The sequence below is a fragment of the Eutrigla gurnardus genome (assembly GCF_963514095.1).
Source record: "Eutrigla gurnardus genome assembly, chromosome: 15".
Lineage (NCBI taxonomy): Eukaryota > Metazoa > Chordata > Actinopteri > Perciformes > Triglidae > Eutrigla > Eutrigla gurnardus.
In genome coordinates, this window is record NC_139938.1 from 18,762,455 (window position 1) to 18,906,620 (window position 144,166).

General features: G+C 40.7%; 7 protein-coding genes across 11 annotated transcripts in view; 1 reads left to right on the forward strand and 6 right to left on the reverse strand.

Moving 5' to 3' along the window:
* Positions 1-8,988: 8,988 nt before the first annotated feature.
* LOC311025564 (uncharacterized protein) lies at positions 8,989-30,201 on the reverse strand. Its single transcript, XM_084028535.1, has 12 exons — positions 30,006-30,201; positions 20,519-20,671; positions 18,491-18,598; positions 16,670-16,871; positions 16,251-16,481; positions 15,833-15,939; positions 15,370-15,517; positions 13,613-13,665; positions 12,760-12,857; positions 12,493-12,673; positions 12,054-12,260; positions 8,989-11,813 (listed from the first exon to the last, which is right to left on the reverse strand). Exons 1-12 carry the CDS (start codon positions 30,024-30,026, stop codon positions 10,596-10,598), a joined length of 2,727 nt encoding a protein of 908 aa, XP_083884661.1. The 5' UTR covers positions 30,027-30,201; the 3' UTR covers positions 8,989-10,595.
* A 4,256-nt stretch (positions 30,202-34,457) lies between these two features.
* Positions 34,458-45,604, reverse strand: LOC311025642 (hexokinase-4-like). The gene is made up of 12 exons (XM_084028648.1): positions 45,509-45,604; positions 45,155-45,218; positions 43,374-43,487; positions 40,193-40,355; positions 39,955-40,103; positions 39,387-39,506; positions 38,845-38,940; positions 38,426-38,525; positions 37,749-37,932; positions 36,989-37,144; positions 36,637-36,870; positions 34,458-35,704 (listed from the first exon to the last, which is right to left on the reverse strand). The coding sequence occupies exons 3-12, from the start codon at positions 43,485-43,487 to the stop codon at positions 35,500-35,502; spliced, it is 1,521 nt and encodes a 506-aa protein (XP_083884774.1). The 5' UTR covers positions 45,155-45,218; positions 45,509-45,604; the 3' UTR covers positions 34,458-35,499.
* Positions 45,605-47,146: 1,542 nt separating this feature from the next.
* On the reverse strand, positions 47,147-58,932 carry uimc1 (ubiquitin interaction motif containing 1). 2 transcript variants are annotated; one of them, XM_084029291.1, is made up of 22 exons: positions 58,487-58,932; positions 57,676-57,802; positions 57,342-57,423; positions 56,842-56,960; positions 56,280-56,442; positions 56,018-56,184; positions 55,114-55,836; positions 54,650-54,704; positions 54,425-54,534; positions 54,195-54,304; positions 53,622-53,817; positions 53,413-53,517; positions 52,993-53,045; positions 52,298-52,482; positions 52,047-52,111; positions 51,645-51,795; positions 51,078-51,392; positions 50,778-50,859; positions 50,589-50,685; positions 50,399-50,447; positions 49,775-49,808; positions 47,147-49,340 (listed from the first exon to the last, which is right to left on the reverse strand). In XM_084029291.1, exons 2-22 carry the CDS (start codon positions 57,778-57,780, stop codon positions 49,157-49,159), a joined length of 3,150 nt encoding a protein of 1,049 aa, XP_083885417.1. In that variant the 5' UTR covers positions 57,781-57,802; positions 58,487-58,932; the 3' UTR covers positions 47,147-49,156. The 2 variants fall into 2 exon arrangements, with proteins under 2 accessions (XP_083885417.1, XP_083885418.1); XM_084029292.1 differs by lacking the exons at positions 47,147-49,340; positions 49,775-49,808; positions 50,399-50,447 and having other exon boundaries at positions 50,770-50,859.
* Positions 58,933-60,646: 1,714 nt separating this feature from the next.
* st6gal1 (ST6 beta-galactosamide alpha-2,6-sialyltranferase 1) lies at positions 60,647-74,034 on the reverse strand. Of its 2 annotated transcripts, none has more exons than XM_084029162.1 (9): positions 73,812-74,034; positions 72,903-72,997; positions 67,696-67,950; positions 67,116-67,484; positions 66,752-67,016; positions 66,514-66,611; positions 66,076-66,177; positions 65,813-65,987; positions 60,647-65,094 (listed from the first exon to the last, which is right to left on the reverse strand). In XM_084029162.1, exons 2-9 carry the CDS (start codon positions 72,912-72,914, stop codon positions 64,847-64,849), a joined length of 1,524 nt encoding a protein of 507 aa, XP_083885288.1. In that variant the 5' UTR covers positions 72,915-72,997; positions 73,812-74,034; the 3' UTR covers positions 60,647-64,846. The 2 variants fall into 2 exon arrangements, with proteins under 2 accessions (XP_083885288.1, XP_083885289.1); XM_084029163.1 differs by having other exon boundaries at positions 67,696-67,902; positions 73,812-74,031.
* A 2,685-nt stretch (positions 74,035-76,719) lies between these two features.
* On the reverse strand, positions 76,720-82,521 carry ncf1 (neutrophil cytosolic factor 1). Its single transcript, XM_084028411.1, has 11 exons — positions 82,418-82,521; positions 82,251-82,331; positions 82,079-82,154; positions 79,918-80,083; positions 79,700-79,758; positions 79,340-79,462; positions 78,507-78,614; positions 78,309-78,426; positions 78,023-78,142; positions 77,726-77,889; positions 76,720-77,642 (listed from the first exon to the last, which is right to left on the reverse strand). The coding sequence occupies exons 1-11, from the start codon at positions 82,487-82,489 to the stop codon at positions 77,479-77,481; spliced, it is 1,251 nt and encodes a 416-aa protein (XP_083884537.1). The 5' UTR covers positions 82,490-82,521; the 3' UTR covers positions 76,720-77,478.
* Positions 82,522-92,183: 9,662 nt separating this feature from the next.
* On the forward strand, positions 92,184-100,117 carry znf346 (zinc finger protein 346). Its single transcript, XM_084029610.1, has 7 exons — positions 92,184-92,272; positions 93,672-93,775; positions 94,092-94,184; positions 94,492-94,639; positions 94,731-94,988; positions 95,086-95,185; positions 95,808-100,117. Exons 1-7 carry the CDS (start codon positions 92,215-92,217, stop codon positions 96,049-96,051), a joined length of 1,005 nt encoding a protein of 334 aa, XP_083885736.1. The 5' UTR covers positions 92,184-92,214; the 3' UTR covers positions 96,052-100,117.
* A 39,234-nt stretch (positions 100,118-139,351) lies between these two features.
* Positions 139,352-144,166, reverse strand: part of fgfr4 (fibroblast growth factor receptor 4) — a 17,181-nt gene continuing 12,366 nt past the window's right edge. For all 3 annotated transcript variants that reach the window (XM_084029238.1, XM_084029237.1, XM_084029239.1), the window contains 5 exons: positions 143,663-143,785; positions 143,054-143,124; positions 142,810-142,947; positions 142,394-142,499; positions 139,352-142,034 (listed from right to left, as the gene is read on the reverse strand). In XM_084029238.1, the coding sequence (XP_083885364.1) occupies positions 141,858-142,034; positions 142,394-142,499; positions 142,810-142,947; positions 143,054-143,124; positions 143,663-143,785 (615 nt within the window). In that variant the 3' untranslated portion in view covers positions 139,352-141,857. The remainder of the gene's footprint in view (positions 142,035-142,393; positions 142,500-142,809; positions 142,948-143,053; positions 143,125-143,662; positions 143,786-144,166) is intronic.

A 144,166-nucleotide genomic window follows, 5' to 3' on the forward strand; every position in this document is an offset into this window, starting at 1 on the left:
TTTCCATTCTCTGCTGCTTTATGTAGTTTCACGTTTTACACCATATCGCTACATTTTAAAGGGAAATATTGTCCTTTTTCTATTCTGTAATCTCACAGCTACTAACACTATGATCCATTCTTATCAATAACAGTATTTGTACTGTGGTATTACTACTTTTACTTGACTAAAAAAACGTCTGATGGAAAACCCCAAACTATAAAACTCTAGAGTCTGCAGACTAGAGGGCTCAACGAGGAGCAGCACCACACATGTCTATGAGATTAAAGTGTATTAAAGCTATAGAACACTTTTTTTTGCAGTTTCATCTCCATGAACACACACAGAGAGAGAGAGAGAGAGACAGAGAGAGAGAGAGAGAGAGAGAGAGAGAGAGACACAGAGAGAGAGAGAGAGAGAGAGAGAGAGAGAGCCCCTCCCCCTCCTGTTAAGTGGGTTAGTATTAATTAATTCTCTTCACCCTGCAGGTCCTCGTTGTTTCCTGCAGATGCTGTGTTTGTTTTGTTTTTGTGTGTGTGTGTGTGTGTGTGTGTGTGTGTGTGTGTGTGTGTGTGTGTGTGTGTGTGTGGGGCCTGCAGACCTGCTTCCTGGCTGATTATTCTGGTTGAAAACGACCTGGAAAGTTGCAGAGAAATAAAAAGCAGTAATAAAGCTGGTGACATCGGAGATTCAAGAATATAAATATTCATATATATATATAAAGTTTTCTCAGCTATGGACCAATCAGCGCTCAGTGTTTTAACTTTTAGTATCGGCTCAGCTCGCCTGCAAGGTGGCACCTTGAAGAAAGTAGCAGATCACCGGTTACCAATCCACGACTTTGGCTGATGTCAAACCAAACCAGAGCCGAGGAGCTGCAGCCTTAATGAGCCGCAGAGCGAGCTGACACTGAACTGCCTCCTCCTAATGGAGCCTCTGACTGGGCAAATTAAGCTGTCAGGGCTGAACGCCGGAGATTACACCAACTCTGCTACCAGCTTCAGCAAGGAATAAATAACGCTCGGGGGAGAATCGGTGACTTTTAATCCACCAAAATGGTCGTGAAGAGCCGCCATAAGTCCTTCAGAATGAGGTCAGCCAGCGTGGAAAAGAAATGACTATTAATTTCAAGCTTCTGAAAGCAACTTGATTCTTCCTGCTGACGTGTGCGCTGAGGAGAGAACGAAAGTGTCATGATTTATTTCATCCAGATGCGACGCATCGTCACGGCAACGCAGCTTGGTGACGTCACAAAATGTCAACCTAACTTTTAGTTTCGGACATGAACGGCGGTCTTCGAACAGATTATGTGATTATTTTTTTTTACTGCAACATTGAAACAGAATATTATGAGAGGGATTTAAATTGAATCTTGCGCATTTGATTGGACGGCTGAAAAGTGGGCGGGCTTAGAATGTAACACGATTCGGAGCTGATCGCTAAACATTGATGGATGCCAAGATGTTATTGGTTTAAATTGGTTGGTACGAGCTGACGTAAGCATGCATCATATTTTTATTTTACAGGAGGAAATTAGGATTGGAATTTGATATAAAAATATGAAGAGACTTCTTTTTCTTAATTATATAACTATTATATAACTATCTGACTGGAGATGGGATCTGAAAGTGTTAAAAAAAAGCATTTTTTAACTTGTTTGTTTGCTGTTTCTATTATTCAAGTTATAATTTATGAAGTATTACTAGAAGTATTTAGTTGTTTAATGTGGAGTTGATTGGAGTAAAAGTACAAGTAAAAGGAAGAAAGCCAACAAAAGGCTTTAAACTGGTGTTCGTTTCCTCCTTCCTTCCCGACAGAGGGAGAGGGGTATTGATTGATTTTATTGATCAGCTTCTATACTGGGATGTCCCCGGTGAGGGAGGCAGACAGGTGGACAGATGGACAGCAAACAAAAGGGAAAACAAAAAGGTTCCCTCCCCATCGGCAGACTTCATGTCTCCCTTTGTCTCATAGCAACCACAGTCTCACTTATATTCTCCTTTTGATGCAGCAGAAATAAATCAATGGAAGAGCCGTCAAATAGGAAGCTCCGGATATTTAAATTCTCTCTTTCTTCACAGAGTTAAGCCTGGTTTAACAGCAGACACACACACACACACACACACACACACACACACACACACACACACACACACACACACACACACACACACACACACACACACACACACACACACACACACACACACACACAGAGTGAAAGGAAACAATAGCCGGATACAGAAAGTCAAAATATGAAGATTTAATAGTCTGAATGTCTCCTGAGTGGTGATGGATGTGGAGAGGAAACAGATTAGAGAAATAAAAAATAAAAAAAACGAGGATTAATCCTGAACGCCGTGGATGTCGAGCTGTAAATCTCTCTCAGAGACATAAATGCGTCGTGAAACTGAGCAGATCTGGTTTTGGTTTTGTGAAGGACTCTCTCTGGTCTTTAAACCTGCAGCACTGCAGCTGCTTTTATATCCTCAACACAATAACATGATGGTAGTGATTTTTATTTGGAGAGACAAACCGGTTACAAATCCAACAATGATAAAAGCAAATGGAAAACGTTAAAGCTCCTCCAGGTTATAAATGCGACTGAGCCACAAAAAAAGTGAATTTATGGGATTATAAATTCTTACTGTAACGTCCTCAATCCTTCTAACTTGTTGAAAACCTTCTGAATTCAAATAAAATAACAATAAATAAAATATTTTTCAGAGAAACTTTTCTCCTTAGGCAGATGGATTAAAAAGAAATATGAAAAAATAATGTGAAAAAATAAAATAATTATTCTGATATAATAAATAATAAATAAAAAAATAGGCTGAATTAAAATAAAATGTTCAAAATGTCTTGTTGCGAGGGAATGAGAAAAATAAATAAACAAATATGTCAGATAATCAGCAAAGAAGCCATTTCTCTGTTTTAGGGAGTGTCCACTCCCCCAAAATAAAATGTAAACTTAACCAAGACTTCAGCACAATATTATCACATAAAAAAACACAAATTTCCGCTCAGAGTGGTAAAGGTCTCTCCACTGGATATACGTGGATTATTGTTTTAAGTATTTGGAGTGAGAGAGGTCAGCGCTCAGACAAAGAGGAGAGGCTTTAAGAGAAAATATTCATGCGTCTCAAAGGGTTAAAAGTCTGCCGGCTGTGCTGGAAAACTCACATACCAAAGCAGTGAGACGGAGCCCCGTGGTGATTCTGTAATCCACAAACCAGAAACGCACCGGAGGCCGAGAGGAACATGAACCAGCGAAACGTGATCCAACCATTATATCTTTATCTGCTTTTAGATACGTGGAGATTAACCTGAGATCTCTGTCTTAGTGCACCATCAGAAAATATCAGAACCAAGCATTTATCATTATAATAAACTAAGCAGTTATTTATTTATTATATATATATATATATATATACATACACACACACACACATAGACATCATTGTAAGTATTTTAGTTTCCTCTTTTAAAAAAGTTTCTTTTATATCACTTTTGAGTTTCCTCGTTGAAACCTGAATAAATTGGTGTACACACACACACACACACAAACACACACACACACACACACACACACACACACACACACACACACACACACACACACACACACACACAGTAATGTAACAATGTGTTCCTGCTGCAGACTGAGGAATGTGTTCATTTCCTCTTTGGTGTGAATGTTTACACTTTTTTGAAACACTCTGAGAATAAAAAGAAGTCCTGGAAGGAAGGAAGGAATGTGTGTGTGTGTGTGTGTGCGTGTGTGTGTGTGTGTGTGTGTGCGTGTGCGTGTGCGTGTGCGTGTGTGTGTGTGTGTGTAAATATAAAAGCTTGTAACCTTTTTTTTCTCACATTCCCGGGATGTTTCATTATTCGGTGATGGAGATTTTGTGCTTCAGCTATATAGTTTGATACAGGTTGCAAGTTTTCGGACCTGAATAGCCTTTATAATGTTTTAGTTTCTTTGAGGAAAACATCATGACTATGTTATATTTCTCTAACGTTGGGGGACTCATGAGACAGATTAAAGAAAGAGGAGTCTACTGAAGCAGCGGGGGCTGAGATATCTCGTCTTTTAGGTGAATACAAAGCCAAGAAGGCTGGATCCTACATTTCCCAAGATGCAACTGGATAGCATCTCTCAGGATTCTCAAAGCTGCTCCTCTGAAGAAGACACATTAAGGTTTAAACTACTTCCACGGGCTGTGTTGTGTGACCTTAAATCAGATGAAACCTGAGAACCAACCAGAGGAATGAATGAGTCCAAATCATCCAAAAAGTCCCGACTCAACACAACTTCATGTTTCTTTGTTTCCTGAAACCAACGAGAAAAAAGTTCACGATCAGATCAGAGAGTTAACATATAAAGCAATCAATCTGTAGGAAGAATAATTAAGAGAAAAAAGCAAAATAAAAGAAAATTAATCTGTAATATATATAAAAAAAATATAAGTGACAATTGAGCAGAAAGATCGGTGTGGACCTCTTAAACTACTTACATTTCTACACTTTCAAGTATTTTTTTTTTAATTGCATCACAATAACTTTTTAAAACCGCATGTTTCATTTTATTTTGAAAAATCTTTATTATATTGCTGCTTTGGTAAACCCCTAAAATAAAAGCTCAGAGCTGTGTCGCTTATATTTGACTTCATTGTTTAACTGCTCTCTGGCTCCATCTAGCGTTCAATTTGAAGAATCACAGGAAGGTCAGAGAAACAGCTGTCAGTTTGACAGCTTAGTATTAGTATTAGTATTTCTAAATGCATTCTTATAGTCAATTTCTATTAAAAGAAAATCTCAGATGTTGGCAAATTAAACCAAATCATAAAAATATATGAAATAAAATCGATGCCTTGTCTGAAAAGCAATATAATACAATTAAATAGAAATGGAGTAGTTTCAAAATTGTGTCTCTTTAAAAGATTTACATACTTTGCATTACTTTTTGACATTTCAACTCGATTCTCAAAATCTGAATCCAACAGGAGTTCACAGGATGAATATTACAGCACATTTTATTTATTGATTATGTATGTAATAATAATAATAGTAATAATAATAATAATAATAATAATAATGTAGAAAGAGCAAATATGAACCCAACTTTTTCCTCCCAAAAGATAGAAACACGACAAAAACCCAGTCAGGTTTTTTTTTATTAACGGATTACTTTTATTATAAATATACAGTGTTAAAATGGAATGGTACCTGACACTGCCAGCCGTTTAACCGCGTATACAAACTAAAATAAGGAACTGGAGTTTGTGCCGCAGATCTGCAATCATGAAATCACACATGCGAGAACACAGAGAGTCAGTCAACGTGACGAAACGCCTCGGTGCCAAGTTTGAGGTGATTGATTCGACCAGAAAGTGTCCGTTCTCTTTTAAAAACGACAGTTAAAAGGAACACGTGACCGACTGCAGGTTTGTTTTTTTTCTTTCATGATGGGGAAAACCCCCCAAAAAAACATAAGAGGAAATGGTGTCAAGTGATGAAAGTGAGATCACAGGAAGATGTGACTGAAACATTCATTAGTACAGAACATCCAACGGTTTTTAGAGAAAAAGGTGCCGCATGCAGCGTTTTCAACATCAACACAGGACGGCAGAGCGCTTTAACTGCTGGTGGGTTTCCGAAGTCAGACTACATTTCCCATAAACCCCTTCTGCCGCCTCCACTTTTTGCTCCCTGAAAAGGATTATGTTAACCGGCCGACAGATTCGTTTCTGTTAAATTGTTTGACAGAAAAGAGTTTAGAAATGTGCTTGATTTCTGCAACTTTATGATAGAGAAGAGGGTTTTTTTTAGCAATGACTGGACAAAACAACTTTAAAGACATTCCCCATTTTATTTTAGAGATCTGTAATGAAGATTTTATATATTTTTTAAAGCCGGGGTGGAAATCCAGTGGATTTCTTTATCTTTATGACACTAAAGGTGAATATATTTGAATTGCAGATTTTGTACATAATATTAAATAACAGCTTGTTGCAGCCGCTCACATTTCACAGATCGGTTTGAGGACGAAGCGTCAAAGTGGGAAAGTCTGCTGGAAACCCGACAGCGCCCCCTCCTGTTTTGTAACAATCTCACAGACGTTGAAATGTCGCATGCAGCACCTTTAATTTGATCATTTGTCGCTCACCGGACGAATCACATCACTGAGCGCTCCGGTGGCCGCCGCATCCCCGTAGGTCCAGTTCGCTCCGTTAACGAGTTCCCCTCCCCCCTCCCCTCGTGCTTTAAAAACACAGGATCAATGAAACAATCACACGACAACAGGAGCAGTTGTTCAAGTCAATGGCATGAAGGCTTATGAGCAAAATGTACCTTTTCATTTGCTCACGAATATCAATTCTCACTTCTAAGTATCAGGCACTTCATGTTTAAGTACTTTACATAAAAGAGCCGTGCCGTTCAAGACCGATGCCGAAGTAGTGTGCAAAACACTGGATATAACAAATCTGTTTGAACATGCATAACAAAATGTAAACATTTATATCTTTAACTTTATCAAAGGAAAACTAAAATAATGTATACCTAAAGAAACCTTTATAAACTACAGTTAAATAACCAAAGAAGAAAAAAAAAAAAAACTATTGGACTCTCACACGTTTGCATGTTGTCATCGGCAATAAAAAGGAAAAATTAACATGCAGGAAAAAGAAAAATCAAACTAGCTAAGGCAACCAAATGTTCAGGAGAGTCGGACCGAGACACTCCAGAGATTACAACCGGTCCAGTGGAGCTGTGGTCCGACTGGGAAGCTCCCATTGAGTGTGGCTGTTGAACTGGATATTGAGGGAGTACGACGTCTGAAGAAAAAAGTGTTGAAAGCCACAATGGAGATAAAGCTGGAGACGAAACACACTTTCAGGACTGGTACTCGCATGTGAAGTGATTTTAGAAGATCTGAAAAGTTAAATAATAAATACAACCCACATGGATGTATTAATTAATCTGGACAACGATGACATTTTGTCTGTCTTGTGTTTCTGCAAGGAAACGAGAAAAAAATAGATTTTTTTGTGTGAAAATTTCCCAGAAAAGCTTTTTTTTTTTTTTTTGCAACGTCATCCTAATGTACAAAAGCAATCAGAATATTTTTTTATTATATATTATTTTAAAGCAGGGGTGGAAATCCATTGGCTATCTTTAAGATACCAATATAAATATTTTTAACTGCTGAAAAAGAATAAAAAATTTGGACTGAATGATGATTAACTGTTGGACGATGCGTCTACGAGCAGAGACGGTCTGAAAGTGTGCGTCGTCTTCCCCACGTTACCAAGTTCAACATTACTGAACGGCGTCTTTGCCGCCATCCAGCGACCTTTGACCCCGCCATCCAGCGCGTCCTCTCAGAGCCGTTACAACACTTCTATCTTCAGACTGGCAGTCGTACGAAAGTACGTACTCTACTGAGCACGCTCGGAAAACACGTCGCCTTAATAAATAAAGCTCACACGGGACATTATGAAGCAGAGTGAGACACAAAATATACATAACCTGTGTAAGATTATCAGATTTGAGATATATTTACCCCTAATCTTACTGCATTGATGATTGTTTTCAAGAAATAAATCACAACAAGGAGGAAGCATCACCTTCCTCCTCTTAGAGTATTAAAATAATGACATAATAATAATATCCTGAAACAGGAACGACAGCTCTGACTTTGACGCGTTGCCGAGGGTTACGGAGGTCTGGTGATTTCTGGTGGAGTTAACGTGTGCTTTGGTGCGTCTGCTCATCTATGATCTACTGAGTGTATATATTTCTCTACTCATGCATTCGTTCACAAACAATATCTGTCTCACACAAAAAGGCCAACAGTCCAATAACTCAAAAGAAAAACTGCAAATATTTCATAACAAGTCACGTTTCATCTTATAATTTAGTCCTTTTTTTAAAATATTTTCTTGAATCCCCCGGGACAAATAAATCTGCTGTGAGACATTTTAAACTCGTTTTCAAAAGCAGGAAAAAAAAAAGAAGCTGTTTGAGAGTGAAGTCGAGCTGAGATGAAAGGAATTTGCAGCTTTGTCAATTAAACAAAAAACAACGATATGGCTACGTAACTAAGAATAAACAGCACCCGTTAACTTCGGTGTCGTAGTTGATTCCACTACTAAAATACAAAAAAAAAAAAAAAAAAAGAAGGTTGGCAGAAGAAAGAATAAAACAATGGCAAATATAAATATGGAAAACAACAAATGAAGCATGTGGGTACAGTAGGTGTGCAAATCTGAAACGAGACGAGTCGAAGGAAAAGGCTGGGATTAAAGGGATACCTTGACATTACTTTTTTTTTTTTTTATTATTATTTTTCAGCTACACGTGGTTTTTGTGACGATGTGGAGTCGGCGTGTTGTGCGGCAGATCGGTTTAAATGTTGAAAAAAAACAGTCAACACGTTCTTTGGTGAATGCTGCGGGTTTGATTTTCTCATTTTCACTCGTTAACACGTGATCTGCATCTGGATGTCTTCAGGACATTTTATTATGAACATCTAGTTTGGCCACGTTCTTAAGATGAATAGTTAAAGTTTTATACCACTCATGTCTGTAGAAGAAATATTAAATTAGCCTAGCTTCGCATAAAGACTGGAAACAGAGGGAAACAACTAGCCTGGCTCCGTCCAAAAGTCACAAAACACAACATACATACTAAACACCTCGAAACCTGATTAAAATGTTAATATAGATTTATTTTTAAATCAAAATATATTCAATGTTTTTGAGGGTTTATGGTTTTTTTTAATAAATATAACCTTCTGAAATACACAGCTTGTAATTTTTACAATTAATTTGTTTTTTTTACAGATTAAACAAACATGCTTTACAGGTGTTGGTACGTTGGTGTTCTTCCTTTTAGATTGATCCAGGTTAGCTTCTTACTAGTTTCTTTATGCTAAGCTAAGCTAGCTGTAGCTCCATATTAACCATACAGATATGATCTGAGCCACTCGTGTGTCCCCAAAATATCAAACTAGTCACATAAAAAAAAGAAGAAGAAAAAAAAAGACCCTGATAAGTGGAATGGTCAACTTTCTCCCCATTTCCTGATATCTATGAGTCTGCTGCTACGAGGCCGCCGTCCGCCACATTTCAGATCTCATCACGACGAGGTCTGAACGGAGATGAGGAAAGCGCTCAGAAAGATCAGGTGTGACCGTGAAGCATCCAGATACAGACTGCAGGTTAAACCATACGTCAACCGTAACAAATCCCATGAAAAAAGACCCTAAACTATCTTTACGTGGGTCTTACTGCGTTTAGACCACCATACAACCCTGCAGTTTACCTAAATGCATGATGGGAAAAGGGCCCAACCCCCTCCCCTGAAACAGATAAAGCAGGTGGAAATATATATATAGATATGTATATGTATATATATTTAAAAAAAGAAAGAAAAACCTGAGGTAGTCTGAATGGGCTACATCTTCCATGTTTGATCACACTGTGCTGATTTCTTATTGGTTGAACAACCTGAACTTGCTGATGAAGGCGAGGCGACGCTGGTTCTTACAGAGCAGGCAGCAGGGCTGGGTATACGGCGTTTCATCAGCGTGATATGAAACGTATCAGCAGCGACTGAGAGCTGGCGTTGAATGTCTGGTCAGATTTTATTACAGCAGCAAATATTAAGACATTTCAAATTTGAGGACTTTGGCTTTTTGTTAAGTGTTTTTGTAGGAAACACATTTTTATATTTCTCAAAGTAACAGGAACATTTACTTATATTTCAAAAAATACCCAGCCCTAACTGGGGGGAGCGGAGGGGGGGGAACTACGCAGGTCCAACATCAAGGTATCTCTTTAACTGAATGTATTTGAAGCCGGCGATGAAACAGATCGCGGGCCATTTAAGGCACATATGTGTAAGTTTATATAACGTCGTCTAACGAGCAGGACTATAGAAAGGCTTCACTGAACAAGCTATAATGTGAAGACTGAGGAGCTCCGGAGAACATCTAGACACTTTATCAGAAAATAAGTATATCTCTCTACAGAAGTAGAGTACAATTTAAAAATGAAACTATCAAACTACAGTACACTCTAGATGCTAACTTATGAAGTCTTGATGCATAGCATCACGCATAGATAGAACTGATTTCAAACTGATCTTATTCAATATTTCACCGTAACATTGAATAGTGGAGTTAATAGTGTTATGGAGGGTTATGGCAGTGTTTGTTAAAGAGTCACAGTCTCACTCCTCTGTTTCTTTTTTTTCACCTTAAAGAGGAAGAAATCAAGAGAGAAAGACAGAGAAACTGATTTGTGATTGTCATGAGAGTCTCGGCGTCATCGTTCGTCTGAAAAAGTTCAACCAACGACGCGATCAAAGAAAACAAAAACAAAAAAAACAGTAAAATAACAAGGAGATAAAAATGGGAACGAAAGAGAAGTTGCGAGTTCAAATCTTCTCAAATATGACTCCGTGTGTTCAGGTTTTATCCCGCTGAAGCATCCGGCATCCGAAAACCAACACCAAAGCCCCGCGGTGGATACAACATCCCACGCTCCAAAACACGACAAATCCCCGATTTATCCGACAGTTTTCAGATCCCAAAATGGGAGTAATGCTTAAAAACAGTGCGTGTCAGTGTTTGAGGATCCGGCTCTCTGAGGGCCAGAGAGGAGGGTGAGATCTTTCTCCTCCTGCTCAGACGTCTGTAGTTTGTTGCTTCTCTCCGTTTCAACCGACTCCTCCTTCTTCACTTCTTTCTTTACCGCCACTCCTCCCTCTCCGGTCTCCGTCTCGGTCCTCGGGGTTTCGGCCATAGATCCCGGAGGAAGAAATTTCCCGAACCTCGTCCCGTTCAGATCGTCCTCGAATTTCACCTGGAAGGGTGGCAGCCCGAGCAGAAAGGCCCTGATCCTGCTGGGCGAGCTCAGGTCCGCGGGTTCCTCCTGGTTCTTCATCTCCTCCTCCTCGTCGTCCTCCTCCTCTCCTCCTCCTCCTCCGCTTCCTGCAGAGCTCGACCGGCCTCCCAGGCTGAAGTCCTCGGCCTGCTCCGTGCAGCCCGGTCTGGGTCTCTTCGATGGCGGCTGATCCGTGTTCCCGTTGATTAGACCCGGCTCTGATCCCTCCGTGCTGGGTCTCTTGGTTGGGAAGCGTTTGCTGAGGTTGAGGGGCAGAGCCTGCTCGGGGGGAGGGGTGATGGGAGAGCAGGGGGGCTTGGTGCTCAGGTCCTGGGAAAGAGCCTCAGACAGGCGGCGGGTGAAGGTCTGAAACTGTGACGAGCCCAGACGAGTCCTCATCAGCTGGCACACCTGAACGCTGCAGTCCAGGTTTAAAGGGAGGACCCGGAGAGGGGGCAGAGGAGGCCGGTTCCTGGCCTCCCGACTGCCTCCTCTCTGGGCCGCCTCGTCCACGTTGCACCCCGAGCAGCGGTTGTGTTGCTGGTGGAGCGGGTGCGGCTGAGGCTGAAGCTGGTCCCCGCTGGGATGAGGCGTGTCCGGGCTGCCGCTTTTGGGCTGGAGTGTGTAGATGGTGGGATGGTGCTGGGTCGGATCCTGAGGCGTCAGGGCCGGGCTCTCCGGGCCTCTCTGGAGGCTGATGCGGTTCCTGAAGACGTCTAGAGGGCAGACACCTTTGATGGGGCTGAATCCGCCCAGGGAGCCTCCGACGAAGTGGCGAGGCAGAGTGGAGAGGAGCACGCCAGGAGAGGGAGCCACGGAGTCCCCTCTCTCGGGCTTCAGCTCCTTCAGCTTGGGCTGGAAGGGGAGGAAGGGGGAAGACATGGGGGAGAGTTCGGGGCTGAGGGGTGTGCCGACAGGGAGGATAACCGACTGGACAGGCTGTGGAGAGGGATGAGAAAATAAGAATAAAGGTGGTCAAGGATAGTTTTAAAATACTTCAACATGCATTTAAAAAAAGCATGAGGCGAATAATATTCAACATTTTTCTTATCGACGGACAGTTACATCACTTTAAGGCTACATCCCGCGTACAGGTGGTGGTCATGCATGGAAGATGCATCGCTTTAATCCCAGTAAACCTGGTTTCCCCCTGCGGGACGGTAGAGTTTAAAGCGTTACCCTGTGCGTGCTGCTGGGGATCGGTCCACCTTCTCCTCTGGCTGGAAGCAGAGGACTCTGCTGCTGACAGTCCGCCGCTGTTTTGGCTTTAGCCTGCTGCTGGGCTATGAGCTTGGCCTGAGCGATCAGCGTGGCCTTGTTGCGTGTACCCGGGGGCCGGCCCCTGCCTCGCTTCACCACCATGGAGACCCCGTTGGGGTTAGCGATCTGCCCGGAGAAAAGAAGAGCAGCCGTCATATCGGCTGCCTTTGAGCCTACGCTGGATCACATGATATATCAATAAAATCCCCTTGGTTTGCTTTCATTGTCTGGGACAATATTCACAAAGGTTTCCTTTCGATATGTTTTCACAAAACTGAGAAAAAAAAATTATTAAAAAATTAATCAGGGTAGTTACTAGCAAAAAGTCGCATCGTAAAACTGTTGGTCTGTCACTTACAGTTTGAGGAGGAGCAGCGGGGGTTGCCATCTTCTTGTCCCGGGATTTGGGTCCTGGTTTTCGGCCTCTCTGAAGTGGTTTCCTTCCTCTTATCCCTCTGGGTTTCGGGGGCATGGGGGATTCTGGGATTTTGAATTCTGCTCCTCCTACTCGGAGGTGCTCTTCATAAGGAAGCATCAGCCTGAGACACACACGTACACAGTTAGAGGACGCCCATTAGCATTAGCACTAAACGATGAGTTTATGTTTTCGGGGTTTCTGTCCGACCTCTCGTAGTGTCTCCTGGTGCAGGTCGCGGCGCTGGTGCTGCCGGGGCATCCTCCCAGCTCGTTATACACTATTTTCCACAGGCGATCCAACGTCACCTGGTAGAAAGGAGACGTTGTGTTTTGCAATATTCAACGTGTAATCGGCGTGAAAATAAATGCAGCCGGGATGTATTTTAGGATTAGACTGCGTGGGCTGATTTCATCTTAATTTAACTGGTGTGTGTTGGAACGTATGCATCAGACAGAGTGCCGTCAGGGTTGTATAATACGGCTTTGTTGGGCTCAGAGGGTGAAATCAACGACTCAACGGGCCTTTTGTTGTGAACAGTGCACACTGTGAACAGTTTACATTTATCGTGAAGCTGCTTTTGTTTGTACGTTTATTTACTGTGAAGCCGCTAAGAAACGACTGATTGCGACCGTTTCAGGCAGAATTCTGCTTTTATTCTGAAGAGATGAATATTAGTTTATACAGTCGGGAATTAGTTCATTAAAAGGGCAGAATTCACCATGAATAAACATATTACCCAGCTATCATCACAGTGTCTCAAAAATGCTAAATAAAATATGCATATATTCATTTCATGGAGTGGTTTGCATTATTTACTTATAGTTTGTGCATTATAAGCATGTAATGTATGCGTAGTTTATATATCTAATTGTAGATTGCTACCAAGTAAACATGACAGATATGGGCAGATACAGCAAAAGGGACCATGTCAGCTGATGGTAGCTTAATATTTAACATACAGACATAAAAAACTGGTTTAAACTCTCCACGAGGAAAGATAATATCCAACAAATAAAGGTTAAATGGGCAAAATCAGCTGAAGCAACTTGAAGTGACTCACCCTTTTGTAGCCTCCGAGCCGCTTGACCACAGAGTACATGAGGAAGAGGTCAACTGAGGAGAGAGGCGGCGGACAAGTTCAAACTCAGCAGCGCAAACAAGAGGAGACATGCAAATACGGAGCGCGGCAGTTACGAGTTAGTCTGAATAAGAATAAAATGGAATTTGACTAAATGAATGTGTTCTGACAAAACCTGTCAAGCACTTCCAAGATGAAACTTATCCTCCTGCGTTTCTACAGTTATGATGAAACCGAGCAGATATGAAGACATTTTGATGATCCGGGTTCAAAGGGAGCTCAACTTTTAAAAACGTATTCAGTTTCTCTTCATTTAAAATATAATTATTATTTCAAACATCACAGTTTCCCCAAGATACTATTCAACAAGTAATTTGGATAAAATAATACACTTGTATACTATGATAAAAACATTAGGATTATTACAATAATTGTATTTCTAATGGAAAAGTGTTAACATTTTTATTTGTGGTATTATAATATGGAAATTACATTTAGTTTTGATATATTTTGTCATTTAACTCAATAACTGATGAAGGCTGAACATAAAGTGTGACTCAATACGACTAAAAAGAACATTATGAATGCAAATTAATCTTTAGGAGAACAGAGATGATTGAGGTTCTACATGTAAAATCACATGAGTTGTTAGTGGAAGTTCATTTTAGTGTTTTTATCGATCCGTGCAGTAAAAATATTGTTTTGCAAATGAACGATCTTAAGGAACCTTAAATGTTCACACATTGTTTTCCACCGTCTGCTGTTGGTGAAAGAGTAAGATAAGAGCAAAGATAAGATACAAAGGCTAAACCCACACAGAAACAAGTGTAGTCATGAAACCAGTCAAGCAGGAGTTTTGAGCTGCAGCCATCCAAACACTGACGCAGGGCTGTTTTTCTAGGACGCAATCTGTTTTTATTTTATTTTTGTTTCAAGACTTCATTATATCTTGTGGTGTATATTTAGTGTTTCTGATTTGGATGGTCGGTCTGTAACTAACTGCCTCTTTTGGGCTCTTTTTTTTTCTTTTTTCTTTTTTCTCTCAACCGCAATTCTGGTTAAATAAGAAGGTGAAAAAGAAATGTCTTCTGACAGATTTAGCCAGAAGCATGACAGGAATGAAGTGAACCTGTGAACTTCTCTGTTCATGTTAAAGGGCACCTTTTAAAGAAAGACAGAACCAAAACAGAAATGAAAAGAAAAGGACAGAAGAAAGAAGAGACAGAAAATTATGGAGAGAAACTACAGATAAACAAAAAGAGACAGAATGGTTAAGAAAGGAAAAACAAACGGAAAAAACTGTAAGAAAGACAAAAATAAATAATGGAGAGAAACTACAGATAAACAAAAAAAAAACAAAGAAAGGTTAAAAAAGGAAAAAGAAAAAAGACAGAAAGAAAACAACGGAACAAACTGTAAGAATGACAAAAAGAACGAATGGAGAGAAATGGAAGATAAACAAAAAGAAAGTACACTAAAGAAAGAAGGACGAGGCTCTTAATAAAAGAAAAAAGAAAAGTAAGATTGAAAGACAAAAAGAAACAAATGGCAAAAACAAAAGAAGAAGAAAATAAAGTCATAAAGAAAGAATGGAAAGATACAAAACATAAACACAAAGGAAGGAAACTACAGAACGGTGAGACGCTTATAAAATCCATTTAGAAAAAATTAAGATTGAAAGAAAAGAAAGACAAAGAAATAAAGTGAGAGTAATAAAAGATTGGAGGAGAGAAACTCACTCTTCTTGAAGCCGAGGTTGGGGACTTTGTGGATGGGCGAGCCGAGGCCTTCCATGTAGGCGAAGAGCTGATCCAGGAACAGCTGCTCTTCAGGGTCGGGGAGCCAGCTGCCCTCACAGCCGACCTCCACGCTGCCCATCACGTTCTCCTGAGGGGGAGACGTCCGACTCAGAGGTCATTTACAGGCAGACTACGCAAAAAAGTCCTTGCAAAGACACGAACATGCGTCACGGTCCAAACAACAAGGTCGCTGCCGTATTTATGTCTGGATGAAGTGGTTTTGAGTGCTGATGGAGCAGCTACAGTGTTAGCATAGCTTAGCTTAGCACTGATTGGCCTGAACTCCATTCAGAAAACAAGCATTTTAAAAGGTTGTCTGTGGACAGACCTATAAAAACTGGAACAGAAGAATCAGCGACTTGTACACCTGGAAGTTAAAACAAATTAAAGATGAAGAACAAACCTTCATCCTCTCGATCCAGGACTCTGATTGGCTGGAGTTCGGGGAGTCTTTGCCGTCGCGGCCTCTCCTCTTGCGAGGTCGCCCTCGAAGACTGAGAGACGGACATCCTGCAGAAAAAAGCAATAATTATGATGAATTATTGGCACTTAAATCCTACCATTTTTAATAAATTAGTCAGTAGAGCATCGAGAGAGAGGGAGCAACCACACTTTTCTTATTTTGACAAGTATTTGACAAGATAATCAAATGATTAAAAGACAAAGTTATGTTAAAACAAGCTGCAACCTAATTGACACAGAAAACCTGGAACCAGATTAATCCAGTTCTTGTTGTTTGTGCTTTTCCTAACTTAATAGTCTTAATAATCCAGCGTGTTTCGTGCTCTTGGTAGGTGGACGGGTTTCACGGCGACACTCACTGAACTGCCAGGAGAAGCCGGCGCTGTTCTCCAGCGTCGGGTGGTTGAAGGTGTCCCTGCAGTACATCAGCCGGGTGCTGGGCAGCACCTTGACGCCCCCCAGGGCCAAGAGGTGGGTGTCCTGCAGCTCCGGCCCCCTCGCTCCCACCTGGATGCGTCTCTGCAGCGAGCGAAAGCGGCAGTACTGCGGGTAGCTGAGCACTTTGATGCCCCGAAGCTCCGCCAGCTCGTCTGAGAGGAGAAGAGGTGACGCGTGTCATTCTGTTGTTAACTGTCATAACTTTATTGACTATAATATCGTTTCCACCCGATTCATTAGTTATTTAAATATATGTCTGCGAGGCGCTTCACATTAAAAGACATAATCCCTCCCTTTCATGGCAGGCTTTTATTGTGAAAAATGGCGGTATTTTTCTTACTCTCAGGTTTGTCTTTGAGCGGCTCGCTGCTCTTGCCGATGTTGCCGTTGCCGTCGCCGTTCTGTAGAGGTTTGTGGAGGCCGTTGGTCCCGCAGGACGCCGGCTTCTGGCTGCTGCACCAACCTGCCGACTCGGCACACGCCCATCGCACCAGGTCCTCCACCCGCACCACCATCTTCCTGGACACCGCCAGGACCTCATCCTGAAACGCCACAAAGAGGATCAGTCCATAATTATACGTCAGTTTTTAATTGCTTAAGTTGTTTTTTGGGGGAAGTTAAAAGAAATCAAGCACATAGTTAAAATAATTTAACATGCAAACAATACAAAACAGTATTAATAATTAAAGGTTTTATCAACACAACCATGACAACTCCAACCACTAGGCAGCGCTGTGGGAAGTCATCAACGTCTGGTTTGGATTCGGATATGATTTTAGTCATCATTTATGCGTTTGTGCGTCTATAAATATAATCAAGATTTCTCTCAAGGAAATACAACCAGATTTAAGTGTTTAGAGCATTAACGATAGAGACATTCACATTGTATTGAACTACAAGTTATGATTCTCGTCTGAGGAGGCACTTTGCTCCACCTGTTCAGCTTCACCTGCTCGTTCTTATTAAAATCCCCTGAAGGTGAACAGTCGGAGCTGAACAAGTGCCAACTCTCTTAAAACAAAAGGAAAATGTCTCGACTGGTTTGCTGGATATGTATCGACATTTACGTGAAAACACAAAACGAGTGAGAGAGTTAAATATTACAATTAATGTATGAACAGTATTAGTAACCCAGTATATTAATTAAAGATTAAATGAGGTAGCAGCATATAAAAGGTATTTAAATTAGCATTTGGGTAATAAATTCATCACAAAGTGGGGATTTACATGTGAAGGCTGATCTTAACACAATTCACATGCAGGCTCATCTGAACTGTGTTAATCAAAAACAAGACACATCTGTTTCTTCTTACTATATGTGTTTATTTTCCTTGTATTTATTTATTTTCGGGGGGTGTTTAACATGTGTTTCGATGTTGTGGAGATATTGCAGCTCGAGGAAAAAGAAAGAGATCAAGTTAGGACACCATTTGATCATCGAGAAGACTGAACCTGTTTACGTTCTTGGCCAAAGATGATTGGATTAAAAAAAAAAAAAAAAAGGAGGTAGCGTTCCTGTGACACGGTTATTAATAGATGTTCTTAAAGCATTCCGCGGATTATATCAGGGAGACGTCCACTTCCATTACGTGTTTTTTAAACTTTTCAAACTAAAGTTTGTTATTTTTCCGCTGTGTTTTAGTGATGGAACTACATTTACTCACAGCTTTGAACATTTGCATTTGATACTACTATATACACTTGAAAAAGGTACTTTTTACTGCTTTATTTGATTGATATTAATCTTACAAAAAATAAACAACAACGCTATATTATTAAAGATATATAAGAAAGAAATTCACAAGCTCAACAGAGAGGTGTTTGTTATTTTTATCACTGATGTAAATGGGGTCAACAAAATAAAAGCATAAAGTTAAAGTCTGCCAGGATAACTAATATCAGGAATTACAACAACTTTTATTACGTCACCAGAATGTCATATCCTGTGGAGGATATTGCCTTATATGGAAGTTTTTCTGTGTTTTTTCTTGTGTGGAGTTGAAGGAAAATTAAAATGACGAGTGTATAATAAAAATCTAAACAGTGCACGACAGAATTATTTGTGTGATTAATGGAAGAATAAACATGTGACTGAAATATCTTCCAATCTAAATTTAATGCGTGGCGGATGAGCCTGGTGCCCCCGTGACCTTCGACCCACCTCTCCGTGCTCCCGGCTCCGGCCCTTCGGCGTGTCCTCGGGCAGGAAGTAGAGTCTGGCACTGGCCAGCAGGTGGCGCCGTGTCTGGTCCTCCCACAGCAAGGTCACCTGCACATGGACAAGAAGAACACGACATCATTTAAAACACAGATGTCTGAAAATCTTTGAGTACCGGATCACCACAGCTGGAGTCTTCCAAACTGCATTTTTGTTTTTGTTGATGTGAACTACTAATTATGAATTACTTTGAAACAGTTCTTGCGTGGACTGAGAACATCCTGCTAAAACACATGATTTAGTTTACAAAAGCACAGCTGTAAACAAGCCAGTTCCAATAGACAACAGTTAATTAAATAAACGCGTTTCACAGGAACGTCATCTATATTTACTTTTATCACTGTTGTGTGTATTGGCTTTGGGCTGAGGATCAGACCAAACCCACAGATATCTGCAGGCAATATTATGAGTCCATCATATTATTCTGCTATATTATAATATCTGTAATCTTTAACTAGAGAAACAGATTAGTGAAGCAGATAGTCACTGTTTGACAATCAACAGGTTTAGGGATTAAAGATAAAGTCTACAGTCCTGTTAGACTCTACTTTGGTGCTTTGAGATAAAACCAAATATCTTGTTTTTGTTTAAGTGTAGATCCAGATACGAGAAATGAGTAAATGGGGAAAGATAAAAAGACAAAAATGGCTGACAGAAAGATAAAAAAAAATAAAAAAAACTCCTGATGGTACAGAATCCAGATTCAGCGTGAACATGCCGACGTGTCGGGAGTTGAACTTCACATTATGAGGTGTCAGACCTGATTCTCGGCTGAATCCTGTTAAATCCGAGACCGACGTAAAAGAGCTGCAGGTCTGAAAAGGGTCCATATGTTTCTCCGACTAATTGAAAGAGTTTGTTTTACCTCCTCCTCCTCCTCCCCATCTGTCACAACAATCATCGACTGTCAATACAATCCCATCAACATCAATACAATCCCGTTAACGCCCCTCAGCTCCTGTGACCTGAATTGACTAAATGTGGCATTGCTGTGTGATGTAGACTCAATAAAACATACTGTTAGTCTTCTATAGACGGAAGGAACGGGAAGGAGAACAGTAACGTGATCCACTTAGGGTTCGGTTTGTAGTCTTAGTTTATTTAATAACAGTCAACAGCTAAAGGAGCAGTTTTAAGCAAAAAGATCAGCCGACTCATCGTGTTTGTAAAAAATGGTTGAATAATGTCTTCAGTGGTTCTCGAGGAGCTTTGTAAAAAATCAGAAGGAGAGATAACCAAAGACACTATCACGTTGCATTATGGGAAGTGTAGTATCTAGGATCAGTTTTATCTAAAAACAAAAAAAAGACTGACGTTAAGATCATATGGGACAAAGAAAAGCAACAAATACTCACATTTCAGAGGCTGGATCCAGGTAATGTTTAGCATTTTTGCTAAGAAACGGAGAAGTTTAAGAGACAAATCGACTTTAATCTCCAAGATAATTATAATGATGATCATTTGGAGGTTATGGCAGTTTGAAGGTACGTTAAGATCTCTCATCGGTGCATTGTGACTTGTATTTAAGTCCAGACACCCAACAAAAAGGTTGGGAATGAAATAATCCACTGTATTAAAACACGACTGAGAAACATTTCTTTAAAATGACAGCCGAGACAAAATGTAAACAAAACATCTGAAATATAACCACCTTGTTAAGTTGATACTGCAAATGCATTAGCAGCAACAGCTGAAAGCAACACTATTCATTTGGCGTCTCAAGTGGGTTTTAGCTCCGGCTTTGGTCTCCACCAACTCCTGATGGAAACTTCTGTCTCTTTATCTGCTAAATGCTCCCAGATATTCACCAGCTAGTCTCTGCAGAGCAGGTAGAGTACAGTGTTGCAGCAGTTTTGCGTGAACCAAAACAGCAAAGTTGCAGGTTGGAAAACCGAAACCAAAAAAAAAAAACCTATAAATCTGCAGAAATCGCAGTTTATCGCAGCTTTACATACGAGCAGGTAATCTCACCTCTGCGATGCAAACAGGATCCTGGGGTCCACAGCGGATGAAGTAAAACTCCCCGAGCTTCCACACCTGGACGGGCCCATCGGCTTGAGCTCTGCTGCCCACCGACTTATAGAAGGCGTAGCTGCCTCGCTGGCAGGAGGGGGCACCCAACCACTGATGGGAAGACGAGATGAGGAAGGGTTAACGGCACTTTCACGGTTTGAGTTTTGGCATTTCATAAAAACGGACATAGGCCAGAGTGTTACCGCTCTAATCATCAGATAAAGACATAACATTATAGATGAGTGAGAGCTGAGCACAGCTTCCTGATGAAGTAACATTAGACTGAAAAAAGGAAATAAGTCAGAGATGAGGAAACTAATATATATATTTTTAAAGCCTAGAGCTACAGAGAGCCAAGATACAGGGTTACATGAAAGAAAATCACATTTGTAAAAAACACAATTCATTAAAAAATCCAGCACTACAACACAGTTACATCTAGATAAGGACATGGCTCTTTTAACAACAACGTAATACATTGTTGAATTAATATTTCTATTGGTAGCGGCCTTTTTGTAAATAATAAATGAATCATTGAACTTTATTCAAATTACATAAGGACGAAAGGTGCGTTCATAATTTTTTTAATAATTCAACTTATGCGATTTTTAAAAAAAAACATGCGTCTTTCGGCTCGTTGACTTTGTATGCAACCGCTGTGTGAAAAGTGTGCTTCGAGTTTGGCGTGAACACACCTTAAGAGGTTAGCATGACACATCAGGATGTTAGCGTAGCATTCTAGACCCTCAACATTAGCATGTTAGCATGCTAATCTCCGAGTACCAACCGATCCGACAGGAAATTTGGTCTCCAATTTTAGAGGATAAGTGTCGGACAAGAAGACATTCTGACCTGATAACGGTGCCAGACAAAGAGTCATTTAGGATGCCTTCTGAGAACTATAAACATCTGGACCAAATGTAATAAATCAAATATTGAGATCTATAAAAAAAAGCTGACAAACTGACTGAAAATGATGTACATCATGAATGAACAGCGCTGGAAAGTACAACCAATTTTCACTGTGTATTCTCACCGAGGAGAGGAAAAATATTAAATATTTAAGACATAAATTCTGCAGAAAACACCTCTGATGATGAAGTTGCACCATGTTGCATATAGGATGTATAAACTGCAACTCGGAGCAGGAGACTGTACGACACTATATCAAACTACTTGGAGAGGAAATGTTAAAAATGTACTCCTCCGACTGTTGCATGGCAGAGATATATCTGTACATTATGATGGGAGGGGAAAGTCAGATTATTTTCCAGATCATTTATATGATCTGTTTAATTGCTAAAAATAAAAATGGACTTCCTGTTATAATTAGATACACTACAGCACAGTAGTCGGCCTTTGCACCCATGAGTGTGTTTGACAAAGAAACACCAATAATTAAAGATTAAAGGGTACATTCATAGAAATTATTCTGCAGATTAACTCTCACCTGGATGTGCAGTATGAAGGCCATTATTATTCTCATAAAGCGGTCATAAAATCATCACATTTAGTTAATCATCCATTAGAGTATCCAACGTTTGTTTTTACTCAGAGTTGTTTTTTTTTCTAAACCACTATACCTTTTTTTTTTTCTTTTTAGGGGTCTGAATCTGGTAATCTGAATTGACTCCGGAATGTTGTAATGAAAAGGTAAAATATTATTAATATTGTGCCGGGTTACGTGCACACACAATGGCAGAAAGTCATGTGACCCTAACATCTCCGTATTCCAACTGCATCAATTAACAAAAGTACACAGAGTTCAACAAGCATGAGGCCAAAACTAAACTTTTTACAAAAGCTTTACTATGAAGTGTGTTTGTGTTTCTTGACATAACAAAAATGACAAAAATCTTATTTTCCAACCCCAAAGCTTCCAACGCTGCAGTTTCCTTGAATTCCTTCCCATTAAAACAACATCCAGCTCTTCGACTTCACAGACGCCGATCGACTCTTTTGCTATTAAACGATCACGTAGAAGTATTTTGACAGAAACCGCAACCTGCTTCATCTGCAAGTCCGCCTTTTATCACGCGTCACCACGGCAGCAGCTTATTGTTGGATCACAAATCACGCAGCTTGTTGTTGTTGCCGTCGAGAGAACATTATTCACGTTCCCTCAGGGATCCGTTTGTTTTGAATTCTGCACAAACCAATTAAATGCTTTTAGTGAGGCTTGATTGGTCAAATTAATATTTCCAAAAGGCATAATGAAATGAATCGTTTTGGTTTCCAGCATATCCAATGGTGAAAATACCCATCGACCATTTCACAGAGCCATAATTTTGTCTTTAAATGTCGAGTCAAATCAAAATGAATTCAGTTTTCTGCAAATATAAAACTGAAGGAGCGAATCTTATATGTTGCAAGGGTTTTGCTTATAAAATCGGTTAATTTTGTTTCAACTCAAATTCCAAAAGCTTTCTTTGGCTCCATCTTCTTTTCTCTGTTTTAAGAGTTACCACATTAAATATGTAGCAGTGGAATAAATAGAGAAAATACATATTAAACAGATGAGGATAATCATTGGTTGCAGTCCTAAAATGTAGGAAAATGTCAAAACGAATGCACGCCAACACTTCCAAAATGCTATAGATATATTAATAACCTGTATCTAACATAAATATGATAATAATAATAATAATAATAATAAAGTTGTATCTGAAGTGGAGCCTGCCTTTATTTAACCTACAACTTCCTGTATGTTTACACTCCTGTGACGTAACGAGGAGCGCTCGATCCGTCTCACCTCACAAGCAGCTAATGCTCCCGGTTCGTGGGTGTTTACACGGCTCAAACAATAAATCGAGCACACCTTGAGTGGGTTAATACGTCTGAAAGCCAATACTGCCTTTTTTGCTGCCGGGTGAATAAAGCTGCAGTTTTGATTTCAGTGTTTTTGCAAGAGGAAGTGTGAGGAGCCGCCAGACCTGCTAACTAGTTTGTGGGAAAGAGCTTTAACACAAAAACCAAAACACACCTTAAAAAAACGCAGGCAGTTTGTTTTGAGTGCAAGGCTGCCTTAAAGCCAGTTCACTGAATGTCTGCAGGCCTGTAAACCTGTTGCCTTTGTTTCACTCGTCAGTACCTTTTAACAGAAAACACATGATTGAATGATAATCTGAATATGTGTCAGGGAGGACGGCCTGGACTTTGTTTCAACACAATCTCCCTACAAGTTCCTGTTAAAAGACTAAAAATCATTAAATGCCACATTATTTCAAATCAATATCATGCTTGCTTGTGAATTAAAGCTGATTATTTTTAATTCACAAGCTTTTAGCGCGTCAAACCAAAAGTCACACAACTGACGAAAGTTTCAATTCAGCATTTGAGGCTTTAAGTTATTCAGGTCAAGGTTAGAGTGAGATTTAGATTAAAAACACAGATTGTTTTTAGTACAAATAACAACTCATTATTTTCCGCACGGTATAATCTGAAAAAAATATCTGAAAAACAAAATCCAGTTGAGTTAACCAATGAAATCAAGGTCATCTATTTATTCATTGGTTCCAATCATTAAAAAGCTAAAGCAGCATGTGTGTTAGTGCGACTACTCTGTTAGGCATATCCGTAAAACAAATATAACACAAATATAAACTTAAATTTTGTTTTCGAAGGCTCGATAATTACAGAAATAAACATGAATTTGTTGGGGACTACTTTCAGCTGTGGAGGAATACAGATTTGGCTCGTATTTGGGCCAGCAGGATGGCGTTTGTGGGAATTATAATAAAATTAATCAACAGTGTGGCTCACTGACACGACTGAATCGTTTTTCAGCAACAATATATGACACAGGGGATTTAGATACATCAGGCTGTGACGCACACAGAATACTTGTCAGTAGCCTCATTCAGGCTTTTGATTGTTTTTGTATTTTGTGTCCTTTCCCAGATTTGTTAACAAGAAGAGACATGTAGAATATCAACAGACTTATCCTTTAAAGCATCGTGACGAATGGCAGTTATTAAACATGTATCATGTTCTTTCTTTATGAAAACACTAACGTGGATTAAAGATAAAAATGCTCTTTTATGTACAACACAGCGGTGCTCCAGTTTTTTTTTTACAGCCTGGAAAAATAAAACATCAGTGCCATGAAAATGCTGTTGTTCTGATATTGAATCCATCGTTCAGCCTCTTTAATCCCCGTTTGGAGGTAGAAACGAGAAAAGACTGAATTACAAGAGCTTTACATGAAACATTATATGAAAACCATACAAGTATACGAGCTGCAAACAAGCCTGAATATTAAAACAGATACTTTCTCGGGGATTAACTGAATCAATGCGGTTATTACTTCTGATCATCTGTCTCACTTTAGGATGATTACTTTCACTATTGATTCATTGTTTTGACTGCAGATGTCCTTAATTTGTAGGCAAAACAAATGACCCAACTCATCCGTTTGTTTGTTGTTAAAAGAAGTCATCTTCAGTTTGGGAAATTGTTGTGATGGGTATTTTTCACCATTTTATCATCAAAACATACAATTGACTGATCGAGAATATAAATGGCAGGCCGATTGTTAGTGAAAATAGTAGTTTGCTGTAGTCAATATATAACATATTCATTTGGCAAAGATATAAAACAGCAATCCTTTCATTTGAGATTCTGTAGCTGTTATATATTTGTGAATACAAGTCAAAACTAGAATACTATTAAAGTATCATCCAAATATTTAAATTTTCCGTGTGTCTAATCAATTAGTCGACTAATCGCTTAATCTCTGGTCTTATCTAAATGTTATGCAAAATTGATAGACTTTGATAGATAATAACAACATATTAATCTTCAAAAGTTTTCAGCAAATGATTCGTGCGGCTATTTTTTGATCATTTATTCTCCAAAATCGGAGAAAATTCTCCAAAATGTCCATCTGAAGTTCCCCGAGCCCAAAGTGAGGTCTTCAAAAACATTCAACATAAATCATATAAAACCAGAAGAAAATAAGCATTGCTCACATTTGAGAAGCTCTCATCAGAACACGTTTAGCGTTAAAGGCTAATATTCTTTCCCTCCCAATAATTCAGTGATTGATTAATTGTTGCAGCTGTAATGTTCCAATGAAGCATGGCTGAACAGTTTTGCAGGGGTGACAGATTTTTCACATGAAGTGAATTCAATTAGAGCCGGCAGAGGTCACATTCACCATATCCACATGAATAAGGGGCCTGGTGTCGGCGTGTATGCGGCTCTGCAGCTGCTATCCATTTACTCGTGATAAATGAGACGTGAAGATTCACAAAATAAAACAGAATACTGGATATTTCCTGCTCCGTCGCTTTCTAAAAATTTTTTTTTAATAAAAACAGCCAGCCATCCGGCTCTCCTGCCTGCTGCCTCAATGCAGAATATTCTCAAATTCTCACTCTTCTGTGTTGATCATCCACAAAACCCCACCCCACCCAGCACACCCTCCCCCACCCAATACCCATAACCCACCACAGGCAGAACCTCCTCCTCCCCCACCCGCTGTAGCTCTGCAGACCAGCTGCAGCAGACGCAGGATCAATTTTTAGAAAGATACCGAATAAATATCACAGCGGAGAATATACATCAGCTATACAGAGAGAGACATTCATGCCACTGCAATCCCCTTTTCTTTTTAAAGTCATCACACAACAATGCAGTAACACAATGTTAGATGATGTCGCTGAAGGAACAATTAAAAAAAAAAAAAAAAAGGCCCTGTGGGCAAACTCCAGGACAAAAAAAAAAAACTCATCACTTTGAGACTTTCTGAGTCTCTACAGGAACTTGATATTTGAATTAAAATCTGAATTTTGGTAACACATCTGAAGACAGACAGTGTTGATTCCAACACAAGGTCACTGTTGAATGTCAAACCCACTCTATATGCTCCTATAGGAAGTGAAACAAAGAGTAAACTATTCTAACGAAACAACAGGGAACAAAGCACATTTAAGATCACTGCAGGGCATCTAAGACACAATAATAACCCCAAATAGAAAGACTGTAAAGGACAGTGTGAGATAAAGTCATTAAAATATACTGCAAGTCCCTATAGGAATGTCATTAAGACACTATAGGATTAAATCATTACATTTCAAGTCCATATAAGGATATTACAGATTATTATTATTATACTGGATTTGACACAAGAAGTAGTATGAAAATATGTAAAATGTGAGAAATCACAAGATAAAAGTTAGATAGACTCAAAGTTTTCCACTCTATGAATATTATAGCTATATATTAAAGGAACACAATAGTAATACGGGTATTATATCATGTGATACGAGTGATAATACCAGAAACTATGGAGTACTATAGATGGTATAAGCCAGGAGAGTATTATTAGATGGGCATTTAAGGGAATATATGGAGTACAAAGACGGAGATTGAATCAAATAAAGTCACATAAAAATCACCATTAATCTCCACCGACACAATATTAACCACCGATTGGTGTTTTATGGATATTCTTTTAAGTTATATGATAGAAATATAATACCATAAAGTCAGATAAAGTGTCCACTGATTGCACTACAGAAGAGAGAATTACAGGTTTATTTCTGAACTATGATACTTGATACGACGTGAGGAGGAATATAATTAAGTTACAATCAGATGGGGAAAGTATTACACCTTTGTGAATAATAATAAAAAAAGGGAACAGTGAGCTATTGTCTTGGACAAAGAGTAAAAAAACACAGAGTAAAGTCAGATACAAATCACTGTTAAGCTCTGTAGCCATAATATAAACCTTGATAGGTTTCTATTTTAGAGATATTCAAAGAACATTATATAGGACTAAGAATACTATAAAAGGCAGATAACGCCTCCACTGATTCTTTTGAGCCACTATATTAAAACAACAGGCATATTTAAGGCATAAACGGAAGATTATGAATAAGATTAAGCCACAATAGATACAATAATAGTCATATATTCATTTACACTCAATATGATACGTAAAGGAATATAATTTTGTATGATCAGGACATTACTAATCACTACTGATGACATATTCCAAGATACTTTAAATATGTTTCCCCAGAATATTATGGTTATAACTTTGAGGAAATGTTAAAGCACAATTAAATATTATAATAAAGCAACAATAAAGAAGGATAAGAGAGCCGAGTACTGCAGGTAAAGTACTAGCTTTAGAGGAAACGGAAGAATAACAAGTAAATGAAAGTAAAATCACTACTGAGACACTATATGAGCCCCTAATGTCTCTAATTATAACTTCATGATAAGGAATACCATTGAGCCATATATAAAAACAAACGGTAATTTAATACAGCTGCAATTTACCGGTATGCTCATTTAAATGATGGATTAAATCTGGAGGTCACATTCTTGACTGTAGGCTGATCATTTTGTCCAGACAGCTAGCTAACAATCATATCTGAGAAGCCGGAATCAACTAATTCTGGGCATTATCGCTCAACGGGGTCAGGGTACTATGAATTGATTGTCAAAATCATTGCAGATCAACTGATTGATCAACAGTTTGAGGTCTAGTTGTCGCGTTTAGATATAGGAGCAGAACAAACAAGGAAAGAGACTACAACCTGAGATAAATCCACTATAAACCGGAGGATTTTGGCCATTTAATAATAATAATTAATGATTTATAACAATGTTTCAGATTCCTGTTCACTAATCTGTAAATCCTTAGAGCACTAGTTATATCTGTGTAGATCGCCGGTAGATATAAAAGTAAAGCTTTGCTCCAGAGTGAATATTATATGTATATTTAAACTCAAATTACATACACATATGATAAATACCACCATCAAGCGAGGCGAAGGGTACCATAAACGTACCATTATGTGCTATAGGAGTGTTGTATGAATATCTTTTGTTTTTATGGCCCTGGGGGAGGGCCAGCTGAAACAGTCATCCAGCCTAGCGGTGGAAACGAGGCAGGGCTGAGCAGGCAGGAAAATAAAAGCCACATAATATAATCTGAGCACTGAGAGGCAGACCTCCGTCTAAAACACACACACACACACAAGAATTTAAGATGGAAACCCTTAATCTGCACCCTGCCTACGTCAGTTCTCGTGATATCTCTGTAATAATGCAGTGAGATTTTCTGTATACAGTTTTCAGAAGAGGAAGGAAGAGGAGGGGGGGTGGGGGGGTATTAATTAGACAATAAATAAATAACAATATACACAGTATTGATGTTGGGGGTTATATCCTGTTATTCCAAAAAAAAAAACCTCACAACTTAACCACTGGGAGAAAAAAACCTCTCAATAATGCAATGAATTAATATTTAAAAACAGAGCGGTGAAATACACAACCACAGCTGGAATATTAAACACCACACATGAAGGATTCCTGTCAAAATAAATGACTTTGTTGAGGGTTTTTTTTATTATTATAATTTCGACCACATTGCTCAAGATGTGTGTCCTTTTGATGTTTTTATTTTATTTTTTATTTTAATTTTAGGCAGGACTAATCTTCGCTATTTCAAGTATAAAATACCCCCCACCCCCCTTCACACGCACAATATTAACATTCCTCCTTAAACTGTGGTAATTACACTGGAGACAAAATGTCGGGAGGGATTTGATAATAATATCAATATGCTTCCTATTATAAGCAGTGCTGCTGCTGCTCCACCTAGTCCCTCTTTCGAAAAATAAAAAAATAAAAAAATAAAAAATAAAAATCTTTAATATCACGTCGGTGTGGAAATTAATTTTGGGACTCCGCGTTCAGAAAAAAAAATGTCGATGCAACGATTCGCTGCTAGCTAGTTTTTTTGGGGGGGAGAGAGAGAGAGAGAAGGGAAAAAAGGGTGGACTAGCTTAAAAGTTTCCTGATATTTTCAGGCAGGAAAACGGCCATTTACATTTTAATTTCATTTAAAGCTAATGTGTTGTTAGTGTTGGGGGTGTGGGGGTTGGTAACGTTAGCTAGAGAGGAGAAGAAGCCGAGACTGTCGACACGACACACAAAGAAATTAATCATTAACAAACGGCGAAAAATATCAGAAATATTAAACTGGAATTCAATGGCCGAGTCTGGCGATATCAAGCGAGGCAACGGCTCGGTGTCAACGGGCGATTCGTCTTCGTCGCGAATAAATAAATAAATATACACACAGAAATATCAGCGGTTTATTTTTTCCACGAGAGGAGGAAAGAAAAAAAAAAAGTTGAGCCCGGTTGAATAAAGTTGTAATTGCAGTCAGAGCAAACTCTCGGGGCTTTGGTTTTGATATGTGTTGGAGGAGGGGAGGAAGGAGAGTGGAGGAGAGGAGGTGGTGGGGGGGGGGAAACAATCAATACGACGTGGTCAAACTAAATGAAATAAAACGCGATATTGGACTCGGATTCAAAGCCGCGTACGTTTAAAAATATCCCCCCGCGTCGACAGCTCGGAAAACCCGCCGGCAGTCCGTGACACACATCGACATTTATGTGTAAATTATATCGGCTTTTACCTGTATTGCATTGTGCTCCATTGCAGTCCTGCATTCCCTCTCCGAGGCCCCTCTCCGGTTACACCGCCGGGACTCGCCGTCACACAAACAAACGCACCAGAAAGAAGAAGAAGAAGAAGAAGAAGAGAAAAAAAAAAGCCCTGTTTTTTGTGTGTGTGTGTGTGTGTTATATTTTTTTGTGTGTGTGCGTCTGTGTGTGTGTGGAAATGGGACAGGATCTAGGTGTGGCCAAAGTTTGCCACAGAGTACATTACAACTTAATGCTAAAGTCACAGTGGAACGGCAGTTGAAGCATCTTTAGCAGCGTGTGACGTATTTCCGTGTGACGCGGCACATATGTGGGCGGGGCTTAGTTGCGAGAGGGGGTTTTAATTCAAACCCTATATATAAATATATATATCATTAAATTGCATTTTGGGGAGGTATAGCAGTTTGAGCCGCTGGGGGGGGGGGGATATGGAACTGTTTGGAATATTCCTTTTTTTATCTTATTTTTTTAAATATTTTTTATCAAACAGCCACTTAGATGAAAAATGTATTAACTACAGAGTTGTTTTGAAGAAGTTGTAGGCAAGTAGAAAGAAGTCCCCGGTTTCAAATCTATACTTATCTGATAACATGTGGGCTATATAAATAAATATGGACTCATAGGAGTCATAGTTAACTTCTCCCCCTATTTTTTATGAGCACAACTGTCTAAACACACACTCTCTAAGCTAAAAAGTGTGATTTTATATGTACCACAAATCACATTTCATTGAATATATTGATTAAATATTATTTTGTATTACTATACTGTTATTATATTTGATTATTACTATTATTATTCTCATTATTTATTTGCATTCAGTTCATCAACAGGCTTATTTCTGTGTCTGCATTTGGAGCACATTCGGTCAGCACAGCGTGGGTTAAAAATACTGTCGAGACACACATCAGCCTGTAATGACAGCATCCAAACACTGGGTCTAAAAATATGCAGTCTCTTCTACAGCTGCCATATTCACATACAGTCAATGTTAAACACTACGCAGATTATATGCACAATGCATCTCTAACTTTTCCTGTAATTAAGATTTCAATCATCACATATAAATGGTATAATTCCCAATGGGAATTTGAAGCCTTAATATTCATTAACATAAATATTCAGACTGCAACCATGACAACAAATGGCATAAATGCATAAAACATTAATTATTTTTAATCAGGTTGTGTTGTGTGCAATTTGCAATGGTTGGAGAAGTAAAATTTAAAAAATACCACATGATAAAAAATGCTCCATCACAGGTAGATATTTTGCAAAATAAAGCATAAATGATTAAATAATAAAACAAATATCCCTGGTATATGGCTGGAACATAGTTCTTTGTTACAAATCAACAAAAAGCAGGCAAAAACAATCACATTTTTCAATTCAAATTAGGTTATTAAATCTTTATATATTTTTAGCACTCTCCAGAGATATCTGAAATGATTATGAGTATGTATTTACATGTATCCTTATTTATCTTTATTTGAAAATTACCAACTGTCAGATGATTATAGTGAAATAAAAATGACAATAGCTCGGACATGTACAGTTCATATATAACAGCTTTGTTGGAAGGCAATTTTGACACAGCGAGGCTAAGACTTTCCCCCCGGTTCCAGTGTTTGTGCTAAGCTAAGCTAATCTACCCACATCCTGGATGTGTATAATGGTCTTCACACCCGGTAAGGAGGGAAAAAAGCAGAGCTATATTCTCATGTATATCGTATTATTGGAATACTATGACTGATGATTTATAAAGGTGCATCAAAAATGTAAAGACATAGAGGAGTAACGTCGTTACAACAGCGTTGTCTCAGGAAGCCTATTACTTTTGTTGTAGTTTGCAGCATTGGCACTGTTAGCTGCCAACCATCGGCTCAGCTGTCGCCATGTCGAGAGCCATAGAGAGGAAACAGAAATGCTCGCATTTGGCACCTTATAACACATAAGAAGCATTTTAACATCACAGCTGATGGGAGTGGAGCTACTTTACTGGAATAGATTAAAAATCTTGATTTCAGTTGTCGGATAAATGCAGTGGATTCACAACTACAATATTTCAGGATACAGCTCCCTACAGCACAGTAGAAATTATATAGACATAAAATATACAGCTATGATCACCGTACATGTATGTACACACACACACACACACACACACACACACACACACACACACACACACACACACACACACACACACACACGCACACGAACTGGTAAACCAAGGCTTCGAGATGCAAATATCAGACCTGGGGTGAAATGTGAGGGCTGACATGATTAACAGCTTGGTCGGCTGATTTTGTAGAGAAACATGATCACACTCACACAGGACCCATGCAGGCCTGTATCCTGGTGTAAGCAGATATAAACTGCTGTTGCCAGGCGTCTCCAGCAGGGGGAGGAAGCACGTGTCTGTTTTGCCCTCTCTCCTCTCCATGAGGCTGCAGCATGACATTCATGTAGTGGCAGGCCTCAGCTGAAACGCTCACATCAGGCTTTGTGCTAATGAAAACGAGCTATAATTATTCCAGTCTCGTGTTCTCTCTGCTCCACTTGGCTTCGCAGATTCAATTGTGTATCATTGGTTTTAATCTGAAGGGCACGAGATCAGCAGAGCATTCTGGGAAACAAAGAAGTCGTTACTTAAGTTGATTTCAGGCTAGGTATTGAATGTGGAATGTTTCCTCCCTTACACTCTGTGAAATATATAAATCACCCTTTTAACAGTTTCAGGTTGATTTTCATTGGTGGGAGAAGTATTCAGGGTAATTTATACAAAGTATTAATAATACCTTATATTTAGCCTATAGTTGCTTTTCGTGGTACTCAAAAACACAGCATTTATATAGTAATTGAGAGTAAACGCTCACATCTTGTCAGCCCCTCCATCATTTCTTCTTTTACACACTGCATTGCTTTGTGCAGATAAATAAATACATAAATAAATAAATAAAACACAGCTTTGACTCTAGTGCTGCAGAACAGAGGCGAGCGGGTGAAGCAACCCTACTTTTATTCCAAAATCATCACCTGTGTGGCTGTTTGTAGCAAGCAGCAACACATCAGGCTGCAGTAGCAACACAGCAGGTTGCAGCAGCAACACGTCAGGCTGCAGAAGCAGCAACACATCAGGCTGCAGTAGCAACACAGCACGTTGCAGCAGCAACACATCAGGCTGCAGCAGCAGCAACACATCAGGCTGCAGCAGCAACACATCAGGCTGCAGCAGCAACACATGAGGCTGCAGAAGCAGCAACACATCAGGCTGCAGTAGCAACACAGCAGGTTGCAGCAGCAACACGTCAGGCTACAGCAGCAGCAACACATCAGGCTGCAGTAGCAACACAGTAGGTTGCAGAAGCAGCAACACATCAGGCTGCAGCAGCATCAACACATCAGGCTGCAGCAGCAACACGTCAGGTTGCAGAAGCAGTAACACATAAGGCTGCAGCAGCAACACATGAGGCTGCAGAAGCAGCAACATATCAGGCTGCAGCAGCAGCAACACACCAGGCTGCAGCAGCAGCATATCAGGCTGCAGTAGCAACACATCAGGTTGCAGCAGCAACACATCAGGCTGCAGCAGCAGCATATCAGGCTGCAGTAGCAACACATCAGGTTGCAGCAGCAAAAATCCAGGCTGCACAGCAACACTTTGTCCTCTGCACGTCAGTGAGAGCTGCAGCAACACAGCAGCGGAGGCTTCAGAGGGAAGGAGCCGTTCTGCAGTGAAGCATACTGATGATACTTTCACCAAGAAATATGGAAAAAAAAATGAAAAATGAAAAGGAGTCCCAGCCTGGTTATTTAATCATTCTTGGTTTTTAATAATTTAGTTGCTCATGGGACAAAACAGAACAACGTTGATGCAAAAATCTGAATTCATATTTTCTTTACCGAGCTTTAATGTCAAGATGCATCCTCAGCAACATTAGTCTTGCCTTTGATGTAAAAGTCCATTCAACTGCAGTTCCTCTTACAGCCACTAGAAGGCAGTTCCCCCAAAAAAACATGGTTTCTGGGAAATTGTTGATCCAGGAAATATAATAAATAAAGAAATAAAGAAATGCAAAATCATATTAAAGTCCAGGAATGGTATATTAAAGTTGGAGTTTTGGTATCAGGACTATGTGAAAATGAAAATTATATTATCTGGAGGTTCCATATTACAAAAACACTTTTGTGGTTGCTGCTTCCTCATTCCACGTAAGCATCAACCCTCATTGCCCAAATGTAGAGGCTTCATTGGTTTCATGCCTTCTTTATTAATGTATTTACTAACTTACTTGCATCTTGTACTATAATGCCCTAAATGTAAATGTAAATTAAAATGTCTGTGGTTTCAACGGAAGCCCAGAAAGTGAAAAACAATGCAACTTAAATGCATCAGCATCAGTACAGACAAGACCACCGTATGTGAGAAAAATGTCCCTTTATTTCCCGTTTGAAACAAAAACAGCAGTGAGATTTTCAGCACCTTTAAAAAAAAAAAAAAAAAAGACTGAGATAAAAGTTGTGGTTAACAGGTTTCAAGTAATAAAATTCCTCAGGGCCTCCGCCTCTGTCTGACTCGCTTCTTATCTGCGTTTGCTGGATTTTTAGGATGACTGAAATGCCCGACGCTGGAATTAGAGCTGCAGTATTGCTGTGAATATTAGCCACACGAGAGTCTTCAAGCAGAAGAGAGGAGTTGGCCTGTTTGGAAACCATCTGTCTTTACTTTTTAAAGTGCAAACCCAAGAAAGAAAATAATTCTTATCCATAATAAAGTAAATAATATATTTGCTTGATTACATATTTTCTGTCCTTTATGCCCTACTGTCTCAATCATCAACATTTTAATATGAATAATTTATATCGGGTGATTTGCTGGAAATTCTCTGCTTTCAAAAAAAAAATAAAAATAAAAATCATACTGAAATCACCACTATTGTCGCTTTAAATGTGAAGTTCCAGATACACCGGGAAACCAAAGGATATCCTGTCTGAGATCACAACATCACCCACGGGTGCTGAATTCACTGTGAATAGACACACGTCAGCTGGTTAACTATAATGTATGAACCTAAAAATGTATTTATTGTGATTTAATCGCAAAAAAAGGATGCCGAATTAACTACATAATGGTGACGATTCATAAAAAGTGTTGAGTCATGGTTTGTTTGGTCTGTCTGCGAAGTGACGAGCAAATCACTTTTAAAATGCTGGTTTTCTGAATGGAGTTCAGGAGGTACACAATGCAACAGTGTGAACACGCCTTAAAAATCCACAGAAAAAAACCTTGAATGGTTAAATGAGACATAAAACTGAAACTAAAAGTAACTAAACTTTGACTCACTGTTGTGGAGACGCAAAACGTACTTATCTATATATTATATGATATTAACAAATGTAGCTGGATGACAATACTGCAGGCTTTAAAGAACAGAGTGTTGCGTATCATCTTCCTCCTCCTCTTTATTCATCATCTTCCTCCTCCTCTTCATCATCATCATCCAGATCACCATCACTGTCCTCTAACAGTCGGGACTGGAGAGCCAGCCGCTGCGCCACAGCCGTTACCATGGCAGCGCCCTTCCCGCTGCCGTCCTCCGAGAGAAGGAAGGTGATGTCACACTCGGGGGCGAGGAGGCGCACCGTCGCCTGGAGCTCCTCGCTGAAACTACAGGGGGATCAAACATTCATATTTATAATCATGAGGAAATGTTTTAACAGCAGCAGCTTCTGGTGACTTTCAAACAGTGACATGGTTTGATTTATTTTTCCCAACATGCACCTCTCCTCACACAGACAGCACCGAGCGCCGCCTCCTGTCTGTTCACGCTAACAGATAAATAGGATTTCAGATCTCCTCCTGGTTTATTTGCTCTGCTGGAAACCCCATAAAAAAATAAAATCATGTGATCCATTTTATTCTAAGGATGAAGATTTCCATTATTGTTAATTCTGTTTGAAAACAATTAGCAGCCATCTTTCAAAGTTTTTTTTTTTTTTATGTGGGAGTCAACATTCCTAAATGTTTCTATTTCCTGTTGCTATGTTTGTTAATGCAGCAGCCGACAGGAAGTAAACTTGGACCAAAGCCGTTGCCCTAGCAACAGAATGGCAATGAGATCTTATTGGAACCAGCCATTGAATATTTATGAGCTTACTGTTACTTTCTGGCATTTAATATCTGCCGTGGTGTCAGGATAATATTCATAAAGGGAACATCAGGAGTTTGTGGTACTAAATAATACATTCATGGCAACCTGACGGTATTTTTTGACTATGAAATCAGATTAATATATATACGATCACCGTCTTTGGAGTTTTTTGCACACACATGTAAAAAAAAAACATGTTTATAACACATTATAATGTATTATATATATATATATATATATATATATATATATATATATATATATAATAATATATATATATATCTTATAAAATAATAAGAACGTATATATATATATATATATATATATATATATATATATATATATATATATAAACGTTCTTATTATTTTACTTCTTCACTGATTGTCGTTCTGATTCAGCACTAAACTGATGTTTCTCCTGGGGGCTTCTTATGGCATCTCCATTTACCTGGGGTGTTTCCTGTAGACCGTCCCGTCCACCCCCACGGTGATCTTCAGGTGGTCCAGCCCGCGGTTGACACGGATACGGGTGGCGAGGGTCGCCAGGCCAGCGGCACACAGACGGGCGGAGCGCGAGGAGACGGCGTCGCAGACCAGACGCACCACGCGCAAGTCCACCAGATCCCAGTTCAACCCCAAACTGGTCAGAATGTTCTGGGTGTTCTCCAGACCGGTGTCCTTCCTGGACCGGCAGACACAGACAGGAAGTACGGACACACAAGATGATGGAGTCCATGTTGCGTCTCAAATAAAAGAATGTTATTTAAACCAACATGAAGGACAAAAAAGGCCTCACTCACTCTTCAATCTCTGAGATGAACTTTGTCCCAAACGCGTCGGCGGTCAGCAGCTTCTCCGATGTCTGACCCTTAAACAGCACCTCGTCCTCCGTCAGCCTCACCAGCAGCAGCCGGACTATTTCTCCCAGATACATGCCGCTGATCAGCTTCTCAAAGCTGCAGGAGAAATAAAAAAAAATTAAATAAAAAGATCAAAACGGGGGTGAAAAACAGCAGCAAACTCGTGAAATGTGACTTCGGACATCATCTTCCCCTCAGTGTGAACTTCAGTGACCTTTTCAATGACCTTTTGACCCCCAAAAACCCCAACAAAGAGTATCAACAAACAAAAAACTGGAATGATAAGTATGATTGTGAACATTTTTAAACTCAATGCATCCATAATATCCACTAAAATGTGTATTCTGGTGTTTGTGTGCCCATGGCACATGGTCTGAAACCAACCAATCAGCTCTCACGTTGAGTCCTGTACTACCTCCCTTGTTGCCTTGGACTCCTGATGTATGAACTACGTAGCTCTACCTCTTGTGAAGCACTTTGGTGTCAAAGCCTGTTGTATTTAAATGTGCTTTATAAATTAAATGACTTGACTAGTCTTTTTTTAATTGGTTACTGTATGTTTAAGATGTTCGGTTCAGTTTTTTCTTGTAAAAAAAACAAAGATTTTCAATTCAGAGAAAAAGCATTAATTCTGCAATGTTGGACATCGACATAAAAGTCGACGTATTATTCAAATCCTTTGTAAGTTTTTTCGTTTTACGTGTGGACGCCGGGGTTGATGGACATCTCGTCCAGTGCCACGTCGAACTCCGTCTGGAAGTCTTTCAGGCCGCCGTCGTCTCCGAAGCCCCCCCACTCCGTGTTGATGCACATCCGGCCGTCGTCGCCCTCCACCCGCTTCACGTTCTTCATCTCCTCCATGTAGCAGGCGTTGGTTCCCGTGCCTACAGAAGAGGAGCATGAAACACAAATATAAGGGGCGCTCCTGATATTCCACCTTAAAAACCCACCTTTTTTAAATTGGCTTATTCCCTCTAATTGTAATTGATTTTTAGATTCACTGGATTTTAAGATTTACTTGTGCTGTGTTGTATTGATTGTCTTTGTAAGGTGACCTTGAGTGTCCTGAAGGCGCCTCTAACTAATTTATTATTATTAGATTGCGCTGTTTTTAGTAGTTTGATGCTTTGGTGTCATTATTTTGAGATAAATCAGATAAAATCAAACTATTTTCCTCAAATCTGGGTTAAAAAAAGTTTATTAGCCGTCCGTCGTTGCAGCAACAAACAACAATCCTGTGATATGTTTGTTTGCTTGTTTATAAACGGGCCAATTATACTTTTTTTTTTAGTGCCGGACTTTGTTGTTGTGTTTCTGTTGCCGAGGAACGTCCTGGATCCTCATTAATCCAATCCTCATTAAAATGAAAAAGTTTACCGATGATCATGGCGATCTCGCAGCTCTGGTCTCTGTAGCCGCAGCTCATCATCGTGCCCACGGTGTCGTTCACCATGGCAACCGAGCCTATATCATACTCCTGCAGAGAGAGGGAGAGATGGACAGGTGTTTATGTGTTTTCCTATTTATATTATCTTTATATAAATATAAACATTGTGCAAACTGAGTCGGGAACAAAGAAACATGACAACATCGAATCATCAGCTACACGTGCATTCAGAAATATAATTTCTTGATCCATCTAGTTTTGATGGATCAAACTGCTGATTATTTTTCTCCATTAGAAGAACAGCACGATTAAATGTACTTCATTCAAATCCTCACATCTGAGAAGCTGGGACTGGATGATTTATTACATTTCTGATTCATTAAAATCACCATCCGTATTTTAGACTGACCCCTTTCCTGTGAATGGCCTCCTTCAGTAACATCACCACGTCTTTTCCCTCCACGCCGGAGCAGTTGAAGCCTTTGGTCCAGTGGATCAGGATGCTCTGTGCAGAGAGAATGAGCTGGTTTTTTATTCCACAAAACACCTGCAGGACGTTGGGGCCTCACGCAAAAAACTTCTTTTTTTTTTCATTCAAATTTGTATTGAAATCAAAATTGGAGTATATAATACAGCACAACATATATATATATATGTATATAATTTTATTTTAATTTTAAACAAATTAAATAAAAAATAAAATAAATAAATATATAAACAAATAATAGAAAATAAAATAAATAAATAAAAATAAACAAATTAATAAAAAAAATGTATATACCTACCCTACCTATATATAAACATACATACACAATAATAGTCTCATCATTGGAACGAGCAGTATAGTTGCACAGGGTTAAAGGACAGTGTGTGTGTGTGTGTGTGTGTGTGTGTGTGTGTGTGTGTGTGTGTGTGTGTGTGTGTGTGTGTGTGTGCGTGTGTGTGTGAGACCTTGCCGATTTCTTTCTGCTCGCAGGGGAAGGAGAAGGTGAAGCCCAGAGGAAGAGTCTGTCCCTTCAGGTTGTAAGAGGCGAGGAAATCTCCGAGACAGTCGGCGAGGTGGTCGAACAGCTGGACAGAGGAAGAAAGACACAGTTCTTTTACTCCGACATCCTTCCACCATTGAGTAAACTGTCTGTTAAAATACTCACACAGTCCACCTCTAAGTTGTGCATCTAATAAAATATTGCTAATAAAACAGTTACCTCCATGAAAATCTGTGTGATGAAAAAAGGATTGTTTTCTTTCTTACTTTTTGCTTTTACATCAAGTCACAAGCTATTACAAGTTTTCCCTGATTGCACCCCGAAATGTATATCATTTAACAACAAAGGAAAACAACATCCATTCAAAAATAAGAATAAATCAAACAAAAACAGAATAAGACAAACATAAAAAAGAGACAAAATAAGAGTTCAAAAGTAAAGAAGAGGAAAAAAAGAAACGGCAGTGATGATGAAGGAGTGTGTTAGTGCGTTGACTCTTTCTTAATTCCTTGTGGATCTATTTTTCCTCTCACCTTTTCTCCGGGTCCCAGCATCATCTCCTTGGTGACGGCACAGATCTGACTGTCCATCTTCAGCACTTTCTGCTGCTCCTCCTCCAAGCGGACGTGAAGCACCCGGAAGTTCGTTCCTCCGAGATCCAGCGCCAGGAAGTCGCCTTTCTCTGCAGGGAGGGAGGAAGAGGATTGGGTGGATATCGATGGGGAGCTTTATTCTGCATAAACGCACACACATAACATGACGTAAATGTACCGGTGCCGTCCGGTGTGGCCCTGACGAAGGTGGGCAGCATCTTGACGGGGGCCCTGTGGTGAGAGTGTTTCCCCAAACCCCGAAGCATCGCCTTCCGGAACCGAGCAGAAAACACCTGCAGCCTCGCCTGGGACAGGTGGAAAGGCTGCAGGTAGTCCTGCACCTGCAGAGAGAGACGCACAACATGTGATGTATAACATTATAACATATCTGTGGGTCATAGCCCGTTTATGTGACATCGACTTTACTTTACCCCCTTTTTTGTTTCCTGTTTGATTTGATACACATTGTTGAATTTGTTCATTAAATCTAAATGTATCAGAGAGTGTGTTTTAGTTTCATCAATTTATTTACCCAAATAAATTGAAAATATAAAAAGAAAAGATTTCACGTAATTTTATCCACAAGATGGCAGCGCCTCCTCAAAATGTGCAGCATCAAGTCACAGACAACTTTAAAAGACAGTTACTGACAAAATACAAATGTTTTAAAAGTGCATTAATCTCCATTATTATTATTATTATTATTATTATTATTATTATTAATAATAACGTACGCAGAGATTTTGGTGAAACTGAACAAAAAAGAAAGCTGCTCGTCCTTTAATCTGAAGGCAGAGCTCCTTCAAAAACAAAGAGGACTCTGACAATAACGTGCATTAAATATTCAGCAATTATTCAATGTGCATTTAACACCAACGGGCCTATTTGGGGACCAATATGACAGAATATCAGCCACAGGGAGGTTTTTGTCAACCTGTATTTGTTTACATTATTTGTTTACATTTCAAAGCGTAGTCCGATTTTTTATATTTTTCTTTGTCTTTGTCGGCATTCTGAATCAAAATCCTTTGTATTTTCAGATTTGTCTGCAAATCCGAAGAATAAAACACTTCATAATTAGGTAACAGAGCTTTGTTGTTCGGTTCCTCTGAATATATCAGTTGTTATTTAATTTAACTTCAAGAAGAAACTCGTCTGGAAATTAGACAAAAAAATAAGAGTTTAATGGATGAGAACGTCCCTCATTTTGATCTTTTAAACCAGTTTATAACATGTATGACATACAGCTACATCACATTTCACTGTGGTCGTCTTTAGATCACAACAATAAATGAAAATGCTTCTTCATTTCTGTTAAACGGGGATATTTCAGAAGCACATTCTGCAGGAAACCTGGCTGGCTGCAACGTTACGATCCTCTGGAGATGCCAGCAACAATTCACACTTCCTGTTTTCCTGCTTCCTTTAAAGCTGGAGAGAAATCTTTTATAATAGGCGTCTGTAACACACACACACACACACACACACACACACACACACACACACACACACACACACACACACACACACACACACACACACACACACACACACACACACACACACACACACACTGAAACGGCGTGTGTATATATTTCTCTACATGAACACATGACGTGTGATCACACCTACAGAGCTCCTTCTTTCACAACGGTGATGGTGCAACCTCCCATTCAGGGACTTAAGATCCCCACAAGGCAAATGATTTAATCTTATTGTTATTGTTTGGGAAATACAACGCAGAAATATGCTCAACAGAAACACTGTTTATTTGTGTTTTAGGCGTTTCTTGTTGGTAAACTTTTGTATTTTTGGTCCTCCTCAAGCAGAATGACCCAAACTCAACCTCCTGAAGTCAGAAAATCAACCTCCTGGATTAAGACACACCTGGAGAGGAAACACCCTGCCTGGGAACATGTATAATGTGTCCGGGCAGGATGTACTGTAGGTTTGAATGTAGACGTTCAAAAGCAACCGGTTTCAACATCATGGTCATTGTTTTTTTTGTTTTTTTTCTTCAAATAATTATCTCTGAGCAGCATGGTTTTTTTATTTGACTGTAAATATCTCAGACAAGTTGTAACAGCGCTGCTGATCCTGTTGGCACCGAAAAACTCTCCGAACGCTTCACATCAAAGACGTTTGTCCAACTTTAGCTGATAGTTACTCTTTTTTTTAAATTGAGATAAAAGTTAGTATAGTGCATCTTTACAGCCCCTGTCATCAAACATATAACATATAAAACAACTTCAATAAAAAATTGAAATACACAACAGCAACTTTAACAAAAATAAAGACACATTCACTCTTATTCAATAATAATAATTATAATAATAGATTTTATTTGTAGTGCGCTTCATTCAATGAATCTCTTTCATTAAAAAAGGCATGAACATATTCATTCATTTGGTTCCATAATTATTTACAGTTTCAAAATAAAAAATGTAAATATTTTGTATATTTGTTGTCACTTTTTGATGTTTCTGTAATTGTATTCATCTATTTCGGTGTATTTTTCTCCTATTTGTTCATTTGAAATGTACTATATAAATAAAATTGTATTTTTTTTTTTTATTATTGTTGTTATTACTATGGTTACTGTGGGACGAGGATCGGGAATCCCTTTGTCTCTTCTTCTTCTCTCTCATGAGTTACAGTACTTTTCCAGAGGCATGTCTCTCCCTCTCACTCTCCCTCTCCCCCTCTCTCCCTCTCCCCCTCTCTCTCTCTCCCTCTCCCCCTCTCTCTCTCTCTCTCTCCCCCTCCCTCCCAGCATTAAACTCTCCTCTTAATCTCAAGTCTCTACATGATTTGCTGCAGTTGGTAAATGTGTTTTCTCAGGATAGAGAAGAGGTGGGTGTGACTTCAGCGACATTCTTCTCTCCTAAATATAAAGTCACAGAAACGATCCCGTGACTTAATCCTTCTGCTTCAATCAAACTTATATAAAATCTCTGATACAAACTAGAAAAAAGCACGACTTTCCAAAAAAAACAGGCAGAAAGTTGTGAATGATGCTCAAAATAAAGGTTTGACAAAATAACACTGATGCAGTTATACTTTGTGGATGACTCATAAATACCACATAAACTTGTTAGAAGTTGTTTTACTCTGTTTGCATGTAAGTATTCAGATATTTTACTTATTTTACTCTATTCTTTGGCTTCTGACACCATGTGTTGGTTTTATGATTTTCTGTGTATTTTATTTATTTTATTTTATTGTATTACCTTTATCTTTCTATTGTGTGTTTTTCTTTATTTTTTTAATTATGTGTTTATTTTTTATACTTTTTAATGTATACATATATTTTCTTGAAAAAAGTAATAAATAAATAATAATAAATAAATCTCACAGACCTTACTGAGCGTGTCCGGTGGGATGCCGTCCACGTGCAGAGGCGCTGCGTCGCCGCTCATTTTGGCCTTCTTGGGAGTCGTGCCGTTCCCGGCGTTTGCGTCCGCGCTGCTCATCTGGAGAGGAGAGGTCAAAGGGTCAACGCCAATGACACATCGTCTTCATCACTAGTAGCATCAAAGCACTAAAATGAGCTAAATGCTAACGTCAGTCTGCTCAAAATGACGCCGACATGCTGATGATGAGCAGGAAACACGGACTACATTTGAGGCTGATGGGAAATATAGTTTTGCAGGGTTTTTTGAAACCTGACTTTGTCCTTCAAAGATTCAAACATCCAAATCCTGTTTTTACACGTACACTTCTGGTCTGAAACGATGCTCAAACATTTGCTGTTTGTAGACTTGCCTTCTATCAATATTGGCTTTGTGAGCCTGAAGCTAATCAGGCTTTAAAATGTGAATAAACTTGATAAATATTGGATGAATTGCTGTGAAATTGAGTTTGGACATTCGTGCTCCTGGTAGGATGAAATATGGAAAGATGGAATATCTTTAAGTGATCCTTCATTTCTCAGACATGTCCTTTTTCTCGTCTTTAACTTGTAGAAAAATTATGTAATTCCGAGTTTAGCTGAGTTGTGTTTAGTGCTAATTAGAAGATGTAGTTCACTGGAGAAGGCTGGAATTAATCAACAATAATAATTTCCTTGAAAGGAGAGCGGATGCCTTTTGATAAATGTTTTCACAAAAAAAACAAAAAATATTTCACGTCAACTATTAACTTTTTTTTCCATTCATAATACAGCACATTTTCTTTTTCTTAAAAAAATAACAATTAACTTTGAATTAAAAATAAATTCTGTTGTTTCTATTGTTACAACAAAGAGCAGTGCATTTTTAGAGAGTCGATGGACTTTTCATTCATTCATTCTCTTTCTTTCTTTCTGTTTTTAGATTGAACAGAGGAAACTGCTTAATGGCATTATCTGTGAATGAATCAGACTTAAACTATAATGTTACGCATCCTTTTAGATGTTTTTAGTTGCTCGGGAATGTTAAAACACGGGTTGTTTCAAAGGTCAGCTGAGATGAGTTTAAAACAGTCCTAATAAACTCTATGAAGGGAACATTTTATTACATTAACAACCAACAATGTAACCAAATCAGCCAGAATCCCCCTTTTTGTGTTGCTGTGCAAGATCATGTGTCTTTACAGGATTAAATCTACAAACAGGAAGATGAACTCAAATGGGGAAGACGTCCTTATTTCACTTCCACCTGTTAAACATCACCAGACTGGACTTATCAACACCGGATAAGTTGAATTAAATGTCTCAAATCATGGGTAGAATTAAATAAATATGTTTAAAAAAGGGGTGAAAAAGACGGGAAGTTAGAGGAATCAATCTGAAACTGGATAATAAAATATTTAAAATTAGCACTTTCAACTGATAATTGGTGTTTTGTTGAGAATATTCTCCATTATAATGTATAGTTTAACAATATAACATTGAGTGCTTTAAATTCTAACCCTTTAAGTGCATTGTGTTGATAATACTTATATTTAAATAAAGAGTGAAGTAATACTTCCACTAGTCCTATAATTGGCACACTCAAAAACACCCTCAAGAAAACAAAAGGTTGCGACATCACGTGATGACAACAGGATTTAATTTTTTTTTTTTTTTTTTTTTTTGGGTGGAGTGCCCAATTTAAAAGTCGTATTACAGGAAACATAGTGGCTCTTTCACAATAAGATGATGTCTGACTGTCACACTCACCTTTACTCAACCGGGATGTTTGCTTATAGGAGTTGTAGTTAGGCCACGCCCCTCACAGTCTCACCTGAGCCGGAACAGAACATAAAACATTACACCTGGCCATCTGTTGAAATTTACATGTTTTTTACATGAAAGGTTTTTCCCCACAATCGAATCTGTAAAATGGAACAAAGTGTAGCTTTCCACTCTTCACCTATAGACGTGTTTAACCCACTTTAAGACAGTTTAAAAGAGCATTTCAGATTAAGAAAGGACACAGAAACAGGTTTTCTGTAAATGATCCCCTCTTCTGTCGGGAACCGACCCGACTCTGAAGCAGCTCCTCATCATCCAACGTGTAGAAAGGGAACTCACCTCTGCGTCCTGCGCTGCGTCCACAATGACAGGAGTCCGCTAACGAAATGAGTTGAGACAGGAATGTGAGCGCTCCGGGTTTACACCCACCTCATCTGCAAGCGTGACTGTCGCAACGCGAGGAGGCGCGCTTGTTTTCCGCGCTCCGAGAGGGGAGGATGTCGGGGACGTACACGGCGGTTCACGGATCCAAAACGGGGAGAGTTCACGGAAACACCCGAACAACCCGGCACCGACGGCCGAGGCTCGCCGAGAGGAAACCGTGTCGTGGTGGTGACGAAGGAGGCTGAAGTAGAGCTCGTTTAGTTCGCGCGCCTTTACGCACAGGGTGTCTCCTCGTGCGTAAAGGCGCGCGAGGAGCGCAACGTCAGGCTTCGGTTCTCTGATATTCTTCAGCTACATTCTTAAAAAAAAACCCTGTTAGTGGTCCAAGTAGCACAGAAGTACTTCAACTCTACATTAAAAAGGGAAATGTTACTGTTTTTTACTCCATTACTTTACTTCAGATTCAGATTATGAAGAGGATATATAATCAACACATTTAAATTATGATTTATTATGATGATTATAGATGATCAGCAGGCACGATATAAAGTCATATCAACTCCAACTTTACCAGCTGTGACATTAAAGACATGAATAATTCAATAATCCAGTAATATGATAATAAATATTCTGAAATGGGCCTTTCTGCTTTTTACTTTCGGTACTTTTATGTGTATTTTTTAAAAACAATATGTTTGTCCTTTTAAAATGTTAAATGCAAGACTTTCACACGTAACAAGAGTATTTCTACTGTGGTATTACTACTTATACTTTAGTATGTAAACGTGTTGCGAGCTCATTTGTTCCGTGTACCTTTATCTTAACGCTCCCATGTTATTTGTCTATAACATTAACGCACACAGTGAACTCAGCAGCTCTGAAATCAGCCAACAAACAGGTTGTGGCAGTTTTTCCTCTGCAGGAATTAGAACAATGCCATGTTAGCAGCTAGTGGTGCTACTTGACTAGGACGGTAACTTGCACGGCATCAAGATGAGATAAAAGAAAGAAATGTTATAATAACAATAATAATAATAATAATAATAATAATAATAATAATAATAATGATAATAATAATAACAACAACAATACATGCAAGTATGGCTCAAGGAAGTATAGCTAATTGACAAAAAATGAATGGTAACTATTATTTTTACATTTGATGACCTCCAGTTTCTCAAATATGAAGGTTTGTTGCTTTTTTATGATTTTAATAATTAGTAACAATGTGAATAAGTTTGGACTGTGGACTATGAGCTCCACCGTAACCAACGGCAACAGTAAAATCCCACTTCCACATTCATGCACGACTGATAGTGATCTAATCATACAGTATAAGTCACATTCTTCTATTTTTAATACTTTTAACTACATTTTTTCTGATAATTTAAGGTGTTCATATCTAATTATTCAGTTACAACCTGCACAGCTGATCAGTCAATCGACAACAAAAATAGTTGGCAACTATAATGATACTAAATCCCTCAATTTGAGCATAAAAACTGACACTCTATGAGGTTCTAGCTTCTGCGTGTGCATACATACTTTACTGAAATAGCACTTTCATTGCAGTAGATAAACAGCTTTTCATAATTCCTTTGAACTTGACTTTATTAAAGAGTTCCTCTTCCTAAACTCTGGCCCGTTGATGCAACCAGAACGTTGAGACACAATCTTACAAAACAACCGTCTGCACGCCGTTGCATTGCTTCAAAGTCTCACAGGAAATACAAGTCGAATGTACCAACGGCGGCTCCCGTCACACGCAGAAACAAAAGGATCAGACGACGTGACTGAATGTGGGGAAAATATGTTCTCTCAAGGACAAAATAAGAAAAAGTACATTGTGTGTATCAATGAACCGACGTGTGTTCAGTGTTCAGTCAGTGAGTTTACTTTACTAACTCTAAAGTGCTGATATTCAAGACTGATTTAAAAAAAAGCAAACTGTGTATGCATCAACTTTAGGAAATCTGTCTGGTGATAAATGTGCTGCACAGTGAAGAGAAAGCATGATGCTCTGAACTGAGACAACATCATCTCACGGGACGAGCTCGAGATGAAACTGATTCCCCCCCAAAAAAACACATAAAAGTTCCTCCGCAGCCAGTTTCTGATCTGAAAAGGGGAAATTCAGAGTTTTCAGGCTTTCACTGCATCACACTTCCTTCCAAATACTGAAACAGAAGACAAAGTGGGTTTGAATCCCATATCATGTAACAAATATCTGACAACGGATGAAACGGAGGCTCCGACTGGATCAAAATGTGGAGACTTGCCATTCGAAGCATTGAGAATGTTCTGATCCAATCGGAGATGTGAGTTGAACATGGATTATAGGAATACTGTCAGGGCTCTGCAGGCTTCCGGTCCTCCCACTGTTGTTGTGTTTGAGCTTGAACCTGGGAATGTACACCTACACGTTTTAACTGCTAAAGAGCAGACCTGAAACTAAGATCGTTAGCTCTGAAACATTAAATGTTTGCCCCGAGGTCGGGGGCAGAATAAAGCCATATTGGAGCCTAAAGCAACGCTGGTTATATACGGTGGCCACGTTAGGACATTACACATATTCATTCAGTCTAATGTCGAATTAAGGAATACTTTCTTTAAATTGACTTCTTGACTGCTCTTCTTTGTCGTTAATTATTGTTAAATCAATATATTTGGGTCTTTTGGGTGGATTTGAAAATGCCACTTTGAGGCTCTGAGAAGATACGACTTTTTACTTTTTACTTTGTTCTGAAATTTTAATGACAAAACAAATAATTAATTCATCGAACTGATGAAAAGAATCAACAGTTGCAGCCTCGACTTCCACAATTGTTGCCATGTTTGTCTGCATTTATCAGGTACGGGAGGATGACATCAGCCTGCACAGCTCTGATTGGCTGCTATTTGCATTACATGTTATATGATATAATAATAATATATTTGTAGAGTGTTTTAGTGTAGCATGCCTGAGTTGGACACTTAACATTATTGATTAGCGTGCTTTATGTTAGCATCTACACATGATTAGCGTGCTTTATGTTAGCATCTACACATGCTAACACTTAGCAGGTTAGTATGTTCATATCTGGCATATTGCATTGTGGTTCCCTGCCATATGTGTTTTGACCTGTAGGTGGCGCTGGGTGGAGCTTCAGAGGCTCTACAAACTTTACAAGTAGTCTTGAGATATTTCAGTCCTACGTGGTGGACCGAGGGACAGTTACCATGGCGACAAACAACGATTCCCATATTTCAGATTAAAGGCCGGTAAAATGCTGTGAGAATGAATTTGAGGGTGAAGAAGATATGGTATATTGATATCTGGACATTAATGAAGTAAACAAAAAGTTTCAATACATAGAGAGGTAGTAAAAAACAGAAGGAACATTTAGTGGCACAAAAAAAAAAGTCTCAATCAGGTTTCCGTTGAATAAATTGTCACATTTTGAGCATTTAAGCTGAATTTGTCTTTGTTCACCTGCATAAATATGTGACATCGCGTTCCGTTTTTTTAAATCGTGGCGTCACGTCCAACCTGATGAGGTCTCGAGTTAAGGCTGTGGTTTCCAGGATTTTCAGTCGGCGCCGCCGGTCCGCAGGAAGTCGTCCTCATCTTCGTCTTTGGCGCAGCTTCTTGGGCCGCTGCTGTTTTTTGAAGTCAATAAGGCAGCCGGTGAGCTCCGAGATGGGAGTGAAGGATCTGATGGGAGAGTTACTGATCCTGATCGCTGAAGCGCCGCCGCCCTCCTCCTCCTCCTCCTCCTCTTCGTCATCCAGCAGAACGATGACCTCCCTAAAAGAGAACAAACGGAATCAGATGATTTACTGGGATGTTTTCATCATCTTCAAAACATTTCTTCTCGTTTGTGTTGAATCATATCGAGTATTAGTCCCGACGTTCATTAAATACTGCTTTCTTTCACTGATCTGCATCAATAAATTCATGTGTGGGACAAACTTTGATCTGATCAGCAAGAAGCGGAAACTATTCAACTTCAAACGACTTGAAACTTCTTTAAACCAGTTTAAATGGTTGAAAACAAGCGTTTATTTATGGTTCCTCCCTACAAACATGTTAAACCACATTTATAGATATTCAAGTCCTTACAATGACGGCACTGAGGTTTAATTTCCAGCGTCGATGTGAGAGTTTCTGAATCAAAACGTCCACAAAAATGAACAAACATTATCACTCAGATGATATGTAACAGTGTAAGACGTCTTTACCGTGGCTGGAGTTGTGATCCAGACGGCCCGGCCTCTGTGAACAAACAACAACAACAAGTCTGTAAACATATTAAATCAAGGAGAAAAATGTAACTGGAGATTTTTACTGCTGATGTAAAAAACGAGTCTGGATGTTGTTTGAAGAAGTCAATGAAGTGAAAGCCTCTAATATGAACTCAGCATTGTTGTGATAGAACAACATCTATTAGTATCAATACTTTTTTCAATAATAGACACAAACATTCTATTAAATGACAGAAAAATGTGAAAAATGTGAATTTTCAAATTGTTTTTTCCCCAATCAACCATTTAAAACTTACAGATATTAAACAGTCAATGATATCTAAAAAAAATACAGCAACATCTTCACATTTAAGAGGATGAAAGATAGTTATGGATTCACTTTCTGTCAATCGATTCACCGGCTCATAGTTTCAGCTCTTCATCTGTTTTGGTTTTGGTCGGGTGAGTTCAGGTGTTCACAGCTGCTTCTTTCAGATAACTGTGAGGTCGCCCTCCTACTACAGAACCAGACTAACTACAGCTCCCCTTTGTGAGCGAGCTAAATATGGTGCCTGCTGAAGAACAGCATGTTCATCTTAAATAAATGACTTTTAGCCTCACCTGAATCTCTGCTCTCGGTTTGATCCAGAGCCGACAGCAGGTTCCCCTTCTGGAAGGTCAGAATGATAGAAAATCAAAAAAAAGCATCCGAAAAACAAGGAAATGAAAATGTGAAAAGGGGTTTAAGAGGAACTAATTTTCAGCATTGAGTCGATGTTACTCTTGTTCATGTTTATCGTCGTAAACTTACCGTCTTGGACGTCTGCCGTTGGATGCAGAGCTCGGTGTGTCGGCTGTAGTCTCTCACGGCGACGGCTTTCTGACAGATGTAACATTTCTCTTGATTCCTGTGGAAAATAAATCCATATTAATAAAAAGAAAACCGTGTGAGTAAACACTGAGCTGTTCCTGTTAGAAGCGGCAGGTCGTACCTACTTACTTGTCAGTGTTTGAGGGTTCCTGCGTCTCTTCATCCGTCGCCTCGGCTCTCCTTGTTCTTTTCCTACGAGGCTTCATCGACACTATAAAAGGAGAGAGGAAGGAGTCATTTCGGTGTCGTGGTAGAGAAGTGAAAAATAGAGTCTGAAGGAACGCGGAAAGTATCAAAACAGACTCAGAAAATGTTAATGTGTTGTTTATTTAAGCAGGGAGACCTTATTTGAGATCATTTGTTTTTCAGTAAAAAACTCTCCCTGCCAAGTAAACATCCATGTTAGCCTAATAAGCAGAATAAAGTTACCTTGGAAGCAGTCTTTGCCGGACCTCCTCTCGTCCACGACAGCCACCTCTCCGTCGCAGTAGGCGGCGTGCCTCTCGATCTCCGACGCCGGGAAGGACCCCTGACAGATGGGACAGTCCACCTCGGTCTCCTGGCTCTGAGAGGCGGCGGCTGGTTCCACTTCAGGAGACGTGGACCTTGGAAGCCCTCGACCCTTTACCTCCACGCCCGGATCCCCCCGGTCCTCTTTGACCGGCTCTTTATTTACACGTCGTCTTCTCACGTCTACGCTGCCAGCGGCGGGGATGTTCCTCCTCGTCTTTCTGTCCACGAGGGCTGAAAGCAAACACGTTCTTTTGGTCACCACACAACCAGCCTGGTGGAAGTTCAAATACCAGTTTCTCATTTCTGCCACTTTGGATTTAATCCTATTTGTATATTACACTGCACCTTTAAAAACACATAAAAACGACTCATACCAGCTGCAGTGAATGTGAATAGTTTTGCAGAGGTGACCCAGGTTGATGTTTTAATTCACGGTGTCAAAGCACAGAAAATAAATGTTTAAAGAGTAGTGTGCAGCCTTACCGTCCACCTCCACCTCCACCTCCACCTCCATCTCCTCCTCCTCCTGCTGCTGCTGCTCCTGCTGCTCATCCCCAGCTTGAGAATCATCCCGGAGAATCATTTCGACCTCCGGCGGCTCTGGACTCGTTTTACGGTCGAATTGAAATCCGTGCTGGAGAAAAGAAAAGAAAAAAAAGAAAGAAAGAAAGGAGGACAAACATGATAAAATTGTTGATATTGACCCAAAGCTGAACGTTTGTGTTCTTGTTGGCAGCAATGAAATGCAGCAACGCTTTGAGACAAACTACTAAGTTTTTACTGAGTTTCTCCTTTAGACTCATTGAAATGAAACGATGGTTTTCATGCCATTCCATGCTCCTCTCATCTACTGTGTTGGAGCTCTGTCTGAGTATTTAAAGTCACCTCGGTGCCACCATCAGCCATCATCAGATCTTGAGTTCTGTCGTCGTCGTCACTCAGTTGGGTTTCTGTCGAGACAAACCAGAGAGAAACACACCGACGGTCAGCAGATTTGTGGTGAGAAATGAATACAGCCACCTAATATTTTAAGACAACCAGTAAATGCAAGTTGTTGATGGAGACAAAGCCCACTGAGAAGACATGAAGATGTCCTCCTACAGCTCGAGCATCAAGAAAACGTGGAGCTTCAGTACCTGGACAAACCTCACAGTCATCAGTATCCACCCGTCCTTCTCCGTCTCCCTCCTCCTCCTCCTTCTCTTCTTCTTTCCTCTCTCCTTCCTCTTCATCCCTCGCACCTTCTCCGTCCTCCTCTTCCTCAGCTGGAGAGCTTTCATCTCTCTCACACCATTTCTTGCCTCCCAGTCTGAGGCCGCGTCTACAATTAAATCAATAAAGAGCAGTCGTCGGTTCAGATGCAGAAGTTTGAAGTTCAGTACCGATGAATAATATAATAATTATCAACTAGTGACATCTGGTGGCAAAAAGACAGTACTGTGCTGTAAATACAGCCATGTGATTTTGATGCTCGGTATTCACCCACAATGCAACAGCAGAAATACTGCTGGAGCTGCTCACAGCTGATGAAAAGCTCAATTATTTATTTATTTATTTATTTATTATTATCTACTAAGTTTTACTGAACTGCCCTACCTTAACCCTTTGATTTTTTAAATCATGGTCTTTTTGAAGTAGGTAGGCATTATATTTTTCTTACTTTTCAATTATAACAATTACCAGAAAAACGCGTTCGCTTGCTATTTCTATAGTTTTCATTTGTTGACATCCATCAACACTGATCCTTCATCAGTTTCTCCACAAACCAGAACGTACTCTCATTTCTTGTACGCCTGCTACCATAACATGCGTATAATAATGCAGGTCTTACCTGCGAGGAGCGAGCGGTTGGGGGGATTCCACCGGCTCAGGTGAAGGAGATTTCTAGAAAGAACATATGATGCTTGTTGAAAGACTCGCACAAACATCAGATACAAGTTCAAGCAATTCTACTTAAATTATTCTACTTACTTATTGTATTTTTACACTTTACACTGCATACTTTTTAGTCCGTGCTTATACTCAAGCAATTGGACTTTTTATTTTTTTCAACCAGTCGCCTCCTGTTGGTCATTTCAAATAATGCAAGATGTGGATAAAAACCTCTTGATTCTACACACTGGTCCATTAAGTAGGATTATGAATGAAGGAATTTTACTTGAAATGGAGTATTTCCACACCGCTGTGTTGGTACTTTACTTCCTTACATAAAGGAATACAACGTGTTAAAATGTTGAAATCATCACGGTACCTCCGGCTGTGGCAGGACGGCCTCCCCCCACTCAGCCTTCCTGAGGAGACACCTCTGAGCCTGCTTCAGACTCTTCTCATACACCTCCATCTGACCCAGGATCACCTGACAGGATGGATGGACACACAGAAGGTTCAAACATTTCAGATCTCTGGAGCTTTTGGGAGTTTCAAGGCCACCATTTATTATAAGACTAAACAAATCTTCACCTGTGTGTATTTGTCTGGGTCCACCCCTCGTGGACAGAAGGGAACCCCCCAGTAGTAGCAAACCGTCGGCCCGCCTGCAGGCTCCCCGGGTGGGGAAGAGGCCCCGCTGACCGCTCCCTGCCTGCTGATTGGCCGTGGTTCTCCGCTTGTAGTGGCCAGCTGCTGCCGTCCAGCGGACGTGGAGGAGGGAGAAGGTCTTAAGTGTGGAAACATAGAGAGTTACGGTGAGCAAAGAGACGTCCTTCAACTCTTCTATTAGACAAGAATGTAAACTAGGTACATTTACTCACTCAAGTACCAGACTCAAGTACAAATACTTGTATTTTACTTCTCACTCCACCACAATTCACAGACAACTACAAGAGTAAAATACTGTTTTGACATTAATGCATGAGTAACAATCATCTAATTATATAATAGTGGGATAACTGGATACACGTTTTCTTGATTAGATACTTTTTACTGAAGTTACTCAGAAAATTACTATAGCTGACTGTGGAAAAACCTCCCGCTTAAGCCCATTAACATGATACAAAAGTTGTGAACCCATGATGTGGTCGATGTTTTCTCTACCTGCAGTTGATCCCTGGAGAAGCTGCAGACACGTGATTCCAGGAGGCTTCCTTACTGTCGGCCTGCTGAGGTCTTTCCTCTGGGAAGACTGGGCTGGGGGAGCCAACCGGCTGCAACAGAACGACAATATTTTGTGGATTTTACCGATAAAATCAGCATTTTTAATCATACTTCTATTTCTAACATAATCCATTAACTTCTGGTCTTCTACAGTGAGAAAGCGTCCGCACCGTGACGTCGTCGTCAGACCAGAGTAGCGTCATATCGCTGGTGAGCTTCGTCTCGTCTGAGCTCCACTCTTTGGATGTTTCATTCTGCTCCTCCTTCTCCTCTGCGTCGTCTAAAACCAGGAAACACCCAGAGACCAACAGGCTCACCGCTTCTTCATGCATCACATATCTGATGAAGATGAATTAGGACAAGACAGCTCCGGAGAGCAGAGAGTTTCACTGTACCTGACTTAGATGCATTAGTAAACCTGTCGTCTTGATTGTGATCAGTCTTGCTGTCCTTTTTTCAAAAGAAGAACAGAGAAAAATTAACGGGGCATTTCTGGATGTTATGACCGAAATACTGCATAACAAAAAAATCCTGTAAAACCTGTAAAAAATTATAAAATCATAATAAATCGAAAAAAGGCTTTGATAAAATGTCATAATAGCATCAGACTGCTTGCTACTGATGGAGTAAAAATACTTTTTATCCTTTATAATTATGTTTCAGAACAGCATAACATTTATATCAGCCAATTCTATCTTATTGGAGTTATATTGCTATTTCAAAACATGTCAGTCGATACCTTACTAAAAACTGCTGCACCAAGCACCGACGTGTTTATTTCTGTGTGATGTTCAGCTGATAAACCTTTTCTTTAATCTCTACGATCCGATAAATCACTTCGTTTGACGCCTGAACTCACCTCCTTCACGCTCCGAGACGGATCCCTGCCGGTTGTGGTTGAATTCCCTTCACCGTCTGAACCTTCGACCTCTGCAGCTGAAGGACTCCCGGAGCGTTTCCGTTCACGGAGATGAATCTTCCGTCGTCGTCCAGTCCTGCCGAACACAGGGCTCGTACGACACCCACGACTCTGCTCGGTCTGTCCTTCGCCAGTCTCTGAGAATATGGGACTTTTGCAGGTTGCTGAACTTTCAGGAGGCGGGAAGTTCTGAGGAAGGCCGGGGCTTCTTGGGAATACTGGCCTCCCGGGCCGACAGGACCCCACAGAGGGGGTTAAACTCTCCTGAGAAGAGAACATGAACCCTGAGTTACAGACACTCACTTGGGGTTTGCAGGCACTTCTTGGAGACGTCTCATGAGTATTCCTGCCAAATACCGGACTTTTAAAATACTCTGGACACGGCTCCGTCTCCCAGTCGTCTCCCTGATCAGTCTCTGAGAAGACGGGACTCTTGGACAACGTGTGTTCATTGGGGCATTTGGGGCTTTGGGGTTGAGCAGGCGGAGACTTTGGAGTCGCGGTCCAGCCGTCCTGAGAGCACAACACGAACCCTGAGGTTCTGCAGGTCTCCAGCAGGTGCTGGCTCAGCTGGGGGACGTGGACCTCGGCTCTGCAGCCGGTGGAAGGGAAGACCGGGGATTTAGGGAGCGGACAGTCGTCAATCTGGATCGAGTCAGAGCTCTGAGAGAAGAGAAAGACATAGATGATCATTTATTTGGAGTTGTGTAGGAATGTAACACAACATAACAGATTTTCACTATTTTCTAATATCTTTGGGTTTGGAATTTGAAGTTAGATCAGCTGGGGCTCTTGAACACGAACAGATCAATGAAAAGGCAACAGATAAATGTTTTGGACGTACCTGCGGTGAGTCCAGACGCACTGAGAGACACTCTGAGCTGCAGGGTGAAGCCTGAGAGTGCACTTTCTGAGTCTGCGTTAAGTCTTGAATCTCCAGCAAAGGACTTCCTTCTTTCCTTTTCCGCTTCTTATTCCTGCTGTTACTTTGATGTCCAGTCCCTTTTGCTCCTGGGAAGACGATACAGCAAGTTTATGTTTCTTGTCAGTGTTGATGCAGAAGGACACTAAACATCGCAGGTTATTTAACATCATAAGGGACTCACCTCGGTCCAGGTCCATCTCTGGCGTGCAGACTTCCTCCGATGCGCCCCGATCGATGCCAGACGCCGCCTTTCCATTTGAGTACAAGTGTTTCCGTCGAGAGCCGAGTGCTGAGACCCTGGGTCCAGTCTCAGCATCATCGATCTGGCTTTGAGTTTGGGACATCTACGAGAGGAAAACCACAAAGGGACACTGTTTTAACTCTTTCAACCAGATTCACGTAATAAGTGTAAAAAAAAAAGAGACACATCCTCTTTTCTCTCAGAAGTTATAAGAAAAGACGGTGACATTCAACCTATGGACATTCTGGGAAAAAAAGACAACATTTCTTCAACTTCTTCTCAGTAAATGTATATAATTTAATCATACTATCTATTGATTTGGACCATGTCTAGTATTGTGTACACTCTGAGAATGTGTTATGGAACAGTAGTTGTACGAATACTGTAGTAACACAGTAAAATTCTGCATCCTCCAAAATGACTTGCAAAGACTGAACATTATAATATTCCTTGAAGAGAAGATTGAAAAAACCCCAAACAAACCCGACTCCTCTGTACTCACACTCTCTTCGATGGCTTTCATCATGGCCTCTTCCTCCTGCTGCAGTCTGATTGCAGTGACGCTGGCTTCCTGTTCACTCAGACGCAGAGCCAAGTCCATCATCTCCTCCTCCGTCATCTCTGAGAACAACAGCGAACTTCAAGGTCGAATACATCACAGACATTTTAGATTTCACTCATACGGTGACTTAATAGGTATAGATTATGCTTTAGATAGCTTTGGCTTTTATCAAGTTTTTAAAAACATCAAAAGATGTTGCGCAGGATTACCTATTACGCTTTTTCATTTGCCCAACAGAACTTGCCCCTAAACTATTTGTTTTATTTATTAGCATTCATCAAACAAAGATCAAAGTATTTGTCATTTTTAATATTCATGTTCATGGGAGGAACACCTTAGCTACTAGCTATTTTTTTGTTTGTTTTTCAACCACTTGCCTTCTTCAAGGGAGTCAGACTTTTTTATTTGCCCCATGCAAACTTTATTAATCTGTTACTGACCTTTAGCTTTAGGTTTATTTGCCCTCTCTCTCTTATGCTTTCCTCTCGATGAAGATGACAGAGGTGATGATGAGAGCTCGTCCTGGAAAAACAAACGGTCAAAGTTTTAGAGTCATGAAGCCTCATTTTCACAGATGCGTGTTTACTGGGGAGTAATTGTTTTTAGCTGAAGAAATCAACAAACTGTCACATTTTCACACAATTATCTCTCATCATTTACTCATCCACAGTCTGCTCTGTTAAAAATGTATTCAAGAATGTTGACAGAAACTACACGAAAGCTGCAGAGAAACGAGCTTCATTCATTGTCTAGCTTTTGTTCACATTTCTTTACATTGTCGTCCTGGTCGTCCTCGTCCTCCTGTGTGTTTTTGTCAATCTGTTGGCTTCCAGAGGGAATGTCGCTGGCCTCCTTGAGGATTTGCTTCCTCAAAGCCATCCTGGTCTTCTCCTGAGAATCTCTGACCAACAAAAGACACAAAACAGCTTCAAACATGGTAGAAAATGTAGCTCTCCTGCTTACTTTTTTTGGTTGCAAATACTGGATTTGCGTTGTGTCGTTGCTCCTGAAAACAAGCCGTCTTCAGTTTGGAGAAGAATAAAATCTGTCTGTTTCCCCACACATACGGAGATTTAACCAGTGATTTTTCTCTGAGGAGCTGGAACCAATCACTCGTGCCTTTTAGTCCAAAAAAATGTTCTATGAAATACGAGTAGCAGTTAAACTAGCTTGTTTTTGCATTCAGTTTAAAAGCATTTTACATGAACATGTCACTAAACTGCTCTTTGGTTGGTTGTTGGATCTGTTTGTTAGTTTGCTGCCCTACTCTGTAAGAAGTTTTTTCACAAAATACTTCACTTACTTCTTCAAAATGTATCTATTAACTAGTTAGTCAAGTCATATAATAAGCAATTAGATCCTAATATATAAACATGCCTGCCTTATTTACATTTACAGTGAAGTGCAAAATAACTGGTGTCATCATAATAACACTAATCACTTTCCTGAATCAATAACTTGATTAAATCACAGCTTCAATATCACGGTTTGAGAATGTACGTATTAAACTTAAAAAAAACCCGGAATTACTGCAATGTTGATAATAGCAGCGCACCGAATCTCAGCAGCCGTTAACGACGTTTACCTGATGATGATGAAGATTGTGCTCTTCCTCCTCGCATCTGTCCGGCTGTGACGGGACCCTAAACTACCATGTGTGCTTTAAATAGTTTAAACAAAAAAAGAGCTTCGTGAGAAGCGGGGGGACGGATCTAAATCAGATTAAATGCTTCAATGATACGCAACATGCTCACGTTTAAAACCTCATTCGCAGTAAAAAATAAAAATCGTCAGTTAAAGTTAGCTTACATAGCGCGAGAACATAACAAGGAAACAAACTGAAACACATGAAACCCTAAAAAAACAGCACATAAAGTTCGCATTTTTCCGATCCATTACTCGTATATTTAACTCACGTCACGTGTTTTTTGTTTTTGTTCAACAACTACGCAAAACACCAATAAACCAAACAATATTCAGTACTGAACCACTCACAGCAGAGTTTCAGTCACTTTCGCGGCGCCATGTTTGTTTCTGTTCACGCAATCACGTGACTGTTACGTATGGCGCGAGCTTCACGCTGCCTTCAGGGACTGTTTGGTCAATGGTGCCTTCATGGCCCGTGACAAGTAGCGCAACACTGCCATCTCGCGGTGGCGAGGGAAAACACAGATGGACAACAGATTACAATGTTGGTAAAATGTCTCATTCTGTATAGTCCGATTTATGCTAACTATTTGAGTATAAACTATGAGTTGTTAGTCCCTAAAATCGTATTTTAGCGACCGAGTAAACTTTGTGAGAGCGAAACTAGCTTAATTGTTACACGCGTCCATGTGTTATTATTCGGACTCTTTATCCGGAGATTTCCCTTCGTCATTCCCCACTGGCAATGCTGTGTTGCAGGTTGTAAGATTGTAAGCTTACTTTTTTCAAGAAAAGAAAAAAAAAAATCAACTCCCCGTCGGGGAATCGAACCCCGGTCTTCCGCGTGACAGGCGGAGATACTGTCCACTATACTAACGAGGAAGGGTGTAAACGCCGATGTTAGGTGGCGCTTTTGTATACTACATGTATACATACAGTCTCCGCCTGTTCTGCGGAATACGAGTCCTTAACTCTCTAAACGTTTTCCCATTCATTCTCTATGGTAGTCCTTAACACTACCGATGTAATATAGTTTTGGCCACAAGCGGGATTGTGGGGGCGCTGTTTTACCCTTTTCATACCTAAGTAAGGACATTTGAGCTTTTTGACATTTGACAACAGTAAATACGCCCTAAATGTCATTCTTTTAGCCTGAAATGTGATTACTTACCTGTGTCTATAGAAATCGATTTTAATGGTGGTTTTAGGTCATTTTTAAACCGTAAAACTGTATAAGCCATGTCTGTGTGTATTTTTTAGGGGACAATGGCAACAGTTCAAACGGGGACCATGACAATTTCACGAGAACTGTGTTCCCTTCACATTACCATTTACCATTTACCATTTACCATTTACATTTCAATTTATTTTATTTGTAGTGTTACAACACAGCAAAGATTCATGCAGGAAATTATACACATGTGCAGGAAACGCCAATGATTTTCGAAGTCAATGAATTTAAGGATTTGTGTATGTGTGAATGTATTGTTTATAATAGAAATCTATGTATGTATACAATATGTGAACAATATAGACAAAAGAACTACGTCATACCATGGCAAATGCCCTTCCTCGTTAGTATAGTGGACAGTATCTCCGCCTGTCACGCGGAAGACCGGGGTTCGATTCCCCGACGGGGAGTTCATTTTCTTTTTTCCCCCCATTTAACACCATTTAAGGAACAACAAAAATTGTTTTGTAGTGAATTTCAATTTACAAACATACTCTTAATCCAAACAAAAACAACAAGTATGAGTATTGAATCGGTAGATCAGTAGTGTAATGTGTAAATAACAGTCAAAAAAAAATAAAAAATGCCGCCACCTTGCCCAGAACAGTCTCCCTGGACCAGCACTATTGTTGTAATATTTAAAGGTTAAATAAAGATATACAAAATATAAAATACACAGGAAACAGATGAATAAACGTGCAATGGAAATGTGTTTACATGTCTACAAATTGATATTTACTTATTTCTGTCCATCCAGACACAAAGAAAAGTAGACACAGTGTAAAATACATGTTGACATATAGAAATATTGAAAAATACCCCAGTTAATAAGTAACATGTATTTATTACATTATGCATATAATCATATTTGTTTTTCTACTTATATAGTTATCATTATACTGTATGTATTAACATACCAGGATCACGTTTTTAAATACATTTATTTTATACATCCCAACATCCAGACATGATTGTCACAACTTCCTGCTCACACACAGACAATAATGGCTGATGTGACACTTGGAACATAAAGTCATTAACCAAACAAGTAAACAGTTCACTGACAGTGTTTGTAACACAACAAGGAATCCCTAAAATACAGCGTTAATAATAATAATAATAATAATAATATTAATAATAATAATATTAATAATAAGAAGAAGAATGATTCATCCAATAGAAGCTTGACTTTACAGCATTGGTTCTGGAGTCTAATGCATGCAAGGTTAAAAATGTATATTAATGAAACCAGGGAAGCTGCAGGAAGTGTGTTTTAAAGACCACGTGAGTGTGAAATGTAATAATCAGTGGTGATCCTTTCAAATATATCTACTTGCGGGAATGACATTAGTTCTGCAGGTATTTGGTCTTAAACCAAAGTATTGGAATAATTAAAATGTTGGAAAAAATGGATCATCAAAGCGCTTACAATTCACCCTACAAGTATCACGAATGGCTGAACCAAATTTCATAGCGATCTATCAGAAAAAGTTTGAGATATTTAATTCTGGTGGAAAACTTGCCGTATGTTTTGTCCAGAGTCTAATACCACAACATAAGTAAGGAAATGATAAATACAAACAACTACATAAAAATCAGAATTAACAGTGTTAACAACCGACCCTCTTTCAGGAGAGGCAAAGCGGAGATAAATCTGTACACTTAAATAAAAAAACATCAAAATAAACGAGCAGGAGTTGGGACAAGAGTGCAACTGCATAGGGAGAACATGTTCTCTTAGTTTCTTTATTCTGAAATGGAATGACATCAATGGTTCAAGTGTTTTTTTTAGCCTCATGAATAATAATAAGTAATAACGTTAAACAGGAACAGGAAACCGGAATGATTATTAAAAACAAAAGCGGAGCCGTTTTGTTGTTCGGAGTTTATTTCTTCATTCAGCTTCCAAACTGAGGTGAAATACCAAACATCTGCCGATTGACTCGCATACAAGATCTTAGTACCTTTCTGGGAATTGTGTGGCTCAGTGGATTGTATTTGGGCCAATAAAGTAATCCAGACGGTAGTCCCATGCTGGATTAACACTACCAAGGTCCCAGGTTTGTGATAATTTGATTTTAATACTTTAATATCGTCATTTAGGAGCATGCAGCACAATATAAAGTAAAATAATAGAAGGTGCATCTAAAGCACAGTGAAGTATTTAATTAACGTATTTTTAACAACTATATCAGTAATACTATTGTCTATAAATAGTATCAAAAGGTCGAAATCTTAGTCTATTTTATGTACAATTTGGGGTCATGACGAACAATAAACTGCAGTGAGTTTGTTTTAATATAACTGGAGTGGTATTTTTTATTTATATGTTGTTGTTAACCGTAGTCGTGACTGAGACTCATAATATAATATTACATTTGTTGGATGGAATCCACCTGTTTATGAAAAATTTGGCCAGGAAATTAAAAAAAGGAAAAATTAAGTAGGTAAAAATTAAAGTGTTTGCACAGCTTTACCAAACAACTGAGGATGCTAAACTAGATCTTCTGAGAACATTTTGATCATGTGGTCAACCTGGGACTGTTGGGCAGTTGATAATCCAGTTTTAAATATTGGACCAGTTTATCCTGATTTAAAGAGCAGTGTTTTAAGCAATTATCTGCCGTAAAATTAGATAATTTTAATGAAAGAAATCTGACATCCAATCAGGGCCACATCATCTTTGTTAGCATGCTAACGAGCCGGCTCATGCGTGATGAACGCTAATAATAACAATATGTATGTTTTACATCACGTTTCGTGGAGAGAAAAATCACGGGAATAAAAGCGGACTTGGTTACCATGCGGATAATTTCTCTGGTTAGCAGAGAGATGTCGAGTGTTTCTCCCGTTACAACTCTGGAGAAAACATTTTTTACAGATGGTAAACATGCGTTGGTAATTATAGAATAATACCCTTGATGACGTTCTTCCCTGTGATAATACTGAAAATACAAACAGCGATGCAGGAGTGTGAGCAGACGGAGTTTTGCTTTCCAAATTTTGTTTTGAAAAATTTGGGAAATTAGCTGGTGGGGCGAGTAAAGTTAGCTTCAGAGAGGACAGCTAGCTGGCTAGTTAGCTAGCTAGTCTCTTTGGTCTCCTAGCAACAAAGAGTGAGGCAGAGGGACTGTAGAACCAACCATCTGCTGTTGGGCTGTTTTTTTTTGTGGAGTATGAAAGCATGGTGGAATTATCAAGATAGCTAGCTAACTAGCCAGATGTTAAATTAAAAAAAATAAATAAATAGTGGTTCCCCTTCAGAGTTTAATGGTTTCTTCCTTGGCGTGCAAGTCTTTTCTTTTAAGAACCGGGCTAGCTGTTTCCACCTGCTTCCAGTCGTCATGCTAAGCTAAATTAAGATAATTTGGCATCAATGTGGCATCAATCTTCTAATCTAACTTTCAGCAAGGCAGCGAGCAAGTCCTTTAAAGAGCAGTGACAATGTTGGTAAATATAAACAGTATGGTTTATACATTTTTTTGTGTAAAAAACAACAATGTATATGAGCATAAATTAGCTAGCAGCTGCATTAGCACGTTTAGGAATATTTTGAGAAATAAAACTAGTTCTGCTTCACATGGCCACTGAATCACATTGAAGATGTCCTCCTGGGTGTTACTTCTATAATATATACACTATATAATTATAAAAAAGACTATTTGGGTTTTTACAGGGTTGACAATGTGGGTACAAAACTTGAGTTTGTTTCAGGTTAACTTGTATTTTTCTTGGATTGTTGGATCACTGTTTGGACTCTTCGATAAACAGATTCACATTCGTCAGCTCTCTGACCAGGTTAACACGGCTTCTTAAAAGGTGCAGTCTCTCATTCTTTTGGGAAATCCTCTTGTTTTCTCCTGTTTGTGACTAATTTCAAAGTAATGGTGCTGAATCAGATTGGTCGTCACGGCGATGGCAAAAACGCATGTTCAGGGAAGCAGTGTCGGCAGTGACAAACTGATCTGGAAAAGGAAGGAAAATCTCCTTCAATTTCAAAATAAAAGTCAGAGATGGAAGTGAGGGATGTGAGAGCGGCGCCTCAGAGTGGAATATGTTACATTATATAAACAAAAGTTCCTCTCTCTCTCTCTTTACAGGTCAGTGTTGTGTTCTGTCATTTTTAATAATGAGGTCCTTTTTTGGACGTTTCTCACTTCTTCACCAGGTCAGTTTAAGACTTTTTGTTTGGTTCAGGATTTAGATTGGAGTTTGGATTAAAGGACCATACCGCTGATTTGAAATGGTTCAGTCCAGAGCTCAGACCTGCCGTATTTATTGCTAGATCACGTTATGTGGAGCGTTGATGGAGCAGCTACAGTGTTAGCATAGCCTAGCACAAATCCACCCAGACTCCATTCAGAAAAGAAGCGTTTTAAAAGTGCTTTTTCTTGTCGTCTTGCAGACAGACCTAACAAAGCATGACTCAGGCTTTTTATAAATCGCCATCATTCTGTAGTAGTTTCAGCATAATTTTTTTAATATGTTTATTGCAATTAAATCACAGCTTTCTAGGTTGATAGATATTTAATTATCATGTTTACTTAAAGAGTCTAGTGGTTTGCCCAGACATCATTTTCTATTTCATTTTTATAGCTAATTGAAATACTTCTAGGTGTGTTTTTGATCTTTTCCTCTGCCCCGCTTGGTCTTTAGAATTTTTAATTATTGTTAGTTTGCAGATTTTTCTCTAAAACATAGTATGCTGTATTTTTTCTTACATGTGATTTTTAGATGGTTAAAAACGGAGGTATGGTCCTTTCAGGATTGGTTTCAGGGCTGAGCAGAGATTAAGAGTGGAACGTCCTCATAAGGATATGTACAGTATGTGTGAACAGCAGGCACATCTATAAGTTGATTGAACTCCAGTGTGTGTGTGTGTGTGTGTGCGAGTTTACAGCCTATTAGTAAATACATGTAATATTTATAGTGAGTGGCACGGCGTTCCTTTTGTTTTCCGGCAGTGAAAATGACTTGTTCATGCGTCTGTCCTCATGTTTATGTCTTCATGCAGGGTTCTGCTTTGCATCGTGTGTGTCTGTGTTTGTGTGCTTCACTGCTTCTCTATCAGCGGGTGCAGTTCAGCTTTCCGAACCCGGGCAGCGTGACGCGTCCGTGGGTGTAGATGTCGCGGTCGGAGCCCTGGTTCATCCGCTTGACCAGGTTCTTCTCGTACAGCAGAGGGTGGTAGGCGCCGAGCGTGCAGGCGGCGTCGTAGAAACGCTGGTAGTAATGGCAGAGCTCCGTCTTCCTGCGCGACGGCAGGAACTCGTACACGTGCACCACCTCGCACAGTGACATCATCAGGACGGTTCCTATAGCGGGAAAATGGGAGGCGAACATGTGATATGAGTTTTCAGTAAGGATCGTCGTCACTTCTTCGCTGTCCTCTTTCTTAACTTAATCTAAGCGTTTTATTTAACATACTCTAGTTCAGAGGTCTTCAACGGGAGGTCCGGGACCCCTAGGGGTCCACAGAGTTACTGCAGGGGGTCCCCGAAATTATTTGATCCCAAATTTTTCTTCCAAAAATTAAAATATGTCCAAAAATACACATTCACATGTATACAACCTATAGTAAGGAAATGTAAATCTCCCTGTTTGTTTAATAATATGTTGAGAGATTGTGATGTAGAAATTCCAAAATAGAGTTAAAATAAGAATCTGTCAACAGTTATTATTTTGATGGCTTAGCATTGTTTACATACCTCATTAAACGTACTGTTATACATGACACTAAAGGCTGCACTACACATTATTATATTATTTTATTGGCCCGGTTTGATGAGGAACACTATTTAATATGATATGTAATAGGGGGTCCCTCCACCAGGTCACTCTTGGGGGTCTGAAAACGTTGAAGACTTCTGCTCTAATGGACGTCCTCTACTGAGTTTTTTTTTTCTCACCATCCTTTGCATTTCTTTACTATCCTCTAATGCTGTTTAGAAACATTCACAGCCATCTCAGCCTCTCTTTATCTTTCACCAGACAAATCAAACGTTTTAATGCGAGCGTCGACGTCTCACGTACCGAGCAGGCCGGAGGAGGGCGGGTTCTTCTGGATGGGCTCGGCCATGTTGTCCTGTATTCGTTGCCAGACCTGCCACTCGAAGCGGGGGTGCAGGATGTAGAAGGGCTGCATGGGATGAAGCCTCCTGTATCGCTGGTACTGGGTGAAGATGGGGTAGTCTGTCCTGTTGTACCACTGTGGAGGACGACACATAGCGAGTACTGTTAGGGGTACTGTTAGGAGTGGGGGGATCGACCCCTCGATTCTTCTGTGTAAACATCACCTGAGTGAGGTCAGCAGAGAAGGGGGCGGGGTCCCAGGCCACCAGAGCACCTGAGCTGTACAGAGAGCTGGACAGGAAACGATGGTCATCAGACGCCATCACCTGTACGGCGAGGAAACATTCATTTCAAATGCATGATATCCATACGATAGCACACATCTGAATACATATAATAAAATAAACCATTCTATGATGTTTTGTTTTTTTTCCAAATTTAACAACTAATAAACTGTATCGTACAAATAGGAATTCGCCTGAAAGATTTGAAGGAATTCTCATTATATTTCACTCCAAAATAGAGATGCATCGAGAATCGTTTTAATAATCGAATCGTGAGATTCCCACCACTAATAAATAATCGTTAATCTTGTGTTATGCCCCTGTAAACTGTCTCTCTTTGTCTGAACAGGTGATATTAAAGTCATGCATCATGTTCACCTGCGAGTTGATGAGGCGGATCGTGGTTTTGGAGCCCACATCCTTCTCGAAGCCGGTGGTCGGCGCCGCGTTGAAGCGCAGTACGGCGTCATGAGAGTCTTAAATTTGATAATAGATATCACACATTTTAGAAAACACAGACCATTACTGATGCAAGGCATTTTTCTCTCTCTGAACACAAAAGTAGAAACAGTAAATGAAAAACGTTTATAGAACATAAGAGTGATAAACATCTCACCTATCTCTTTGCCGAGTCCGGAGTAGCGGAGCGAGCCTGCCGATGACACCACAGCGCAGCTCCTGTACGGCCCGAGGTCAGAGGACAGCGACTTTGGTGGCAGCTGGGTGGCCCAGGACAGCGACGAGAAGGGCTGGAGGTCAGGGGTCAAAGTCGTGACCTCGACATTGTCCTTCAGCTGGCAGAGAAGTTTTGGACCACTCAGCTTGGGCCTGCTGGACACACCGCCGGGACCGGAGAACTCCACCCCGTACTTATTCATCGCCTGACAGGAAAAACGGACACAAAAGGAAACAGTTGTTTTGAAGGTCAGTTGAGTTTTGAGACTAAAATCAAAAGTGAATTCTCCGTATTCAGACCTCACCTGATAATTCTGCACCACCTTCCTCAGCCTGCTTCCCAGCATGCTGCTGGACATCTCGTCGTCCCACACCTCTCCCAAGAGCCCGTGAGGACCGAAGAACTCGGCGTCCCCCACTCGGCCGCTCAGCTCCCCCCGCCGCCGGCCTCCGAACAGGGTCTCCAGCGCACGCGTGAAGGGGCGCGGCAGCAGGCGGGCGAAAAACCCGGAGGGCTCCCGCTCCTTCGGCTTCCGCTTCGACGTCGTCTCCACGGCTTCGTGGGTCTGGTTCGGAGAGGAGAGGACTGGGATCGGACGGCGGGGGTCACCCGGGACGACACCCGGGAGCTTCTGGGGGTCGATGTACATGGGCTTGCCGCCGCCTCGCAGCACCTGAGGGAGTCAGAGGGACGACTATGTCAAGTTCGGTAGGTCAGAAATCCAGGGCTCGTAATCATCAATGGTCTAATGGAAGGAAATCAAACCCAACTGGTATAAAAGTCCCTTATTTGGTTTGACTTTTACGACTAGGAGTAAAATCATTTCATCAACTTTCCCAAAAGGAAATCTCTCGGATCTACGCTCGTGAAACATAGCGACGGACCTTGATGACCGAGTGGGTGCGAGGCTGAGCCCGGGTCCGCGCCCGGACCCCGAAGATGGCGTCGGTGACGGGCACGCTGTTCTCGGCACAGATGGCGTAGAGCAGAGCCATGGAGATGCAGAAGAAGGCCATGCAGAGAACGCCGCGGCGAGCCCGGCGCCTCAGCCGCCACAGCAGGCTGACTCTGTCCATCGCCGCCCCGGGGATCTGCAGAGGACGCTCACAGTTTACTGTCTGGTAAGTCCGCCCAGACCTCTGCAGTGCATCAACAACACAAAAACAAAATCACCATGGCAACAGTTAGAACAATTAAAAATCATTCATGACTATTACATTTTTTTTATATATGACATTTTATGCGACACTTTGTGTTGCGCTTCAGTTTGACCTATTTATTGATAGATTAATATTTTAGATTGCAAGTTCTTCTCCTAAATCGTCTATTAATTATTTAAGTGATTTATATATTATAGTTAATTAATTTGTCAAATGTTTGTTATTTATTTCTCTTTTAAAACTGCATTTTCAAATTGTTTTTGAAATTCAATAATTTATTTAGGTCTTAATCTATTTGCAGAGTTGTTTAAATCATGTATTTATATATATATATATATATATATATATATATATATATATATATATATATAATTTTATTTGGTTTACTTTTTTATGATTTTCTGTTTAGTTCACGATTAGTTCAGGAGGAATTAAATGCTTTAAAATGATTTCCATGACACTTATGGTCCTCCATAGTTTCCATTGAAAGTGTCTTACATAATAATAATCCAAGGACTATCTGTACCTCTAGATGACCAGCATTGACAGCCTTTTTAATATGAGCTGCTTTCTTCAAACACAAGCTGGCATTTTTGTAACTGAACCGTTGCTTCTTAATCCTGAAAGTCAGTGAGTGAAACAACAAAGAAGAACAAGGACATGGGAGCGTGCCATCATCGCCCCGGGGGATGGGTGAAATCAGGGGGAAAGAGCAGGGAGGAGGAGGAGGAGGAGGAGGAGGAGGAAGAGGAAAATGGCTTGATTCATCAGAGGATGGAAAAGGAGGAGGGGAGAGGGGAGAAAGAGAAATGGGGGAGGTCAACGTTGGCCTTTTTTTTAAAGTCAGTCACATTTAATGGCTAATAATAATGATAATAATAATATTGTGAAATAATTATACAGAAGGGAAATCCGTTATTTACAAAAAGGTGTTAATTAAATATGAAATTAAACTTCCCTTTTAAATAGAGAACATTTGCCAAAATGTCAACAAATGTCAAGATGTAGCCCACAGCAGCAAAAAAAAAACAAAATAGTACCGCAGTTAAAAAACTGAGAGCATGATTACCCCTAAAGTATAATGTGTAATAGAAGTAAAAAGTATAAGAGACACAAAATCCAGGAATATTAACTTGCATTATAATGGATCTGTCTGAAGAAAACCCAGACATAATAACCACCATCATTTTTTCCTTCAGCCTGAGTGCTGAAGAGTGAGGCTCAGTCTCACAAAAACAGTAGTGTTACAGTGAAATTTAATGACTGGGCCATGATAAATCCCTGCAGGGGAGGAAGGTGTTCTATGACTCAGCGTTTACTGCAGCAGGTAGGATGATGCCACCTTAATGCACTGGGATTCATTTTCTCTTCTTAATTTTGTCATTCATGCTGTTAGGAAATCAGCAGTTACTACGAGAAACAAACAGATGCTTTTGGGTCACCAGTTAACACGGTCACTCGTTGCACTGGAACACCTGTTGCTATGAAACGGTCGTGATCCTGTCTGAATTCTGCAGAACCGGAGTCTGTTGGCAATATCGATTCTCGATGAAACAATCAGACATTTTGATGCTGGTAACAGCTTTTAACTCTTGACGGGTGGCACAGCAGCTTCCAGTGGAGACCCCACCTGGCCTGGGACCACCTATGGATGCCCCCAGGAGGAAGTAGCTTTACATACATATATATATATATATATATATATATATGCTACACAACGTGGCCAAATAGACCAGAGGAGACAAGAATCGATGGAATCCATTGCATACATCACACGCCTGCCAGTTCGGCTGCACACGAGAGCAGAGAACTTATAAAATCAATATGTTCCCGCTGTGTAATTTGTGTAAACATACAGCAGCTGTTTTTTTTTTTTTTCACACAGCGGCTCAATCAACGAGCTCTCATCTGTGCCATCGGACATCACTGCCAAACGGATAAACATCACAGCAGCAGTTTGATCTGAAACTGTTTGTCTGTTTGGACATAAAAGCTGGATCTGGATTCTTGAAAATCTTGATTAAAATGGAAATGACAAGTTCCTTATTTTACAGTTAAAAATACAGTTTTATAGCGCTCAATGCTGTGGTAATAAACACGAAAAAAACAAGAAATTAAGACAAAATGTAGCTGTTTGTTCCCAAACAAAGAAATAAATGTAAACTTCTTTCTTTGTTAAATTAGTTAAAAATGTGAGCTGATGGGAGTTCTGCAGAAATACATTAAAATCATTGAAAAATATTAAAATATTGATCTTATGAAAAGTCAGAGGTTCACCAAAGTTCATCCAATAGTTGATGTGATATTTCGGATATATGCCACTGATATTTCCATCCTGTTTTTAAGTTTAAAAAAAATACTGTTTTAATCAATCGTCAAATTTTTTTGCAGATTTATTTTTCTGTCAACATGAATCGGTTCAGCTTCAGGTGAATCACATGAAGCCTTGGGCATGAATCACCAAATTAACGTCTTTAAACTCCAACAGATTCAAATGCGAAGCTTCGTATTTAGGAGGCTGAAACCAAACGTGTGCTTCATGGCCAGGATATTCTGAATTTGACGTAGAATAAACACTTTCTTTGTGGAGGTTTATTGAAATGAAACCCTGTGAAGTCTGTTTCAGAGAATAAACCATCATCACTTCCAGCTGGGATGCAACAAAGTGACGGAAAAGATTTCAATGACTGACCCTCAGTGATAAAAAGAAAGAGGCTTTTGTGCAAAAACAGCTGCTTCCACTTTGCTTCAATTGAAGGAAGGAGCAAGTTTGCATCCTCTCACACTCTGATTTTATCAAATGATGAAGATCTGTCACCTGCTTCCAGACATGCTGGTGCCCCCTCTCATTTAATTTGCTTATATTTTGTGTTTCAAAACAACTATTGTTGAACTTGTCAGGAAAATATTCTCTCTTCTCTCTTTTTTGGCTCCGTGTTTGGTCTCCACCGACTCCAGAGGGAAATCTCTGTTTCTTTAGCTGCTCGATGCTCCACTATGTCCACCAGCGAGTCTCTAAAGGCCTCGAAACACCGGGGGCATTTTAAAAAAACGCACTTTTATATCGAAAAATGTCAAAGGATACAAAGCCGAACCGTAGTCCAAACCAAGACGAGTAGAAGTTATTACTCCTTTCAACCTTAACAAAAAAGGTAGTGCAGACCACATCCACTCTTTCTGTTTTTACCTTTCACAATAAAAGCCCTAGACATACACACTGTTTATGCTCAAAAGGCATTCCACTCAAAGGAAACTCAATAAAATACAGTAGCTTAAACCAGTTTAGCTCACTGACGCTGTTCTGAGTCTATTCAAAGCTTTTATTATTTAAAAAATGATATAATTACATGTAATATTAAAGGATTCCCCCTGTGGTGATGAGCAGCTGTGGGTTTTTTATTGTATTTATCCTGATTCCAGTGCTTTATCAATAAAACTGTATATAATATTAGTTTAGACTGTTTATCGATCATAGCAGCTTTGAGTTCTGCAGATTTTAATCAATATCAGCGTCATCGGAGGTGTGGCTCTCACAGCTGTGGACCTGCAACATGGCTGCCGGAGGATGTGATGCCCGAATGAATGAATGAATGAATGAATGAAACAGCTGCAGAGCTCCACAGCCTCAGACAGATGGAGATGTCACTTGATATCTGCTTAAAGATGTCCCCCTAAATCCTCTGCCTTCACACAAACACACAACTGCAGGAAGCCAGAGGTGTGTGTGTGTGTGTGTGTGTGTGTGTGTGTGTGTGTGTGTGTTATGCATGGATTTATGCAGCCATACTCAAGATTAAAAGGTAGGAGTGTGTGTGTGTGTGTGTGTGTGTGTGTGTGTGTGTGTGTGTGTGTGTGTGTGTGTGTGTGTGTGTGTGTTTTAATCCGGCCTGGCGGAGTGAGAGGGAGTTACGTATGTGTCAGCAGCAGCAGCAAAGCTCCGAATCAAAACACGGAGCGGTTGATTGGTTGGTTGCCGTGGGCTACAGCGGGACATTTACCCCTCAGCCAATCAGTGAACCAAATCCAGCTGGCAGAAAGTCATCAATTGCAGTTTAGTTCAGTGTGATGAAAAACACATACCATGAATGTGAGTAGCATGATGTCATAGTTGTTGCACGCTCCACATGTGGACGCCAAGATCTCCCCATGTGGGTCAGATCTCCACGCCTTCCTCCTCTTTGCTGTTTCACTGTTTTTTTTCCCCCCGTTGCATTTCTTTTCGGGCACATGAGTGCAGTTGAAATCTGCATAATTAATGCGACTGTTTGGTGTATCAGTGCAGCGAGTGAATCACGACACACGCGGCGGCTGTTACTACCGATGAGGCTGCCAGTCGTCTGCAGATCTTCACTCGCTAAAAAAAAAATCCTCACATGTCTGAGACGACTACAGAAGTACATTTGCACGAGTACTTTGCTACTTTTGTAATTCTCCTCCTACTTTTTTACTCCACCAGCTTTAGTTTCCTCCTCTCCAGGGAAAACCACGTATCTCCAGACACGAGCGCAGCAGCGATATTAATCCAGAAACATAAGATATATATCAGCCAAAAAAAGTTTAAGCGCATCATCAGCAACTTTTACGACAATAATTTTAAAGGTAGAGTAAACCGAATCAAAGTCCCGCCCCCTTCGTTCACACTTCTGTTCAAAGTCCCGCCCCCTTCGTTCACACCTCTGTTCAAAGTCCCGCCCCCTTCATTCACACCAAACGAGTGCTCTAGATTGTCAGATTGCAAACAGGAAGTAAAGCACGGATTTATGGTGCTATAACAGGAAGTATTTTCTGGATAGAATCACCTACTCAACCTTTAAATATACTTTTACTTCAGGGAGACTTTTGAATGTAGTATTTTTTCCACATTGTGGTGAATAATACTTCTACAATACTTCCTCCATGGTGCTCAGTGTGGTGAACAGTGGTGATGTTACCTTGTAGCCCATCGTGTGTGTGTGCGGCACCGCACGCTGTGTTGCTGTTGTTGCTTAGGAACGGGCTGCTGCCTCCAGGTTTCCCCTCATTGCCTCTGTGGACGGAGATATACAGGTATATATATATAAAATATAACTGTAGAAAATATAATTATGACTTATGTGTTTCCGATCCTCCAGTGGTGGAATGTAACTAAGTACATTTAAGGCTCTAAAATACACATTTATATAACTTGTACTTGACTTGAGTGCGTTTTTTTTTATACTACATTCTTAGAATGATTGTTGTTAATTTCCATGTTAAAAAAAAACACCTGCCTGACGAAGATCTCTGTTAAATGGAAATGATAGCTAATAATAATAATATATTGGGAGTCCTCAATAGCAAATCTTAAATTTCACTTTAGAATTAATTGTGACAACTGGCTCAACATCCTTTTATTTATTTATTTATTTAGGATTGTACACAGGAGGCAAGTTTTCATCAGTCCTTCCTGCTGGAAACATGTCTTCACTATAATAAACCACAAACTGCCTCTCCAGTTACCTCATCTCTGCTCCTCATTGATCCTCATTTAGTTTTTATTATTGCCTTCTGTATTTAACGGGTCATCACTTTTGATGTCTTCAATTGTCTCGATGATATTAATAAATAATATGTTTTATGTAATAAGTACACGGGCAAGAAAGAAGGACCCACCATTAAAAAAAATAATTTGTAATGGATACAAAGATGGTAAATAAGGTCTAGATAAAAGGAGGCCATCATCAGAGACCATGCAAGTCACCACATCTTGTACAACAATACTGATATCGATGGATGGATCATCGATAGATCTCTCTGCATCTGTCTCTAGCGTAGCTCAACGCGTTTAGCTCATCTGAGGTGTTTTGCTAATATTCGTTGACCTGTGTTAGGTGATGCTCCTCCGTTAGCAGCCCGTCAACCGCGTCGTCCCCCCCGTGATTTATCTTCGCTACGGTGCCGAGAAGGTTGTTGTTCCCGCCGCCGCCATATTCCCGGTGAGTCGCGGTGCTTTCACCGCCGCTGTCCGTCCGTCCGGTCCGAGGCCGCTATCGGTGTCCGGTGGCATTGGGGAGAAGTGCGAACCGGAGCGAGGCGACTCTCTCTCTCTTTCTGTCTCTCTCTATGTCTCTCTCTCTGCGACCGCACACAGGCTGCTGCACCGAGCGTCAAGTTAGCGGGAAGGAGAAGGATACGTTTCCGTCGAGATTTTCAAAATAAGGGCGGAAGATGGTTTCTTCTTTTTACTTATACAATGGCATGAAAGGTTGCAAAAGATGTACAACTATAACAATGTTGATGACAATAATCTGCAATGGTATATGTTACTACGTATATTTACTCAACTATTTTGGAGGCAAATATTGTACTTTTTGATGCACTACATTTACTTCAAATGTTATTTTTTCCCCCATCGCCTATAACAAATAACTATCAAGAAGTAAATTCAAATGTAAATAAATACGGAGTAAAATAAAAAAGTAATAAATATACAAGTAAATACAATACAAGCCAAAAGTTGATAGTAAATAAATGAGGACATAAATAAATGTATAATTAAATAGGACATGAATAAATAATTAAAACTTAACAGGTGTACACATTGATGCATCTTATAAGTATAATGTACCTTTACATTTGGTACTTTAAGTATATTTTGATGCTTTTGTACTATTTTAGGGCTTTTACTTGTAACACAGCATTTGTACTTCTGCCACCACTTCCACATTTTTGGTTACACAAGAGACATGTTTTAATCTATATTTTTTTATTTTGACGCGAAGGGATAATTACCTGATATCCGGTTCAGTTTTGCATACTTGTGTTTAACTTGACATATTTCTCTGCAGCAGCCAAGACACGCAATATCTCTGCAGAGGAGGACGATGAAAATGCACAGCAGAAACAGATAGAGCATCTCTACTTGAATACACCAAGCTGTCTTCTGTTCTGTATTAATGATCGATTAGTGAATATAATACTTTTATTTCCGTTTGATTAGGCTAATCGTTTAATGGTGTACTTTAAGTATTCCATTCGGCAGTATAGTGTATATAAATGTGTATCGGACAGGAGTTAATTGCTCCCATGTTACAGCCGTAAATATCCATTTAATGTAACAAATACAGTAGACGAAGATATTTAGAAGCCATGCACGTCACAATACTTACTTAGGCTGTATACTTATATTTATTATATAATTATTTTAGTTTTCCCTGCAGAAAAATGCATATAAAAATCAATAAATAATATATTTATTTATTATTATTATTATTTGAATTTATTTAGTTTTTCACTGTGTCTAATTTGTTTCAGAATGAATTTGGACATTTGTTCACATCGTACAAGAGCAAAAGAGTAGTTCCCTGACCGGGAATCGAACCCGGGCCGCGGCGGTGAGAGCGCCGAATCCTAACCACTAGACCACCAGGGAGACCTTCGGATTGAGAAATCATCATAGTATATATACCTCACACGTCACTGTTGGAGGAGCACGAGTCGCGTCTGCTCATATGCCCATGTTCACCTCGTGTCAGCGTGGGTTTCCTCGGGCTTCTTCCCCACAACAGTCCACGGACATGACGCAGGTGAGGTTAATTGATGACGTGGAGTAATGTATCTGACGCGCCAGCACGAGCTGTTAAGTTAGCGTAGCCTACTGGCTAACGTTATTAGCACACAGTAAACGATGAATTCCATGACGTTACAAAGCCTTTAGTTTTCATTGTTAGGTCAACGATTCCTCGTTTCCATCGTTCTGCTTTTTATTTCTACTGTTACCTTTGGCGCCGAATGTGTTTTTGTTTATAACGACAAGCGTCAACAGGAGCACTGCAGGACCTCGTGGCGCAACGGTAGCGCGTCTGACTCCAGATCAGAAGGTTGCGTGTTCAAATCACGTCGGGGTCAAACCTTTTCCTCATTTTATATTGGGCCAGTTTTCTTTGAGTTGTTGGTAATCCAACAGGAATACATCTTCTACTCTGTAAAAGTTAACTAAATATTACTGCGGGATAGTGATCTGTAATAATTCTTAACAATTTATTTGTTGATAATAATTGATATTAATCTGAATCTGCAAAGTAAATCAAGTTATTAGATACATGTAGTGCAGTAAAAATGTCCTTCTTTACAAGGAATATTGAATAAAAACAGGAAATATTTTGAGAGGGAAGTAATACAGGTAGGTGTCAGAAACAATGTTATTTTTTAGTATTAGTTGATTTGTGATCAAAACCTTAAGCACATGCAAATACCATACAAATAGAGAAAGAAAAAACAGATTTTAGGCTGGGGTAGTTAATTAATAAGGTAATTATCTGCAACAATACTCATAATTGTAAGTATTTCTGGTTGTAGCTTCTCATACGTGGGTATTTTAATATATGTGGAACATTTAGTCAATACTCTACACTATTTGAAGGACTTTTCTGGTGCTTTAAACTACATTTCTGAGCAGCCAAACTGGAGAACAACAGTTGTGCTCGACCCCTTCAGCCTCATTTCTAATTGTGCTGCATTTTTTTTAAGAGACCTATAAAAAACCTACTTCCTTCCTGTTTGTCCCCCAAAAAAGAAAACTGAAACCTTCGTCCGCTTTGCTTTTTACAGAACTCTTCATATGATATGAAGCCCTGTCGCCGGATACAGTCAGAGGAAGTGATACTTTTAGTGTTTTTAATAAGTAGAGGTCTTTATAAAGACTTTAAAGTGTGTGCATCTTTTCAGAGGAGGCACTGTGAAAACATTATTCTGGGGAAAAAAAGAGAATAATTTGAGGAAAAAGACTGCTGAAATAAGGATTTTGTTTTATTATAGCATCTAGCAAATAAATAAAAACATAACTCTACAGAGGCTTGGAAATCGATCTAACAGCTTCCACACACAGTCACACATAGAAATACAATTATTTCCTCAGTATAAATACTTTAATAACACCAAATAAATTCCCCTTTAACTAGGGGGTGTAGCTCTTTCGTATAGCTTCTTTTTCCTTGCAGTGCAAACACAATACCAGCTAACAGCGAGGTAGAGCTGAACAAGCGGCTGTGAGGCTGAGGATCATGTCGGACGGTTGATTTGAGATCTCAGCGTATCAAAAGTTGCTCATATTTAGGTTTTTGAGAGAAAAGAGGTAATGATTCAATGTAACATGAAGATATTAAATATAGGAGTTTTTCTTTCCCTGAATATTACCCTCCCCTCCCACAGCTCCAGAATTATTTTTTCTCACCTACTATAATATATTTTTTGTATTTATATTTAATACTTTTTCTATCAATATTATAGCTATAATGTTGTTGTTTTTTTTCACCTATAATGACCTTAACGTGGCTTTGAGCTGAGAGCCACAGACAGGAAGTGAGACATAAAGACAATTGTAATGTAACAGGATGTATTTTCCCTAAATTCCATGACATTTACTCAAATGACCGCCTGCCTTTCTTCCTGACCTCCCCACTGGTTTACATTCGAACCATCCTAACAAATGAATAAAAATAAAACAGAAAAAAGCTCTTAAAAAGGTGATTTTTGTGTTGTTTTGCGGTGCTAGCTGGTCGAGTCGGGCTGTGACCTGTGGATGCTGATTTTCTTGCGGGTGTTGTCGCTGCAGCGCTCCAGGATGAGCTCGGGACTCGGCCTCGGAGGGATGACCGGGATCTCCTTCTTCGGCTTGCTCTCCGAACCGGAGTCGGACACCTCGGGGATGTTGTCTGTTGGTGTACAAATGGACAGGATTATTAGGTGGCTCTTCAGAGCGGCTTCGTGGGTAGAGTGTCCTCAGATCGAACGTTACCCTGGTTGTTCCTCTCCTTCAGCGGCGACTTGGCCGCCTCCTTGGGGTTCCCGTTTGGAGGGGTTTGCTGCAGGAGGTAGCGCCGGCTGTTCCTGCGGTAGGCTTCCTGGCTGAGCTTCCGGCGAGCCTTGTTGTGGATGCTCTTGGCATTTCGGATGGTGGACCTGAAAAAAAGCAAATCACGCAACGTAGTTTCTTCACTCTCAGCTCCAACTGTTGGAGTTTCACAACATGAATAATGTAACAGTGAGATGAAGAAAACTCTGCTTTCAGAGTGAATCTGATCCTCCGACGTACCTGCGAGGCGGCGGCCTCTGTCCCTGCAGGTTCATCTTCATCTTCTCCGCTTCATATTTCTCTCTCTTGCCGGCCATGTGCAGGTACATGGAGGGGAAGTGACCAGTCACATCTCCTTTCCTGTGGAAGTTCCAATTCAATTAAAATTTGCTTTAGAAGATTTTAATGGATAAGGATTATGAACTGAAGTTACAACCACTTTAATGTCTATATATGTGTGTGTGTGTGTGTGTGTGTGTGTGTGTGTGTGTGTGTGTGTGTGTGTGTGCGCGTGTGTGGATCCTACCTGACGACCCACCAGCCGTCCAGCAGCTTATGAATGACGGCGATGGTTTCACCGACCTCCAGAGAGATCTCGTCTTGCTGCTCCGCCTTGTAGGCCGTGGCGGTGACGTACAGCTCTCCTGCAGAGACGACGCTGTTAAAAAGGACTGAATATGCTTTTTTTTTTTTTATTGAATGAATAATAATGTGACCAGCTTGCCTTCGTAGTTGGGCTCAGCGTCCTCGGCCTCCTCCGGTCCGTCCAGGGGCTCCAGGTAGGACGCAGGAATCCAGCCTCGCTTAGACTCGCACTGGCAGAACCACCAACCTGAACACAACAGCAGGAGCTCAAAACCTGCCCTCATTCATTCAACATGCATTTAAAGCTACTTTAAAGGAACTTTAATTTTGTGTCGATTGTGGTGCCCCCTGTGGACAAAATTGGTATTGTTGCAGAGCACCAATGAGATATGCAAGAAACTATAATATATATATATGATATCATAGGAATATGACAAAAATGTATTCAGTAAAGTAAAAAAAGCAATCTGATGATAAAGAATTCACTAAAAACATAATATAAAATATACGTATGACAGAGGATATGAAGTATTTTTCCGGAACATTAATTATGATGATCGATCCAAGTAAAAAGAGGGAAAAAATATATTTAGTAGATTTATTTTATTAGAGTTTAAAACTGAAAAACTCATCATGCACACTTCAAACTAGAGAAGAATAAAAACAAAATACATAAATAACTAAAGTATTAAAAACGTAGCAGAAAGTTGTGTTTTCATGTAGGATCCCTGCTTTAGTTGATTGCCTTCCAATTTTTGCCAAACTGACTTGTTAGTCAGCTCCTATTGTACCCGAAACTACAAAAAATAAAACCCTTTATAAGACATTTATTTTCCTAAATGTTAGTAACAATCATCTAATTCCAAATCATGTCGTTCAAGACGTTCTTTGGAAAATAAAGTGAAATCTGCAAACCCAAGACTCTGTATCTTTGTCAACCTTGGGATGTTGGTTACACATTTTTATATTCACCGTTCTGATTTTTCTCCACAATTTCCACCTGGTCTCCGCTGTGCAGATTGATCTCGTGTTTGGATGTTTTGGTGAAGTCTGCGATCACTCTGTAGGTGTCCAATATGATGGGACCAGAGATCTCTGAGAGGTAAAACACATAATTACATATTTTCATTTCAGGAAAATACCGGCAACATTTACCGGAAACTACTTTGGATTTAAAAAAATCAAATCCAGTTGCTGGAGTCGAAGACAGGTGAGAATGTTTGTCTTTCTACATAAACATGAACATGAACATGTATGTTTGAAATGAATATTTGAATGATAACACATTTAAAAATGGTAGTAATACAGTGGATAGGATAAAATGACTCTTACCAGATGCGTTGCCTCGGGCCAACTCCCTGGAAACCACAAACGTCTCGTTTCTTTTCAGCCTGAAGAGGAAATAATCATTTCTTTATTTGTTAATTTATAAGTTCATAACCATCCAGTCTATTTTAAGACAGTCGGCATATATTTATTTGACAGACTTGTATGCAGACATCGTGTTTCTCATGTTATTCTGTCCTCGCTTTGAGAGGTGATATACTGACGTGTTGGCGGCCGGAGGGTTCTCGTCCTCGCGGCGGACCTTCAGGAAGCTGGTGAGTTGTTTGCAGCGGGAGATGTGAGGCGGCAGGTTGATGAGCGAGTGGCAATACTCCGTCAGCGTGCTCTGCCTGGTTTCTGGAGACTTCTGGCTGATCAGCCACCGTGGCGCTAAGGAAGCCAACACAACCACAATCAGGCAAAAAAAAAACACACACAGGAACTACAGGACGAGTTGGACTATAACACTGTCTGGAATCTAGTCCATGATTCAATGCAGCCACTCATGTGTGAGCTTTGTTTTGGATTTTAGTGGTTTAATCGTGCAAAAATGAACAATTTATTGATTGCTGATTGGGCTCAGTGGTCACTCTACCAACCACCCTGTGTAAGTACTAGAAGTACTCATACCTTTTACTTAAGTAAAAGTAGCAATACCTGCTCTGCAAATGCACTCTATGACAAGCATTCAAGATTTCACTTGGTCCAAAAGCATTAATATGTAAAACATTAAAATGAAAGTACTTTTTTGGGAAAAACGCTTCCCTTTCAGAGAGTTACATCATATTATAATCATACTGTCAATGATGCTTAAGCAGCACTTTAACTTCTTTATATCCCGCTCTATAATCTCACATGTTTTGTTTGGTAGGTAAAGGTAAGTAAATCCAGCTGGAATGACAAATGTAGTGCATTAAAAAAGTACAATATATTCCTCTGTAGGAAAGTAGTATTTCATTTATGTAAAGTACCTCAAAAATTGTACTTGAAGGGGTTTTCAAGAATGTGGACATTTCCAGACTTTCCATTTCTGCTGTTGCATCAACTGAGGTTTTAGTCTTTGCTTCTCGTTCTCTAAATTGCACCAACAAGTTGGGTTTTGCAACTAAACGTTTTGAGTTCTGTTTTCACGAGAAGTTTGACGACGTGTTTAATGTCACGATCTTTTTTATTACACCTCAGAAAAAAAAGCTCAAAAATCCTCCAACCAAAGCAGCTCTAAAGCTCCCTGATTAACACGTTATATTGTGTTTGTTTTACCCATACACAAAAAAACTTTCAGAATTATTATTATTGTTGATGAAATATAGTTCTTTGTGTACATGTTAAACAAAATGAATTAGTGACTTTTAAAAGGTTTGACCCTTCCTCTCGCGCCACCTTCAGGACAAACAGGAAAAAAGGCTCCAATACTGATGAGTTTCAAGAAGCATCATGTTTTTTTGTGGTTGCTAATAAAAAAAGAATTTCAGCCTTTCTTGCGGCTATTCTCGGTTGCTTCAACCCCCCCCCCCCCAAAAAAGAGAAGTGGATTCGCCCACATGTGTTAACTAATCGCAGGTGCTTCCTGAAAGAACATTACAGCACACAGATGGGGTTTAAGAATACAAGTTAAACGTATTTTTTTTTCGTTCCTTTAATGCATGATAATATTGATTGATTAATGCATGATTATTATATTTTAATTATCCAAATGACTACAACACACTGAGTCATTAATATTGCAGCTTGTCAAAACAACTTAGTAACGAGGCAGAATTACAGGAAAACATGTTGAGCATTGCTTTAGGTTGAGGCAATCTAAACAAATACGATTAAAATTACTATATTGTACAACTAATACTAGTGTGCACCATTACTGTGTGTGATGAAGCCTCGGGCTGCGTTTCCGTAGCGACCTGAATATGAGTTTATATACTACGTCCCTGAAGGCATCATGTGCACAGCGTTTCCGTAGTGTAGTGGTTATCACGTTCGCCTAACACGCGAAAGGTCCCCGGTTCGAGACCGGGCGGAAACATCCTTTAGCCTTTTTCCACGCCACCTTTTCATACTTACATCAGAATATATACACGTAGCTTCTGCATTATTTTTTATTGACGATATCTGATAACTGTCTGTAATTGGATGTTTGTAAAACAGGAAGTATGGGCGTGTTCCTGAACGCAGCCCTAAAATGACCATGCCAGTCTAATTCTGACTCCTCCTTTCAACAGCCGTGAAATGTTGTGTAAATGGTGTGTAAAAACACTTAATTCCACCTCGTGAAAATAACCGCGTTGGTTGTTGTTTTCTGAGTCATTAATATTGCAGCTTGCCAAAACAACTTAGTTTTGGCAGAATTACAAAAACATGTTGAGTTATCAAGTTACTTATTGTTTTTACCCGGCAATGACGGGATGATTCTGTCCTTCTTTTCTATTTGACCAGACTCGATGGGAAACATCTCCTTCAGGGATTTCTGCGACCGAAAAAACATAACATTTCTGATTCACGAAACCGGGTTTTCGAGTTTTACTTTATAAAGTGTTGTGGGAGTGAAAAAAAAGGAGCTCACGTGCAAGGTGTAGATCTCAGGATACGTCCTGTAGATGAGCTTCTCGGAGAGGTCGCTCCACTTCACCATCAGCATGTACACCTGAGCATATTAAAGTACACACTTAGACACAACAAGGTTATATTGAAAAGACTCTTGGTTTGCAGGGTAGATGGTTTGAGCCTTACGAAGTGCTGACTCGGGTATGAGCGTTTCTCGAAGCCCAACAGCTCCACATGCCTGACGTAGTTCTCCTCCATGGTGAGATTCACTGAGATAAAAACAACAGGCATGAGGCTTATATACTGTGTGTGTGTGTGTGTGTGTGTGTGTGTGTGTGTGTGTGTGTCAGTTCCTCTTTACACGTCTACGAAAGTGATTTCATCTTGTCACAGAGCAAAAGAAACAAGGAAATACTTCCGCTCATTATTAAATAATGAACCGAATAATAAAGCAGTAGTTGTGGAAAGTATCTCTAAGTACATTTACTCATGTACAATTTTGAGGTACTTATGTATTTGCATTTTCATGCAACTTTGTACTTCTACTCCACTACAATTACAAATATATATTATTCTGAATTTTCTGCCAAATTAACGCTTTTTTACTTTCAGTACTTTTGTGTGTGTAAATCCAAGCTAATACCTTTTACTCTAGTAAGGTTTTCAATAAGGGACTTTTACTCATAACAGATTATTTCTACTTTGTGATATTACTAGTTTTAAAAATACCATGGGAGGGAAATGTTTTACAGTATTACAGCAAAGAGGACAGTAAGTTAAGAATTCCCCTCATGTTTCACAATCACTCAGATGAGGAATCACTGTGCTGATTACGATTGTTATTTCCAAAACCTCTTTTGCAAAACAGTCAAAGAGGAACAACATTGTAAAAACAAACACAAAACGATCCCACTTTGATAAACTTCCTCCATTGTGTGAGAAAGATTTCAGTTTGCGTTTCAGTTTCTTTTTTTATTTCAAATGGTAGCGGGTGGTGATTAAAATAAAAATCGTATTAATAATAATAATAATAATAATAATAATAATAATAATAATAATAATAATCTGATAGCTGAAACACACAGAGGTCAATATTTTTGGTTGCAGTATGTGTCTCATGCGTTTATATTATATTTAGAGATGGCAGATCATTTACTTCCCCATTACTGAATGTCACAGCTGATCCCCCAAAGCAACCAACAAAACAAATAAAATATAAAAGTCAACTACTTCCACAATTGATTAAATATGAAACTAATCTTTTTTTTCAATTATATTTCCATTCATTTTTATTATTTGACAAACATAATTAAAAGACAGCACGGAGAATATTAGGACAAGACAACATAATTGCAATAGGTAGTTGTATAATAATATTTTTACAAGCCTACGCCTGTGTATTTGTGACACTATATCTGTCGATTACGTCATCAAAAACGTATAGCTAAGTTTCCGTAGTGTAGTGGTTATCACGTTCGCCTCACACGCGAAAGGTCCCCGGTTCGAAACCGGGCGGAAACATTATTTTTTAATTTGAGGACCTTCTTTATATGTATGTACAGATACAACATGCCAGCCTGTTAAAAAGATCGTGAGTTGATTCTTTAGATCGCCATTTCTCGTAAACAATCATCCACCTGCGGAATTCCCGATGCTCGATGGTTTTTGGTGCTACTTGCTCAAGGTTTCATTTTCATTATACAACGCAGGGTGGCGCAACGAAATGCACTTTGTAGTTCTAATTGTTGCTGCATAACAAAAACACTGCTTTAGGTTAAGGCAATCTAAACAAATAGGATTGAAATAAGTTTTTTTGTACAATTAATAATAGTGTGCGCCATTACGGTGTGATGAAGCCTGGGGCCGCATTTCCATAGCGCGTGAATATGTGACAGTTTTTTCTAGGTCCCTGAAGGCATCATGCACACGGCGTTTCCGTAGTGTAGTGGTTATCACGTTCGCCTAACACGCGAAAGGTCCCCGGTTCGAGACCGGGCGGAAACATCCTTTATCCTTTTTCTACGCCACCTTTTCGTATTTTCATATCATCACATATACACGTAGCTTCTGGGTTATGTTTGAATGTTTTTATTGACGATATCGGATAATTGTCTGTAATTGGAATGTGTAAAACAGGAATTAGGGGCGCGTTCCTGAACGCAGCCCTAAAATGACCATGCCAGTCTAATTCTGACTCCTCTACATTAGCATAGGTAATTAGTAGTTAGTAGAGCTCAACCTACCCGTTTCAACCGCCGTCCACGTTGATGTTGACATGATGTGTAAAAACACTTAATTCGGCCTCGTGGAAATAACCGCATTGGTTGTTTTTTTATCTAAAAAATATTCGCGCATTGATACCAACTCACTTCTGCGTCCGAAGCAGGTTGTGGGTGCACTTGTTGGTCCAGCTGCTGCCATCTTACTTAAGAGGCCCGGGTGGAGTTAGCTGGCAACATCAAGTTTAATAAGAGAGTCTAATTTCGGAGTAGACCGACCCCAATAACAAGCACACCCCCTCGGCACCAGGATCACATGTTCCCTTCGCTGTATCCCATTGGCCAATATTACTCTGTCAGCCTCTGATTGGACTTCCTACCAGAAAGCGGTGAAATAAACAACGCTTGTATGCGCTACCGCTCAACGTTGGTTTACGATCCGCAATTCAATGTCGAGAGTAAGATGCTGTTCAGAAAACAACTTCACAACATGTCCCAGTATGAATATGACGTAGATGTACTGGGAGATGCTGAAAATCGTTAATTTATGGCGCGCCTCGCTGTATAAGTAACACTGACAATCGCACAAGCGCGAGGAAGAAACAGCCAATCCTTGGTCGTCTTTATACGTTGGTCCCGCCCCCTGAGCTGTCAATCACAACAGAGCCGTTGGGCCGAATGTTCTTACGCCTGGAAAAATAGTTTTCCAAAACTGAATTTCGAACTCGAATTTGAGCCAGAAGGAGGCTTTTTAACGACGAGGTGAGTTTTAACTAACTTTTATGAATATGGACAAAACGCTAACAAACAAAAGTAATCATTAAAATCACGCAATTTTGGCTAACATTATAGAAGTTGATAAGCTATCGTGTAGTAACCCTGCTATGGTCCTTTAAAAAGGGGCATTTACAATTGATGTGTCGCGGTTATTTGGCGGCCTCTTCGTGTGTATAAAAACTTGACGAAGACGTACCGACCTCTTCACCGGTGTGTGCTCCGTGTTCGGTAAGTTATCAGTTAGCTCCTCCGTTAGCCTCCTGTGCTAAAACCTCACGTTAGTTGTCATTTGAAGAGGAGGCTAACGTTAGCATTAAATGCGAGCTTCTTAAATGTTATCTGCTCGCTAATTAGGGCCACGGTGCAATCGCAATGAAATAGCTGAGGGGACCAGTGCTCCTCCCGGCCACAATCTTCACTCTACAGACGTGATATTTTCCAATTTTGTAGACAAACTTGTCCTGTCTCTCACAATGTGCTCAAAACTCTGTGAGAATTACAGAATTTGAACTACCAACCTCTAAGCGCGGCCACGTCGGTTTTTCTCCCCATCCACTTACAATACAAATTGAGAAACAGATTTTCAAAGAAACCTGGAATGAGCAGCATTTCTAACTCGCCCTAGCGTCCACATTTCTGACACTAGGAAAAAAAAGTGTCTTCAGCAGAGTCTTGTGGCGCTAAAGGTGCGAAACTTTTGGCAATAGGAGTTTCGGTGTGAGCGTGGTAAGCTTTTGTTCGGACCCTCCACAAAGCCGAAATGGAGCGATAGAGACAGGCTTGAAAGCAGTTACACACGTGAGTAGAGGGCCGTTGCTATGGTGACGGCACTCTGTGGCTTTGATCTTGAGAAGTGACAGCAGGTGTGCTCCGATTGGCGGACAGGAGCAGTGGACAGGAGTAGTCAGTGGGATTTGTAGTTTTTTTTGTCAAACATCTTCTGCTGAGGCATACTTTCACCTAGAAACTCCATTTAAACTTTAAAATGTCTGTCTATCTCTCTCTGTCTCACTCAGAAGTGATTGCAGGTGCGCTCTGATTGGCCGACAGGAGCAACCAGTGGGAGTTGTCGTTTTTCAAGCAATACATAGTACCTAGTAGTTCTCAATACTTGAGTCTTAGTAGTACTCGGTAGTACTTGAGTGACAGCTGAGCCCGGTGACATGTACTGGCAATGCTTCGCACTCAACTGTTTGACAATACATAGTACCTAGTATTTCTCAGTACTTGAGTCTCAGTAGTACTCGGTAGTACTCGGTAGTACTTGAGTGACAGCTGAGCTCAGTGACATGTACTGGCAAACAGTTGAGTGCTAGTTCTCAGTACTTGAGTCTCAGTAGTACTCGGTAGTACTCTGTAGTACTTGAGTGACAGCTGAGCTCAGTGACATGTACTGGCAAACAGTTGAGTGTGAAGCACTACTGAGTACCTACTAGTTCTCAGTACTTGAGTCTCAGTAGTACTTGGTAGTACTCGGTAGTACTTGAGTGACAGCTGAGCTCAGTGTCACTCAAGCTCTGGCATGTACTGGCAAATGTTTGACAATACATAGTACCTAGTAGTTCTCAGTACTTGAGTCTCAGTAGTACTCGGTAGTACTTGAGTGACAGCTGAGTTTGGTGACATGTACTGGCAAACAGTTGAGTATTTGTAGTTGTATTTGCCTCTAAAACAACTCCGTCTCGTTTGAAATCTCGAAGAATCTCATCGTAATGTATATAAACTCCGGCAGTAGCCCCCGTGGCCCTTTCAAAATTTCCCGGCGGGGGAATTTTCTAGTTTCACCAACTGTTCATCTGTTTCAGACACACCATCCTGGAAGAATCTGGTGGCGTATGTTGGATTAAACTTTGGCTGTTTGGCTGAATGACGTCATGTGGTGAGGATTTATTTATATTCATGTATTTATTTTTCCTATAGGTGTTTTGTGAGGCTTGACATATTCATTAAGGAGTCATTTAGTCATTGCTGATGATTTTTATTTAGGTTTTTAAGCATCAGAAGCAGCAGGGTTTTACTTTTGTAAGTTTGCTATTTACGCCTTCCTTTTGCATCTGGGGAATGTAATCCCTATACAAGATGGCTTCTCCTTTCACAAAACATTTTGACTGATTTAACCACCGACATCGCCTTCATCCAAAATTAATCAAGCTTTGAACAAATGGATACAGCTTAAATAAATGTCCAATATGTGATTAGTGTGTGCACGGTGGTGCCACAGCTCCAACACTGAAAGGTTTTAGGATTATAATCGTGCTCCGATAACTCACTGGAATATGTTTGTGTGTTTACGGACAGGCTAAGAAGATGCCACAGTGATGCCGTGACAGCGAGTGTTGGCGTCTGCCTACGGACGGCGTGATGCTGAGGCTTTGGCTGTGGTCGAATAGTCTTTTTCTCTTGGGAAGGTTCCTAACTGAAGAAGTGACCCACAAGTAAACAATGGCTGCCATGATAAGAGCCGTTCGACTTCTCTAAATGCAAAGGAAATCAGCTGAGAGGACTGCTGAGAAGACGGGATGTGCACTGGTCTAATCCAGTCTTCCTTGATAGTCTCCTGATATACAGCATCAATTACACCAGTCAGACACTAATCACTAAGTGATTAATCTGAATTACCTGACAAGCTGTGATCTGTCTCCATGGGTGTAGTCGCTAAGATGTTGGGCCTTGCCAGTTCAAAACAGGCCGACAGCTTAGCTCCACATACCGGAGTCCTAATCTCTCCCCCTGTCTGTAAGATACCTGCAGGGTGAGATATTTTGCCATCCCCGTCACCTTCACAGACACACAGTTCAGCTCTGCTATCAACAGTGGGTCGAACACAGCTTGCAGCTCCACACCAGATTGCTTCAGGTCCATCAGTCTCTCGGTAGTTCCAGCGAGCCACCCCTGTCGTGGCTTGGGCCTCAAAACTGGGCTTGGGGGGGGAAGTGGAAGCCCTCCTGCTGAGAGATGCCTCTGTCTGGCAGGGGTCCAAATAGGTACAGCAGCTCCCTGGCCTGTGTTGTAATTGCGCTGCAAGGTGCCACCGTACCTGCACCACCTCGGGGTCACTCAGGCAGCCTCTTAGTATGTGGACACGTTGAATCCTCCACACCTTCAACATAGAGGCCTTGAACAGAGGCAGATCATTTGCGTCCTTTGGCTTGTGGACATGATGTAGGACGTCTACGTGCTGCAGTGCTCCTGTCTGTACTGCTTGGTGGGATTAGCAGGAGAGATTCCACAGACGGTGTAGACCTCCTTGAGCCTCCGGAGATCACTCTGGTCCGGCTGCAGAGAGGAACTGGCAGACAGAGCTGTACAGGGAGTGGTGTTTTCCCTGGTAAAGCACCGTATGCAGTGGAACTAGTCTAACTTTGTTGTAATGGTTTGGTTAAACTTGCAGGCGAGTCGTGAGGCCAAAATATAGTACTGACCGCTGGTACCAGTGATCACTCTGGGCCTGCCAACGCCCGACGAAGCTACCTGAAGGTTGGGACAACCACAAAGACGGGGCAGGGTGTAGCTGGTCCTCACCCTCTCCTTTTGTGCTTCAGGTCTGCCACACCCCTCCTGCTTGATCACTCTCACCTGATCATCGGTACCTAATCAGTGGCCCTGCATATTAACCCTCATGCTGCCTTCACGTGCTAGTCGGAAGATCCTACTTCCCATTTTTGGAATTACGAGACTGTCATGTTCAACAGATAACTGTTGTAGTGGGAAGGAGCTTTTTCCAGCTTAGGAGGCTGTCAAAGGTCAAACCTTTTTTTATCTCGTAGTGTTTTTGAAAATGTTATACATGCTTTTATAACTTCTCGTCTTGATTATTGGAATGCCTTGTGTGTTGGCGTCAGTCAGGCCTCCCTCTCTCGCTTGCAGTTAGTCCAGAACGCTGCTGCTCGTCTACTAACGGGTACTCGTAAGCAAGAGCACATTTCCCAGCTTCCAGTGCGTTTTAGGATTGATTTTAAGATTCTGCTGTTTGCTTTTAAGTGCCTGAATGGCTTGGCATCTTTCTTCCTCTCAGACCTGCTGGAACCTTATGTTCCTTCAAGGTCCCTCAGGTCCCTTATTTATTGCTACATACGAGTCCTGAGTTTTGTTGCTGTGTTTATTTTATTTTTTATTGTAATCTTACGGGTTAGGGTTAGGGTTAGGGTTAGGGTTAGGGTTTTTTTTCTGGGTTCTTGTTTTACTGTTTTTATTGAACCGTTTTTAATTTATCATTTTTGCTCTTGTATTCTTTGCACTTTGATGGAAAGCGGTTTATAAATAAATGTGTTATTATATTTATTGCTGTGTTAAAAAATGTTTACTTTGTAAATAAATATTCAAAGTTTTTACCATTATTGGATTCCAGCAGTTTGTTTTGTAGTGATTTAAATGAACGGTTTTGGATTATTTGTTACTTCCCATGTTGCCCAAGACATTCTAATAAGGTTGCTACAAACACGGTAAAACATAAGTATACATACACAATAAGAGACGAGGAACGTGCACCATATTAGGAGAATCAAAATCCTGTTGGAGACACTTTTATTATGAACGGATATTTGGCGCCACCTAGCGGCCGACTCGGATTCACCAGAAACACACTGGTGACCGACTAATGCGAATCTACCCAGTGGTATAATCTCACACAAAACAAATATTTTTGGTTTCTAGTTTGTTTTCACGTTTAACCCTGTCAATTGATTGTGTTGCAAGTGTACCGGATGGAGTCTGTGTGTGTCTTCAAGGCCCTCTTTGTTCTGACAGGTTTGCTAGAATAGATAGGCGCCTGAAGGACAACATCCACACAGGTTTCATAGTACATTCCCATAAGTTCACGTCAGAGACAACTGACCACTGAGACTCTGTTGCGTGAAAGTCCAACCTCTGCCCGGGCCCAGCCCAAGAAGATAAAATGTAACCGTCACCCGGAAACTGGGTTCGTTCTGACTGAGATCCTGCGGGAGCTCTGCCATTCTGAGCCCAGGCCTGCTATACTTTACCTGTGACCTGAATACATTCTATATTTGTGAACTGAAGATTTCTCCGGTTTATCCTTGGGCTTCCAACAAAAGAACTGGGGGTTAATAATTTGGTGCCATGAGCCCAGATTGGTTGACTCTGAGGCTGCGTCTGATTGAGGACTGCCGGAGTCGATCGGAGGAGACCATGCCTACAATCAAAAGGTGAGCAGAAAACCTCTTTCCTATCTGAAATTTCTGCACATTGGACACTCTTAAAATAAATTGTCTGATTAATGCTATCCTCTGATCACTAAAAGCATAGTAAATGTCTATCCATAAATAACTGTTTGTTTATGCAACTGAATGGTCACATGTAAAGTATAAAACACAGACTCACGTGAGGGATAGAACACGAGTGTCCTAGTCTGTTGAATCTGGAAACATAAAAGACGTAAAATTCTTGTTATAAATGAATAACCACTGAGGGTTGTCTCAAAACCTCCAGTTGAGCCCGTAGAGTTAAAGTTCTTCATGAGGACACAGGGATAAGTTTGTTATTTTTCATGTAAATGTGGGGGGGGGGGGTTTCCAACACGACGGATTTATATTTTCACTGTGAGTCAGTGTATCGGACAGTGCAGACTGCTCGAGAAATCCTGCACTCACACAGACCTCAAGTAGTTGTGTGTACGGGGGGTTGGTATAGCTAGAATGGATATTTGAGTTCGGGTGTTTCAGAAGTAGGTGAATTAAAACGAGTGAATAGACTGGGAAAACCCTCAACGATCAAGCGCACAGAGTAATAGACTTTGTGTAGAAGCTTCAGTGCCATTCACCCGCTCTGATAACACGTGTAATAGTTTTCAAAATGTTGCAGAAACTTGTGAATAAGTGGAAGGAGTGTAAATCCAGCTCGTTGGGGTCGGTGCTACTTGAAACAGAGGATCAGATGGCAGAAGAAAGTTCCAAAAGATGAAGACAGGAAGGGATTAGAAAGGTTTGTAGACTAGAGAAATGCAGGAAAAGGGGATGTTTGGAGTTTGTGAAAAGGCACCACAAAAGTTTTACGATTTTAATAAGTTTATGAAGTATTAAGTAAGTCGAGAGCAGAAAACAGCAAAGCTACAAGATGCAGGAAGAATGCAGAAAAGGAAAGTGAGAAAAGAGTAAAACAGACGGGAATGTTTTTGGCAAACGGCCAATGTTTTCTGGGAAATATTAAAATTCTCCATACAATCACTGTCCTTTGTGCTACTGATGCATCAAAGCCAGTTAAGACCTTGACTCCTCCAGAGACACACCAACCTGAGCAAAAAGATAAGACTGACACACACACAGCCTGAGACACACACACACAGCAGAGCTCACCTCCTATGATAAAAACTACAACTCTCCTCTGCAATGGACAGCAACAGTGGAAAAAGCATTCATAGACTTTAAAACAGCATGATCTACAGCATGCAGCCTACACACTCTCCCAACTACTGTGAACCAATTCATCTGGATGTTGATGAAAAGAACGCCATTGTAAACGCCGTTCTTTATCTAAAGGGGGGAGAGTAGGAGTACAACAGACGGAAAAATGTTAAACTACTACAGCTCAAAATTGCACTCTAGTCCTGCTCAATGTATTAGTGTCCTGAGATGACTTCTGTTGTGATATGACACTATAAATAACATTTAGGCTAATTGGATTGATTTTAATTGAAATTGGACAATATAGAAACAAGACAAGCACACATAATACATGACATGTATCACTGGAGAAGGAGAGGTTTTGTGACCTCATCTGTCACCCCTGTTAAACATTTAAAGGTTTCACTCAAGGCAGGACTATCATCGGGCTTCCAACAAAAGAACAGAATAGGTCACATGGCAACGTGATGAACTCAGTTGTTCAAAGATGGTCTTTAAAGAGAAACACTAGGGGGAAATCGGAATCAGACATGAAAATATATGCAGAGTGAGACCTCTTTAAATAAATGTAACTCTTTGCCTGTCTGCGCATGCGTGATGGGACGCCGCTTGCATTGAGTAAAAACGAATGGCCGTCGCGATGCAGACGGACGATTTCCCCTACTTACCTTCGGGGCCGGCGGAGGGTATGATCCCGTTTCTTCACCGATTAAACCTTTATTTAAAAAAACGAGAGCTCCGGTCAGCGCTGCCGGTCACAGCCTCGGTTAATCGAGCTCAAAGCGCCATTGTTGCTGTTGTTAGCATCCTTGCGAGCTAACGTTAGCCGGCGTTGCAAGGCTGATGCTAAAAACGATGCTAAGTTAGCTGCAGCTAGCCGCTCCAGCTCCAAGGTCGAGGAGAGCCAGTCTTGCATCCGATGTGGCTTTAGAATGACTGGAGATGAATGGATGTGACCGTGTGCCCCGGTGGGAGGGGGGACCCGGGGAGACTTCTTTTAGGGGTTCGGGGTCAGGAGCATGGGGGTTCAGGTTTTTAAGGGGCCTTAATGTGGCTTTAGTTAACGTTATAATCCTCAGTTCTCGCGTTGTGTATACTTGTGTTTTATATCCAGTATGTAGTCGAGGAAGTATATATAAAAGTACTAATACCAAAAAGTAAAAGTCCTGCATTTAAAATGTTACTTCAGTAAGTCTGTAAGCATATTCAGAAAAAATGTAATCAAAAGTCCCCAAACTCTATTTCCATGTTATAGCATTGGCATTCATATTATTCATCATGCATTATTAATTATTACTTTCATTATGGATTATTCAGCTGATTATTATTATCTCCAGTATTCGATTGTTTGGTTTGTGAAAGTAGAGAAATGCATCACAGCCCAAACAGACACCATCACAATTAATGTGTCCAACCGACAGTCTCACTCTCAACATTATTACTAATGCATGACACTTATTAATCTCACTAAAAAACGTAAATCAGCAAAGCTTCACCTCAGCTGTACTCTTCCTGTGATCGATATGCAGAAGTATTACTTTTGGAAAGTAATAAGAAGTTAATACGGTACAATATTCCCCTCTGCGTAGTAGTATTTAAAACATATACTTATATTCAGCACCATTTTATTCCATAGTTGTTGGGTAGTTCAGTGTAATGATGCTCCCAATCGGTGTCGCATCCTACCTGGTTTAATCCCCCAACTTATTACTTAATCACATCCGTCTTAATACATCGCCAGCTATTTTTGTCTTTTGAGTCGACGCATCAAAACAAGACTTTTAGTCCGTCTGATGTTTACAGATTTGTTGAGCGTTTACCTGCATAAATAGTTAACGTGTGAACAAGGGGAGCGTCTTCCCATTTTCCCGGCAGGAACAGCTGTGAGAAAGAAAGAAAGCTGTTTAAATGATTTATGTTTTTTAAAAAAGGAAAGAGGATTTCACTACCAACGGAGCTGTCTTGATAAATAGATTTTCTTTATTTTTACGCCGTGTGTTATAATTACATTACATCCCAGAAGATGTGACCTGATTTTGTAAATCACCTCATCTCTCTCTCTCTCTCTCATCTCCCCCGCTGCAGTAAATAAGATGATAAAGGAGCACGGCGACCTGTTTTCCGAGTCACAGTGTAAAGTCTGCAGCGCCGTCCTCATTTCAAAGTCTCAGAAGTTGACTCATTATCAGGTAAGTGAGCCCACTGTCTGCCGCTTCAATGTCGGGGGATTTATTTTTAACCACACTCGGTGATGTTGATGTATTTTACGTTCACGTTGACAGTTTGTTGTTGTTACTCTGATACACATCCACGTTAGACTGATTGGGAAGGGAATATTCATGAGGACGCTGCTTTGTTTCTCGGAACGACAAGAAAAATATGTAAATGAAAACAACTTCTTTGTGATTTAATATGATTTTAATCTCCATATTTGAGAGGCAGCATGAAAATGAGTCGATTATCAAAATCTTTGGGATGAAACATTTGTGCTCGTGTTCCTTTCAGAGTAAGAAACATGCCAACAAAGTGCGGCGTTATATTTCCATCCAAAACTACAAGGAGCCGCCGCTGAAGAAGTTAAAGACGTCGTTGGACAGTGTGAGTAAAAAAAAAAAGAGCGATTAAACTGTCTAAGGTCTTTAAAGATGTGTCATTAAAAATGAATCTAATTGAAAACCGACTGAGTCTGTGTGGTGTATATTAAACACAGTTTTTACTGTGAATATAAACTGTGTTAACTGCATCTCACAGTTTGAAAGCTGAAGGTGAAACCTGTCAGTGGACCTTTTGTCGAACAGCAGATGTGAAGCCGACTCATCATTTCCTTTTTTTTTTAAACAGGACAAACGATGCCTCTCGTAGCCATAAATGATTAATGCTGCTCCGTGTGCCTTTTTGAAAGCAGGACTGTAACAACGGAGAGACGGATCGGTCGAAGGTGTGTCACGTGTGCAACATGAACTTCTCCTCTCCCGTGGTGGCCGAGTCTCACTACCAGGGCAAAGTTCACGCCAAGAACCTGAGGCTGAAAACCATCGGCCCCCAGCCCCAAGGTTCCCATCTCTAAACCGTACGCTTTAATTCGTTACCACCTTTAACCTTCCGTTGTTTTTCTAACTCTGTCGTATTGTATCTCCTCTGCAGCCGTCGCCTCCCAAACGCCGCTGCCTCCAATCCAGCTGAAGAAGAAGCCCGCAGACGAGGCGAGCGGCGTGCCGGCGATGGTCGCCGTTGGCGGCGGCGGCAGCAACGACAACTACAACCCGGACCGGTTCTGCTCCGTGTGCCAGGCCTCGTTCAACAACCCCCTCATGGCTCAGCAGCACTACGTCGGCAAGAAGCACAGAAAACAGATGACCAAGCTGAAGCTGATGGAGACGTACGGACCCTCCACCGCACCAGGTCGGACCACCCAACCATTTATCTGAGGATGAATCTTTTAATCGTCTGTGTTGACAAGGAAACGTAACTTTCTGTTCCCCCTTTTGTGCGTCTCCAGCTTCCACACTAAAGGGCTACCCGTGCACCATCTGCGGCATCGAACTGAACTCCGTGGAGCAGTACCAGTCTCACATCAGCGGGGCCAAACATAAGAACCAGTAAATACACACTTTGTTTCATCCTATTCATGTTTCCTCACTCAGGCCTCCTCCACATGTACATCGTTATTTATTCAAATGGAGGTTTCTCTGTGCGTTTTGGCTTTTCGTCGACACACAAATGGTGTTGTAGGTCACTTTAAATTCATCAACACATTTAGTTTTTCAAGTTAAAGACCCCACAGTTTCTTTGAATTGAAGAGAGATAGATGGATGAATACTTTATTGATCCCCTTCTTGAGATCCACATTAATCCCTCCTCAAACCGGCATGAATTAGATCCACTTCACTTATTCAACAAGGAAACTTGTCACTTTTTAAGATGGGTTCTGACTGTTTGATGACGAGCAATCGAGCATATAAAAGGCTATTTTTTATTTCTTTTTTAAATGGAGTCTGGCTGGCTCTGACCTTGCCAACAGGACTTTTTACATATTTGTCATTTTCATTTCAGCCATGTGATTATAGTGTTCCTTCAGGCTTCTGGTTTTGCCGCCTGTTTGGTTTGGCATTCTCTTAACACTGCTTCTGTGTTTCTTTATAATGATTCTGAAAAACACCGGTTTATATGTGGTCCAGGCCTCAACCTGATGAGTCTGTATTCTGTTTTGTGTCTTAATAGAGTGAAGAAATCCGGCCAGAACACGACAGCTAACCAAGACGCAACAGAACAATCGTACGAGGGTCACAACCAGTATGCCGCCGGAGACCAGTGTGCCGCGGCAGACGACCAGTACGCCCACGCCGAGGACCAGTACTCCCACGTCGAAGACCAGTACGCCCACGCCGACGACATGCAGTACGCGGCCGGAGCCGAGCAGTACGCTCCCGAGGACACGGAGTACCTGGAGGACCACTGTACTTGAGGCGGGGCTGGGGAGACCTGCAGAGGGTTTCAGTCAGGGACTTGGAATGACACACAACAACCAGCCCCCTTTAACACATTAACAACCTCCACGGACCTTCAGCTCCTCGCTTCTTCCAGTAGCCCCCCCTCCCCCGCCTGGTACAGAGACACCTGGACCCCAAATACCCCCAACATGGTATTTCATCATTTTGAGTTCCAGCTGAAGCAGTCAAAGTGTTTTGGAAGGCCCAAACGCACTGACAAGTCCGGCAGCGGCCTGCAGGCTTCAGATGTGAAACGTCAACACTACAGAACCAGCAGCGTTCCCCATAAAAAGGTCTCAAACAACACATTTCTACCCCCACATTTCTGACAATTGGTCAACTCCACTGACATCAGATGCTTTCAGTGCGTTTGGGCCTCGATGAAACAAACTTTTGATGTGTGGAGAGGTGATAGTGGGCGAGTGAGTGTGTGTGTGGAGGGGGTTAACCCTTCGTGGGTTCAGCAGCTCGGATTTGCATCCACAACCGTGGTGATGAAAGTCCTCCTTATTCTGTTACAGATGTACTGACGGGAAAGTGCTCTCTCTCCGTGTCGATGTGCATCACGGCTGGATGTAGGAATATAAACACTAAAAACTTGGTTTCTAGAAAACGTATTCATGTGAAAATATTTTAAATGTAGTCTGTGCAAAGAGCTTTGCCACAACAGAAGTTTTAAAAAGAATATTGTAAGTGAAGAAAACTACAAATCTGACCAGAAGAAAACTACAAATCTGACCAGAAGAAAACTACAAATCTGACCAAAAGAAAACTACAAATCTGACCAGACAAGAAAACTACAAATCTGACCAGGCGAACACTACAAATCTGACCAGGCGAACACTACAAATCTGACCAGACAAGAAAACTACAAATCTGACCAGACAAGAAAACTACAAATCTGACCAGAAGAAAACTACAAATCTGACCAGAAGAAAACTACAAATCTGACCAGACAAGAAAACTACAAATCTGACCAGGCGAACACTACAAATCTGACATGACAAAAACTACAAATCTGACCAGACAAGAAAACTACAAATCTGACCAGGCGAACACTACAAATCTGACATGACAAAAACTACAAATCTGACCAGACAAGAAAACTACAAATCTGACATGACAAAAACTACAAATCTGACCAGACAAGAAAACTACAAATCTGACATGACAAAAACTACAAATCTGACCAGACAAGAAAACTACAAATCTGACCAGGCGAACACTACAAATCTGACATGACAAAAACTACAAATCTGACCAGACAAGAAAACTACAAATCTGACCAGGCGAACACTACAAATCTGACATGACAAAAACTACAAATCTGACCAGACAAGAAAACTACAAATCTGACATGACAAAAACTACAAATCTGACCAGACAAAAACTTCAAATCTGACCAGGCGAACACTACAAATCTGACCAGACGCGAACACTACAAATCTGACCAGACAAGAAAACTACAAATCTGACCAGACAAGAAAACTACAAATCTGACCAGAAGAAAACTACAAATCTGACCAGACAAGAAAACTACAAATCTGACCAGAAGAAAACTACAAATCTCACCAGACAAGAAAACTACAAATCTGACCAAAAGAAAACTACAAATCTGACCAGACAAGAAAACTACAAATCTGACCAGACAAGAAAACTACAAATCTGACCAGACAAGAAAACTACAAATCTGACATGACAAAAACTACAAATCTGACCAGACAAGAAAACTACAAATCTGACATGACAAAAACTACAAATCTGACCAGACAAGAAAACTACAAATCTGACCAGGCGAACACTACAAATCTGACATGACAAAAACTACAAATCTGACCAGACAAGAAAACTACAAATCTGACCAGGCGAACACTACAAATCTGACATGACAAAAACTACAAATCTGACCAGACAAGAAAACTACAAATCTGACATGACAAAAACTACAAATCTGACCAGACAAAAACTTCAAATCTGACCAGGCGAACACTACAAATCTGACCAGACGCGAACACTACAAATCTGACCAGACAAGAAAACTACAAATCTGACCAGACAAGAAAACTACAAATCTGACCAGAAGAAAACTACAAATCTGACCAGACAAGAAAACTACAAATCTGACCAGAAGAAAACTACAAATCTGACCAGACAAGAAAACTACAAATCTGACCAGACAAGAAAACTACAAATCTGACCAGACAAGAAAACTACAAATCTGACCAGACGTATGCCAGCTTTTGATTCTCCGATACCACTGATGGAGGATCAAACCAAGTATCCTGATCTCCTGTACTGATTTATCTAAATGGGATTATATAAATATAATCTGGCACATTGAATTACCAGCTGTAGACTACTAAATCAGATTTTTTTTCACAGGCCCAGGTTCAACACTATGAAGTTAATTTAATTAATGTTGAAGTGTGTGCGTGCGTGTGTGTGTGTGTGCAGACAGAGCCGCGGTGCAAATACAGGTATCAATCCTTAGGATCAGCTGGGACATCTGTATTATACGCATCAAGGACATACAGGCGAACAATCCAGAAAGTTTGGACACAGCAGGGTATGGAAGTCCTGGAGGCCCGACTAACATCCAGTATACTAATCTAGTGTCCCATCAAAGCTGCTTCACGCTTCCAGATCTTCTCTTCACCTGAATATAGTTGGTTTGCATCTCCAGTGAATGTATTTACTGACGCATCTCCTCCTCCTGCTTTCTGCAAGTTTGATTATATCTCTATAAAAACAAAAACAAACCTGGAGTTGGAAGACATTTAGGGGGGAAAGGAGGTGAAATCAAACTTTCTGGATGAGTCACTGCAGCGCGAGTTTGGTGACGTCATCGCTTATCGCTGTCCCGACAGGTGGAAGAAGAACTTTCTGTCCAGATACTGGATCTAGTTTGTTAATGAACTGATATTATGAGTTGAATTTTATGAGAGTGTTGTTTTTACAGGTTTTTTCTTTATATCCTTTTTTTTTTTACATTTTAATTTAAAAAGCCAGAATATCTCCAGAACGTGTTTATTTTGTGTAAATCATTTGAATACCAGATTGTGAATTTACTACATTTCCCTTTTTTTTTCAGTAAATGTTCAATCTGGATGAAGCTGATATTTCTTTTCAGGTGGCCTGACTATATATCTATATCTATTTATAGATATATCTTATCTACATATATCTGTAAACGGACATCAGTTTAAAATCAGTTTGATTCAGATTTCTTTTAATCACTCACGTGTTCCTGTAATACGTTCCGTTTCCATTATGTCTGTAGGTTGCATAACAAAAAAAGGAGTATATGGTTTTCCTACAGTACACTATAAATAATATAATCTATCGGAGGCTCATCGTTAATGCTGCTAAAAAAAATGATTATTGAGATCTCAAAGAGCCCGAATTAGATCCAAGGTTGATGTCATTTTTATAACGTTTCAGGAGTCTGGACAAAAACAAAAAGATAATGGGAGAGATGAAGGGATTGTGATGAAAAAACGTGAGCTCTATCCTCTCGGACGATGGTGGATCTGTGAGTTGAGCTTTTTTTTTATACTGTTGAGTTTTGGTTGACTGAAAGATTTTTAAAATACTTTCCTTCTGAGTTCTAGGCTTTATAAACCCTCGAAGAGGCCGATAGATGCTTTCCGAGCTCTGTAATGTTTCCCGTCAATAGCAGAGATTTTCAACAGTGATGTCAAATCTAGAAAGTGATGTCAATATTTAGTCCATTTGTCCTGAAACGAGACGATCGGTTGAATATTTTAGTATCGAAATGTTGTCGCCCATTTGGCTGAAGGAGGAAAAAAAGTTTTTGTTTGTTTGGGGATGTCATTTCTACAACGAGGGCTCGTTCATACTGTATAGTAACGTGGCGTATAGAAGACAAATGGCCTTTTTTTTGTTTGTTTGTTTGTTTGTTTGTTTTCATCCTCATCGTTCATGCGTTTGGTGTTTTTGTGACTCACGGTTTGCTTTTCGATATATATGTCGTGTGTAAATGCAGCAAAGATATGCATAAAGTAAAGAAATGTTTTAAGAGAGTCGGTCTGTTTGTTTTCTTTTTAACAAAAAAACACATTTTATTGAGGGCATTTAACGAAAATGAGAGATCCTTGCTTTGGAGCCGTCATTTTAAAAAGCTATGTTAATTAAATATGACGTGTGACAGCTGCATCATCTTTTTATGTATTTATTTTGAGCACAAGCTTGACAACTTGTATATTTAAAAACAAATAACATAAAACTAATTAAAAAGACATAAGACGCTACTCTTCTCTGGACTGAGAAACAAATCCAAAATAAAGACCACAGGCTGAAGGGAAATCCTCACACAGACAGTGTTCAGCTTCGCCACACGGTGGTGCACCGACTCTTCGCTGGTTCTGGATCAGCTCTGGATCTGGTTCAGGGTTCAGACTCCACCACTGACATCTTTCCTCATGTGACCCGTCAGCAGTGAGGCTGAGTGGTTCATTGATCAGCGTGAGTGGGACTGTGACCTCGTCTTCCTCTGTGTTTAGTGGTACTCAGATTCTTTACTGAAGTAAAAGTACAAATACATAAAACAGAAGAAGTTGCTTTATTGTCATATTGAAGGTCACAAAAACAATTAGACACTTAAATACAATTACAAGACATAAGTAGCTTCATGCATCTTATACTCCATCACAAGTAAAAGTGCCTGAATTCATAATACTTCACTAAAAGTACAGAAGTATCATCAGAATGTACTTGAAGTATCAAACATTTTTTAAAAAGTACTAATTTAGCAGAATGTCTCCTTTTACAGGGTTATTATAAAATATTGTAACACTGATAATATAGAATATTCTGTTTTTCCACAAATACGGATGTAGAGCCAATTCCATTTACTTTCTATACTACTGGGTAGATTAAATTATTAGCACTGCATCCCATCATAGTAACTAAAGAGTCAAATGCAGTACTTAAAAGTATTTCCCTCTGAGATGTAGCGGAGAAGTATAAATGTACTTTATGTACTTACTTTCCATTCACTTGCTTCTAACAGCAGCTGATGTGTTTAATGTTCGGGCCCGATAATCAGGAGAAAATGGGCTTTTTAAAGCCTCGGTGTTCGGCAGCCGCAGCGATGTTGGAACAAGAACTCCTTTTGAAAACACACGGAGGCTTCACACACTTTTCCTCTCTGCAGTCTAAACCTGTCAGTGAGCTCATACAAAGATGAATGCACGCCGTTTCACTGGCGTTGACCCTGCTGACAGCCTTAAATCTGGAAGGTTGACCCCCAGAACTGATGCTTCGGGGTTCCCACACACACACACACACACACACACACACACACACACACACACACACACACACACACACACACACACACACACACACACACACACACAGATGATAAATGTTATTTCTGTGTGCACAAAGATGGCTTGTTTCCCTCTTTATCTCCACAGCGGAGGTCAGTGAGCCCAGTCCGACATAAATATGCAGGTTAGTGTGTGTGTGTGTGTGTGTAGCAATGAAGCACATTTATGTGCATGAATAAAATGAGTTTTGTGCGTCTGTGGATCTGTGTGGGGTTTGTTCTTCAGTCTTTGCGCGAAGAAAGCAGCACCTTTTCACTGATTTTATATATATTTGTGTTTCCACTCATGAGGCGAGGGCAGATCTGAAGTCTGTCTTACAAAATGAACAGATCTGTTTGCTGCAAATTCTGGATCTGCCTCTGTGACTCAGCACTCTTCTGCCTCTGAGCTCAGCAGAAAGCGTCTTCGTCTCCTCGTGGCTTGTTTTAAAACCTCCTGTCCAATCGGTTGAATTGAAGACAGCTGGAGTCCAATCAGAGTGCAGCGACGCCTCCAAGAGGATCAAGAGACAACGAGACACACCTGAGCTGATCACAAGAGTCTGAATACTTCACGTGATATCTCAGTTTTTGACTTTTCAGTACATAAAATTAAAAGAATGACTTTTTTTAAAGCATAAAGTAAATGCACAGTACATAAAAAGATAAATAACTCCCTTCATACAGACTTGTTGGAGATGCTGTTTCAAGTATTTTCTGCTGTTGTAGTCAGATTTTAGTAACATGACAGTGTAGAAATACTTTGTTACTAATAAAAGTCCTGCATTCAAAATGTCACTTTAGTAAAGTTACAAAAGTATTGACTTCAAAATATACTACTTCTTTTTTTTTTTAGTTTAAAGCAGAAAATCATTCAGACGAGATTCGAGATCTTTGTTCGAGACCAGCAACAGATCTGGAAACTCCTGTTAGCAAAAGAACATATTTGTATGTATTTATTTGTATTTAACCTTTATTTGACATTTTATTTATTTATTTAAGGAGTTTCCTGGCATACATTGTGCGTGTATGAATATCAAATTGCATTTCTGCTAAAAGATCTCCTGAGAAAATCCTACACATGGGACCTTTAATTACAGTAAAGGTACTTTAATTTTAACTGTCGGTAGGCCTAATGCACATAATATTATATTCTTCTTCTTCTTCTTCTTCTTCTTCTTCTTCTTCTTCTTCTTCTTCTTCTTCTTCTTCTTCTTCTTATTATTATTATTATAGCTCATTGATTGGACGTTTCTCACTGGAATCCTTCTGGGAAGTCACTGTTGACTGTGTTTCTTCCTGTCAGGAATCGTTCAGTAACAGAAACATCTTGCAAACAGACGTTTCATCTTTCATGTCCATCCAGCTGTCAGTCACCGAAAATCAGTGCAAATACCCCGGTCTAAAAATACTCCTGGATTTATGTACAGAAGTACCAGCAGAATGTACTCAATTAATCAAAAAGTACTCATTAGGCAGAATGGCCTCGTTCATACTGTAGTTTTATCTATAAAAAATATAAATACTCAAGTACAAGTACGTCAAGATTGCATTTAAGTACTTGTAGTAAATGTACTTCATTGAGGAAGGGAACAGGTGAATACCAGTGTGAATAGTCTAGCTGTGTACTTGTACATGTATACTGTATATTTGGATCCTCCATGAGAGCAGCCAGACAGGACGATTGGTCTCGGTCCCCTGCAGGATGAATGGACTCCCCCCGTTATTGTAATTCAATTAAAAAGGAGGCATGTCGGCGTTACAGACGCAGGAACGTGGGACTATTTGTCAGATCGATTAGTCTGGTCGAACGCTTCGGCTGCCACAGTGTGTTGGATGGACACTCGTCACGGATCTCCATGTTTCTTCCTCGTCGGCATGGCGATGACGTACGTTAGAAATGCAGATGTTGTATCCAGGTGTTCCTCTTGTGCCTCCAGAGGAAGAGATGGACGCGTTGACTTGGCGACCCGTTGGCGTCACTTCCATTAGTTTTTCTTTTTCTTGGACTGAAAGTTGAATGCTCTTCTTTCTCTGCTGTTGATCCTCCGTTGTGAGTCAGCAGTAATAAAATGTACCTGATTAATCACCATCGTTTTAACTCACTCTTTGATAGATAGTAACTGAAAAAGACAATTAAATGAAAATGTTACGGACTGCCACTTTAAGTATATGAAGTACCTTAATTCATGCTACTTCCTACGTCTACTCGATATTCATCTGGCAGATTAAATGAGATATTTGTGCATACATGTTTCCGATAAATCAACAGTTAGTCAGGAAATCAATCTGCAACTCATTTAAAAACAAACAAAAAAACAACAACTCTTGGGGACATGAACCCTGGTTTCCTGGTTGACCCTTCGTGTGTTTGAGCCATCATTAATTTTTCCGGCTTAACAAAAGTGAAGATCTCCTTTTTTAATAACGTTGATCATTTTAATGTTTGGTGATGTTTGGACTGTTCATTGGACCAAACAAACTCTGGGTCGTTGGTTGATAGTTCAAAATGAGCTCTATCTCAACCAACCAAACTAACAAATAATCCGATTATGTAGTTTTACTGAAGTAACTTGAATATTTTTCCAGTATGATATTTGTACTTTTACTGAAAGTAAAGCCATGTTGTGTTGCTGCTGTGCCTTTCTGTGCTCCTCCCTTCCCCAGGTTCTCCCTGCCTGTCTCCCTCCCACCTCGTCAGGGAGATCAACTCCACCTGTGGCTGCATCTATAACGACGAGGGCTTTCCAAGATGGCGGCCTCTTTCTCCCTGTGCCACCCAGGAACCCCAGCGTAGTTTTGTTTGGTTGTGTTCTGTTAGTCCTTTATGATTGCACACATCCAACACCTCTCACCACACCACGGATTACTGACTTTTAATAAATGTGTGGTTAATTGATCTGGTCGCTGTGTGGTCCTCCCTCCTTGGTTCTGCTCCTGAACGAGCATAACAGCCTGAATAGGTCATTTCTTTACTCGTCCAGTCAGACACAGCTTCTGTGATAATTCGTGTCTCCCGGGGAGGACAACAGGGTACAGTACGAGGCTTTTCTTCCCTCTGGTGTCTCGTTCCACTTCCTGCAGTCCGTGTAAAGGATCAAAGGGAAAAAATCAATCCCACCAAACTGCCAACGTTTTTTTATTTTTTTTATGGCGTCTGATTTCCTCATCTGTCTGCTGGAAGAAAGTGGGGTTCACGTCTCAAATCTCAAGAAAATATCACAGCATCCGACTCAAGTTCTAAAAAAAAAACCTTTCAGTGTAACTCGAAACAAGGATGTCATGACTGTGAGCATCGCTGTGGGACGAAGCTGCTCTCCTCCTCCTCCTCCTCCTCCTCCTCCTCCTCCTCCTCCTCACATAGAGATCACTCGGCTTCATTCAATCACACAGTTTTATTCTTGTTACCGCCTCTTGAAATGTCCATCAGTGCATCACTGTCTGTTTCCACTGCTGTTTTTTGAGTTTGCGACAGAAAGAAGAGAATAGAAACAACAGGGTGAGACAGAAAGGGAGAGTGTGGCCTTCGTTCGGTCTGTGACAGCTTTTAGAGAGCTCATTGTCTTGAAATAGAGACATCTGAGGGCCAAAGCATCAACCTCCATCCTCCTCCCTCCTCCTCCTCCTCCTCCTCCTTCAGCCACCCTCCACTTGTCCTCCTCTAGGCACAGGTGGCTGGGCTGCACACTGCAAAAAAAACAACAACAACACATCACTCTTTTATAAGGAAATAATGTTAGTTTATTCTAAAACTATTGCTTTAATCAACACAAAGTCATCCTGATGTTCAGTTATTTAGCTAATTGATACAATGTTGCAAGATGTTCGCTTCGCTGTGACTCGACTCATTGATACATTTGTGCTTTTCTTTCTTTTTTTATTTTGGGTGTGTGGGGTCCGAACGGGAAAGAAGCAGCCAATCAAAGCGGGCAGGCGGGTAAGGCTGTCATCAGCTCGTTTTCCCCCAGCATGCATCAGGGCCCATTTCCCATCAGCCATCCGTCAGCGAGCCACTCTGTTACTGACGGGCGGCCAGGTGGGAAACACCAACATCTGTGCTACCTGAGTGTGTGTGTGTGTGTGTGTGTGTGTGTGTGTGTGTGTGTGTGTGTGTGTGTGTGTCTGTTCATGATCCCTGCGTGGTTTTTATGTTATTTGATTTAATTAATAATGAGAAACCGTCCAATATGTTATAAATCGAGGGAATTTAACGGTTCAAAATACACTTATTTTTGTCTTTTTCTTATTTGCATGATGTATTTTACGTCATGTAAATATTGTACTTTTTAATTGAGTTAAATATCAAATAAAAGCTCCACCTCAAACAACTGCAATAGTGAAATATAAGATTAAGATGTTTATACATTAATGCACATATTCCTGATATAAACACATACTTTTACTGAAGTATCAGTTAGATGCAGGACTTTAACTTGCCATCAGAGTTTTTTTTTTTCTGCCTAAACAGTGGTGATAATATGTCAGAGCTTCAGCAGGTGTCTGTTTCATTGCCAAGCTCACAGGCAACGTGTTGCTTCAGCAACGCTCTTCCTCCAAACTTCACACCACAAATAGAAAGTTGGTTTCAGGTCGGCACGGTTGGAATATGAGCTGGAGATTCTTGTTTTTTCATTTCTGTTGAAATAGTTATTTTGGTAGGAAATAAGAGAAACTGCAGCTGAATATAACTTTTTCGAATTTATGTATCTGGAAAAAAAGAAGAAGGTTGTCATGTCTTTTCCCATGAATGTATACGATATTTGGTCTATACGTCCTGCACATTCTGTACATAGAGAGAGAGAGAGAGAGAGAGAGAGAGAGAGAGAGAGAGAGAGAGAGAGAGAGAGAGAGAGAGTCCTCGTTTCCTTTAGGTTTCTCAGCCGTCTGCTGCAGGTGGCCGGACGGTCGGGTTACAACCCCATGTGAAAGTGTTACACACACACATGCATGCACACACACACACACACACTCTCTCTCTCTCTCTCACACACACACACACACACGCACACACACACACACACCTCCTTCCATGACATCTGAAAATTCCTATGGATTACTTCTAATTCTTGTGACAGATGGACAAATGGTTGTGGTGCTGGTGGTGTGTGTGTGTGTGTGTGTGTGTGTGTGTGTGTGTGTGTGTGTGTGTGTGTGTGTGTGTATGTGTGTGTGTGTGTGCGTGTGTGTGTGTGTGTGTGAGCAGCTGAGAGCACGAGGTAAAACCTGTAGCAGACCAACCAACAGGCTGCTGGAACAGTCAGACACCTGTTTGAACCCCCTCCTCCTCCTCCTCCTCCTCCTCCTCCTCCTCCCACCTCTTCTCCCCCGGACACTTGATATGTGGGAGGGTGAGGGAGGGAGGGGGGGTCAGAAACAGATAGAGGAGGAGGAAGGGGAGAAAGGGAGAAAACAGCTGGATCAACTGAATGTTTCCGTTTTCTGTTTCCTGTCTCAGATTTGTTTCCAGCAGAGACCCGAAAGTCTTAAAGGGACAATCTGTACTATTTTAACTCAGACTTGCTGATTAACTCTGACATGCTGTGATTGATTTATTTCACCAGATGCAGAGAGATTTTGAATTTTCACTCAGGACCCCTGTAGAGTAAAAAAAAAAAGGGGGGGGGGGAGGGGGGGGATCACTGAATATGTACAAGATTACAGAAGAGATAAAGCATGGACATAAAAACTGTAAATCATTATTCAAAGAGGTTTTTAGGCCAAAGACTTATTAAGTTTATATCATGAGAAAATACCCGATGATAATATGGAGGACAAAAAATTACTCTACATATAAATAAAAGCATAACATAATTATTATTAAGATAAATAAAGAATGAAAAAGGCTGAAATGAATAATTACACCGAGCTGATTCATTCATGTTTGCTGGGAAACAGCCGGAGCCTCCTGACCGCCGTCAGACGACAGGTGAGCGGTTACGCTCTCAGGCACGTCTCATTGATATTCTAACCTATTGCACTTTCCCAGGGAGAGGACTCCCCTGTGGACCCCCCCCCCCCCCACACACACACACACACACACACACAGGCTTTGAAGCAGAGCGGCAGTTAATACGACAGCAGCCGAGATGGACAGTATAGAACGTGTGCTTTATTCATTAACTCACCTTCTGCAATATCTTCTTTCATGTCAAACACAAGGATTCAACATTTGTATCTTTACTTTAAAATAAAATAGCACGTTCAACATCTTTATTGTTGTTGTTTTTTTTAAATACATTTTAGTTCCTCAAGATAATTAGCCTGTGTGAGTGAAAGTGAACAGCGGGACCTGAGGGAGGGAGGTTTCTTTCAGGTGGAAGCCGGTCGGAGCTCCGTCTGAATCCAACACCTCTGTTTTGGCTGACCTCTGTGCGTTTAAGGAGGCACGGGTCACTGCAGCCCCCCCCTATGCAGGATGCTGATCCACATCCCTCCGTCACCTGCGTGGGTGGAGGGGAGGAAGAATACCTGGAGGAAAGAGAAACAAAGCCTGCACTTTAAATATTTGAGATAAATAAAAATCTCCTTTTTATAAAACAACAAAACAAAAACCTACCAGCTACCTGGACTCTGAAGAACTTTGTGAGGTTTTGGTTCATATCCTTTCATTGTCATTGTATCTTACAAAGCAGGACGATTAAAGAAGATGTACGCGGATGAATTCAGGCTTTTTTTTTGGTTTAGCCTAGAAAATCAAGTGTCTAGAAATGTGAAATAACTAAACATGTTTCATGTCTTAATTATCCCAAAATGTATTTCAGTCGTTAAACATTTCTTTCTTTCTTTTTTTAATCAGATAACGATGGTTTGAATTGTCAGAAATGAAGTGAAGGGTTTAACTTTTTGCTGCTTTGAGTAATTAACGGAGAGATTTAAGAATTTAGCTCCTTCTCAGAGTCAGGAGGATATTTTGTGTTTCAAATCAGGAGCGATAAAGAAGCATGTTTGACTTCAGAGGGGGGGGGTTTAAAGAATGAAGGGATCTCTTGCCTTTGGTGCTGATAATCGGCGGCTTCTCTCGTTTCCCCCTTCGCCACAAAAACCTCCTCTGTCTGCCTCAGTTGCTCCGGGGGAGAGTTTTACCTCCCCGGGGCCAGACTGAGATTTATACTCTCTTTTCAACTTTCCACCAGCATTGTTAGATGGTCAGCTGTCACTGTGGCTCCTTTGATTTGAGTAATGTGAAAATAAACGTGGCATTTTATTGGATCCGCTTGTTCTCATTGATCTCGAATGCCTATACGTCGGAGCTCTAATGTAGTTTTATTTCTCCAAAGGTTTAGATGAAAGAATTCAGGATTTTACGCATCTTGTTTAACTAAAAACAACATTCACAACATGTTAAGTATGAAAGCAACGCATTTTAAACAATTTGTGAGCCAGTCAGCTTCCCTGAAGCCTGTCGATAAGAGGCTTACGTCCCCCCACGAAGAGCGGGAGGAAGTAAAGGATGATGGGACGGCGAGAGGAAGGGGAGGGCAGGAAGGATGAGGGAATCCCCCGATGCTCCGCTCCTCAGGAGATCACAGGACTCAGAGTGGGTTTACTGGAAATCAGAGGCGGGGGAACACAGAGTTTTTGTATCATGTGTCACAGTCGGATGAATTATGTATCGAGAGGCGTTTGAAAAGGTGAAAAGAACAAAAAAAAAAAAAATGCAGAAACTCGTCCTTGTGAGAAATACAATATATATTTATTCAGTGAAATGTTTATTTGATTGTCATGAAATTTGATCCTGAATAATTTGGTAATTAATAATCCAGTTTGTTTGTGCTCATATAGCTGCAGAAGGTAAAACAGGTGAATAATGTCGATCTCGAACAGGTCGACAGGGTGAAAAATATGTTATTTCAAATATTCCTGATGCAATTACACAAATTAATACTTCGATCATTAATTGGCTTTCATTTGCACTGTTTTTTTAAACATGATTAAATCTAAAAAGTTGGTTTATGTCCCGTATGAATAAACAAAATAACTCAAAAGCAGCTCATACAGAGATTCATGGAACAACTGTCTGCATGCATGAATGCACCTGCCCTTAATGGGAAATATGTTATCGATACAAGAAACTAATATTCAACATTGCAAAGTTGTTTTTATTACCGTTCTCTGCCGAGACACAATGAAAATACCAGAAAAGTATTATTAGATACAGAAAATTGTAATAATTAGCCTATTATTTCTTACAGGAAGCTAGAGGAAGATATTTAAGAGCTCCCCTTCAACTTGTGGAATGGCGGCCGGTCAGACGGAGGGGTTGAGATGTCAGACGGGACAGACAGATCCGCCGACGGTCAGACGCTTAGACGGTTGGCGACGGCAGACAGGCTGGCGGTGGGCGTCTCTCGGCTAACGAGGCCTGACAGCTTCCATGCAGACTCATGCGACAGTGAAAAGGGAGGATTGGGTCAGATTCAGAGTGTTTGATGTCGGGGTGGCGTACACGTTTGAAGCCGCCGCTCGTTTCGCTTCTGTTTGCTTTTTAAAGCTGTGTTGTGTCAGACGGACCGGAGCAGGCGGACCCACGCCGCTAACTCGCAGTGACAGTCGAAAACAAACCACCTGATATCTGCCCGCCGACTGATACCAACAACACTTGTCTGGATTGTGAGATTACCCAACATGCTCTCTCCTCCTGGTACATACAAGAGTTTGATTCTTTATTGTGCAGCCGGAAGAATCTCTTTTTTTTTTGTGGTGTAAGCCAGGAAATCCTGGGTTGGCGGGCCGGCCCTGGACGCCGAGGCCATTGTCCATGTCCATTGGCTGCTCGCTCACTGCTCCCATTGATGCTCTTCATCCAGCTGTAAAATCTGGTGTGGTGTTGAAATGTGTGTGTGTGTGTGTGTGTGTGTGTGTGTGTGTGGGTGGAGGTGGAGGTGGATTGAGTCAACTCTGAAAAAAGAAAAAGAGTGAGAGAGTAAGAGTGAAGCAGCGTTGACATTGGAGGGATAAAAAACCTGCCGTGTTTGCTTCCTGTGTCCTTCCTTTACACTGTATCCTCCCCCCCTCCCTCTCTGTTGTAGCTTTTCATGGTGTACCCCCCCTCCATGCTGATGTTTGGGGGGGGGGGGGGGGGGGGGGGCAGATTAGCATAACAGCCTCCACAGGAACGCTGTCAGCATTATAACACACTTCCTCTGGAAGTGGTTTTCTGCATAATCTGTTCCTCCCTCCGCCTCTACCAAAGCTGTACCCCCCCAACCCCCCTCCCTGTCTTTCGCTCGTAACATCTGGTTCTTGATTGAGCACCTACAGGTTATTTTTCAGGGTGTCTTTGCTGCACCCCGAGATTAAAATCATTCAACTTTTGGAAGACTTCTTGATGAAAAGCCTTAAACTTGCATTCTCTCTGCTGGCCATCAGGGGGCGACCCCTCTGGTTGCACAAAGAAGTCTTATTGTATAAAAGTCTATGAGAAAATGGTCCTACTTCGCTCTTGATGTATTATCTCAGTAAACATTGTAAACATGAGTTTATGGTCTCAATCTCTAGTTTCAAGTCTTCTTCAATCCAGATGTTCATTTAGTACATTATGGTCAATTTAGAGTCCAACAGACCAGAAAGCAGGGGATGATTTAGGGCGGGGCTACCTTGTGATTGACAGGTCGCTACCAATGCTACCAATTCAACTAACTTCTAAGATTACTTTAACACTAAGCTGTTAAGGTAACCTTGAAACATGGAAGTTAACTGTGTTTACACCGGAATCCAGATCGATCCAGATGCAGAATCTTGGATCTTGTTTGTCAGATCCACCTGTCACTCTTCTGCAGTACATATATGGACAAATCTGTTCACTGATTGCAAAAATTGCAGAAACCTATTGGTGTGTGGTGAACATGTCATGTGACAAGGAACAACCAGTCACAGATCTTATTTTGTAGATTCAAATCCTCATTGTAAGCGTTCTCAAAAGTAAAGATTTAATATTAGCTCAGCCTGTGTTTGTGTTTTGGGCTGTTTAAATCCCTAAATGAGGCGACTTCTGTAATATTAACACTGACAGTGGTGCAACAGAGGAGAGGCGATGTTGGTGGAATGTTTCTCTTTTTCTTTTTTTTTTGCGCCCACCAAGCACAAAGCCTCAAAACCACATTTAAACAGCAAATCACCAGAAAACGGAGCCAACTAAAACACGAAAAGTGAGCACATCCTTTGTTCCGGGATATTTAAGCGCTGCCACATTCCACCGCAAGAAAACCCATCCGGAGGATAATAAGGCCGACTCTTCCGATGACAAAAAAAAAAAAAGTAAAAGAAAAAACTTGTTTTTCCTTGCGGAGTCATCCATATTCTCACGTTCCCACATCCGGATCAGGAAGCAGCTCTGAGCTCAAGGAACAGGTGGATTCACAGCAGTCAGCTGGAGGCAGTGATACAGTGGGAAGCCATGGGAATACACAAGTAGGGTAGTGCACTCTATTTTATACTTTCTTTCCCGTTCTCTACTAAGATCTAGATTAAGATACGACTTTGTTCATCTTGAGCATTGCTAGCATGCTAATATGCTAAACTAGAGTACCACCTAGAGCTGAGGGGAGTCGACTAAAGAAGAATAACAGCGAGTCAAGCCTAGAAGACCAGGAAGGTAGGAACTTTATGTAGAGCACAGAAGGAAAGAAGGTGCATGGATCCATATGCATACAATAAATACACATTACAGTACACACACACACACACACACTCGGGGTGCACAGGATTTGCAGCATGCCAGGACTTGAGAGGAACCAGATTGCATATTTTAGGATTTCAGATCGTGTTTCAGGCTCTCTGCCCCGCAGCACCGGATAGATTTGATTACGGCAACAACCACAGGCCAAATCTAATTAGCACATTACTCTCAGCAGGATGTCGGCCTTGTGTTTGAGCGTGAGCCACGTCGTCTACGCCGGCTTCATGGTGATCGGGGGAAGAAGCCGACGTGCCTCAGAGTGTTTGCTCTGCCGGATAGAATGAAGGTGAAGGTGTAGGGTTATATAGAGAGAAGACCGGAGGTTTCAAGATGTGAAAAGTTTTAAACATTTCAAAACATTGGAATCTCTTATAGTGATGTTTTTCTTCTTTCCTGCAATAATTTAACATTTCTTCGGACACCAAATGGCTGGGGTAGGGGATGCCTTTGGGCTCACCTCACCGATAATTGGGATATATTCCTAATCAACCAAAAGTTCAAGGTAAAATTAGATTTTGAAATATTTTCTCTGTCTATAAGGATCTAGCATGAAAACCGCCTGCATTTGTTGCCCGTGTTCTCTGTGTCTCTTGATTTGGCCTTCATTGACCAAGTTGTTGGAAGAACCGGTCAAAACAACAAACTTGTGTATTCAAACTAGAAAATGGCCCTCCAATGCCAACAGAATCATTCTTAATGTTAGCATTCGGCATTTATTATGACTTCGGCTGGAACAAAGGATTTCATTGGTTAAACATATCTTTCTTCGTCCGAATATTGTTTCCCCCACAGCGGTGTGAAAGCATCCCAAAGAACCCCTAAGATCTGTTTTTTTTTATAGATTTACGTGATATATTTTGGGACAGAAATCCGGAAGTTTCCATCCCAGACTTTTGTTCCTGCAGGCTGAGAGATCCTGAATGGGGGCTTAGACTTAACTCACTGGGCACAGTGGTGTGGCTTTGCTGCTTGACTTGGCCATATCCTGACTGAAAGGCCGGTCGGAAAGGAACGGTTACATCACAGAAGTGAAACATTATGAGGATCTGTGAGGGATTTCTGCTTTTCTTCATTGTTCACTTAAAGCCCACGTGGCTCGTCTTAAGGTTGAACTGTGCCGCTGAGCCGCTGGTCACTTCCTACCTGTGACGCCGCGACCACCCAGACACCGTGATCTTTACCATTTCTACGACATTCATGTTCCTTCTGAGCAATCAATCAACAAGCCCAACCAAAATACGTTAATTGAATTTGGCTCCTTAAACTACAGTTAAGAGAAAGCAACGCTCCCGATTGGTTGGAAAGAGGACGTGAACTTTCATGATACTTAGGAGAGGACACCCATTTTTTTTCCAAGTGAGCATGAACTCACCAAGCTTTTCCAGATGCAGATGTCTGCATACTAGAGTAAATCTTTTTCGGCAGACTGTAGCTTATGAGGACATGTGACTTTTGTCTCAGACAAGGGTTAAAGGTCAAGCTTTAGCACCCTTTGCATCACTGACGGCAAGTGGTGGAATGTAACTAAGTACATTTATTCAAGTACTCTACTTAGGTATACATTTGCAGTACTTCCATCTTATGTTACTTTCTGTTTCTATTGCATTACATCTGTGCGTTTGTCTTGACTGCTATTCAGATTACAGTTTTTTAATCCCTTTCCCTTTCAGGGAAAACCACGTATCTCCACGTCTTGATTTTGAACGTTTGGGATCAACTAGGAAAAGCATGAAGGGTTCCTTTTATGTGTTGAGAAAATTCTCCATCTTCCTCAGCTAAATAAACTATTTTTAAAAGCCTCTTGGATGAGCTGGAAAATGCTTCGTCACAAAGCTGCAAACAGTGCCGTCTTTCTGAGCTCATGAAAAGTTTACTTTTCATTACCACAGCCGTAAACATCTACAGCAGTAATACAACAAACACATGACTGCAGCAATTATGTTAATCCAGAAGCAACTTCCACTCAACAAGATGCCTTTTGATTAAACAAGAATAATACTTTGTTTTATTCAGTTACAACCCGTGTGCTGCACGTCCTCAGGTACATTTTCCACACTGGCTTTTTCTTTGTATGTCAGAAGTCAGTCAGTAAGCTCACGCCCTCAGCTGCAAAAAGCTGTTGAACATTTTGCTCGTTTCGACTTGATGAATGACACCTGTTTAGGAGCAGCCTGTTAAGCTCCCAAAAAAAGTTAAAAAAGGAAGACTTGTCCTGTCAGAAATCACAGACAAAAACATAATAAGTTAAGGAGTGTCAGTGGTGGTATAAAATACATAATACAGCTGTTGATATACTGAATTGTTTGTTGTAATGTCAAATTATACAATAATGCACCCAACTTTGTGTGAAAATATACTATCAGTACATGTCAATTCACACAGAATATTAAGTCTGGGACAACAAATATATTGGAAAAGAATTAACATGCATGTTGACGAGTGATTTTCTATTCGGCATTATTGACGTCAGGGAAATTTACATTTATACAAAAAAAAGAAACTATTATAGAGCTCCCCCTAAATTTCTCAAATGATGCTTTCTGGGAAGCTCATGTCTTTTTAGGGAAGCTGAGCTCTATGTAGCTTCCCGTATTTCAAACACTGACGCAAAGGCAATAAAATAAATAAACTGCTGTGATGGACCCTCTCACACCAAAGTCATTCTGACTAAAGCATTAGAAGAGAAAGACTATCCATGAAAACCTGGACGACAGATCTGGACCATCTGTGGATTTAATTCCTGCCTGAGAGAAAACTCGAAAACATGAGAATCCAACAAGTTTGTAGGAGTGCTTTTCCCCGAGGAAAACATTTAGGGGGGCTGAATATGTCTGCAAGCAAAGCAAAAGTTACACGAACCCGATCCTGAATCAGGTCCCTTCACTTGCACTGCTCAGCTCTGGGCCTCTGGGGACATGTGACCTCTCTGTATGTCAAAGGTCAAACTAACCAATCTCACCTTTCTCTGCTCAACGTGGACAGGAGCTTTCACGGCAAGAAAAGGAGAGGCGACACTGAGAGTGGGGGGTGTCGGGACAAGGTCACGCGAAATCATTGCCCTTTTTCGTAAGAATTCTGTAATCTCTCTACTCGAGAGTTGAGTAGTTTTGGGCCTCAAAAATGGCTTCCAGGGCCATGTGACATGCAGGTTCAAAGGTCAAGGTTCAGACAGCCCAGACTCACCTTCCCCTCCCCGATGTTGAGGACAAAGCTCACATTGAGTCAAGGGCCCTGGAAGCTGAAAGCGTCCCTCCAAGATTTCGTAGATAGTCTGTCAGCTGCAACGCCGCTTCAGCTTGAGAAAACAAACGGTGTGTTTTCAGACCTGGACAGAGAACCGCTGTTCTCACCACTACACCGCTACGCTGATGATACCCAACTCTATCCGCCCACCAGATGACCATCAGATTGATGCTCGTCATTAGCCACATGTTGTGATCAACAGGGCTGAGTTTGGCTTAACAGTCACACTGGGGCAAGGACGAATGAAATATCAGAGGCGGAAGATCCGGTTAGATCCGGAAGATCCGGCTGTGGGTTCCCAGTTAACAGCAACAGCGATATTTGGGTATGAGGCGAGGATGTTGTACTGGTTTTGTGCCAAAGTTGTAGAGGGATTGTATGTGATTTGTATGTCGCTTTGAACAAAATCCTCTTCCAAATGAAAAGCCTGATAACTTTTGAGGAAGACGTTGTAAGATGTGGAAATACAACTAAAAGAACAACTATGTGGTCCTCTAAAATTCTTGCTTTTGGCCTTTGAATGAAAGTGAAAGTAGATATTCAATGATAGCAATGCATGTAATGGACTGAAACTGGAGCTGAAGACCCAATCTAGTCCCTCCAGTCTCTTTTGACTGAGTGCCAAACATAAATAAATCAGGAACCCAGTGGAAATAATTTGCATATAATATTTATAATAAGCACAAGGGATTTCTCTCCTACTCCCTCCACAATGCCAGCATGTATCCAGGCTGAAGGACTGTAGAGGTCCTGACTGGGTCCTGACCTGCAGACCCCTTCAAAACAACAGCTGGCATGGAGGAAGGGTGGGAGATAAGGGAGGGCAGGATGGGAGGAAGGGAGTGTGAAGAAGTAAAGAGGGAAGTAGATAGGAAGAGGAGGAGGAGGAGTGATGGAGATGTGGTGGAGGAGGTGGAGAGGAGAGATCTCGTAGCTTCTGGCAAAGATTTTCATTTATAGATTCCCCTTCCAGTGGTGTTGACGAGGATGGTCATGGTCTCCAGAGGATGAACCCTAGTATTTGTTTTACTACCGCTGGATATTTCCAACACCATCAGGCTTTGTCATGCTCCCCAGATGATTTCCATTTTCCTCCAGCACCACTATCACAGCCAAACTGCACATATGATATCATATATTTCTAACGTTGTCATGAAACTTTTTCAGCATGTTTACGCTCCCTTCAGGATGAACCATTTCATGATTTTAACCAGATGCTAAATGTACGATTTCTGGAAAGATGAAATAAAAACATTCTGATATGAAAATATATATCTTACATATTACATTCCTGAGTAGTTTAAACATTAACAATAATAAAAAAAGAGCACCATCAGTACACACACACACACACACACACACACACACACACACACACACACACACACACACACACACACACACACACACACACACACACACACACAGACCAAACGCTGGCACAGTTTAAAGATGTTTTCAGCTGTTGCTGCTGGTTATATAAGTACCTCTTTGTTCACTAAGAGCGTTGGGCTTCTCCCTCCTTCCCCCTTTCCCTCCCCCATTACCTCCCTTCTACCACCTCTCTATCTCGCTTTCTATCCCCCTCTCCACCTTCCACACTAGCCTCCAATCTGCCTCACCCGTTGCCCCCCCCCTCCCCACCTTCTCACGAACCCATCCTCCCCTCCTCTCGAAATATAATGTCTTTACTAAGTGATCATTAGATTTCCCCATAGGTCTTAGCTTCACCGGAGATCCATCTGGGTTGTGTTTTTTATGGTGTTTTGAGGACCTTTAACTAAATTAAAAGATGATGCAACGGGTAAAAAGGTGATCTTGTATTGATCCAGACTCCATTTGAAAATGTTGTGGTCGTGAGGTTCTTTATGACACAATATCAAACCCAGTGGCTCGTATGCTTAAAAGAAAGTCTATTGTTGAGAAATCGATGATTTAATTTATCGATACAAGAAGGAAAGTCTTGAATAAGCATCCGTCAGCTCCTCCTGTGAGATTTAAATGACACACCTAGTGATGGTCTTATTACTGTCAAAAACTCAAATAAAAGATTCCTGTAAATATTTCATTTTTTTTTTTTAAATCGGCGATTTCCTAAAGCTGCGGGACACAACATCAGGAGCAAATATTGTTGGGGGCTATTTTCACAGGTGGATTGAAACACTATTGGTACTCTTGTGAGTATTTAGAGTACTTTCAAACATTTTAAATCGCATACTTAGTATTTCAATGCATATGGAAGCTTTCGATGCAAACCAGCCCAACGTTTTGTGTACCAGTAAAGTAAGGATGATCTTTCTTTCATCTCTAACCTCGTCTTCGATCTCTACTTTAAATTATGTCAACAATCGGAAAATATTGGTTTTTATCAGCATGGCTTTGGAATGAACAAATAATGGGAACTATTATTATTATGTATGTACTTAAAGTATGAAAACATGCAACCTCTAACCCCTAACTAAAGCTGTCAGAAACATGTAGATAAGTACAATGTGTACCTCTGAGATGTGATGGGGTAGAAGTAGAAAGTTGTACCTAACCCTAAAGTACCTAATGGATTGCCCACGAGGCTTTGGATACAATTTGTTGTAAGTTGTTTTAGTGTTTATTAAATTCCATCCATCCATCCATTGTTTACCGCTTATCCTGTATTCAAGGTCACGGGGGGGCTGGAGCTGATCCCAGCTGTCATTGGGCGAAGGCAGGGTTGTTTATTAAATTGATTGACAATAACAAAAAAGATATATGTGAATATCTTGGTAGAGATATATAATTATGATACGTATTCCTTTCACACTTGGCACGAGACCTAACGGCGTTCATTCCTCTTCTAATTTGGAAGAAAATCAAACCACACTTCCTCATAAAGTGGAATGGTTCTCTCTCTGTGGTGACATTCCAGCAGTTTAAAGAAAAAACCTCAGGCGCACTTGTACAATTTGGCAAACCTCCAAACTCTTTTTGCATGATCGTTGCATCTTTTCCCCTCGTTGTAGTCTGGGCCGAGTACGGGACTCGAGGCGGTGCAATCAGATCCTTGGATCCCTCCTGGCGTTTCTACCCCCCCGCCTTGTTTTCACTGTCAACACACCACTTGAGAGAATTACGGGGAGCCAAGTACCTGGAGCTCAGGAGGTAATAAAACAGTCAAAGCACAATTAAACCTTCAGAGACAAGTTGGGTCAAGATTATTTCAGTCCAACTTGCAACACGGAGATTCAATTATAGAGCGACGTAATGTAAAAAACCTTGCTTATTAAAAGCGTCTCATCAGCTGATTCAACAGTTATTCTCTGTAATGAAGGACATCTGTTCCTATTTACACACTAACTAAGTACTTGTACTTGACTTGAGTATTTCTATTTTTATGCTACTTTATAGTTCTAGTCAGAGGCGTAGATTTAGTTATTTTTACTGCACTACATTTCTCTTCGGTTAGATTTAAGATTACAGCTTTTATTCTCCTACATCTTAAGATAAATAAACTATTTAAAAAGCCTCTTGGATCAGCTGGAAAATGCATCGTCACAAAGCTGAAAACTGTTTGTCTGAGTTCATGAAAAGTTGACTTTTCAGAGATGCGTGGCTTTAAGAGGACAAATACGATGTTTGATCTTGCATGATTACTGCACAGTGAACCCTTTTACTTTGAGTACTTTTGCTGCTGTATACTTTTTGCTTTAGCCACATTTTGAATGAGGGAACGTATTTTCACTGTGTACATCAATAAGCCATTGAGTAGTTTTTCAAACTTGTGATTTAATCTTAAAAATGTCACACTCGAGCCCAAACTGATGTCTGAAAATAGCTTTTTTGGTTGAAAACTGAGTACTGAGAAGCAAATGTTTGCTATTTTCTAACAAAACACACAGTTTTCAGTGCTTATTTAATTCTTTCCCCCCTGAGTAATCTTCGTCGTTCGACGTTAAACCTCACACGGCCACTTTCACACTCCCGTCAGATTCCTTCTGCGTGGCTGAAAGGCTGACTGTATCTGGGTGGGAATCCGTTTACACCGCCAGACGAGTTGGCCATGAAGGATGGCGTTGTGTGTGTCAGAACTAGAGAAAAAGGATCTTATACACATGTAATAACTGAAATGTAAGATACTGTGTGTGGAAGTATGAATGAACATACTTGTAGATTTAAGCGTTAATGGATATAAGTGTGGAATTTTAGAGTAGGGGCCCATTCATTTAAAATCTGAACGAATAAAGACTTAAATTAGGATACCAGAGATGTTTGATAACATTGTATCTCATTGAAAGTAGCCTTATACAGCAAGAAGAGATCTACAGTTGACAAGCTTGACCCAACTTCCTTTAATCTGGAATTCTTCTTTCGCTTCCCTTTTCTGGAAACGAGCAGCTGGAAGGTTGGAGTTTGGTTTGCATGAACCAGAATCTCCCCAGTTGTGTTTGTTAGTAGACAAGGAGGCAAGTCTCTGCTACCACCAGGCATGCTTCATTGGCGCTCCGAGGATTTGATGCCCCAACCATAACCCTAACCCCGACCCAACCCCAACCTTAACCCTAACCCCAATTTTCACAATGCTGCTTATATCTTGAGAACAGAGGGTCGTAGAGAACTACCATTCCTGAGATACAGCCAAAAAAAAAAAAGGAAGTAACCCTGATCCTCACTAAAACCCTAACTCCAACCCTAACCCTAACCCCAACACTACGCTGTCTGTGGATGTGTTGAATGACAGTGATGCGGCCGAGGACCGTACCGTCACCTGTTTTAATACGTCCATGATTCATGATTGTAACATCTGAATTTAAAATATGACCGATGGCCAGTCCGCCCCTGTTGCTGGCGTCAACTCGTTGACCAAGTAGCTGCAAGAAGCTAACTTCCTTTGGCGCTCCTGTGTGCTGCGGGTGTGTGTGTAGGAAACCAGGAAAACATGGAGTAGATTCCTATTGCTGTGGGTATTCTCCTACTGATGAAGTGGAACGGATTTGATCGTGAAGCAATGGAAAGAGCGCTGGACAAATTAGACCCGTCATGCACTAATATTTTAATGGCAGATGTGGGGGGGTCCAAACAACTTTTTTCAAAAAGGTGGGGGGGTCCTGACCATGATACAACGTAAGTTGTTTTAGGGTGAACTATTCCTTTAAATAACTTGACTAATCCGGTATTTCCCTGCCAGCGAGAAAAAGCCATCAGGAAAAGTGTGAAATTAAATGGGTCTGGCTGCTCTCCAACACTCTCACTTTCTGTCTCACCCCACATCCGTCTTTCTCTCTCTCCGTGTCTTATTATTGCTGCTTGTGTTCATTGTGGTTTTGGGATGGCAAGGAAAAAAACAAACAAACACACGCATCGCACACATTCCACATTTAGCCTTAACGACACAAATGAAAGTTGTGTTTTGGATTTTTCGCAGGAAATGAGCAGCGAGTGTCGTGTTGTCAGGGAGATTGTAAATCTGTAAATGAGATTGTGAGAGATGGAGCCAATAAGGATTTATTACTTTCCGAGATGTGAGGAGACAGAGACAGTCGGAGTTATATTGTTTGGACTGTGCAGTAATAAAACTCGAGCCTTCACCACCCACTGTTGGCTGAGATCCTGTGGCTCTGTTGCTGCAACCTTTGATGTTCACAAAAAATGCAGAAACAACAACGAACCCATAGAGGGCAACTGTACTTACTTAGACCAGTCTGAAGACCACCTTTTAAAGGTCAAGGTCTCATCTCAGGACCCTGTTCACTGTAAAGAAACGTGTTTCCCAATTATATTCTTTGTTTGTTGTCCACAGAATCCCAAACAATGAAACATCTAAGTATAAATAGATAAATAGCACAAAAAGTAGTCATTTAAAGTCATTTAAACAGCACTTATTGTGTTGTTTGTAACTGGTTCACATATGAGAAGCTTTTTAGGAGGTATTTTGGTGCAAATAAGGATAACAAACTCACACTAATTTGATGGATTATACTGTGACTAATTAAAAACCAAAGCAAGAAACCAACAAACGATGGTGGAATGAAAACAGGGGCTGGTTACACGTGTGGAGGGCTGTTGGGGGGTCAGGTGATAAAGTTTGAGGTCATCTGGTGGATGGAAAATGGCAATGGTTCCCTCATCTCAAAGTCAATGGGTTTTTAGTTAGATGCCTGAAATAAAACACAAAACATGTAATTAAATAACCTATTTGTGAATTTTGAGGCTTTAACATCTCATAAAAAAAGACGGTTTGTTAGCAAATGGCTAAATGAGACTACAATACGCCATCACAATGAACACTAGTCCACCTTTAGCTTGGCTTCAACATTTGCTTTTTCACTTCTGTTGATTGCATTCTCACTTCAAAAATCGTCAAAGTGGTGAATTAGTGTGTGTAAATTTTACTTTATTTCATTAAATTTATGGAACTTGTGGAGACCCCTGCATTAAATAGTCAGAAAAATATTAGACTCTGTGTTATTTTAATGCATTTGCTAAATATGTTGAATAAGACACTTATAATTAACATGAGCTATGTGACATGTGTTCATGCACTTTGTAAAGTGATGAAAATGTCTGATGTTCCTTCAGCTTGTTCTGCCGACAACGTGGGCCCAAAACAATTAAAAAGCAGCTTTAGTTTCTTTTGTTGAGAAGTGTGAAAGATATAATGAAATCCTAAACTATGAAAGAGAAGAAAAAAACACAGAATCAATCGCCTCTGGAAAGTTCAGCAGCTATAAATGATATGAAAAATGGTAAAAGCATGCATATCATCCGAATTAGCAATGAAGACAAACAAATGATGAAGCACCGCTGAAACATTTAACCACAAAGTGATGCCTCCAAACCTAAACAGGAGTCAGAGGACGAGTCACGACCCGAGGTGGGGGTAAAACCATAAGTGCTGACAAACACAAACTCTATGAGCGTGAATGTCAGAGGCAAGGAAGTTTATTCATTACAGAAATGAGTGATGGGAGGAGGAGGAGGAGGGAGATCCGACCACGGAGAACATTCAGCGGTTAGACAGAGACACTGGATGTTTGTCCTGATGCCGGTTTCTGCTGCCAGAATATTGAACCAGCAGCAATAAAATACTGTGAACTACAGACCTCTGACAAAGACTTGGAGAAATGCACTACTTTACACTTTGTCATGTTTGATGAGACAAATTTTATCCACTTTGAAGATGCATCTTATTAAATATTTGAAAATATTCAGGAATTATATGAAATTTTCAAATCTCAAAACAAACCCAAAAATGTCAGAAATGCGACAGTTCAGGTGTTATTGCCACTATTTGTCAACATTTTAACAGCGCCTGTTTAGAGATGTGGAAGTGGGGCATGAACAACAGCAATCATCTGCTTCGCATTTAAGTGTTTTCACATCGAGCCTGGTTTTTATTGTGATATTTCTTACCAAATGTATAAAAAAAATCTTCTTTTTGTGGGTTGAAAATCGTTTTAAATCATCCCCGGTTTTGACTTAATGCACTCCACGATTTGTTTGTGCAACAGAAATAAGAATTGTATTGGTGTATGTGTTCGTGTTTGTTAAGGTGGAATTATTGTGCAGGAACTTATTGCAACGTTGGCTTTTTAAGGTGGAATTATTGTGTAGGAACTTATTTTACTGTCAATGTTGGCTTTTTATGGTGGAATTATTTGGCAGGAATGTATTTAACTGTCAACGTTGGCGAACGCTGTCTGCTGTAAAGAAATGTCACAGAAACCACCTGCACTGCGATGAGGTCATGGCGGACGTGGTGGCTTTGAAAGGTAACCATGACAACAAGCGTGACGGAGAGGGAGCCCCCCCCCCCCAGCAAAGTAAGTGTAGGTTTGAGGTGAGTATTTATAGGCTATAGTCGTACAATAAATGTAAGTACAGAAATATTTAGGAAATTATGTTCTATGCAGAAAATAACAAATAAATAAAATACAAAAAAAGTGGTGGGATTCTCTGAGTGAATCCCACCACCACCCAACCAACCTCGTGGTAATATCTTTTGACGCGCAATTTTTCCATAATTTGCCGATTAATGCGAGGCAGATGCACGAAAAGCTTCTGTTCGCGGAGCTGGCCGGCCTCAGAGGCAGCGGGAGTGCTCAGGCTATGAGATAATGCCAGAAGAGAGGCCAGCCTGGGACTAACACTGCTGCCACTGCCGCTGCCATGTGTGTGTGTGTGTGTGTGTGTGTGTGCGCAGAGTCACACTTAACCCCACCAGCGGATGTTTTACATCCCCTTTCCGCTGAATTACTGCCTCTCAAGGTCACAGATATCTGTCCAAGATAACTTTTGCATGTTTGCTCTGCCAACTAACACAGCCATGATTTTTCTTCTTTTTATTTCTATAACATGTTGTTTTGCATCTTTGTATTTCAACTAAAATGTGCGTCACGGGAGGCTATTTGTTTCCTCCCATAAAAGAAGGCTGTAATGAGCACCTCTTCCTCACGATGCGGGTTGTAAACGTTACTGCGGCTGCATTGCGAGATTGTTTTCTTAGCTCACTCCTCAATCCTCACTCCTCGTCGTCCCCCCGTGATTTTTTATTAGACCCACCATCCGAGGAAGCTTTTCCCCTGAGCTGTTTGTGCTATTTGTTTGCTCATGATCACTTAATGGATTTAATAGGTGTGTGTGTGTGTGTGTGTGTGTGTGTGTGTGTGTGTGTGTGTGTGTGTGTGTGTGTGTGTGTGTGTGTGTGTGTGGTAGATATGCAGGGAATGCGTGTGTGTGTGTGTGTGTGCATTCCACCCTGCGACTCTGTCCGGCCTCTCCGGATCTCGGCACAGCGCGTCGCTCTAATCCGGCCTTCCTGTTTTCCTGCAGCAGGAGAAGTGAGGCGGAGAGGAAGAGCACGCCTGATAATTAGCCTGATAACAGTCACACTCTGTTCACCTGCGGGAGAGCGAGGAGAAACCTCACCTTTACCTTATTCACAATAAAGGGGCTGTTCGTTTTCACACATAACGCAAAGTAGTCGTGAATACAGCTTTGTTAGCATAGAGGTTAGCATCTATGCTAGCCTCCGAAGGCTTTTATGAAGAGACTTTTTTAGTTTTGCAAGAGTTTGATTGACAGATCGTTCATCCAATCACCTGCCAAGTTCTTTGAACATTCCCTTCCCTTTTTTCAACCAGCTTCCATCGACACCTGCTCAGATGATTCTGTGTAACAAACCACGTTAGCACACTAACATCCTTCCACTACGTTAGAACGCTAACATCTTTCCACTACATTAGCACGCTGCTAACATCCTTCCACTATGTTAGCACGCTGCTAGCATCCTTCCACCGCATAAGCACGCTGCTAACATCCTTCCACTAGATAGTGGTTCAGTTCTGGAACGACACATACAGCTAGTAACAGTGTAGATTACCAGTTTGCCAAAAATAGTCTGATTCAAAATGTTAACGTTTTTGCAGCTACTTTTATTTAGCCATCTGCTTCCGGTTTGTTTTTCAAAACAAACATGACAAGGATAATAACTAACAATAGTGTTGTTTTTATTAAAAAAAACAGGACGTACATCGTAGTCCATCTTTTCAGCAGTCTTTTAACGTTTGGTAACTTGACACAGCCGGTTAATCATGTTCATGAATCATTCATTGAAAATGAACACTATTATCCGGGAGACTATTGAGGAGCATTAAAGATATAATTAAAAGAACACTTTGACAGTGGGGGGGCTTACACATGCTTGTAAACCTCGAGGTAACCCAAGACCATTGTCTCAGCCATTTATTTTGGAAACTGGTCTATTTCCTGCCTCGATGTCCAGAAAGCATTTTACTTTTGGCACAATTGCAGCCCCATGCTCTAAATGTTATTGATTGAATTATTGTCTATTGAGTTAGAAATGCTGAAAGGAAATACCAGAATTCAGTTTCCGCAATAACAAAAACGAAATGCTCTTAAAGGAATCGGAGTATGTATTGAATGAGGCACAGAAACATATTTATTGAATGCAGGACTTTGACCTCGCGTGATCCGACTGATGAGCAATTCACTTGTGGTTTTTGGATTTCCCCGAACGCTGAAACTTTGTCCGCCACAAACCTCCTCGCCCGCTGAGCTTCCCGTGTTAGACGGAGTCGCGTGCGGTTTCTTCGACTGTCGGTTGAGCCGTTAAAATATTGGCGAGTTCAGCTCTTTGTATGAAAAATTGGTAAACACAGCACAGTGGAGAAAGTGGGAAAAAAACAATAACTGGAAAATGTGACCAGGTCATGAAAAACGACATTATTTGATTTTTGTTGTCTTAACGTTCAGATATTTATTAAAGCCGATGAAAGGCTGGACGGGGAAATTGAGACGTCAATTGAAGTATTTCTGTACTTAATTTAACATCAACTTACATCTTGAAGTACTTGTACACAGTACTGAGAAGTGTATTTACACAAGTACTGTACTTTTACAATTTTAGATACTTCACTTTTTTTCATCACACTATTTTCTTTTCAGGTTACTTTTTACTTCTACTTCACCACGTCTCATCGGGAAAATGTACTTTTTACTGGACTACATTTATCTGACAGCTTTAATTATTTAAAGGTCATATATTATGAAAAACAGGTTTTCTCTGGTCTCTACACCTATAAACTGGTCCTCCCTGAGCCTGTCAACTCCCAGAATGAGGAAAACAAGCAACTCCTCCATGGTCTCTGCAGCCCCCCCCCCCCCCCACTGGTAAATTGGCGCTCCTACAGGCTGTTCGGATTCAGCTCCCGTCGTTACGTGACGAAGGGAGTCATTTGCATAGGCCGAACTCCTCTGATGATAGGAGATATCTGAGAGGGGGCGTTTCGAGAGTGTAGCTCGACTTACCGGTCGTGGCGCTGGGTGATCCGGCTGGTGCTCCGTGAATAAATCCCGGTGCGGGTGAAGCTGGAGACAATCCTCCGTCTGTCTCACGCTCTCTGGTGCGTCTTCAATGCTGTATCCAGTCGGACGGAACCCAGGGGGTGTGTCCGACAGAGCACCGTGCACGACAGTCCGGGTCTGGTCTCTTGCGCTTCATTTTGAATGACAATGTGCCGGCTACGGTTCGCGTTAGCTTGTATGTGTGTGCTAACTACTTCACATCGGACTGCTTCAGTAACGAGGGTCAGTACAAAACTGGCTTTGCCTCGACACTGACCCTAGTAAAAGGATCTGTCCCAACCATAGGGGACCAGCAACTTCACCTTAGACACATAGGGGAGCCATAGCGATACATCCACGTAAACATTGGTGTATGCTGCCGCTAGCGTAAGCGGCATCGTCTCCGTCTCTCTCCAAGTAGGCGATGGAGCTCATTAGCATTTAAAGGTGCAGGCACAGAAACAGCCTGTTCTGAGCAGAACTCATTTGAGCAACTTTTAGACAGCTGAAATTCAGGATCACGGATGGGTTTGGGGCAATGCATATTGAAAACAGTGTTGTTGGACCTCTGACAGCTGTGGAATTAAGGAAAAACAGTATAATATGGGACCTTTAACATACAAACTATGCAGGGTTTATTAAACATGATGTTATAAATTACAGTTTATAAAAATACAATCATGTTTAATGCACAAGTAACAATTATTTTTTAATCTTTTTTTTTTATGACATATGATGTAAATTAAGGGCAGGATTTTATACGCATTTTTTGTCTATCTGTTCCTTCTCAATGTATTCAATTTCTGGATGAATCTGAATTATGGTACATATATAATATATAATATGTAGAATATGGTCGCTGGGGACATTTTTCTACATTCTACATTCTGATTTACAAACATTTTACTGTAAGTACTCAACTTTAGTAAAGTTTATACTTTACAGTATGTTTACATAGGATTTTCAAAGTGCATGATTAATTTTAAACTGTGAAAGTTTAATGTGGATATTACATACATGCAGAGAGAGAGAGAGAGAGAGAGAGAGAGAGAGAGAGAGAGAAGGTAACCGGCGAGTGGTCGATGGTTTGTTGCTGCTGCTCTGGCAGTAATGAAGTGTCTAATGGGGAACTGTCAGCAGCTTAGGGAGACCGGCGAGCTCGAGACATTGTGGAGACACAATACACACATACACACACACACACACACACACACACACACACACACACACACACACACACACACACACACACACAGACACATGCACACACACACACATCCTATATGCATACAAACACGCCTGCTTGGTGACGCCTGGCCAATTACCACCCACCACCAATTACTGCAGCTCACACATGGCAGCGGCTCCGAGAACCTCTCTGCCATGTGTGGATGAAGCTGTGATGTGGTCGCCGAAGCAATAACACAGAGCGAGGGCGTTGCGATGGTTCGACAGACCAAAGGGCCATGTGTGAATCAACAAATTTATTACTGCAAGTCGTCTTTGCAAATACTTTTGTATGAAGGGTTTGTTTTGTACGTGGAGAACAAAACACTGTGGTTCCACCACACTGACAATGAAAAGAGCGAAAAGAGACAAAGATGGCTCTGGGCAACAGTTGAATGAGAACAGAAGAGATCGTTGGTAGAAGAAACTGTAGGATTAGCATCAAAACAGGTTCCTGCGTCAAGTGCATGATAACGCAGCCTATAACAAGCTGGCAATGTGTTGCTTTAGCAAAGCACTTCTTCAAAGCCCAATCACAATGTTTTTCTGAAACCTAACGAGGTGGGTTTTGTTGTCTAAACCTAATTGGGGTCGTATCACGGTAAGAGCGCAACGTAAATATGCCATCAGTGAAAAGCCGAAAACACACGTCATGATGACGGGACGTCGCTGATGACAGGACAAAGATAAGTCAACTAAAACTAACTGTATGAAATGTATACAATAAAACAAAACAAAAACAGGAACATTTATTGGACTTTCATGTGTGAAAAGGCCCTAAGACAGACCAGAACCCTGCTGCAGTACCACGCGGCCCCACCAGACCAATTACACCAAATTTAATTTGGACCCAGACCAACTCTGATCTGACCTCTAAACTTGTTTCGTGGCTTCTTTTTTGGTGAAAAAGAAATAAATACACCAAAAGCTTCTCTGTGATCCTTAAAGACAGACAGACAGAGAGAGACAGTCAGACAGACAAGACACAGCGAGAGGTAATAAGTCATCTGGATGAGGGAGGGATGAGACCGGCCCCCTGCCTGGATGACATCTGCCGTCTGCTTTTCTTTCACACCTTTGAGAAACGGCATCTCTGCTCTCTTCCTCTCTCTCTGGAGCTACATGGCAAAATGTCTGAACATTATTTTAGTATATCCAGCTATTTAAAAGGTTTAAAAGCCGAGAAGGTTTCTCAAAATAACACAAGACCATCCGATAATGAAATTTATGTTCTAGCAATACTCTGATCAGATCTGGGGCTACGTCATTTTCATAGAACAATAAACATAATGCAATTTGTTTTATTTATAGAAGACTTTTATTTGACTTGTTTTACACACCTCTCGAAAATAAAAGGTGGCATAGGGTCTAAACACTTACTGGGCGAGGTACGCTCGAAACCAGTTTGTACAAGCCTTATACTGTTGCTTTTTAGCTTGTTTAAATGGTTGCACTAGAAGGCGGGGTGAAAAGAGTGCAGTCATAATGTCGGGCAGGGAATTATTAAAATTATGATGACGACATACTTCTTTTTGGACAGTTACCTAAAAAAGTTAAAAATGTGGACTATCTTTTCACCTTCGGATACCTGTCCAATCACTGCATGAGTGAACGTCAATGTCGGCTTCAGAAAGTTTCAGAAAGTTTGGAAGAATATTGATGCCTCATACGATTAAAGTATAGAAACAGAAAAGGTGTAGAACACACATTGAAGGGTTTAAACACAAATTAAAACGCTGATCGTTTTTAGTTGAAGAGAGCGGAGGCTAGTTAGCTGGCTAATTAGCTGGCTAGTTAGCTGGCTAGTTAGCCAGATATTTAGCTGGCTAGTTAGCTGGCTAGAGGCTTGTCCTTCTCCAGGGTGGACGGAGGATCCATTAAATCCAACCCTGAGTTTCAAACACTTGGGCGATCACGGCGCGGTTGTTCAATCCAATGAATACAATTGCCTGTGTTGTTGTATGGGAAGCCAGTGGGGGATCGTGCTGCACCAGTAACTCCTACTATTTGGTCTAGAGGTTCATGACCCATTAAAAAAAAACACATAATGTAATTTCCCATGAAGAATGAAGAATTATCTCGATATCAACAGAGTCTTTCAAATCAAAACCATTTGGAATGTCAAGGCTCCAACAATCAGAGCTTTCATTCATAAAAACTGCACTGGTTTAGTCGAGTCACACACACACACACACACACACACACACACACACACACACACACACACACACTATTAAATGCTATATTTTTTCCACCTAAAGAAAACGTTGGCTCAAACTGTCGGAGAGGTCTCGCCAGCACCATCGTGTCTGGGTTCAGATCCAGAAATCTTTCCCCATTAAAAAGAGGCAGCCGTGTAGTTTTGGGTCGAATTAGATTATTCACACATTTTTTTTCTTTCCCCCTCCTCTTTCTCCCCGTTGTTATAAACGGCCTCCCTCACTCTCTCTTCATGCGTGTCGTCTCGACATCTGTAGCACGACACACACGCAGCAGATGTTGAGACTCTTGACAGTTTTACAAATGTTTACGTGACCTATTCGCCGACACTTGACAACGTAGCATCAACGACTTCTCTCATTAGGAAGAAAACTCTTTCACTACAGTGGGAGCTCGGCAGAATGATTTGTCATACAAAAAAAACTGACACTTTTTTCATAAAAAGAGCAAATTTAAAGACACATTTCAACGTTTTGGGAAATACGACTATTTGCTTTATAGAGTTGAGTTGAATGATAGAAAACAAACTCATGTCCGTAAAACATGTAGCTGGAAATGCTTGAAATTGTAATTTAATTTACAAATTATATATAACAAGGAGAGATGCAGTGCACTAGGTTTGAGCAAACTTGCTATTTTCCACCTGAAGTCCCAAGGTTAGCTTAGCTTAACTTGCATGCAAAACAAAAGGAAAAGGGAAAGCTAGCCTGACAAAAAAAAAAATCTATCTATCCTGTTTATTTGATCCTTTTAAAAAAACAGCTTGCAGTTTGTACAGGAAGGTCATGACAGAAACCAACATCTTGTGTCTCACATGTAGTTTTTATGTCCTCTGGTCCTCTTCCACCTGCTGTCCACTGAGGGTCCGAGGAGGCTTGGGGGGTGGGGGGGTCTAGTCTGCAGGGTACGAGTCCGAACAGCTGGAGCTGTGGTCCTATTGATGCTCTTTACATTGAGCAGGCTGATCTCAGCGAGCTGCTGACCTTTCCCAAGTGTTGTCTGGGGGATAATTTAATTGAACCCTCACTCTGGGACCTGAAACCACTTAGCACGGAGCCATAAATCGTAGAAATCTAATGTGGACGGCTAAAACGCTGCTTAGTTTGGCTTAAAAAAGGGGGAACTGCACTTGTGTCGTTGTATGTTTCGCCCCATTTAGTGCTAATTATATACACTTAATGTTTAATTTGCATTCCTGCTCACCATTTTTCAAAAAGCAGACTGTTATCCAGATAGCGTGGGGGGGTTCATTTCATTACATGATAAAGATCATTTTGCAGGCTGCACGGTGCTCGGGCTTCAGGTAATATTACCACTTAGTCACGAAATTGCAGTTTATTACATCTGGGCGTCTTTGTTTTTAGTCCATCAGAAACTTATTTTTAAAGGGAATGAATGGTTTTCAAATTCTGATTAAGTTATGTTTGCATAAATATTCACAATGTATAGTATGTTGAGTTTATTTTTTCTCAAAAATCTATGTTTTTACCTTCTTTGGCCAAACAAGGAGACAAGCCAGCAGGGCTATCAGAAGTTGGCATTGGCAACTCCGTGGTTGAACTTTGACCTCCGATAGTTATTTGATTGTGCACACACATCTCTGATGCAATGAGGAATTAGTATCGACATTTTGGCGGTGCACACACTTTACATTTGCCTCCAAATTAAGTTAATCTTGACAGTATTACCCACTTATAATAACCTCCACAAATCAACTTCACAGTTACAAAATATAAAACCAGAGTATTGAGAAGACAGAAAAGTGTTTATACCAAAACGCATTAGTGGTGGAATATAACTAAACTAACGAAAGTATTGCATTTAGGTACAAATTCAAGGTACTTTTCATTAAAGGCTACTTTATACTTCTCCTGCACTACATTAATATTGTGATATAGTTCCTGTCCAGTGAAAACCATGTATCTCCAGACATCTTCACAATATTTTGAAGGATGACATGTTCCTTAAGTGTTGAGAACGTTTTTGAATAAACAATTGAAAAAGCCTCTTGGATCAGCTGGAAAGCCCAGAGCTGTTGTTCTGAGCTCATGACAAGTTTCATTTTACACGGTTCTCAGGAGAGTGACGCTACAAACATATGATGATTTTATTTATATGAAGCATTGGTGTAGTTAAATGACCCAACAATTAATCAAGAAATCAAAATTAGCAGAACCACAAACAACTACAGCAGTAAATAAATATCCAGAAACATCATCTATGATGATAAAACACGGATAGGGGACATTTAGCTGATTATACCTACAAAATACATAAATACGTCTTGAATGCTGGACTTACTTTTATTGAAATATTTACAGTGTGGTATTAGTACTACAGATCTGTATACTTCTTACATCTCTGATCAGCAGAACTGGTATCTATAAACTACTAAAGAATCCATCCTTTCCTTTATTCCCCCCAAAGTAATATTGAGAAAAAGAAGTTGTTCAGCACACGTCCAGACGTCTGAGCTGTGAAATCTGACACATTGAATACATTTTTTAAATTATATTTTCCAGCAGATGAACGCTAACCAACAATGTGACACACACACACAAAGAGAGAAACACACTTTCCTCTCCCTTGTAACCCCTCGCTTGCCTGACTTCCTGTCTCCCGTTGCAGCCTGAAAGCCGAGCCAAATCAATTAGTCTGCAGAAATTACAGAGCAATAAATAACGAGAGCCAGTCGGCAGCAGCGGAGACGGGCGGAGGAGGGGGTCAGAGTTATGGGGCCCCTCCTGTCTGCGACGTGAAGCTCAGGATGCCGGGGCCTCCGACCTTCGACAATATTACAATATGAGCTTTTCTTGAACCTTTTCATTGGATGGTGTTTACAGAGCGAAGTATTCGGCGCGAGGAGAGAAAGACGAGAGGCTAGTAACCGTTTTAAGGCGCACGCTGTTCCTGGGAAGGAATAATGATTTGCAGCAACAGAAGAAGACGTCTTCGGTATATTATTTGAGAGACGTTACCATGAGTTTTGGCCATGTGGGTAACCGTAGTCGGGGGGCTGTGACCTTGGGCTGTCATCTGATGTTACCTGATCCCGTCTGTTGCAGACCTTCCCAGTCAAAGCATCACTCTGTGTCCAACAACACACACACAGTAGTGTTTTTATGACTTCTGGGGACATTACATTGACTTACATTCATTTCCTGGAGACTTACCTTAACCCGAACCAGAACCTACAAGCCGATTCCTGACCCTAAACGTGACCCTAAACCTGAACCTAAACCTGACCCTAAACCTCACCCTAAACAAAAAACTAAAATGTAATGATTTACGATATTGGGACGCGCAATTATCCCCATTTGTTTTTTTTTTGTTTTTTTTTAAAAAGGCGAGTCCCCACAATGTGAGCGCAGATTTATGTCCCCACATGACAGGTAAAACCCCCACCCACACACACACCAATAGTTCAAGTATGTTGTGTTAATTTACAAAAACAGAACCGATATTTTTCCATGTGACATGTGAAAGTTTTCCTGTTCCACGTATGACACATTTTAAAGGACCCATGTGTAACGTTTTACATGCATTAATACCTTTTTTTTTTATATATATTTGGATTGTAATGTAACTTAAATGTGAACTTCCCCTTTCCTTAACAACCTGTGGAGTCTCTGGACTCTCTTCAGCTCCCCGACAGCAACATTAGCCAACATTGATGATTGATCATGAGTCGTGTGTGGGAATGTATTTAACGAAGTAAAAGTATCACACTCAAAGGGTTTGAAACATTAACATGTATCAAGTTTCCCCATTAACCACCATTACATAGAAGACTTCACACAAAGAACCGCAAAAAATGTAAAATATAGAAACTTTTAGATTTGTAAAAGTTAAAAAATATGTTTTTGTTGGCTTCATCTTCCTGATGTGACGATAAACACTTCTGTGCTTGTGAAGGGCTTGTTCACCTGGTGGGTTAATTTAAAGCAGATATACATATATATATATATATATATATATATATATATATATATGTGTGTGTTGATTTGTTGAAATGAACTTGATGCACACCAGTAAGAAGAATTTCTGAAATGTTCCACCAATATCCGCCGCCACGACCTCCCAGAGATGTCACATCGCCGCTCGCTCACATGCACTCACGAGGCTCCGCTGTGGGTACGCGGGCGACGATTCCGCGCATATTTGCATTTCATCAAACTACCACAAAAACCAGCCAATTAAAAAACAGTTTGAGGGGCCTCCGAAGGGTCTGGTTCCTGTGAGCAGTCGCCTGGTCAGTAATTAAGAGTTTCCAATACTCTTTTTTTCCCCTGCAAATGATCTATGTAGCAGAGCAAAACAGAGCAAGATAATTAGAAAAAGGAGCAAATAAAATAAACAATACTTTACTAACTTCACATATAAACATCTGTGAGGCGGACAGAGTGCAAGAAGTGCAACATTAAACGTAAAGTATACTTTAAAAGCAGTTTTATAAGACAATAGAAGATCTTTCAAATCCGGTATCTGGTGAAGAGAAGACAGAATCTGTGTTTTATGATCAAATGTCTTTGTTTTTGTCATGATTCTGAATAAACTGAACTTCTAGTTACACAACTAGGAAGACCAGACAAAAGGAAATCAGGAGGAGTTTGTATTGTTTGTTTTATTTGTCTGTATCTGCCTATAGCCCTAATATCCCGTAAATGTGTTTGTCTTGATGTGATGTGACTGGTTTATGTTTCATTTTTCTGCAGGAACCTTCTGGAAACCAGTAATTTAACTGAGTCAGGCCCACTTAACTGTTATTTAATGTTACTTTTAAACTTTCCTGTATAATAAATGGACAATGAAATGAAAAATATTTTTTAATATTACCCAGATGTCTGGATGCAAATCACTTCTGCAACTCGGACAAAAAATCTGCCGATGCCATAAACCATAGCAAGGTTTTGGTGCAGTCAATGAAGCTGTGAATGTGACTTTGTAATGCATAAGTCAACTTTATTTGTTCATCACATTTAAATACAACAGATACATTAAATAATAATAATTTCCTAGATCTAGGCACCAGAAGGATCGATTTGAGGTCCTACTTGTCCGGAGAAGTTTCCAAACCACCTGAAGTGGGTTTTGGTCTGGAGTACCGACCCTTTCGGAGGCCGAGTCCTTGTTTGACGTTACTGGTTTCCTCCCAGCAGCAGCCGGCCGTGTCAGCAGACACCAGTATGGAGCCACGTGGCGGCCCGCTGTACTACGGCCGCCGCCTCCGTGTGATAAGCTGCTCTCGTGTTGTCCCAGTGTTAACTCCTGTGTCCACACTCTCTTCCTGGCCTTATCAGTATCACAAATACTTCCGGAAGGTCAGTAGATAAAGTAGACCAACAAACATCACACACACACACACACACAGCACGGGGTTGTATACTGTGTGTGTGTGCTTATGGTCCAGGGTTCAGTGTGCTGCAGCAAAAAAAAAGCTATTAAACTTTAAACAGTGATAAACAGAGTTGATCCATGTCTCGGGTCCGTCTCCTCATCCTGTTTACTGGCGGAGGAGATATTAAAATGACAGACTGTCCAATAAAGTTTACATAAAGCCGAGTCTTCAGAGGTCTGAAGGCAATAAAGAAAGACGACTGCAACGGAACAATAAGTGTATAAAGTATTAGAAACAACAATAACAAAAGAAATGCGTTATGCTTACCGATGTAGCCTCCGTGTGTGTTGCATGAGGGATCCGAATCCACGTACCCTGTTACGGTTCTGGGTTTTTGGAAAGTCGACACACAAAAGAAAACCACAGACTTTGAAGATCCATTCCTTGTTCTTTTCATGTACTTCTGGCTTTCTTTCATAGGTCTGATGATTCTTCCTCTCAGACTTACTCTTCATCCCGTCGAGGGTTTATGGCCTCTGGGTAAACCAGGGACTTTTGGGAACTGGGAGCTCCGTTTAGAGTTGCTGCGATTCCCATTTTCGGCGCAGAGAACCTTAAATATTTAGGTGGCTGGAGATGTTTGGAATTTCTATGATGTTATAGGGACGACAAGTCCAGACAGATATATTGCGAACGGGGTGCTTTATTTGGTCTCTGAGAGACATTTTCTTGCCTGTTTAAGGGATCAAAGCGTCTCGTTTCAGTGCCTTCAAAACAAATATGATCCTTTGATTATTGTAATACGCCAAGCTGATGATCACTGCCGATAACAGGCTGGAATTTGACTGAAAATGGATCTGGAGTCTGTCTCGCTCTCTCTGTCTGTGCTCTAATCTGACGGACTGGTGTGTGGTGGAGGATGTGGGTTCAAACCCTCAAACCGTCCGTTTCCATGACCTGCAGTTCACTGACACGCTGGACGTTTCCCTCATTGTTTGGCATCATTTTAAACAGGTGGATGAAAAACACGCAGCGTGAACTCACATGACACGGAATAAGGGCACCTCTCATCCTCTAAAAGGGAAGCTTTACAACATGTAATGCATTTTAATTTGAACTCTGGTGGTTCGTTTGGGCATTTGCGGTAATCGGACTCTGATTCGGACCAAAGCATTGACGTGATTGAAAGAGGACCGACTTGATGTTTTGCAGAAGTCCGATGCTTGACATCTAGGCCGAAGAGAACATGCAGAATATGTCAAATAAAGTCCACAAAAAAGTGTAATGTTTATAAAAAATCATTCAAGATAAACTAGAAGTAGAAGGGATCCATGCACAGAGGAGATCAGTCAACGTGAGGAAAAAAAACTTACAACGCTGGCCCGGCCTCAGCAAATTCATTTTTTAATTTTTTATTTGCTTCGTTTTAATTTGTACACTGTGAAAACCAAACCAGATGGAAAAATTGAACCAAACGTATCACTTTCACTGCGACTCGGAGCAGCCGAAACTGACTATTGTTTTTGAGAGTGCAGAAAGGAAACTGTGGTTTTATGAGGATTGTGAACGCGTGAACGCACAAAAGAAAACTATGGAGGAAAAAATAAACAGAAACCACATGAGAGAAGGATAAAAGGAAGTCTGCTGGTACATCAGGTACTCTGTAAACTCTAGTTGGGATATTTTTACAAACCAAACTGCTGGTAAAAAAAATACTTAACGTTGTGGTTCTCCAGAAACAAAATGGCTAGCTTGGGTTTTTTTATTATAGGGATAGTTCCTGCAAGAACAGACATTTTTCGATTTCTGAGAGGATTTCCGAGCACAAAATCAATTGCAAAATGTCCTGTTTTTATCTGATGAATCCCATTAGAAGCAACTATAAATGCTGTGTTTACAAATCAACAAATCCATTATCAGCAATAAGCTGTGTCGTAAGGATGCTGGTGTCGATACTCTTTCAAACGATACGCAGACTAATGTCTGGCTCCTTCCCATTGGTATTCTGATGTAAGGGGGGGTATGTTCCCCCCCTTACATCAGAATACCAATGGTAATCTACCATTAGTGTAGATAGCAGAAGGGGAAGAGAATGTGAGATTGACTCACGAAAGCAGATAAACAACCGATTTTCCAATCATTTATATTCATTTGTGTGGCAGAGCGTTTTGATAAGTAATCTTTTCAATCTTTTCTTTGCACCAAACACGCCTGAACCTCAACATGGGCGTCTAAAACGGCACTTTAACAGAATAAATAATGATGTTAGTAATTCACACACACACAGACACACACACACGCACACACACACACACACACACACAGACACTCTGGGGGGAAGTGATTTATTGTACATGGGAGATAAGACACACAAACACACACACACGTGTAGACCACACACCATGTACACAGGAGATAACACACACACATTGACACAAAATCATGTACACACACACACACACACACACACACACACAGACTTCAAAAGCCTGAGCTGGCTTGGATCACTGCTGCCCTCTCCTCCCTCCTCTTGACCTCTGACCTCCATCTCTTGATTCTCCCGTCTCGCCGTCTCTGTCTTTCATCTTTCTCACATTTCTTTCTCTCTCTCTCTCTCTCTCTCTCTCTCTCTGTCTCTCTCTCTCTCTCTCTCTCTCTCTCTCTCTCTCTCTCTCTCTCTCTGTCTGTCGCCGGCTCTCTATCGTTTCTGAGTTTTTCCCTTTTTTTTAAATGGCTCAATTGAAAAAAAGGCTTGAGACATTTTTTTTAGCACTGCAAGAACAGACTAAACATGTCCTCGTGAAAATGATGTACAGAGCAAATATAGTTACATTGTACACATTTAAGTGCAAATTTTGTGGGAAATTAAAGAAAAATATTAATTATATAATTTCACACTGTGTTACATGTTGAGCTCTGGGAAGTAAAGACAGATTTAAGTATAAACCAAACAGCCATTAATGGCTCCAAACCACCTCCGTGCACATTGACCTAAATTATCACTAAAGCTGGCTCCCATCCAGGGCTGACATGTAGAGACAGACAGGTAACCAGTCTATCACAGGGCTGACATGTAGAGACAGACAGGTAACCAGTCTATCACAGGGCCGACATGTAGAGACAGACAGGTAACCAGTCTATCACAGGGAGACATGTAGAGACAGACAGGTAACCAGTCTATCACAGGGCTGACATGTAGAGACAGACAGGTAACCAGTCTATCACAGGGCCGACATGTAGAGACAGACAGGTAACCAGTCTATCACAGGGAGACATGTAGAGACAGACAGGTAACCAGTCTATCACAGGGCTGACATGTAGAGACAGACAGGTAACCAGTCTATCACAGGGAGACATGTAGAGACAGACAGGTAACCAGTCTATCACAGGGAGACATGTAGAGGCAGACAGGTAACCAGTCTATCACAGGGCTGACATGTAGAGACAGACAGGTAACCAGTCTATCACAGGGCTGACATGTAGAGACAGACAGGTAACCAGTCTATCACAGGGCTGACATGTAGAGACAGACAGGTAACCAGTCTATCACAGGGAGACATGTAGAGACAGACAGGTAACCAGTCTATCACAGGGAGACATGTAGAGACAGACAGGTAACCAGTCTATCACAGGGCTGACATGTAGAGACAGACAGGTAACCAGTCTATCACAGGGCTGACATGTAGAGACAGACAGGTAACCAGTCTATCACAGGGAGACATGTAGAGACAGACAGGTAACCAGTCTATCACAGGGCTGACATGTAGAGACAGACAGGTAACCAGTCTATCACAGGGAGACATGTAGAGACAGACAGGTAACCAGTCTATCACAGGGAGACATGTAGAGGCAGACAGGTAACCAGTCTATCACAGGGCTGACATGTAGAGACAGACAGGTAACCAGTCTATCACAGGGCTGACATGTAGAGACAGACAGGTAACCAGTCTATCACAGGGAGACATGTAGAGACAGACAGGTAACCAGTCTATCACACAGGTGCAACATGAATGAGACTGATTTTGTCTTTGTTCCGTAAAAAGATGAAATGTCTGAATTAGCCGTGCTCGCTTGATATTATTAATATTTGTGTGTATTTATGTTTTTATCTTGTGTTTTTTCATCTTTTTGTGTACTTAATGTCACTGAAAATCTCCCTACCACTCGCTAAAAATCACAAAAAAAGGAAATAAAAGCACATTTGAAGTACATGCATGCGTTTTATTTAAACAAGAGTCATTATTGGAACTTGAGCTGCAGATAATGAGCGTGGAGCTGCAGGTGGACCAGATGAGCTGACGAAGCTCATCACACACAGCTGGAGGGACGCCACCTTTAAATCACGTCTGGCTTCCAAGGCACCACACAAATAGAGGCACTGAGACGGCTGCTTTATTTTAAATTATACTTTATTTCATATAAAAACAAAACAATAAACAAATAAATTAGATATTTCTAAAATAATTCTCTTGAGGAAATGTTTAAGAACGCTTGTGAATGTTTTACAGTTTGTATCTGAGGGGGGAGAAAGAAGAGCAGATAGCTGGAATGTAAAGATGCAAATGTGTCCGGACACTTTGTGTATCTATGTAAATGCAAAGAGCTTCATTTAACAAAAAAAAAAAAAAATGAGACACCAACTGTCACCAGATGATTGACAGCTGTGAAAAGCAAAACAAACGAGGAGATAAAAGTGAATCCTTCATTGATTTTCACACACAGGAAGATGATTTTGGGGCATTTTGGAATGAAACCCTTCATTTTTTTTCTTTCCACTTTGAATAAAAATAAAAAACAAGTAATGGAACAACACAGCTGCTGTCGTATCAGGTGTCATCTAAAGCAGTTTCCAACCAAACTCAATGAAGTTCAATGGAGTCACCGTGGGGTTTGGTGAACTTTTGAGAAGGGGGGGGAGCTGACAAGCAAATTTCCATACAACCATCATAATAGGTGTTTTGTCTGTGTCTGTGGTCAGAATCAGGAGGTGGATCAGGACATGTGGGGGGTGGGGGTGGGGGGGTTCTGCAGCTGGTCCCGCCGGCGAATCTGAATTAAGATTTGTAATTTAAAAGATGGTGGGGCTGTGGGGATAAAGATAGGGGCGTTTTGGGTGAGAAGAGGACACATTACCATAATAAGAGCCTTCTTCATTTGCACACAAGCCCAAGCGATCCCCACACCGCCACCACCTACACCCCCCACCCCCCCACAGAACTCCCTCTGGTCCGTAGTCACACCCATTAAGCCTGCAAAGCCTTCATTGTCCGGCCAGGCTGCGGACCTGAGGACCCCTTCGCCAACAGATTGGGCTGGGTGAAGGGTTACAGCCAGACAAAGGAGGCTCCCTCCCCCTTCTCCTCTATTTGAAATCAATCACACTGGCTTTCACATTCAGTGCCCTCCCTCACCCCCCTCCTCCCTTGTCAGCAGTGGCAGTGGGCTTGGGCCAGCTCCCCAACAGAGTCCCTGATGCTGAATCAGTCGGTCCTCCTTTTCAGGGTCGAGTCCCACTGTCTCTCTACGCCATGTAAGAGCTGCTGTTAGAGGAAGACCACGTCATGTTGTCTCAAATTCATATGCGGTTGTTTTAAAAGCCCCACGAGGACGGCTCAAAAACTCGTTTTATAACTTAAGAATCGCATTTCGAGCTCAAAACATTTTTGGTGTTTTTTTTTTTTTTCGTCCAATAGCAACAAGAACTGGAACTTCTTCTGGTATTTAACCACAAATTGTTTACCCCGGAGGTTGAAGCACTTTACTACAAAATGACAAATGGAGGGTTTCATTCCAAAACTTTGAGACTTCTTTAGAGGCCCAATCCATCTTCTTTTTTTCACACCACATACATTAGAGGTTTTGTGTTTTTTCCAGTCAGTCAAAATATGTTTTTGAAAATGTTTATGAAAGCTGCTCATCTAAACCAATTTTTAACAGCTTCCACTGTTAGTTTAGGATTGTTTTGGGGGGTGGGGGGTGACTCTGATTTAATTTTGGGGGGTCATTGGGTACAAACGTTCCTTCTAAACTGAATATTTTGGAATGAAACACAAAGACAGTGTGACAGCTGCGACAGGTTTGGCACTTGATTAAATTCCTCTCTCCTCAAATAACCTTCATTTTTTTTATGTCATTCAGAATAATTTATAAAAGGCAATCATCTTTCTGCTGCTGATATGTACATACAATATTTTAATAATCTAATATATTCACAGGAAGTCGTAAAAATGCAGGCACTTTGCTGCCACTTAGAGCCACTTCTTAGCACAAGAGATCCTGAGATTTAAGACTGTTTTCTTTTCTTTTTTTTTAAATAAGCAACACAAAAAGTAAAATAATCTTATATAGAGAGATTTATATTTAACAATCAGTTTTTTTTTATCATAGCAAAATAAATTTTTGTTTTGTTAAAAATGTCTTTTTTTTTTTATCACCGAGGTTTCTCGCCTTGGGTTTTTGGGGTTTTTTTGTGTGAGGAGATCATTGTCCGTCGCCTCTCTGAGGGAGAGTTGATCAAAGGGAAGCGTTTCAGTACCAGCTTCTCCTTTTTCTGTCGAATAGTGCCGCAGTTTTCCAACGTTTACTGTTCTTGGGCACAGTGCCAGAGCTGATAGTCCAAAGTTCTCCTTCCACCCGCGATGAAAGGTTTTTCTTCAAACCTTCACCAAGTGATGAAGCCCACCGGCCTCAGTGCTCCACGTGCATACATGTGTTTTTAATGTGTGTGTATAAATGCCCACCTTATATCTAAGGGCTTCGCCCGGCGCCACAACCGGAGGTCCGACGTTAGCTTAACTTGAAAAAATGCAGCAGCGGACCTCCAGCGTGGCTGCAACGTGTTCTGGTGTCGTGCTTGTTTGTGTATGTGTCGGGAGGTCGGGTGAGGGGGGCCTTCAGTTCGGGAGTCTTATCGGAGCGCCGTCTTCATTTCCACCTGGTGGCGCACGTCCTGGTAGCCCAGGAGGCAGGGGTCGGTGGACAAGGCATCGTGGGTAAAAACAGAGTCGTTGTCGGAGGAGCAGGAGCTGGACGTGTCCTCGCACGAAGGGGAGTACTGCTCGAAGGGCGTCGACAGGTCCAAGTACTGGAGGGGGAGACGGGGGGAACCGGACGTTAGAGAAAAAGTTGCAGTCTCAAGAAACAAATCCACATTTAAATGTTTGTAAAATACAGGCAGGAAACAGCTTATCACAGGCTTTCAGGCTGCCGGTGAATATGCTGTTCATTTAATGCTGAATTGATTTCAGACCACCATCCATTATGGAATCTGTTTTTAATTTAAAATTAAAAGTCTGTGTTTTGGTGCATAAGAGAATTGGGAAACTGCAGAGAGGATGTACATCTTCACGTTAGCCTGTGTGCACGTTTGTGTGTGTAAGTGTGTGTGTGTGTGGTTGCCGTGGGAGACGGAGAAGGTGCACGGATGTGTGTTTTGAAACTCACCTCGTCGGAGATGGACAACAGCACTTTGTCCAGCTCCTCCACCAGCTGCTTGAAGGTCGGCCTCTGGGTGGGAACAGCATGCCAGCATTCACGCATCATCATGTAGCTACAGAGAAGGAAGAAAATACAAATAAAAATGATTCCTCAGATCTAAATATATGTATAAAGGGTTCATACACATTGTTACCAAGACATTTCCATGACTTTGAGACACTTTGTCATGCCCATACATTCTCTGAAAGGTCTATACGTATCATATCAGTCTGATGTTTCCCCAAACAGAGAACGATGAACGTCAAGTGATGTGATGTATTAATATAGTTGATCTCAACTGAACTAAATACACTCATACACTTTCTCAAACGTTTTTTTGCTGCACCACTTAAAGCGACACAATAAAAGACTCTCTGGCTTACAGATCATGTGTGCAGTTGGACGGTTTGTCCATGCGGTGTCCTTCCTTCAGCAGCTTGAAGAGCTCCTCGACGGGGATCCCCGGGTACGGCGAGCCGCCCAGCGTGAAGATCTCCCACATCAGGACACCGAACGACCACCTGAGCACAGACGAGGGAGGGCGTTAGTCGTATTTCTAAGATATGATACCATTGAATTGAGTTCAGATACATGACGTTTTGACAGAACAAGCCCTTCGTGACTTACACGTCGCTCTGGTGTGTGTAGACTCTGTCGAACAACGCCTCCGGTGCCATCCACTTCACCGGCAGCCGTCCCTGCAGAGTGGACACGGACAAGTTAGAGCCTCACCTTCGTTCACCACAAAAACCAATGCTTTTTTTCTCTCCCTCATGATCCTCCCTTCCAATCCTCCCCCTCCTCCTCCCCCTTCTTTTTCTAATTAAGTCCCATTAAGCCTGCTGCCAATCAGAAGGAAACATCAGACATCTGTCTTGAGGAGCGTTAAAGCTGTGAAAGGAAACCTGGCTGGGGAGCAGACATGTTTACAAGCAGCTTCATTACAAACAGCCAGCTTTCATTGTCACATTTTAAACCAGTCCAAATGTCCTGAGTTGAGGAAGTTTAATTTGTTTGATTGGACGACGTTAAGGTGATACCTTATTGGGGAAATATTCGTGTTACCTAAAAGGTTCAGAAGTCAGATCAAAGCAGAAATATTTTAGCTTCTCAGCAGTTTAAAATGAGAAAAGAGAGCTGGATTTCACTCCTGGAAAACAAAGTTCCTCAATGGAAAAGTACAGGGGTGGAAAAAAAGGGACTCTTAAACACACGGCGCTACAAACTGCCACTCACGTTGGTGGTTTTCTTGTAGTAGTCGATCTGGTGGACTCCTCTGGCGAGGCCGAAGTCGGCGATCTTCATCACGTTGTCCTCCGTCACCAGAACATTCCTTGCGGCCAGATCTCTGTGGATGCACTGCAGAGAGAAGAGAGAGAGAGAATTAAAGATGTGCTAAGTGATCTTAAGGCCAACCGCTGGGTCTCCAGATTAGAGGATTAGCATAAAGATTAATGGTCCTGATGAATGTGCTCTGAGATTAAATGGTGATTTGGGAAAGTAGTTGGGAGAAACTAACGCTGCTCCCCTCTTTAGCAAAAAGAGAAATATGATTGTTTCCTATAAACCCTCCTTACTAAGCAAGAAGGTCAAACTGAACTTTATTATAGCTTTTACATTCATGCATTCATTGAATTGAGACGTGTGACGGGACATGTTCTTCTCTGTTCCAGGCTGCGGTTTAGAGAGCTCATGTAAAAACATGGAGGTTGGGGGGGGAGGTAGAAATGATTCACAGCA

Bases quoted from the DNA above. Each gene is read 5' to 3' on its own strand.
- ncf1 (XM_084028411.1), bottom strand. From the start codon at position 82,489: ATGGAGGAGAACTACGTCAGGCATGTGGAGCTGTTGGGCTTCGAGAAA. The intron at 78,427-78,506 runs GCAAGCTGGTCA...TCGTCTCTGCAG, and splicing joins CGCTGAGCCCAACTACGAAG to GAGAGCTGTACGTCACCGCC. The intron at 77,890-78,022 runs GTACGTCGGAGG...GCTTTTTTTCAG, and splicing joins CAGAGGCCGCCGCCTCGCAG to GTCCACCATCCGAAATGCCA.
- LOC311025642 (XM_084028648.1), bottom strand. From the start codon at position 43,487: ATGAGCAGCGCGGACGCAAACGCCGGGAACGGCACGACTCCCAAGAAG. The intron at 38,941-39,386 runs GTCTCACACACA...CTCTCTGCACAG, and splicing joins AGCAGAAAGAAATCGGCAAG to AGCATCCTGATCCACTGGAC. The intron at 36,871-36,988 runs GTGAGTGAGGCC...CTGCCGGTCCAG, and splicing joins TTCATCTCAGAGATTGAAGA to GAAGGACACCGGTCTGGAGA.
- st6gal1 (XM_084029162.1), bottom strand. The intron at 67,485-67,695 runs GTCCGTCGCTAT...TGACTCCCTCAG, and splicing joins GCACCCACTCGGTCATCAAG to GTGCTGCGAGGCGGCGGCAA. The intron at 66,178-66,513 runs GTGAACATGATG...CTCGCCGTACAG, and splicing joins TCCGCCTCATCAACTCGCAG to GTGATGGCGTCTGATGACCA.
- LOC311025564 (XM_084028535.1), bottom strand. From the start codon at position 30,026: ATGGAGCACAATGCAATACAG. The intron at 15,940-16,250 runs GTGAGTGTCGCC...TTTTTTCTGCAG, and splicing joins CGGCTTCTCCTGGCAGTTCA to GATGTCCGTCTCTCAGTCTT. The intron at 12,261-12,492 runs GTAAGTGACAGA...TTCTCCGGGCAG, and splicing joins CCGCTGCTCCTCCTCAAACT to ATCGCTAACCCCAACGGGGT.
- uimc1 (XM_084029291.1), bottom strand. From the start codon at position 57,780: ATGGCTTTGAGGAAGCAAATCCTCAAGGAGGCCAGCGACATTCCCTCT. The intron at 53,518-53,621 runs GTGAAGATTTGT...CCATCCTGTCAG, and splicing joins ACCCAGACAAATACACACAG to GTGATCCTGGGTCAGATGGA. The intron at 49,809-50,398 runs GTGAGGCTAAAA...GTTTGTTCACAG, and splicing joins AACCGAGAGCAGAGATTCAG to AGGCCGGGCCGTCTGGATCA.
- znf346 (XM_084029610.1), top strand. From the start codon at position 92,215: ATGGCCGTCGCGATGCAGACGGACGATTTCCCCTACTTACCTTCGGGG. The intron at 94,185-94,491 runs GTGAGTAAAAAA...TTTTGAAAGCAG, and splicing joins TAAAGACGTCGTTGGACAGT to GACTGTAACAACGGAGAGAC. The intron at 94,640-94,730 runs GTTCCCATCTCT...TCTCCTCTGCAG, and splicing joins CATCGGCCCCCAGCCCCAAG to CCGTCGCCTCCCAAACGCCG.